Source organism: Pongo pygmaeus, chromosome 3, assembly GCF_028885625.2.
Source record: "Pongo pygmaeus isolate AG05252 chromosome 3, NHGRI_mPonPyg2-v2.0_pri, whole genome shotgun sequence".
Taxonomy (NCBI): domain Eukaryota; kingdom Metazoa; phylum Chordata; class Mammalia; order Primates; family Hominidae; genus Pongo; species Pongo pygmaeus.
Window position 1 is genome coordinate 134,950,143 of NC_072376.2, and position 144,179 is coordinate 135,094,321.

The 144,179-nt window shown below is 37.0% G+C and overlaps 2 protein-coding genes across 20 annotated transcripts; one reads left to right on the forward strand and one right to left on the reverse strand.

Annotated features, from left to right (window-relative positions):
* The first annotated feature begins 1,100 nt into the window (after positions 1-1,100).
* ADAD1 (adenosine deaminase domain containing 1) lies at positions 1,101-75,524 on the forward strand. 19 transcript variants are annotated; one of them, XM_054484962.2, is made up of 14 exons: positions 1,101-1,206; positions 9,838-9,923; positions 11,259-11,383; positions 16,827-17,024; positions 17,778-17,966; positions 20,585-20,752; positions 30,400-30,468; positions 39,171-39,296; positions 53,673-53,796; positions 57,012-57,182; positions 58,365-58,594; positions 61,181-61,418; positions 67,027-67,156; positions 75,366-75,524. In XM_054484962.2, exons 4-14 carry the CDS (start codon positions 16,853-16,855, stop codon positions 75,477-75,479), a joined length of 1,731 nt encoding a protein of 576 aa, XP_054340937.1. In that variant the 5' UTR covers positions 1,101-1,206; positions 9,838-9,923; positions 11,259-11,383; positions 16,827-16,852; the 3' UTR covers positions 75,480-75,524. The 19 variants fall into 19 exon arrangements, with proteins under 19 accessions (XP_054340937.1, XP_054340933.1, XP_054340938.1 ...); XM_054484958.2 differs by lacking the exon at positions 1,101-1,206 and adding an exon at positions 9,077-9,128; XM_054484963.2 differs by lacking the exons at positions 1,101-1,206; positions 9,838-9,923 and having other exon boundaries at positions 10,285-11,383.
* Positions 75,525-97,426: 21,902 nt separating this feature from the next.
* Positions 97,427-102,685, reverse strand: IL2 (interleukin 2). Its single transcript, XM_054484977.1, has 4 exons — positions 102,254-102,685; positions 102,104-102,163; positions 99,670-99,813; positions 97,427-97,818 (listed from the first exon to the last, which is right to left on the reverse strand). The coding sequence occupies exons 1-4, from the start codon at positions 102,398-102,400 to the stop codon at positions 97,708-97,710; spliced, it is 462 nt and encodes a 153-aa protein (XP_054340952.1). The 5' UTR covers positions 102,401-102,685; the 3' UTR covers positions 97,427-97,707.
* Positions 102,686-144,179: the final 41,494 nt, after the last annotated feature.

Below are 144,179 nucleotides of genomic sequence, written 5' to 3' on the forward strand. Positions count from 1 at the left end.
GCAACAAAAAACTCCAGAAGAGCTGGGGTACTTAGCCAAGGGTATAGATCTAGTAAATGTTAGTAGGGGAATTAAGATTTGCTGTCTAATGTCACACAGCAACTTAGTCACACAACCAAAACCCTAGTGTTAACAGTCCTAATTTTGTATTCTTTCTGCTAGGCCATCATAGCTGTCATCTGTCTGATCTCTGAATCCCACCCCCAAATCTCTTAACATTGGTGCATATAAAATAACAAGTATAAACTTACCCTATTTCTGGCACTAACTGTGATAATGTTATAAAAAGCAAAAGGACAAATCTGTAACTACTTAAAATTTCTATGACTGTTGGATAAAGCTATGAGAAAACTAGCACATCTGTGCACTACTGATGAGAATATAAATTGGTACAACTCCCATGAAGGACAATTAAGTAACAGCTATCAAAATAACAAAGGCATGTAATTTTTACTAGATATACATACAGTACTTCCCTGTGTGAAATAATTATACAAGCATGTATATTTGCAGTATTCTGCAACAGTGCAGTATTGTGGAAGTATGTTGCAGTAATGTTGCAGTATTCTTTCTAATAAATGGCTGGAAACAATTCAAATGTTCATCAGTGTAAGACAGGTTAATTAAAAGTGACATCCATTCAGTAGCATAGTACGCAACCATGAAAAAAAAAGATGATCTCTAAGATTTATTCCTAAATTAAAAAACGTGGTCAGCCGCTTAGATTACAAAGCTTCCAAGTGGTCTATTATAGTTATTTTTTGAGTATCATGTACCTTGTTCTATTCCAGTAAATCACATGGTGCATCCAGATAACCTGTAAAATTTCAATAACATGTAAAAAAAAATTACATAAAGGATTTTGCTTTCCTATCTGCAAATATTGTACTTCTAGGCTTACTAGAGATCTGTGATTTGCAAACTGTCTATAGTGAAGAACCCTTTTTTAAAAAAAGTTGAAGGTGATATAAATCAATAATCTTGTAAAATATAGTAACAATTATTCAAACTGAAAAAATTAAAATACACAAAATAAAGCTCAAATTTTTAATTATTAGGTTTGATTTACTAGATTCAAATGTTCCATCAATTGCTGTAAGAATTTCTAGGGGATTTCTGGCAACATAGCCCAATAGGAACAGCTCCAGTCTGCAGCTCCCAGCGAGACTGACACAGAAGAGGGTGACTTCTGCATTTCCAACTGAGGTACCTGGTTCATCTCATTGGGAATGGTTGGACAGTGGGTGCAGCCCACGGAGGGCAAGCCGAAGCAGGATGGGGAGTCGCCTCACCCGGGAAGCACAAGGGGTGAGGGGATTTCCCATTCCTAGCCAAGGGAAGCTGCGAGTGACTGTACTTGGGGGAATGGTACACTCCTGCCCCAATACTGCACTTTTTCCACAGTCTTCGCAACCAGCAGACCAGGAGATTCCCTCTGGTGCCTGGCTCAGTGAGTCCCATGCCAACAGAGACCAGCAAGCTAAGATCCATTGGCTTGAAATTCTCACTGCTAGCATAGCAGTCTGAGATCGACCTGGGATGCTAGAGCTTGGTGCGGGGGAGGGGCGTCCGCCATTGCTGAGGCTCGAATAGGCAGTTTTATGCCGACAGTGTAAACAAAGCCTCCAGGAAGTATGAACTGGGCGGAGCCCACCGCAGCTCAGCAAGGCTGCCTCTCTAGATTCTACCTCTGTGGGCAGGGCATCTCTGAACAAAAGGCAGCAGCCCCAGTCAGGGACTTATAGATAAATTCCCCATCTCCCTGGGACAGAGCACTCGGGGGAAGGGGCAGCTGTGGGCACACCTTCAACAGACTTTAAATGTCCCTGCCTGACAGCTCTGAAGAGAGTAGTGGTTCTCCCAGCACAGCATTCGAGCTCTGATAACGGACAGACTGCCTCCTTAAGTGGGTCCCTGACCCCCGTGTAGCCTGACTGGGAGACACCTCCCAGTAAGGGCTGACAGACACCTCATACAGGAGAGCTCTGGCTGGCATCTGGCAGGTGCCCCTCTAGGATGAACGTTCTAGAGGAAGGATCAGGCAGCAATATGTGCTGTTCTGCAGCCTCCGCTGGTGATACACAGGCAAACAGGGTCTGGGTGGACCTCCAGCAAACTCTTAACAGACCTGCAGCTGAGAGGCCTGACTGTTATAAGGAAAACTAACAAACAAGAAGGACATCCACACCAAAACCCCATCCATAGGTCAACAACATCAAAGAACAAAGGTAGATAAAACCACAAAGATGGGGAGAAACCAGCGCAGAAGGGCTGAAAATTCCAAAACCCAGAATGCCTCTTCTCCTCCAAAGGATCACAACTTCTCACCAGCAAGGGAACAAAACTGGACAGAGAATGAGTTTGACAAATTGACAGAAGTAGGCTTCAGAAGGTGGGTAATAACAAACTCCTCCGAGCTAAAGGAACATGTTCTAACCCAATGGAAGGAAGCTAAGAACCTTGAAGAAAGGTTAGACGAATTGCTAACTAGAATAACCAGTGTAGAGAAGAACATAAATGACCGGAAGGAGCTGAGAAACACAGCACAAGAACTTCGTGAAGCACACACAAGCTTCAAAAGTTGAATCGGTCAAGCGGAAGAAAGAATATCAGTAAATGAAGATCAAATTAATGAAATAAAGGGAGAAGACAAGATTAGAGAAAAAAGAGTGAAAAGAAATGAACAAAGCCGCCAAGAAATATAGGACTATGTGAATAGACCAAACCTACATTTGATTGATATACCTAAAAGTGATGGGGAGAATGGAACCAAGCTGGAAAACACTCTTCAGGATATTATCCAGGAGAACTTCCCCAACCTAACAGGGCAGGCCAACATTCAAATTCAGGAAATACAGAGAACACCACAAAGGTATTCCTCGAGAAGAGCAACCCCAAGACACATAATCGTCAGTTTCACCAAGGTTGAAATGAAGGAAAAAATGTTAAGGGCAGCCAGAGAGAAATATTGGGTTACCCACAAAGGGAAGCCCATCAGACTAACAGCGGATTTTTCAGCAGAAACCCTACAAGCCAGAAGAGAGTGGGGGCCAATATTCAACATTCTTAAAGAAAAAAATTTACAACCCAGAATTTCATATCCAGCCACACTAAGCTTTATAAGTGAAGGAGAAATAAAATCCTTTACAGACAAGCAAATGCTGAGAAATTTTGTCACCAACATGCTTGCCTTGCAAGAGCTCCTGAAGAAAGCACTAAACATGGAAAGGAAAAACCGGTACCAGCCACTGCAAAAACATACCAAATTGTAAAGGCCTTCAATGCTATGAAGAAACTGCATCAACTAATGGGCAGAATAACCAGCTAGCATCATAACGACAGGATCAAATTCACACATAACAAAATTAATCTTAAATGTAAATGGGCTAAATGCCCCAATTAAAAGACACAGACTGGGAAATTGGATAAAGAGTCAAGACCCACTGGTGTGCTGTATTCAGGAGACCCATCTCCTAATGGAGATGGATAAAGATCTACGAAGCAAATGGAAAACAAAAAAAAGCAGAGGTTGCAATCCTAGTCTCTGATAAAACAGACTTTAAACCAACAAAGATCAGAAAAGACAAAGAAGGGCATTACATAATGGTAAAGGGATCAATGCAACAAGAAGAGCTAACTATCCTAAATATATATGCACCCAATACAGGAGCACCCAGATTCATAAAGCAAGTTCTTAAAGACCTCCAAAGAGACTTAGACTCCCACACAATAATAGTGGGAGACTTTAACACACCACTGTCAATATTAGACAGATCAATGAGACAGAAAGTTAACAAGGATATCCAGGACTTGAATTCATCTCTGGACCAAGCTGACCTAATAGACATCTACAGAACTCTAAACCCCAAATCAACAGAATATACATTCTTCTCAGCACCACATCACACTTATTCTAAAATTTGACCACATAATTCAAAGTAAAACATTCCTCAGCAAATGTGAAAAAGCAGAAATCACAATAAACTGTCTCTCAGACCACAGTGCAATCAAATTAGAACTCAAGATTAAGAAGCCCACTCAAAACCGCACAACTACATGGAACAGAACAACCTGCTCCTGAATGACTACTGGGTACATAACAAAATGAAGGCAGAAATAAAGATGTTCTTTGAAACCAATGAGAACTGAGACACAACATACAAGAATCTCTGGGACACATTTAAAGCAGTGTGTAGAGGGAAATTTATAGCACTAAATGCCCACAAGAGAAAGCAGGAAGGATAAAAAATCGACACCCTAACATCACAATTAAAAGAACTAGAGAAGCAAGAGCAAACAAATTCAAAAGCTAGCAGAAGACAAGAAATAACTAAGATCAGAGCAGAACTGAAGGAGATAGAGACACAAAAATCCCTTCAAAAAAATCAATGAATCCAGGAGCTGGTTTTTTGAAAAGATCAACAAAATAGACTGCTCGTCAGACTAATAAAGAAGAAAAGAGAGAAGAATCAAATAGATGCAATAAAAAAAGACAAAGGGGATATCACCACTGATCCCACAGAAATAAAAACTACCATCAGAAAATACTATAAACACTTCTATGCAAATAAACTAGAAAATCTAGAAGAAATGGATAAATTCCTGGACACACACACCCTCCCAAGACTAAACCAGGAAGAAGCTGAATCTCTGAATAGACCAATAACAGGTTCTGAAATTGAGGCAATAATTAATAGCCTACCAACAAGTCCAGGACCAGAAGGAGTCACAGCCAAATTCTACCAGAAGTACAAAGAGGAGCTGGTACCATTCCTTCTGAAACTATTCCAATGAATAGAAAAAGAAGGAATCCTCCCTAACTCATTTTTTGAGGCCAGCATCATCCTGATGCCAAAACCAGGAAGAGACATAACAAAAAAAGAAAATTTTAGGCCAATATCCCTGATGAACATCGATGTGAAAATCCTCAATAAAATACTGGCAAACCAAATACAGCAGCACATCAAAAAGCTTATCCACCACAATCAAGTCAGCTTCATCCAGGGATGCAATGCTGGTTCAACATATATGCAAATCAATAAACGTAATCCATCGCATAAACAGAACCAATGACAAAAACCACATGATTATCTCAATAGATGCAGGAAAGGCCTTTGACAAAATTCAACAGCTCTTCATGCTAAAAAAAAAAAACTATCAATAAACTAGGTATTGATGAACATATCTCAAAATAATAAGAGCTATTTATGACAAACCCACAACCAACATCATACTGAATGGGCAAAAACTGGAAGCATTCCCTTTGAAAACTGGCACAAGACAAGGATGCCCTGTCTCACCACTCCTATTCGACATAGTATTGGAAGTTCTGGCCAGGGCAATCAGGCAAGTGAAAGAAATAAAGGGCATTCAATTAGGAAAAGAGGAATTCAAATTGTCTCTGTTTGCAGATGACATGACTGTCTATTTAGAGAGCCCCATAGTCTCAGCCCAAAATCTCCTTAAGCTGATAAGCAACTTCAGCAAAGTCTCAGGATACAAAATCAATGTGCAAAAATCACAAGCATTCCTACACACCAATAACAGACAAGCAGAGAGCCAAATCTTAAGTGAACTCCCATTCACAATTGCTACAAAGTAAATAAAATACTGAGGAATCCAACTTACAAGGGATGTGAAGGACATCTTCAAGGAGAACTACAAACCACTGCTCAAGAAAATAAAAAGAGGACACAAACAAATGGAAGAACATTCCATGCTCTTGGATAGGAAGAATCAATATTGTGAAAATGGCCATACTGCCCAAAGTAATTTAGAGATTCAATGTTATCCTCATCAAGCTACCACTGACTTTCTTCACAGAATTAGAAAAAACTACTTTAAATTTCATATGGAACCAAAAAAGAGCCCACATAGCCAAGACAATCCTAAACAAAAGGAACAAAGCTGGAGGCATCACACTACATGACTTCAAACTATACTACAAGGCTACAATAACCAAAACAGCATGGTACTGGTACCAAAACAGATATACAGAACAATGGAACAGAACAGAGGGCTCAGAAATAACGCCACACATCTACAGCCATCTGATCTTTGACAAACCTGACAAAAACAAGCAATGGGGAAACTATTCCCTATTTAATAAATGGTGCTGGGAAAACTGGCTAGCCATATGCAGAAAGCTGAAACTGGACTCCTTCCTTACACCTTATACAAAAATTAACTCAAGATGGATTAAAGACTTAAATGCAAAACCCAAAACCATAAAAACACTAGATGAAAACCTAGGCAATACCATTCAGGACACAGGCATGAGCAAAGACTTCATGACTAAAACACCAAAAGCAATGGCAACAAAAGCCAAAATTGATAAATGGGATCTAATTAAACTAAAGAGCTTCTGCACAGCAAAAGAAACTATCATCAGAGTGAACAGGCAACCTACAGAATGGGAGAAAATTTTTGCAATCTATCCATCTGACAAAGGGCTAATATCCAGAATCTACAAAGAACTTAAACAAATTTACAAGAAAAAAAAACCATCAAAAAGTGGGTGAAGGACATGAACAGACACTTCTCAAAAGAAGACATTTATGCAGCCAACAAACTTATGAAAAAAAAACTTATGAAAAAATTTATGCAGCCAACAAACTTATGAAAAAACTCATCATCACTGGTCATTAGAGAAATGCAAATCAAAACCACAATGAGATACCATCTCACACCAGTTAGAATGGCAATCATTAAAAAGACAGGAAACAACAGATGCTGGAGAGGATGTGGAGAAATAGGAATGCTTTTACGCTGTTGGTGGGAGTGTAATGCTCAATATCACTTATCATCGGAGAAATGCAAATTAAAACCACAATGAGGCTGGGTACTGTGGCTCATCTGGCCAAGGCGGGCGGATTACTTGAGGTCAGGAGTTTGAGACCATCCTGGCCAACATGGTGAAACCCCATCTCTACTAAGAATACAAAAAATTAGCTGGGTGTGGTGGCACACACCTATAATCCCAGCTACTCAGGAAGCTGAGGCATGAGAATCACTTGAACCTGGGAGGCAGATGTTGCGGTGAGCCAAGATCATGCCACTGGACTCCAGAGCGAGACTCTGTCTCAAGAAAAGAAAAAAAAAAAAAAAAAAAAAAAAAAACACCACACAGTGAGATATCATCTTTACACCAGTCACAATGGCTATTTATTACAAAGACAATAACAAATGTTGGCAAGGATTCAGAGAAAAGAGAACACTGTTTCGCTGCTGAACACTTATTCACTATCGGTGGGAATGTAAATTAGTACAACCTTATGGAAAACAGTGTGGAAATTTCTGAAAGAACTAAAAATAGAACTACCATTCGATCCAGCAATCCTACTACTGGGTAGCAGAGGATTTCTTTTCCTCTTTCCAAAGGAAAAGGAATTATTATGCCAAAAAGATACCTGCACTCTTATGTTTATCACATTACTATTCACAATAGCAAAGATATGGAATCAACCTAAGCATCCAAAAATGGATGACTGGATAAAGAAAATGTGGTATATATACACAACGGAACACTACTCAGCCATAAAAAAGAATGGAATCCTATTCTGCAGCAATATGGATGGAATTGGAGGCCATTATTTGAAGTGAAACAACTCAGAAACACAAAGACAAATACTGCATCTTCTCACTTATAAGCAGGAGCTAAATAATGTATACACACGGACATAGAGTGTGGAATGGATAGACAATGGAGACTCAAGGGTAGAGGGCTGGGGAGAATGATATCTCCCAATTGCTTAATGGATACAATGTATGTTATTTGGGTGATGGATACACTAAAAGCCCTAACTACATCACTATGCAATATATCCATGTAACAATATTACACTTATCTTCTAAGAGTAAAATGCGGAACATTTACTGGACATTTAAAAGGGACAAGAGTGGGAAGCAGGAAGACCTGTTCGTAAGCTATCACAGAAATCCCAGGAAAAGGTAATAGTTGTTTGGACTAGGGTGGCAGCAGTGGAAGTGGTAAGAAGTGGATTCCTTCGGGCAATGTTGTGGAGACAGCCAACAGAACTAATTGATGGAATGGGAGTTGGGGGAAAGAAAGAAGTCAAGGATAATTCTTGGGCATGGTCAGATAACTTATATTAATTAGATTAGAAATTAGGAAGACCATCCATTCCTCAAGCCAAAGCAGCCCCAAACCAAGGTATATGTCTTGCTTAGCAGAGTAAAGCTGTACTTCAGCCCCACTCACTCCCTTGGCTTGGTGTTCTTGTTCACAACCTTATACTCTGGCCTTGCTTCTGAGGTTCTGGCTTTAGCAACTGAGTTAATGAGCAACTGAGTATCATGTACTGAGATGAAGAATTCACTATCATGCCCAATTGCCCACTTCCTTGCCAAATCATAAGAGTCACATAATAAAAAGATGACAGTAATATAGTTCAGCAGTTGCCAAAACATCCTGCAACTCATTGGGCCATTTGATGTCAACTTAATTTACATCAGTATTCAGAAATATGTGGAAGGAAGTATTTATTTATTTATTTATTTATTTTATTTTTATTTTTTATTATACTTTAAGTTTTAGGGTACATGTGCACAATGTGCAGGTTAGTTACATATGTATACATGTGCCATGCTGGTGTGCTGCACCCATTAACTCACCATTTAGCATTAGGTATATCTCCTAATGCTATCCCTTCCCACTCCCCCCACCACACAACTGTCCCCAGAGTGTGATGTTCCCCTTCCTGTGTCCATGTGTTCTCATTGTTCAATTCCCACCTATGAGTGAGAACATACGGTGTTTGGTTTTTTGTCCTTGCGATAGTTTACTGAGAATGATGATTTCCAATTTCATCCATGTCCCTACAAAGGACATGAACTCATCATTTTTTATGGCTGCATAGTATTCCATGGTGTATATGTGCCACATTTTCTTAATCCAGTCTATCATTGTTGGACATTTGGGTTGGTTCCAAGTCTTTGCTATTGTGAACAGTGCTGCAATAAACATACGTGTGCATGTGTCTTTATAGCAGCATGATTTATAGTCCTTTGAGTATATACCCAGTAATGGGATGGCTGGGTCAAATGGTATTTCTAGTTCTAGATCCCTGAGGAATCGCCACACTGACTTCCACAGTATTTAAAATCTGGTATGTTTTCATGTATCCATTAGACAATCAATCATTTGTTAATAAATATATGATATCAAATCTGAGGCAGTTTACTAAAACCAATACAGAAGCAACATTCAGTGTGGTCTTGAAATATGAAACATATTTAAATTATACTGAAACACCTTAAACACTAAACTACTAAACAAGTTATTTTACAATATAACTCATTAGGAATTGTTATGCAAATTATGTGGATTATCTGCCTCACAGCCTAAATTGGATAAACCTCAACCAAAATTATCAGGCTATGACTGTATGAAAATTTTAAGCATATTTTAAAAATAAGAACCAAAACTTCATTATCTCTCCAGTCTTCACATGCTAAACTTAACACTTTGTGGCTGAAACAAAATGGAATAGGCCACTAAGTATTTAATAAACCTGACAGGGCTCAGGCAGAATGTATGAGCTGATAAACATTTTGGCCCAATCAAAGGGCTGGCCATTTTCTAAGCATGTTATTTATTCTTTATTTTACTGTAAGCTCCAAGATCAGGGCTATGTTTTAACCTGCCTTGTGATATAGTTTGACTCTGTGTCCCCACCCAAATCTCATGTTGAATTATAATCCCCAATGCCGGGGGAGAGTCCTGGTGGGAGGTCATTGGATCATGGGGACAGATTTCTCCCTTGCTGTTCTTGTAATAATGAGTGAGTTTTCATGAGATGCGTTTTTTTTTTAAAGTGTGTAGCACTGCCCGCTTCGCTGTCTCTCCTGACACCATGTAAAGACAGACGTGCTTGCTTCCCCTTCAACATTCCCCCATGATTGTAAGTTGCTTTGGCTAGAGTAAGGAAAAGAAAGTTTAGAGGGGAGAGAGTAGAGGGATGGGAGCAAATAGTGAAACAGGAAACTACTTAGAAGGCTACTGAGTAATAACCGCAAGAGAAGATACTTGTTTACATTAGAGTTGTAACACTTAAGGTAGTAAGGTCAGATTTTTATATTATAAAGTATAATATCAAAGATTATGAAAGATTTTTCCAAAAGAGTTTCTCTCTACCACCAAAGATTCATTCTTATTCCTATGCCAAACAACATTTTATAATGCATTTAATTTTATTATCATATATTGACTTTTCTGTCATATTCTTTATTCTTTTTTCTTTTTTTTTTTTTTTTTTTGAGACAGCAGCTTGCTCTGTTGCCCAGGCTGGAGTACAATGGTATGATCTCGGCTCACTAAAACCTCCACCTCCTGGGTTCAAGCAATTCTTCTGCCTCAGCCTCCTGAGTGGCAGGGATTAGAGAAGCATGACACCATGCCTGGCTAATTTTTGTATTTTTAGTAGACATGGGGTTTCACCGTATTGGCCAGGCTGGTCTTGAACTCCTGACCTCAACTGATCCAACTGCCTCAGCCTCCCAAAGTACTAGGATTACAAGTGTGAGCCACTGCACCCGGACTTCTGTCATATTCTTGATGTGATTTGCATTATTAGTGTCATCAAGATTATGGGTTACTTAATTACAGCTACCATATGTGTATATCTCTATTTAGCACCAAGCAAAGCAGCATGGGCAATAATCCCTACTTAAAATGTTTGGTGATGTTGAACATGTTTTATCTTCTACAAATCTTTTAGGAGTTCCCTTGCACCATAAGGGCTTATCTCCAAAGGCTCACCACCATTCTACACATTTGCTTTGATGAAAGGGTTTGGTTTTGATGGTAGACCTGAATTTGGATACCTGCTCCAATATATGCTGAACAAGACTTTGACAATAAATAGTTAAAATATACTTCACAAAGCAGATGTACAGTTTCCATAAAGTAATAGCTAAAAAAAAATGGTAGTTCCCTTTCCTCATCCTATCTTGCAGCAGTGCCAGAATTAGGGTGAAGAGATTAGGGTGTTATATCATTCTTTGTAAATGTATCCATTGAGTATTGTAGGGATTTGAGATCCAACATCATTCATTTAAAAACCTATGAACAGAAGACTTAAAGTTTCAGTTTGGAATTAGTACAAGTGCAGGGTTAAATGGTATCTTTATTTGAAATTTTGACATATTGTTAAACTTTTGGCAATAATTTTGATTTTTTAAAATACTGCAATAAAATATTTATCTAAATTACTGAGTTTTTTGATGCACCCTTCAAGGTTGAGCATGAGGTGAATGTCTCACTCCTCCACCCCAGTAAGTGACTCTGACTTAAAGGATGATGCCAGCAGGAATGCATTCCTTTAGAACAAACAGCCCAGTGGATGAAACAGGGTCAGAAAAAGTGAGTAATGTCCTACCTTTCTCCCAATCTAATTAAGCACTGGTCTTCAAACAAGTCCCTTGTTTTCTAATTTTGAAAAACTATTCATAACATTTTACATATTTTAAAGTTGATGTGTTTTTTCCAGCATAAGTTTAATTAGTTGAAAAGGATGTAATTTCTGGCATACTGGAAGTACTGACACTTAAATACATCTTGATTTATCATTCATTTTAATGTACCCAGTTGAATCTAAGTATCCTAGAGATGTGAGTCCCACCATCACTCATTTAAAGACATACGAACAACTTGAAAAGGTAGAGAGATGCTAAAAGCACTGTGCTCACCCTTAGAACAATTTTAAAAGCTGGACAAACTTTAACAATTTTTCTTGAACCTATCAGTAAACAAGGGTCACAGTACAAAAAACTAACTTGAAATCTGGAGAGAGATAGGCATAGGAACACTTAGGCCAGATGTTCAGCTGTTGCCCTTCCCTTTGCAGATTAAGGTTTTTATTCCTTGGGAGACATAAAGGACATGGGTGCTCACAGGGGAGACAAAAGATGAATCCAGAGAAAGCTTTCCCCCATGGCACTGGCTGAACAGGGAAGAACACCTAGCAATGAAATTCTGCACAGACCCATGTGAGAATGCAAAAATGATACAATCACTTTGGAAAAGTTTGGAAGTTTCTTATAAAGTTAAACATACACTTACCATATGACCCAGCAATCCCATTCCTAGGTATTTGCCCAAATGAATTGAAAATTTATGTACACAAATGTTTATAGCAGCTGTATTCATAATTTCCTCAAACTGGAAACAACCAAGATACCTTTCAACAGATGAACATATAAACAGTGGTACAATGGAATATTATTCTGCAATAAATAGGAAGAAGCTATTGATTCACCCAACAACGTGGATGAATCTTAAATGTGTTTTTCTAAGTGAAAGAAGCCAGATCCAAAATGTTACATATTTTATGATGCAATTTATATGGCATTATGGAAAAGGAAAAACTATAGAAACAGAAAACAGATCAATGGTTTCCAGCAGTTAGGAGAGAGAAGAAAGGTTAACTACAAAATGACCACACAAGGGAAATTTGGAGGTGATGAAATTGTTATGTACACAGTACTGTAGTGGTGGATACATGACCATATATTTGTCAAAACCCATAGAACTATAAACAAATAACCAACCTAAGTAACTTTGGGAAACTGTTTTGACTAGATAATGTAAGATTAAAGAAAAAAAAATCAAAGAAATATCCTGGTCAATACAGGTAAACAAATAAAAATGAAATAAATAAATGCTAAACTCCTCTTGGTGGTAAATTTGTTACTCACAAAGGTACAAGTTAACCAATATGCATCTACTATACACTGAAAAATAAAATACATTTTAGATATTGCCAGAGTTCTCATTGTCAGAGAAAGAAATCACAAATAAAGGGAAGCAGGAATGACTGCTGGGGTGTCAGATTACAGTCAAAGGTGTAAGTATAAATTTGTTTTTATATATAAATATAGATGTGTCCATATACAGGAGTTAGTACATACAAATACATTTCCTAGCTCTGTCTGTCCTCTGTGCAGGCATAGAAGCAATGACACCCCAGCAGCAATAAGCACTCCTAATGCTCAGAGCTTAGTTTCTAAATACCATTCTCCTGTAAAAGTAACCACAGCTTTTTGTTAGATGTAGGGCAGGGAAAATACCTTAAAAAAAAAAAAGATGAGGACATGTCAAGAGGATACAAGAGCCAACATGAAAGAGTTCCCAATGACCAAAGCTGGAATAATTTGAACAACAAAATCAATAATGGTAGTGCCAACCCCGGTGGCTCATGCCTGTAATCCCAACACCTTGGGGAGCCCAGGTGTATGGACTGCTTGAGTCCAGGAGTTTGAGACGAGCCTGGGTGATACGGCGAAACCCTGTCTCTACAAAAAATTTAAATAAAATAAAATACAAAAATTAGCTGGGTGTGGTCACACACGCCTGTAGTCCCAGCTACTGAGGAGACTGAGGTGAAATGAAAGTATCTCTCAGCCTGGGTGACAAAGCAAGACCTTGTCTCAAAAAAAAAATTAAAATGAAATTAAACAAAAAGATAGTACTGGATTATACTCAAATGACAGAATAAATACCTCCATACTGATATAATCAAATAACTGAATAAATATAAAGGAAAGAGGCAAGCCTTTCTTACATAATTCCAAATAATAAATGTAGAAAGAATGAGGGAAATTGAAAAGAACCATTAGAACACCATAGTAATAACTGCTTTGGGTAAGACTACAAAGATGAATGCTAAAATTAGTGGGTGAAACTCTAGGGTGAAACAGTTCATATACATAACCTTAAAGTATTCCCCCCCAAATATTTATTAATACGTGGTTTGAACATATGTCCACAAATTCTGTGATACTCCTCTCTCTAAGAGGTGAACCTTCTAACAAACAAAGAATAGAGAAGGAAAAACAGAAATTGTACAGTGGAGAAAACTGACAGACACAACCTTAACCAAGTCAGCAAAGTTAACATCACCAGCTATACTCATTATGTTACTCCCTAATACACCCTGAGAAATGAACTTCAGCTATGTAGTGTTCTTCCCAAATACGGTAACTCTGTAGTCATGAGAAAACACCTGATAGATCCAAATTGAGGGCCATTCTACAAAACACCTGACCAGCTCTCTTCAAAATTACCTAGGTCATGAAAAATAAAGAAGGGCTGAAAAACTATCACAGACCATGGGATACTTAGGAGATATGACCACTAAATGCAATACGGCAAACTGAATCCTGGAACAGAAAATGGACATTGGTTGAAAAACTGGTGAAATCCAAATAAAGTGTGTTGTATAGTCAGTAGTGTTGTACTAATGTTAATTTATTAGTTTCCATCAATGTGCCACAATTACATGAGACAAAGTAGCAAACATATGCCTCTGGCTGTGACGAAGCCATGTTTGCTCACTCTGCTTGTGAGCATAACTTCACAACTCCCTGACTCAGTGACAGCCATAAGGAATACCCTGAAGATGATAAGCTGGAAAGCAGGATAGAGAACAGATTCCCATGTCTCTTGCCTGAATCACTGCATTTCTAGAAAAGAAGTTCAATGATCCTAGCTTTGTCTTTTCCTGTACATGAGATAATGTCTGACAGGAATAATTATTATGCCTCTGTAATCTATAACCAATGTACTCCTCTCCCACCCAAACTTTGATGAGATGTTGCTGTACTGTAACTTCTGAGCACATGCTGAACATCCACATCACCTGATATATAAGCTATGGGCTGAAACACGACTTTGGTGCAGTGAAACAGAAACCCTCTGAAAGACTCTACTGGGTTGCAATCCTAAGACTCTGAATAAAACTAACTTTAATTCTTTAAAAGCCGATTTCTTTGTCTTTAGTTGACAGTTATGTAAGATAATATTAGGGGAAAGTGGATGGAAGGAATGGAAAGACTGTACTATCTTTACAATTCGTTTGTAAATCTAAAATTACTTCAAAATAAAACATAATTTATATATTTGTGTATGCAATAGGGAAATTTGTACCTCATTCCTTTCACTCGAGGTTTTATTTCCATTGCATGTCTCCCCTCAAATTTAATCCTAATGTACTTAGAAGTTGTATTATCATCCTTTTACTTCTTGACATTTGAATTTTTTAATTTCCTGTAACCAGAAGTCTCTAAATGTTAATTAAAAATTCTAGATTGAGTTATCATTGAGATCATTAATGGGTACTTGATCGAAGCAACATAATGAACACACATTTTAATAACCACTAAAGAAAAATATTTTTATTGAAAATGCACTGCTTAACGAGGGGGATGGGACTTTTTCTTCCAATAAGCCCATCTACTTCTGGATGCATATTACGTCTATTTGTTCTTTTCCTTTTTTTTTTTTTTTTTTCTTTTTTAAAGAGATGGCAGTCTCACTAATGTTGCCCAGGCTGGACTTGATCTCCTGGGCTCAATTGGTCCTCCTGCCTCCGCCTCTCCAGTATCTGGGACTACCGGTGCCCACCACCATGCCTGGCTTCCTTTTTTTAAAAAAAAAAGATTTACACCTGACTTAATTACTGAGAAAACTTATCCCTATAAAAAGGTAGATGGACACTGAAATTTTGTTATAACAAAGTTACTCCATCCTTTGGATTACTTTTTGTTTACATGCCGAAATTTGTTGGGTAATTTAGTATTCTTATTTTCCACGAACTATCACCTAACACCCCGAGTAGGGCCTCCTTCAACCTTTAGGAGAGTAAAGAATTGAAAACATCCACACTGGATTTGTCATCCATATAGCAGAGCCATTTGCTCTCAAAGACTCCATCTGTTTTCATGATTGTTCGCTCACTGGCCAAGCTTCAGGACGTGTGAGGTAGTTTTTCTGTAAACAGGAAGGCCACCGTGGAGGCCAAGCCTTCCCCATGGGCACCTTCTCAGATTGCGATTGGGGATGAAATGAGGGATTTTCTTGAAACAACCCTCACGCAGGTACCCCTTAGGCAGCCTTCAACCGCTCTGGGGAAGAAGGCCCCAGGCATAGACAACTGCAGTATAAATAATCATCCCTACCGTGCTCTGTCAGGGCTGCAGGGGGGCATGGGACAGTAAGGGAGGAGGCTGAACTGCGCGATTTTACCTGGCTTCTCCAGAAGGGAAAGGCGGCCAGTTGGACCCGATCCTTGTGTTCGGAGAACAGAGTCACCAAGGCCTCGAACGCGTGCGATGGTCGGCGTCTCTTCCCTAGGTGACGCAAGACGCGTGAGCGCGGCGGCACGACGCTGGCGCAAGCGCGGGCGCAAGAGCGCCGGCCTCCGAGACGGTTAGTGATTGGACGAAGCAGGGCGCGGGGGCGCAAGCCCGGGTCCTGCAGGGGCACCGCGAGGCCTCTTTTGAAAGATGCGGCCCTGACTCTGTGAACCTCGCGCAGAGCTGCCTGAAGCGAGAGGTTGAGGCTGGGAGGTGCGAGCAACGGCGGCGGCAGCCGCCTGCGAGCCCCCAGCCTGAGGCGCAGCAGTGGCTGCCCGTCTTCCCACATAGAGGGCAGGAAGGACAACTTTGGTGGGTAGGGGTTGGGCCAGGACTTAGGAAGCCACCGACGAGCTGATTTTTTTTTCTTTTTTTCTTTTTTCCTGACCTTGCTAATATCTTCCCTAACTCCTGAGTAGTTTTAAGGTCTTTTACAGGGACCTCTCTCTGTTCCTTCTTTCCTCCTTTGTAGCAGAGGTTTAGGGAAGGGATTCAGGAGAGAAGAGGTCCGTGTCTATGAAAACTCAAAAAGCAGTCGTGAGATCAGTTCAAGAGGGATTTGACTCTAGTCATCTGAATATGTGCCAAGGCCATTTATGGAAATAATGGGGGGGTGGGGTTTGGAGTAAATATTTTCAGTTTACATAGCGTTTTGTCTTGTTTTCTGCCAGTTTTATCGTGACCTCTAGGTGAGAAAATGGCTAGCAACAATCATTGGTTTCAGAGTTCGCAGGTCCCCAGCTTTGCCCAGATGCTGAAAAAGAACCTGCCAGTTCAACCAGCGACAAAGATGATAACTACACCCACAGGATGTTCCTCAGAAAGTTACAGCCTGTCCAAGATGGCATCCAAGGTTACGCAAGTAACGGGTACGACTTTTTTCATTTGTAACAATGAGTCAGTTCTTTAAGATTCTAGGATGGCCAGTAAGTTCTGTCGAGCCTCTGGTTTAAAGGTTTCGTGGTTGTATAGACATTTACCCGTGGCTGCGTACCTGGAGCTGGCATCTGTCTCAGCACTTGGACGAGGCCTGTAGAGCTCTTTACCTGTGCCGCTCGTTTAACCATCTGTTACCACCTTGACTGTTCACCTCCCCCTCCAAGTGTGGCTTGCCTTTCTGAGGTGAGGCGCAAGGGAAGATACTGGACTTAACACTGGTCTGTATTCCACATAGCACTTAGCGTAGTGTTAAGTATAAAGCAGGGGCAAACATACTTTAAAATTCGGTGGAATCCAGTGAGAACATGAGTGGATGGGAGCCAGAAGCTACGTTTTAGTCCCAGATCTGTGTCTTTCTGTATTCTAGGCCTTAGTGACATTATCTGTAAAAATTGCTTGGTTTCTGAAGACCCTGACATCACTAAAATTCCATGACCCTTGATATCACTTAATAATGACATGTTGATATTACCTTTTTGCAAAATAGTCTTAGTACTCGACAGATGCAATAACATGTGGTGCCTGTTATGTGTGCCAAAATTGTTTAGTACAAACTTAAGAAAAACATATGATGAAGTGTATCTGGGACAACCTTCCATTTTGGGGAGGATTTATTGCTTTTGCTCATTTTTGTTTGTTTGTTTGTTTTAAACCAAATTGACAAGTATAACATTTGTTTTTAGGTAATTTTCCAGAACCGTTGCTTTCCAAGAATCTTTCATCTATTTCAAATCCTGTCCTTCCTCCAAAAAAAATACCTAAGGAATTTATAATGAAATACAAACGTGGAGAAATAAATCCTGTGTCAGCCTTGCACCAGTTTGCACAAATGCAGCGAGTTCAGCTTGACCTTAAGGAAACTGTGACAACAGGCAAGTGTAAAATTGTATTTGTCTCAAAAACAAAACCAAAAGTATAGCAAAATAATGGTGCTAAATTTAGTTCTTTCATCTAATATTGGAGTTAGGTAACTGTATGTTTTCACAAGAATACTTAAATGGTTATGTTCACACTTCTTTAGCCTTTGCAACCTCTACAAATAACTCACATATACCAAAGTTTTATAATCATTGAATTGTAATTTTCTTATGTGTCACTAGCTGAATGGAAATTAGTCTCATGGACTATTTTGAGGTGTAATTACTTCTTGTATCATAAACATGCTTTTGTAAAGATGTTAAATATTTGGACTGTGATTATTTTATGAGAAGGATTCTGTGAGGATGATGACTAAGAAAAGTTAAGGTCAAATTTGCCTTCTGAAACTCAAGCGTTAGATTATATGATTGGTACTTTGTCTGCAGACTAGTCTCTTACAGTTTTCTCAATTCTCCCTTAAACTCCCCAACCAGAATAATCTGTAACCATGCTGCGCCTGTGAAAGGCTACAGGAGTACAGATAAGGGAAATGCAGAAAGTAGTTTCTGATCTCTTCACATTAGAGCCAATGATTAGCAAGATTTTAGGAAAGTGGAAGGATAAGTGCTCTTAAGAGGCATTGACAGCTTAAAATTTTAAATTTTAAAAACTTTGTGTATATGTACCTGTGTGTGTTTGTACACGAGTAGTTAGGTTTTTTCTTTAATTTTCCTGGTGCTAACTTGCCAATATGGATCTCAAAGCTAACATCTTTGCTAAATAACTTTAACATGTCAAGATTTTAGTAAAGATAGTCACAGCGACATCAAGTTTCAGTCTGTTGTTTTGGGTGGAATACCAGTAAACTAACAGGTGACAGAAATAGTATCTTAACATATAGATGGTGGTGGTAATGTAGAAGGTGGACTTAATTTCCGTGTAACTAGTTAGCTTTCCTCCAGTAATCTCAGACTGCTCTTGGAAAATGTAAACTGTTGGTCATTGTAAGAAAAAATAAATGATCAGGACAAATCTTCACTGCTCTGAGCAAAAACTACTAAGAAACATGACCTGTTGGTTGTTAATGGTGTACATTTTATGCTCAAAGTATAGTTCAATAATCCAGTGTGTTTGGTAGTGAAACCACAGTGTCAGAATTTTTTAATAGCTCTATGTGTGATTTAGATTTACACTAAAGTTTGAGAACCCGAGTTATAAACAGGCTGAAGCTTAAAGGCTCCATTCTGACACAGAAGACTTACTAATAAATTTTAGGTAAAATATCTTTTTTTTTCTTTAGATAGAGGCTCTCACTCTGTTATCCAGACTGGAGTGCAGTGGTGATCCTCCCACCCCAGCCTCCCAAATAGCTAAGACTGCTGCAGGCATCCACCACCAGGCCTGGCTAATTTTCAAAATGTCCTGTAGAGAAGGAGTTTCACTATATTGCCTAGGCTGACCTCGAACTCCTAGCATCAAGAGATCCTCCAACCTCAGCCTCCCAAAGTGATGGGATTATGAGTGTGAGCCAGTGCACCCAGCCAAGATGTGTAATATACATAAGAATCATCTGGGCCACTTGTTGATTATATAAAATGCTCTCTGATTTAGTAAACCTGGATTGGAACCCAGGTGATCATGAAGAAAGGAACTTGGGAAACTGAAGTCTGAGATGTTATGGGGAAAGCAGTTTACCCAGAAGCAGTCAGGAGTTGCTTGTAAAACCTTGATGTACATATTAAAGAGTTAATGTAATATAATTGTGAGTATGTGAGGAAATAAGATAGTGGGGTTTATGTGTGGCAGCATTGTATGTAGCCATCTGTAACCAAAGAGTGGAGAGTCAGATTCCTAAAGGCCTCCTAAAGTCTAAATAGTAACAAGCAAAACTTCAAACAGAAGAATCTTTGACCTGTAAATACAGGAGACAAGACAATTCTATTTCGTTTTTTATCCAAATATAAAAGCTAGGTAAATAAATTGTGATGACTGGACATTCAGTTTAATTCTTTAGTTTATCATTATGTTTTGGTTTTCTCTTCCTCTCGCTCCCTCTCCCCACCTCCTCTCCCACTCCCCAACCTTCACAGCTGTAATGGGTTGATTTGCTTATAACACCCTGATAGTACACAGGGTTTCTTCAAAGGGATCTCTTAAATTCTGGAGCTTAAAAGTGTATTAGGGCAATCCAAGGGGTGGGGGAAATTCAGCTTTCTTTGTTTTAAAGTTTTAAAGACGTTTGTATTTAAATTTTAAAGATGTGAGATGTTACGTGAAATCTCCACATTTTATCTTTCATTGGCCGTTTGACAGATAGTGGAGCGTTTACCATTGCCAGGCGTTATACTATACACTCACTGTTACTCCACATGTGATCAGTACTCTACTACTGGCCCTATTGCTCACACTGAATCTGGAGCCGGCCTAAGCTGCTTGAATCCTCAGAGTTAGTTCAGATGCCCATTCAGTTTTAGTTTTAACTCCTATTGGTCCTACAAAAGGACTTGTAAAGTTGGTGTTTATGAGGTAGTTTTTGAGAATTTTTGTACTGGAATGTTTTCCTATGTACAGACATTGTTTGCAAGAATATAATAAAAATTATTGTAGCATTCATTCTGAGTTATTTTTCAAGGTAATGTTATGGGACCATATTTTGCCTTTTGTGCTGTGGTGGATGGTATTCAGTACAAGACTGGACTGGGACAAAATAAAAAGGAGTCTAGATCCAATGCAGCAAAATTAGCTCTTGATGAGCTTCTACAACTGGATGAACCTGAACCACGAATTTTAGAAACATCAGGTAAATACTCTTGATTATAAAGTATTTATAAGAGGTATCATTTTTCAAAAGGAATCACCTGAAAGATTTATGTTAATGAGAGTTACTTGGCAGCTACAAGATAGAAGTTGCAGGATTTGAATAATTTATTTCAGTTGCTGTCCACTGATGTATTTAATAGTAGTTAAAATGCTCTTGCATATTTCAGCACTGAAAGGTATAATCATGTTGTTAAACTGTCCGGTAACTTGTCAGATTGTTAATTGACAGATTAAGTCCTAAAATATAGTTTTCTTTGTAATTTGTTAGATTCTTATTATGAATGTGATACTGTACATTTAACACTTAGAGTTTTTAAATGCAGCATTTGTGAAGTTTGTGTTAAATTCAGTAAATGGTAGAATTACTTGAGAAAACGGCCTAAGGTAGCATAGCAAATAGGTTAAGTGTGTAAACTGTAGAATTAGATTGCTCAGGTTGGAATATTGACCCTATGCTGACGAGTTGTTTGCCCTCTAAACCTGTTTTATTTGGAGAGGGGGACAGTGATAGTTATACCTTCTGTGGTTGTCATTAGGATTAGATAAACAATGTATGCAAAGTCCTTAACCAGTGCCTACTGAAGAATACACAATCAAATTACAAAGTATTTAAAATACGTTGTTGAACTCAAGTTAAAACATACCTATAGAATTTCCTAAGCATCCAGTTGAATTGTGAGAAAAATATATTGATGATTAGTTTCTCCTGCCTTTTCCCTAATAGCTTTCAAAATGTTTATATAGGGCTGGCAAATGTTTTGCCCAGTGGTCTGCAAACTTTAGTTGCTAAACATTTATTTTTTTCCCTCCTTCGTAAAAGTTAAGGTTGCATTTAACCATGTCTACTGCCACTACTTTGAAAACTAAGGCAGTATTTACCCATCTCTGCTGTCGGCACTTCTATATTTATTATTGTTTTCTCCAAAAAGTGCCAATGGTGCCTTAATTACAACTAAAAGTTCTTTAACAATATATTCTGTCTTGGGCTAGAGGCTGAAAAAATAATAAGGTCATCTTTTTCCCTACAGTGAGCTAGAGTTTCTTCTTTATTTTTTCTACTGTAGACAGCTGAGTTTAAACATCTATTTGTCTTATGAAAGGATGTAGAAGATAAGAGTTCAGTATTCATTTCTTTCCTTTTCTCTATTAACAGTTTTTCTAGTCTTCTCCTTCTTATTCACAACATAAAACTTTTAAAACTTTAGTTTTTTTCAAAATTTTGAGCTCATCACTTTTAAAATTATTTTTCATGTATATCTTCTTTAATATTTTGCACATGGTTTTTTTATGTAGTGTTTTTTGTTTTGTTTTGTTTGAGACAGAGTCTCACTCTGTCACCCAGGCTGGAGTGCAGTGGTGCAATCTCTGCTCCCTGCAACCTCCACCTCCCGGATTCAAGTGATTCTCATTCCTCAGTCTCCCTAGTAGCTGGGATTATAGGTGCCTGCCACCACACCCGGCTAATTTTTGTATTTTTAGTAGAGATGGGATTTCACCATGTTGGCCAGGCTGGTCTTGAACTCCTGACCTCAAATGATCCTCCCACCTTGGCCTCCCAAAGTGCTGGGATTATAGGCATGAGCCACTGCACCTGGCCTGATGTAGTTTTTTTTGTTTGTTTTTTCTTAAAAAAAAAAAAAAAAAAAAAAAGGGATACATGTGCAGAACATGCCAGTTTGTTACATAGGTATACATGTTCCATGGCTGTTTGCTTTACCTATTAACCTGTCCTCTGTTCCCTCCCTCAACTCCCACCCCCAAAAGGCCCTGGTGTGTGTTGTTCTCCTCTCTGTGTCCATGTGTTCTCATTGTTCAGCTCCCACTTATGAGTGAGAAATTCAGTATTTGGTTTTCTGTTCCTGTGTTAGTTTGCTGAGGATGATGGCTTCTGGCTTCATCCATGTCCCTTCAAAGGACGTGATCTCATTCCTTTTTATGGCCGCATAGTATTCCATGATGTATATGTACCACATTTTCTTTATCCATTCTATCATTGATGGCCATTTGGGTTGGTTCCATGTCTTTGCTATTGTAAATAGTGCTGCAGTAAACATACATGTGCATGTGTCTTTATAGTAGAATGATTTATATTCCTTTGGGTATATATCCAGTAATGGTATTGCTGGGTCAAATGGTATTTCTGGTTCTAGATCCTTGAACAATCACCATGCTGTCCTCCACAATGGTTAAACTAATTTACATTCGCACCAACAGTATAAAAGCATTCCTATTTCTCCACAGCCTCACCAGCATCTATTATTTCCTGACTTTTTAGTAATAGCCATTCTGACTGGCATGAGATGGTATCTCATTGTGGTTTTGATTTGCATTTCTCTGATGATCAGTGATGTTGAGCTTGCTTTATTCATATGTTTGTCGGCCACATAAATGTCTTCTTTTGAGAAGTGTCTGTTCATATCTGTTGCCCACTTTTTGATGGGATTGTTTTTTTCTTGTAAATATGTTTAAGTTCCTTGTAAATTCTGGATATTAGACCTTTGTCAGATGTGTAGATTGCAAAAATTTTCTCCCATTTCATAGGTTGCCTGTTTGATCATAGTTTCTTTTGCTGTGCAGAAGCTCTTCAGTTTAATTAGATCACATTTGTCAATTTTGGCTTTTGTTGCAATCACTTTTAGCGTTTTTATCATGAAGTCTTTGCCCATGCCTGTGTCCTGAATGGTATTGCCTAGGTTTTCTTCTAGGGTTTTTATGGTTTTGGGTTTTACATTTAAGTCTTTAATCCATCTTGAGTTAATTTTTGTATAAGGTATAAGGAAGGGGTACAGTTTCCATTTTCTGCATATGGCCAGCCAGTTTTCCCAGCACCATTTACTGAATAGGAGATCCTTTCCCTGTTGCTTGTTTTTATTCAGTTCGTCAAAGATCAGATGGTTGTAGATGTGTGGAGTTATTTCTGAGGTATCTATTCTGCTCCAATGGTCTACATGTCTGTTTTGGTACCAGTACCATGCTGTTTTGGTTACTGTAGTCTTGTAATATAGTTTGAAGTCAGGTAGCATGATGCCTCCAGCTTTGTTCTTTTTGCTTAGGATTGTCTTGGCTATATGGGGTCTTCTTTGATTTCATATGAAATTTAAAATAGTTTTTTCTAATTCTGTGAAGAATGTCAATGGTAGTTGCGAAAGTAGCATTGAATCTATAAATTACCTTGGGCAGTATGGCCATTTTCACGATATTGATTCTTCTATCCATGAGGATGGAATGTTTTTCCATTTGTTTGTGTCCCCTATTTCCCTGAGCAGTGGTTTGTAGTTCTTCTTGAAGAGGTCCTTCACATTCCTTGTTAGCTGTATTCCTAGGTATTTTATTCTCTTTGTAGTGATTGTGAATGGGAGTTTATTCATGCTTTGGCTCTCTGCTTGCCTACTGTTGGTGTAAAGGAACGCTTGTGATTTTTGCACATCGATTTTGTATCCTGAGACTTTGCTGAAGTTGCTTATCAATTCAGTAAGTTTTGGGGCTGAAAAGATGGGGTTTTCTAAATACAAAATCATGTCGTCTACAAACAGAGACAACTTGACTTCCTCTCTTCCTAATTGAATACCTTTTATTTCTTTCTCTTCCCTAATTGCCCTGGCCAGAACTTCCAAAACTATGTTGAATAGGGGTGGTGAGAGAGGGCATCATTTTCTTGTGCCAGTTTTCAAAAGGGAATGCTTCCAGCTTTTGCCCATTCAATATTATATTGGCTTTGGTTTGTCATAAATAGCTCTTATTATTTTGAGACATGTTCCATCAATACCTTATATATTGAGAGGTTTTTTTTTTGTTTTTTGGTTTTTGGTTTTTTTTGAGATGGAGTCTCACTCTGCTGCCCAGGCTGGAGTGCAGTGGCATGATCTCGGCTCACTGCAAGCTCTGCCTCCCGGGTTCATGCCATTCTCCTGCCTCAGCCTCTCGAGTAGCTAGGACTACAGGCGCCCGCCACCACGCCCAGCTAATTTTTTGTATTTTTAGTAGAAACAGGGTTTCACTATGTTAGCCAGGATGGTCTTGATCTCCTGACCTCGTGATCCACCCGCCTTGGCCTCCCAAAGTGCTGGGATTACAGGCATGAGCCACCATGTCCGGCTGAGAGTTTTTAATATGAAAGGATGTTGAATTTTATCAAAGGCCTTTTCTGCATATATTAAGATAGTCGTGTGGTTTTTGTCTTTGGTTCTGTGTATATGATGGATTACATTTATTGATTTGTGTATGTTGAACCAGCCTTGCATTCCAGGGATGAAGCCGACTTGATTGTGGTGAATAAGTTTTTTGATGTGCTGTGGATTTCATTTGCCAGTATTTCATTGCAGATTTTTACATTGAAGTTCATCAGGTATATTGGCCTGAAGTTTTCCTTTTTTGTTGTCTTTTCCTGGTTTTAGTATCAGGATGATGCTGGCTTCATAAAATGAGTTAGGGAGGAGTCCTTCCTTTTCAATTGTTTGGAATAGTTTCAGAAGGAATGGTAACAGCTCCTCTTTGTATTTCTGGTAGAATTCAGCTGTGAATCCATCTGGTCCTGGACTTTTTTTGGTTGGTAGGCTACTAATTGCTGCCTCAATTTCAGAGCTTGTTATTGGTCTATTCAGGGATTTGACTTCTTCCTCGTTTACTCTTGGGAGGTTGTATGAATCCAGGAATTTATCTATTTCTTCCAGATTTTCTAGTTTATTTGTGTAGAGGTGTTTGGAGCATTCTCTGATGATAGTTTGTATTTCTGTGGGGTCAGTGGTGATATCCCCTTTATCATTTTTTATTGTGTCTATTTGATTCTTCTCTCTTCTTATTAGTCTAGCTAGCAGTCTATTTTGTTAATTTGTTTCAAAAAAAAAACAGCATCTGGATTCGATTTTTTTTTGGAGGGTTTTTCATGGCTCTGTCTCCTTCAGTTCTGCTCTGATCTTAGTTATTTCTTGTCTTCTGCTAGCTTTTGGATTAGTTTACTCTTGCATCTGAAGCTCTTTTAATTGATGTTCGGGTATCAATATCAGATCTTTCTAGCTTTCTGATGTGGGCATTTAGTGCTATAAATTTCCCTCTTAACATTACTTTAGCTGTGTCCCAGAGATTCTGGTACATTGTCTCTTTGTTCTTATTGGTTTCAAAGAACTTCTTGATTTCTGCCTTAATTTCATTATTTACCCAGGAGTCATTCAGGAACAGTTGTTCAATTTCCAATAAATTGCGTGGTTTTGAGTGAGTTTCTTAATCCTGAGTTCTAATTTTATTGCACTGTAGTCTGAGAGACTGTTTGTTAGGATTTCAGTTCTTTTGCATTTGCTGAGGAGTGTTTTACTTCCAATTACAAGGTCCATTTTAGAATTAAGTGCCATGTGGCACTGAGAAGAATGTATATTCTGTTGACTTGGGGTGGAGAATTCTGTAGATGTCTGCCAGGTCCACTTGATCCAGAGCTGAGTTCAAATCCTGAATATGCTTGTTAATTATCTGTCTCATTGATCTAATACTGACAGTGTGGTGTTAAAGTCTCCCACTATTACTGTGTGGGACTTTAAGTCTCTTTGTAGGTTTCTAAGAACTTGTTTTATGAATCTGGGTGCTCCTGTATTGGGTGCATATATATTTAGAATAGTTAGCTCTTCTTGTTGAATTGTTCCCTTTACCATTAGGTAATGCCCTCCTTTCTCTTTTTTGATCTTTGTTGGTTTAAAGTCTGTTTTGTCAGAGACTAGGATTGCAACCTCTGCTTTTTTCGCTTTCCATTTACTTGGTAGATTTTCCTCCATCCCTTTATTTTGAGCCTGTGTGTGTCTTTGCACATAAGATGGATCTCCTGAATACATCACACCAATGGGTCTTGACTCCTTACCCAGTGTGCCAGTCTGTGTGCTTTAATTGGGGCATTTAGCCTATTGACATTTAAGGTTAGTGTTGTTATGTGTGAATTTGATCCTGTCATCATGATGCTATTTGGTTATTTTGCACACTAGTTGATGCACTAGTTTATTCATAGTGTCATTGGTCTTTATATTTTGGTGTGTTTTTGCAGTGGCTGTTTCTGGTTTTTCATTTCCGTATTTAGTGCTTCTTTCAGGAGTTCTTGCAGGCACATCTGGTGGTAATGAAATCCCTCAGCATTTGCTTCTCTGGAAAGGATTTTATTTCTTCTTCACTTATGAAGCTTAGTTTGGCTGGATGTGAAATTCTGGGTTGATAATTCTTTTCTTTAAGAATGTTGAATATTGGCCCCCAATCTCTTCTGGCTTGTAGAGTTTCTGCTGAGAGGTCCCCTGTTAGTCTGCTGAGTTTCCCTTTGTAGGTGACCTGGCCTTTCTCTCTGGCTGCCCTTAACAGTTTTTCCTTCATTTCAGCCTTGGAGAATCTGATGATTATGTGTCTTGGGGTTGATCTTCTTGTGGAGTATCTTAATGGTATTCTCTGTATACCCTGAATTTGCATGTTGTCCTGTCTTGCTAGGTTGAGGAGGTTCTCCTGGATAACATCCTGAAGTGTGTTTTCCAGCTTGTTTCCATTCTCTCTGTCTCCTTCTGGTACTCCAGTCAATCATAGGTTCGGTCTTTTTATGAAGTCCCATATTAGAGTCTTTGTTCGTTCATTTTCATTTTTTTGTCTATTCTTGTTTGCGTGTCTTATTTCAGTAAGGTGGTCTTCAAATTCTGATATCCTTTTTTCCGCCTAGTCGATTCAGCTGTTGATACTTGTATATGCTTCACAAAGTTCTTATGCTGTGTTTTTCAGCTCCATCAGGTAGTTTATGTTCCTCTCTACACTGGTTATTCTAGTTAGCAATTCCTCTATCCTTTTACCAAGGTTCTTAGCTTGCTTCTTTGCATTGGGTTAGAACATGCTCCTTTAGCTCAGCGAAGTTTTTTATTACCCATCTTCTGAATCCTACTTCTGTCAATTTGTCCATGTGATCCTCCGTTCAGTTATGTGCCCTTGATGGAGAGACATTGTGATCATTTGTAGAAAAGGCACTCTGGCCTTTTGGGTTTTCAGTATTTTTTCATTGATTCTTTATCATCTTCGTGAGGTTGTCTAGTTTCAGTCTTTGAGCCTGCTGACCCTTGGATAGGGTTTTTGTGGGGAGCTTTTTTGTTCTTGTTGATGCTATTGTTGCTTTCTGCTTGTTTGTTTTTCTTTCAATAGTCAGGTCCCTCTTCTGTAAGGCTGCTGCAGTCTGCTGGGGTTCACTTCAGGCGCTATTTATCTGATTCTCTCCCGTGCCTGGAGATGTCACTCAGGGAGGCTGGAGAACAGCAAAGATGGGTGCCTGCTCCTCCTTCTGGGGCCTCTGACTTTGAGGGGCACCAACCTGATGCCGGTAGGATCACTTCTGTGTAAGATGCCTGACAACCCCTGTTGGAATGTCTCACCCAGTTGGGTGGCACAGGAAGCAGGACCCGCTTAACAAAGCACTTTGTCCTTTGTTGGAGAGGGTGTGCTTCGCCGTAGAGAAACCCACTCCTCTGCGCTGCCCAGATTCCTCAGAACTACCAGGAAGAAAGGCTAAGTCTGCTGGTCCGCAGAGACTATGGCCACCCCTCCCACTTAGGGGCTCAGGCCCGGGGAGATCCAAATTCTGTCCCTGAGCCTCTAGCTGGAGTTATTGGAGATCCTCCAGGGAAGCCCCGCCCAATGAGGAAGGGTGGGTCAGGTTTAGGCCTGAAGAGGCCCTCTGGCCACAGACTGCCACAGCCGATGTGTTGGGCTGTGGGGATAAGTCTTGGGACTTGTCTTTTTTGTTTGTTTGTTTGTTTTTTGTTTTTTGTTTTGAGACAGAGTCTCTCTGTCACCCATACTGGAGGGCAATGGTGCAGTCTTAGCTCACTGCAACCTTTGTCTTCCAGGTTCAAGTGATTCTCGTGCCTCAGCCTCCTGAGTAGCTGGAATTACAGGTGCGCGCCACCATGCCCAGCTGATCTTTGTATTTTTAGTAAAGATAGGGTTTCACCATGTTGCCCAGGCTGTTCTCAAACTCCCGGCCTCAAGTGATCTGCCCAACTCAGCCTCCCAAAGTGCTGGGATTACAAGCGTGAGCCAACATGCCTGGCCTTGTACTTGGTGTTTTAAAATGCAAAACATCTTGTACAGTCTTTCTTTGTTTATTGAAATTATTTATGCCTAATAAACAGGATTTAATATCTTTAATTTTCATTCCATGGAATTAAATCTATCTGTCTCTGAGTTTTAAAGTTCTGCTTATCTAAAATCCAGAATATCAGCAACTCTATTACTGGGTTTATAACCAAAAGAAAATAAATTATTCTCTCAAAAAGACACATGCAATCTTATGTTCGTCTCTGCACTATTCACAACAGCAAAGACATTAAATCAACCCAGGTGCCCATCAGTGGTAGATTGGATAAAGAAAGTGTGATACATACACAACTGTGGACTACCATGCAGCCATTAAAAAAATAAAGTCATGTCCTTTGCAGCAACATGGATGGAGCTGGAGGCCATAATCCTAAGCAAATAAACGCAGGAATGTAAAACTAAATACCTCAAGTTCTCACTTGTTGTTAATATTAGGAGCTATGCATTAAGCATATATAGCCATAAATATTGGAACATTGACACTGTGGACTACTAAAGGGTGGAGGGAGGTGGGGGTAAAAGAAAAACTACCTTTGGATACTATGGTCACTATCAGGTGATGGAATCCATACTCTAAACCTCAGCATCATGCAGTATTCCCATTTAACAAACCTACACATGTACCTCCTGTATCTAAAAAGTTGAAAGTTTTTGAAAAAAAATTTATACTTTATAAATTGTTACTATATGGTATATGGGGGATATAGTGCTCTAAATAAATAAAACTGGAATTTCTTATCAGATAAAAAAATAAAAAGTCCAGAGTCTGTGTATCTAAACCATACTTAATATTTTTCTTTTACTGGTATGAGCTCTAAGGTGACATTGTCACTCTTTGTTCATGTCTGTCTTCCTCAAAATTAATTCCAGAGAAGCAGTTCTGTTTGCTTTCTTTGTCTTTATGAATGATTCTTAAGAGAAACTGACTACTTTAATTGGTACCTTAGCTTCTGCAGCCTCTTCCTTAAATTTTCCTGATTTTTTTTTTTTTTTTTTTGTCCCTCAGGTTTAGTGGTTTTTAAACTTTTTTCTGTACTCCCTAACTTTGGAGACCAAATTGAAAAGCAGTTGTAAAGAGTGAGACTAAAAGCATTGAAAACTGCGAATGTAGCATTCCCTTAGAAAAATGGCCTGGTAAAATAGTGTTATTTATAAAATGATATATTTTACTCATCAATTTTTAATAGAACATTAATTTAAAATGTTTTTCACAGTATTATAAATAGAAAGTTGTTTATATGTATCTAAAATAGGATTTCATTTTAGCAGCTTTTCAGGATGTTGCATCTATTATAAAGCAAGCAATATTGTACTGTAAGATTAGGAAACTCAGAAATTTGTTTGCATAAACAATTTCAAAATAGGAAAGACATTTATCGCGGCTGACCTAATGAGTATTTGGTGGCCCAGAGTTGGCAAAAATACAGAAAAAAATAATTTTTGGATTGCTGTTTTATTACAGAATAGAAGAGAAATACCAGCTCTTTGGAATGTTGAAGTTTCATGTTTCCTTATGTTTTGTTTTGTTTACAGGTCCTCCTCCTTTCCCTGCAGAACCTGTTGTTTTACCTGAACCAGCATATGTTTCAAAAGTACATTATGGTAGGAAAGTTTTTTGTAATGTTCTTCTTTTTTTTTTTTTTTTTTTTTTTTTTTTTTTTTATAGAAATTCTAAGTCTTTTTTTTTTTTTTTTTTTTTTTTTTTTATTATTATTATTATTATTATTATACTTTAGGCTCTATGGTACATGTGCGCAACGTGCAGGTAAGTTACATATGTATACATGTGCCATGCTGGTGCGCTGCACCCACCAACTCGTCATCTAGCATTAGGTATATCTCCCAATGCTATCCCTCCCCCCTCCCCCCACCCCACAACAGTCCCCGAAGTGTGATGTTCCCCTTCCTGTGTCCATGTGTTCTCATTGTTCAATTCTCACCTATGAGTGAGAATATGCGGTGTTTGGTTTTTTGTTCTTGCGATAGTTTACTGAGAATGATGATTTCCAGTTTCATCCATGTCCCTACAAAGGACGTGAACTCATCATTTTTTATGGCTGCATAGTATTCCATGGTGTATATGTGCCACATTTTCTTAATCCAGTCTATCATTGTTGGACATTTGGGTTGGTTCCAAGTCTTTGCTATTGTGAATAATGCGGCAATAAACATACGTGTGCATGTGTCTTTATAGCAGCATGATTTATAGTCCTTTGGGTATATACCCAGTAATGGGATGGCTGGGTCAAATGGAATTTCTAGTTCTAGATCCCTGAGGAATCGCCACACTGACTTCCACAAGGGTTGAACTAGTTTACAGTCCCACCAACAGTGTAAAAGTGTTCCTATTTCTCCACATCCTCTCCAGCACCTGTTGTTTCCTGACTTTTGAATGATTGCCATTCTAACTGGTGTGAGATGGTATCTCATTGTGGTTTTGATTTGCATTTCTCTGATGGCCAGTGATGGTGAGCATTTTTTCATGTGTTTTTTGGCTGCATAAATGTCTTCTTTTGAGAAGTGTCTGTTCATGTCCTTCGCCCACTTTTTGATGGGGTTGTTTGTTTTTTTCTTGTAAATTTGTTGGAGTTCATTGTAGATTCTGGATATTAGCCCTTTGTCAGATGAGTAGGTTGCGAAAATTTTCTCCCATTTTGTAGGTTGCCTGTTCACTCTGATGGTAGTTTCCTTTGCTGTGCAGAAGCTCTTTAGTTTAATTAGATCCCATTTGTCAATTTTGGCTTTTGTTGCCATTGCTTTTGGAGTTTTAGACATGAAGTCCTTGCCTATGCCTATGTCCTGAATGGTATTGCCTAGGTTTTCTTCTAGGGTTTTTATGGTTTTAGGTCTAACATTTAAGTCTTTAATCCATCTTGAATTAATTTTTGTATAAGGTGTAAGGAAGGGATCCAGTTTCAGCTTTCTACATATGGCTAGCCAGTTTTCCCAGCACCATTTATTAAATAGGGAATCCTTTCCCCATTTCTTGTTTTTGTCAGGTTTGTCAAAGATCAGATAGTTGTAGATATGTGGCGTTATTTCTGAGGGCTCTGTTCTGTTCCATTGATCTATATCTCTGTTTTGGTACCAGTACCATGCTGTTTTGGTTACTGTAGCCTTGTAGTATAGTTTGAAGTCAGGTAGCGTGATGCCTCCAGCTTTGTTCTTTTGGCTTAGGATTGACTTGGCGATGCGGGCTCTTTTTTGGTTCCATATGAACTTTAAAGTAGTTTTTTCCAATTCTGTGAAGAAAGTCATTGGTAACTTGATGGGGATGGCATTGAATCTGTAAATTACCTTGGGAAGGATGGCCATTTTCATGATATTGATTCTTCCTACCCATGAGCATGGAATGTTCTTCCATTTGTTTGTATCCTCTTTTATTTCCTTGAGCAGTGGTTTGTAGTTCTCCTTGAAGAGGTCCTTCACGTCCCTTGTAAGTTGGATTCCTAGGTATTTTATTCTCTTTGAAGCAATTGTGAATGGGAGTTCACTCATGATTTGGCTCTCTGTTTGTCTGTTATTGATGTATAAGAATGCTTGTGATTTTTGTACATTGATTTTGTATCCTGAGACTTTGCTGAAGTTGCTTATCAGCTCAAGGAGATTTTGGGCTGAGACAATGGGGTTTTCTAGATATACTATCATGTCATCTGCAAACAGGGACAATTTGACTTCCTCTTTTCCTAATTGAATACCCTTGATTTCCTTCTCTTGCCTAATTGCCCGGGCCAGAACTTCCAACACTATGTTGAATAGAAGTGGTGAGAGAGGGCATCCCTGTCTTGTGCCAGTTTTCAAAGGGAATGCTTCCAGTTTTTGCCCATTCAGTATGATATTGGCTGTGGGTTTGTCATAAATAGCTCTTATTATTTTGAGATACATCCCATCAATACCTAATTTATTGAGAGTTTTTAGCATGAAGGGTTGTTGAATTTTGTCAAAGGCCTTTTCTGCATCTATTGAGATAATCATGTGGTTTTTGACTTTGGTTCTGTTTATATGCTGGATTACATTTATTGATTTGCGTATATTGAACCAGCCTTGCATCCCAGGGATGAAGCCCACTTGATCATGGTGGATAAGCTTTTTGATGTGCTGCTGGATTCTGTTTGCCAGTATTTTATTGAGGATTTTTGCATCAATGTTCATCAAGGATATTGGTCTAAAATTCTCTTTTTTTGTTGTGTCTCTGCCAGGCTTTGGTATCAGGATGATGCTGGCCTCATAAAATGAGTTAGGGAGGATTCCCTCTTTTTCTATTGATTGGAATAGTTTCAGAAGGAATGGTACCAGCTCCTCCTTGTACCTCTGGTAGAATTCGGCTGTGAACCCATCTGGTCCTGGACTTTTTTTGGTTGGTAAGCTATTGATTATTGCCACAATTTCAGAGCCTGTTATTGGTCTATTCAGAGATTCAACTTCTTCCTGGTTTAGTCTTGGGAGGGTGTATGTGTTGAGGAATTTATCCATTTCTTCTAGATTTTCTAGTTTATTTGCGTAGAGGTGTTTGTAATATTCTCTGATGGTAGTTTGTATTTCTGTGGGATCAGTGGTGATATCCCCTTTATCATTTTTTATTGCATCTATTTGATTCTTCTCTCTTTTTTTCTTTATTAATCTTGCTAGTGGTCTATCAATTTTGTTGATCCTCTCAAAAAACCAGCTCCTGGATTCATTTATTTTTTGAAGGGTTTTTTGTGTCTCTATTTCCTTCAGTTCTGCTCTGATTTTAGTTATTTCTTGCCTTCTGCTAGCTTTTGAATGTGTTTGCTCTTGCTTTTCTAGTTCTTTTAATTGTGATGTTAGGGTGTCAATTTTGGATCTTTCCTGCTTTCTCTTGTGGGCATTTAGTGCTATAAATTTCCCTCTACACACTGCTTTGAATGCATCCCAGAGATTCTGGTATGTTGTGTCTTGGTTCTCGTTGGTTTCAAAGAACATCTTTATTTCTGCCTTCATTTCGTTATGTACCCAGTAGTCATTCAGGAGCAGGTTGTTCAGTTTCCACGTAGTTGAGCGGTTTTGAGTGAGATTCTTAATCCTGAGTTCTAGCTTGATTGCACTGTGATCTGAGAGATAGTTTGTTATAATTTCTGTTCTTTTACATTTATTGAGGAGAGCTTTACTTCCAAGTATATGGTCAATTTTGGAATAGGTGTGGTGTGGTGCTGAAAAAAATGTATATTCTGTTGATTTGGGGTGGAGAGTTCTGTAGATGTCTATTAGGTCTGCTTGGTGCAGAGCTGAGTTCAATTCCTGGGTATCCTTGTTGATTTTCTGTCTCGTTGATCTGTCTAATGTTGACAGTGGGGTGTTAAAGTCTCCCATTATTAATGTTTGGGAGTCTAAGTCTCTTTGTAGGTCACTCAGGACTTGCTTTATGAATCTGGGTGCTCCTGTATTGGGTGCATATATATTTAGGATAGTTAGCTCTTCTTGTTGAATTAATCCCTTTACCATTATGTAATGGCCTTCTTTGTCTCTTTTGATCTTTGTTGGTTTAAAGTCTGTTTTATCAGAGACTAGGATTGCAACCCCTGCCTTTTTTTGTTTTCCATTTGCTTGGTAGATCTTCCTCCATCCTTTTATTTTGAGCCTATGTGTGTCTCTGCACGTGAGATGGGTTTCCTGAATACAGCACACTGATGGGTCTTGAGTCTTTATCCAATTTGCCAGTCTGTGTCTTTTAATTGGAGCATTTAGTCCATTTACATTTAAAGTTAATATTGTTATGTGTGAATCTGATCCTGTCATTATGACGTTAGCTGGTTATTTTGCTCGTTAGTTGATGCAGTCCCTTCCTAGTCTCGATGGTCTTTACAATTCGGTATGATTTTGCAGTGGCTGGTACTGGTTGTGCCTTTCCATGTTTAGCGCTTCCTTCAGGAGCTCTTTTAGGGCAGGCCTGGTGGTGACAAAATCTCTTAGCATTTGCTTGTCTGTAAAGTATTTTATTTCTCCTTCACTTATGAAGCTTAGTTTGGCAGGATATGAAATTCTGGGTTGAAAATTCTTTTCTTTAAGAATGTTGAATATTGGTCCCCACTCTCTTCTGGCTTGTAGGGTTTCTGCCGAGAGATCCGCTGTTAGTCTGATGGGCTTCCCTTTGATGGTAACCCGACCTTTCTCTCTGGCTGCCCTTAACATTTTTTCCTTCATTTCAACTTTGGTGAATCTGACAATTATGTGTCTTGGAGTTGCTCTTCTCGAGGAGTATCTCTGTGGCGTTCTCTGTATTTCCTGAATCTGAATGTTGGCCTGTCTTGCTAGATTGGGGAAGTTCTCCTGGATAATATCCTGCAGAGTGTTTTCCAACTTGTTTCCATTCTCCCCCTCACTTTCAGGTACACCAATCAGACGTAGATTTGGTCTTTTCACATAGTCCCACATTTCTTGGAGGCTTTGCTCGTTTCTTTTTATTCTTTTTTCTTTAAACTTCCCTTCTCGCTTCATTTCATTCATTTCATCTTCCAGGGCTGATACCCTTTCTTCCATTTGATCGCATCGGCTCCTGAGGCTTCTGCATTCTTCACGTAGTTCTCGAGCCTTGGTTTTCAGCTCCATCAGCTCCTTTAAGCACTTCTCTGTATTGGTTATTCTAGTTATACATTCTTCTAAATTTTTTTCAAAGTTTTCAACTTCTTTGCCTTTGATTTGAATATCCTCCCGTAGCTCGGAGTAATTTGATCGTCTGAAGCCTTCTTCTCTCAGCTCATCAAAGTCATTCTCCGTCCAGCTTTGTTCCGTTGCTGGTGAGGAACTGCGTTCCTTTGGAGGAGGAGAGGTGCTCTGCATTTTAGAGTTTCCAGTTTTTCTGCTCTGTTTTTTCCCCATCTTTGTGGTTTTATCTACTTTTGGTCTTTGATGATGGTGATGTACAGATGGGTTTTTGGTGTGGATGTCCTTTCTGCTAGTTTTCCTTCTAACAGACAGGACCCTCAGCTGCAGGTCTGTTGGAGTACCTGGCGGGCCGTGTGAGGTGTCAGTCTGCCCCTGCTGGGGGGTGCCTCCCAGTTAGGCTGCTCGGGGGTCAGGGGTCAGGGACCCACTTGAGGAGGCAGTCAGCCCGTTCTCAGATCTCCAGCTGCGTGCTGGGAGAACCACTGCTCTCCTCAAAGCTGTCAGACAGGGACATTTAAGTCTGCAGAGGTTACTGCTGTCTTTTTGTTTGTCTGTGCCCTGCCCCCAGAGGTGGAGCCTACAGAGGCAGGCAGGCCTCCTTGAGCTGTGGTGGGCTCCACCCAGTTCAAGCTTCCAGGCTGCTTTGTTTACCTAAGCGAGCCTGGGCAATGGCGGGCGCCCCTCCCCCAGCCTCGCTGCCGACTTGCTGTTTGGTCTCTGACTGCTGTGCTAGCAATCAGCGAGACTCCGTGGGCGTAGGACCCTCTGAGCCAGGTGCGGGCTATACTCTCCTGGGGCACCGGTTCCTAAGCCCGTCGGAAAAACATAGTATTCGGGTGGGAGTGGCCCGACTTTCCAGGTGCCGTCTGTCACCCCTGGAAAGGGAACTCCCTGACCCCTTGCGCTTCCCGAGTGAGGCAATGCCTCGCCCCTGCTTCCGCTGGCGCACGGTGCGCTCACCCACTGACCTGCGCCCACTGTCTGGCACTCCCTAGTGAGATGAACACGGTACCTCAGATGGAAATGCAGAAATCACCCGTCTTCTGCGTCGCTCGCGCTGGGAGCTGTAGACCGGAGCTGTTCCTATTCGGCCATCTTGGCTCCTCCTGTAATGTTCTTCTTTAGAAGAGTAGCCCAATTAAAAATAGTAACAACATAATTAAAATAAGCATAGGTATGAAAATGTACATTAACACTTTATCATCCAAACCTTTCACACTTCTACAAAAAGGAGAATTTTTTTCTATACTATGCTAAAAATGAAAGAAATAAGGAATGGAGAAGACAGATTGAAGAAAAGATTTTTTTTTTCCTATAAGGAGATGTTTTATCAATTTCATACATCTTTTTTAGAATTCTTTGCTTTGGTGGGCTTGTCATGAACGAAAACCAATGGCTTTCTGGTACTTGGAGGTCATTGACACATTCATTTCAAATAATTTGTTTATTTTGTTTTAATGACCATTATTTGTCACTCAAGCCCGAGAAAGCTGCAACTTCAATTGAAGTTACTAGTTGTGTGACCTAGGACCGGTTACTTCTCTGTGTACCTTTTTTACTCATCTGTGAGATAGTCATTATGGTAATTATCTTATAGGGTTATCATGAGGATTAAATGAATTCATAAATGTAAAATTCTTACATCAGTGCCTAGCACACCATAGATGCTCACTAAATAGTAACTAATATTATTTTATTATAACAATCACATTTCACATTGTATGGTAGTTATTATATACTTTGCCTTTTAGATTATGAATCTCCTGAAAGCTAGACAATTATTCTTAATTTTTACTTTTACTACCAAGTGGGCACACTTCAGACTTTAAAGTTTAGAGTATTTGTAGGAGGAAAAAGAAAAGGAACCTTTATTTTCCATTTTCCAGGCCTGCAGGTTAGGATTTGAAAAGTTCTATGCCTATTCAGCATCCATTGTCTTTCTAAGACAGGAAAAAGGCCTTGCACATTTGTGTGCTTGCGTGAAGTAAAAGGACCAGGGAAAATAGGCCCATTCAAAAGACAAAATCCACCAATAGTTAGATATAGTGTGTGGCCTAACAGTTGTAAGAATTGATGAAGAGAGGGCAATGAGGGATCAGTCCTACAGCAGTGATCTCTTAATATGGGAAGAGGTTCTTGTCTTTCCTTTCAGCTTCTGTGGACATTTTTACCAAATAAGAGGATAGAATCCTAAGTCAAGGATGGCAAATAATATAGATTGCTATTACTTCAGGAAAACAGGTGATAATCTGTGAGAAAGAATATGTAGTTTTTAAAAATACCAGGTTTGGCAGGCTCAGGTCAGGAGACATATATCTGTCATAAAAGGGAAAGCAAATTCTTTAAATTTATGGGTAAAAACAAGTTTTGGGTGTTATAACTTTTGAAGAAGAAAGATTTGAGACCCACAAACTGTTGGGCCAGTTACAGAGGTAGTCACTATTTCCCAGCCTGTGTAGTTTGCTATATATATGTGTGTGTGTATTTATTTATTTATTTGAGATGGAGTTTTGCTCTTGTTGCCCAGGCTGGAGTGCAGTGGCACAATCTCAGCTCACTGCAACCTCTGCCTCCCAAGTTCAAGCGATTCTCCTGCCTCAGGCTCCCAAGTAGCTGGGATTACAGGCACCCACCACCACGCCTGGCTAATTTTTGCATTTTTAGTAGAGACAGGGTTTCACCATGTAGACTAGACTGGTCCCAAACTCCTGAACTCAAGAGATCCGCCTGCCTCAGCCTCCCAAAGTACTTGGATTACAGGTGTAAGCCACCGCGCCCAGCCTACTTTGCTATATGTTTCTAACTGGACCACATATTCATTAAAAATAATGAGGCTGGGCGCGGTGGCTCACGCCTATAATCCCAGCACTTTGTGAGGCCAAGGCAGGTGGATCATGAGGTCAGGAGTTCAAGACCAGTCTGGCCAATATGGTGAAACCCTGTCTCTACTAAAAATACAAAAATTAGCCAGGCATGGTGGCGCACGCTTGTAGTCCCAACTACTTGGGAGGCTGAGGCAGAAGAATTGCTTGAACCGGGGAGGCCGAGATCATGCCACTGCACTCCAGTCTGGGTGACAGAGCAAGACTCCATCTCAAAAAAAAAAAAAAAAAAAAAAGGATCCATAGATAACTTGTGATGTATATTCTTGGTTATAATAGTAATCCTAGGTTACTTAGAGCTATCTTCCTCCTCTTTCAAAATTTCTGTCTTTTTTAGTGAGAACATGGAACTATATCAAGAATCTAAATGCTTAGTGGTTTATAGTGGTTCTCAATGGGACAATTAATAAGAGAATGTATTTTGGTTGTCACAATAATTAGGTCATTCAGTGGGGTGCTGGTCATCTTGCAAAGTGTGGCACAGTCCTGTACAACAAAGAATTGTCTTGTGTCCTATATGACTTTTGAATATATCATCAGACAAACTCTACAGATATAAATCAGTAGTCTGCTAGTATGTAATACACATCTTTTTATAAGTTATCCAAAAAGCTCAATGACTCGTATTCTTTTAGAATTGAAAAACTTTGAAATCTCAGTCATGACCTAAATTATAAATTTGCTTACAGACGTCTATATATTATTAAATAATTTGATTGTAAGGTTGTAATAAGAATAATAAGACAGCTCTAGGAGGAGCACAGTGTTCTTGAAATTTATGTTTTGATTTTTTTCTAGAAGGGAGACATATTCAATATGCAAAGATTTCACAGATCGTTAAAGAAACATTTAATCAACTAATTTCTAATCGTTCAGAATACCTGAAATATAGCAGTTCATTGGCTGCTTTTATAATTGAAAGAGGTAAGTCCACATATTTGGGAAAAACTAATATTGTAATAATCTAATAGTAATATTTTAGTTAACTATCTTTGCTCCTGTACACAATGGTGTTGCATTGATTTGAAGTGACTTTTTCTAGTAAGTGTGGGTCATTAAACACAAAGCTTCTCCAAGGTAGAGATAAAGCACACTGACCAGGACCCAATAGAGAACTGCAAAATGGTGAAAGTCCTAACATTTTAAACCTTAGCCCTGCTGGCATCACTACCCTTCTGAAATCTAGTCCTTAGTAACATTAAGAATAGCATCTTTTCTTCATTTTCAAGTAAGAAGAGATTGAAATATGGAATCTTATTCTTGTGGACATATAATGTTGTGATTCTAACTATGTTTTTATCTTTTGTTAACGCTTTAATGTTCTGAGTTCATCATTAATTGAAACCATTTGAGTCTTACCTTCATCTCTGAATTAGATATTATAAATTACTTAGAAACAATTTGAGATTTGATTCCTATTCTTAAGGAGTTGTTATGATCTAAGTAGGCAGAGTAGATATATATATTAGTTGAAAGTCTAAGATGATGAAAGTTAAAACTTGTTTTCCATAATGCAAAAAGTGTGTGAGAATTCATAGATAGAAAAGAAATGATAAGGGTTAAAATCTTTTGGAATAGGCATGACTTAAGCTGTAACTTTAAGGGTTGATAAAATTTGGATAAATAGAAGAAAGGAAGACATTTTTGCAGAGAGAGAGGAATGAGGGAAGCAGCAGTGAGAAAACTGCAGGACAATGAGGTAAATTTATTGCTAGTACAGATTAGTCTGTGTACAACAGTAATACAAAATGCAGTTAGATTGATAAAATAGTGCCAGATTATGGAGTGGTTTAAAAACAGGTCAAAAGTTAAATTTAATAAGATCAGTTAAAGCTGTAATTTCAAACAGTGATAGACCGTGGGCTGTAATTGTTGGGAGCATTAATCAGACTCAGTTCTGCTATTTAAATTACTTTGGGCAAATTATATACTTAACATCTCTATGCTTTAATTTTTTCTCATTTCTTAAAAGTAGAGATAATAGAAACAATAACAACCCAACTTCATGGAGTTGTTAGGATTAGATATAATAATGTCAATATTAGTACTTGGCATTTAGTAAAAGCCTAATTTCATTTGTAATGATTAAGATAAATGAATATTTAAACAATAATTGACAAATAATTTTTTAAAAGATTGCAGGGGTTGAACCTGAATTATGGAATCACAATTTATGTGGTTGTGATGGAGTGCCTACATTAGAGTTGAGATGGACATAAATGGGAAGGGAAAAATACATTTTTTAAAAAAATTTATTTGATAAGGTGAAAGTGACAATAGATGACAGATGAAGTGACATGAATAAAAAGTAATACCAACATTTAAAGTTGACATAGGATAATCATGTTTCCTCATCCATAGGGAATCTAGAAGCTAGTGTGAAGCTGACTGAAGAAGAGCATGGATAAGAATAATAAATGTAGTTTTAGATAATATGAGTATGAATATAAGCAGGAAAAGCCTGAGTGCAATCAGATGAACATTCCTGGAGTAACTCACACAATCAGTTCATATTTAAGATGTATTATTAGAAACTTTGCCTCATCAGTTTTAAAAAAATTTCAGTAGTTTTGGGGGTATGGGTGGTGTTTGGTTACAGGGATAAGTTCTTTAGTGGCGATTTCTGAGATTTTGGTGCACCCATGACCCAAGCAGTCTATGCTGTACCCAATGTGTAGTCTTTTATCCCTCATCCCCCCTACTACCCTTCCCCGGCGCCCCAGAGTCCATTATATCATTCTTATGCCTTCGTGTCTTCCTGGCTTAGCTCCCACTTGTAAGTGAGAACATACAATGTTTGATTTTCCATTCCTCGTTACTTCCCTTAGAATAATGGTCTCCAACTCTATCCAGGCTGAGTAGTATTCCAGGGTGTGTGTGTGCATATGCCACAATTTCTTTATCCACTCATGATTGATGGGCATTTGGGCTGGTTCCATATTTTTGCAATTGCAAATTGTGCTGCTATAAACGTGTGTGTGCAAGTGTCTTTTTCATATAATGACTTTTTTTCCTCTGGGTGGATACCCAGTAGTGGGATTGCTGGATCAAACGATAATTCTACCTTTAGTTTTTTAAGGAGTCTCCATACTGTTTTCCATAGAAATTGTACTAGTTTACATTCCCACCAGCATTGTAAAAGTATTCCCTTTACACCACATGCACGTCAACATCCATTATTATTTTAATTTTTAAATTATAGCCAGTCTTGCAGGAGTAAGGTGGTATTGCATTGTGGTTTTGATTTGCATTTCCCTAATAATTAGTGATGTTGAGCATTTTTTCATATATTTTTGGCCATGTTATATCTTCTTTTGAGAATTGTCTATTCATGTCCTTAGCCCATTTTTTTGATGGGATTATTTGTTTTTTTCTTGCTGATTTGAGTTCCTTGTAGACTCTGGATATTAGTCCTTTGTTAGATGCATAGTTTGCAAAGATTTTCTCCCACTCTGTGGGTTGTCTGATTACTCTGCTGATTATTTCTTTTGCTGTGCAGAAGTGTTTTAGTTTAAGCCTCATCTATTTATCTTTGTTTTTGTTGCATTTGCGTTTGGGTTCTTGGTCATGAACTCTTTGCCTAAGCCAAAATGTAGAAGAGTATTTCCAATGTTATCTTCTAGAATTTTTATGACTTAATGTCTTAGATTTAAGTCTTTGATCTATCTTGAGTTGATTTTTGTATAAGGTGAGACATGAGGGACCCAGTTTTATTGTTCTACATGTGGCTTGCCAATTATCCCAGCATCATTTGTTGAATAGGATGTCCTTTACCCACTTTATGTATTTGTTTGCTGTGTCGAAGGACAGTTGACTGTATTTTGTTTTATTTCTGGGTTCTCCATTCTGTTCCATTATTCTGTTCCATTATTCTGCATGCCTAGTTGTATACCAATACCAATACCATGTTGTTTTGGTAACTATAGCCTTGTAGTATATAGTTTGAAGTCTGGTAATATGATGCCTCCAGATTTGTTCTTTTTGATTAGTCCTATTTAGGCTATGCAGGTTGTTTTTTGGTTCTATGTGAATTTTAGGATTTTTTCTAGTTCTGTGAAGAACAGTGATGGTATTTCTATGGGAATTGCATTGAATCTGTATATTGCTTTTGGCAGTATGGTGATTTTCACAATATTGATTCTACCCATCCTTGAGCATGGGAGGTGTTTCCATTTGTTTCTGTCATCTGTGATCTCTTTCAGCAGTGTATTGTAGTTTCCCTTGTAGAGATCTTTCATCTCCTTGGTGAGGTATATTCCTAATTTTTTTCTTTTTTTTTTTTTAGCTGTTGTAAAGGGGGTTTAGTTCTTTTTTTATTATTATTATACTTTAAGTTTTAGGGTACATGTGCACAATGTGCAGGTTAGTTACATATGTATACATGTGCCATGCTGGTGTGCTGCAACAATTAACTCGTCATTTAGCATTAGGTATATCTCCTAATGCTATCCCTCCCCCCTCCCCCCACCACACAACAGTCCCAAGAGTGTGATGTTCCCCTTCATGTGTCCATATGTTCTCATTGTTCGATTCCCACCTATGAGTGAGAACATGCGGTGTTTGGTTTTTTGTCCTTGCGATAGTTTACTGAGAATGTTGATTTCCAGTTTCATCCATGTCCCTACAAAGGACATGAACTCATCATTTTTTATGGCTGCATAGTATTCCATGGTGTATATGTGCCACATTTTCTTAATCCAGTCTATCATTGTTGGACATTTGGGTTGATTCCAAGTCTTTGCTATTGTGAATAGTGCCACAATAAACATACGTGTGCATGTGTCTTTATAGCAGCATGATTTATAGTCCTTTGGGTATATACCCAGTAATGGGATGGCTGGGTCAAACGGTATTTCTAGTTCTAGATCCCAGAGGAATCACCACACTGATTTCCACATTGGTTGAACTAGTTTACAGTCCCACCAACAGTGTAAAAGTGTTCCTATTTCTCCACATCCTCTCTAGCACCTGTTGTTTCCTGACTTTTTAATGATTGCCATTCTAACTGGTGTGAGATGGTATTTCATTATGGTTTTGATTTGCATTTCTCTGATGGCCAGTGATGGTGAGCATTTTTTCATGTGTTTTTTGGCTGCATAAATGTCTTCTTCTGAGAAGTGTCTGTTCATGTCTTTCGCCCACTTTTTGATGGGGTTGTTTGTTTTTTCCTTGTAAATTTGTTTGAGTTCATTGTAGATTCTGGATATTAGCCCTTTGTCAGATGAGTAGGTTGCAAAAATTTTCTCCCATTTTGTAGGTTGCCTGTTCACTCTGATGGTAGTTTCTTTTTCTGTGCAGAAGCTCTTTAGTTTAATTAGATCCCATTTGTCAATTTTGGCTTTTGTTGCCATTGCTTTTGGTGTTTTAGTCATGAAGTCTTTGCCCATGCCTATGTCCTGAATGGTAATGCCTAGGTTTTCTTCTAGGGTTTTTATGGTTTTAGGTCTAACGTTTAAGTCTTTAATCCATCTTGAATTAATTTTTGTATAAGGTGTAAGGGGATCCAGTTTCAGCTTTCTACATATGGCTAGCCAGTTTTCCCAGCACCATTTATTAAATAGGGAATCCTTTCCCCATTTCTTGTTTTTCTCAGATTTGTCAAAGATCAGATCATTGTAGATAAGCAGCATTATTTCTGAGGGCTCTGTTCTGTTCCATTGGTCTATATCTCTGTTTTGGTACCAGTACCATGCTGTTTTGGTTACTGTAGCCTTGTAGTATAGTTTGAAGTCAGGTAGCATGATGCCTCCAGCTTTGTTCTTTTGGCTTAGGATTGACTTGGCAATGTGGGCTTTTTTGGTTCCATATGAACTTTAAAGTAGTTTTTTCGAATTCTGTGAAGAAAGTCATTGGTAGCTTGATGGGGATGGCATTGAATCTAGAAATGACCTTGGGCAGTATGGCCATTTTCACGATATTGATTCTTCCTATCCATGAGCATGGAATGTTCTTCCATTTGTTTGTATCCTCTTTTATTTCATTGAGCAGTGGTTTCTAGTTCTCCTTGAAGAGGTCCTTCACGTCCCTTGTAAGTTGGATTCCTAGGTATTTTATTCTCTTTGAAGCAATTGTGAATGGGAATTCAATCATGATTTGGCTCTCCGTTTGTCTGTTATTGGTGTATAAGAATGCTTGTGATTTTTGTACATTGATTTTGTATCCTGAGACTTTGCTGAAGTTGCTTATCAGCTTTAGGAGATTTTGGGCTGAGACAATGGGGTTTTCTAGATATACAATCATGTCATCTGCAAGCAGGGACAATTTGACTTCCTCTTTTCCTAATTGAATACCCTTTATTTCCTTCTCCTGCCTAATTGCCCTGGCCAGAACTTCCAACACTATGTTGAATAGGAGTGGTGAGAGAGGGCATCCCTGTCTTGTGCCAGTTTTCAAAGGGAATGCTTCCAGTTTTTGCCCATTCAGTATGATATTGGCTGTGGGTTTGTCACAGATAGCTCTTATTATTTTGAGATACGTTCCATCAATACCTAATTTATTGAGAGTTTTTAGCATGAAGTGTTCTTGAATTTTGTCAAAGGCCTTTTCTGCATCTATTGATATAATCATGTGGTTTTTGTCTTTGGTTCTGTTTATATGCTGGATTACATTTATTGATTTGCATATATTGAACCAGCCTTGCATCCCAGGAATGAAGCCCACTTGATCATGGTGGATAAGCTTTTTGATGTGCTGCTGGATTCAGTTTGCCAGTATTTTATTGAGGATTTTTGCATCAATGTTCATCAAGCATATTGGTCTAAAATTCTCTTTTTTGGTTGTGTCTCTGCCCGGCTTTGGTATCAGGATGATGCTGGCCTCATAAAATGAGTTCGGGAGGATTCCCTCTTTTTCTATTGATTGGAATAGTTTCAGAAGGAATGGTACCAGTTCCTCCTTGTACCTCTGGTAGAATTTGGCTGTGAATCCATCTGGTCCTGGACTGTTTTTGGTTGGTAAGCTATTGATTATTGCCACAATTTCAGAGCCTGTTATTGGTCTATTCAGAGATTCAACTTCTTCCTGGTGTAGTCTTGGCAGGGTGTATGTGTCGAGGAATTTATCCATTTCTTTTAGATTTTCTAGTTTATTTGCATAGAGGTGTTTATAGTATTCTCTGATGGTAGTTTGTATTTCTGTGGGATCGGTGGTGATATCTAAAGGGGGTTTAGTTCTTGATTTGATTCTCTGCTTGGTCACTGTTGGTGTATAGCAGAGATACTGATTTTTCTACATTGATTTTGTATCCTGGAACTTTACTGAATTCATTTATCAGATCGGGAAGGTTTTTGGATGAATCTTTAGGGTTTTCTAGATATGCTATCATACCATCAATGAACAATGACAGTTTGTGACTCCCTCTTTACTGATGTGGACGTTCTTTATTTCTGTCTTTTGTCAGGTTGCTCTGGCTAGGACTTCCAGTACTATGTTGAATAGAAATGATGAGAGCAGGCATCCTTGTCTTGTTCCAGTTCTTTCTCAGAGGGAAGATTTTGAACATTTCCCTGTTCAGTATAATGTTGGCTGTGTGTTAGTCATAGATGGCTTTTATTACCTTAAGGTATGTCCCTCCTATGCCAGTTTTGCGGAGGGTTTTAATCTTAAAGTGATGCTGGATTTTGTCAAATGCTTTTTCTGTATCTATTGAGATGATCACATAATTTTTGTTTTTAATTCTGTTTATGTGGTGTATCACATTTATCACCTTGCATATGTTAAACCATCCCTACATCCCTGGTATGAAACCCACTTGATCATGGTGTATGATCTTTTTATGCTCTTGGATTCAGTTAGCTAGTATTTTTTTGAGGATTTTTGCATCCGTGTTAATCAGGGATATTGGTCTTTAGTTTTCTTTTTATTTAATGTCTTTTGCTGGTTTTGGTATTAGGGTGATACTGACTTCATAGAATGTTTTAGGAAGCATTCCCTCTTTCTCCATCTTTTGGAATAGTTTCAGTAAGATTGGTACCAATTCTTCTTTGAATGTCTGATAGAATTCAGCTGTGAATCTGTCCGGTTGTGAACTTTTTTGTTGGCATTTTTAAAATTATGGTTTCACTCTCACTGCTTGTTATTGGTTTGTTCAGAGTTTCTATTTCTTCCTGGCTTAATCTAGGAGGGTTGTCTGTTTCCAGGAATTTATCCGTCTCTTCTAGATTTTCTAGTTTGTGCATGTGAAAGTGTTCATAGTAACCTTGAATGAACTTTTGTATTTCTGTGTCATCACTTACCTCTTGTCTTGTTTCTAGTTGAGCTTATTTGGATCTTGTCTCTTCTTTTCTTGGTTAATCTCACTACTGGTCTATCAATTTTGTTTGTCTTTTCAAAGAACCAGCTTTTCGTTTCATTTATCTTTTGTTTTTGGTGTTTTTTGTTTCAATTTTGTTTATTTCTGCTCTGATCTTTATTATATCTTTTCTTCTGCTGTGTTTGGGTTTGGTTTGTTCTTATTTCTCTAGTTCCTTGAGGTGTCACTTTAGATTAGTCTGTTTGTGCCCTTTCAGACTTTTGATATAGGCATTTAATGCTACGAACTTCCTCTTAGCACCACTTTTGCTGTATCCCAGAGGTTTTGTTAGATTGTGTCACAATTATTGTTCAGTTCAAATAATTTTTTAATTTCCATCTTGATTTCATTGTTGATACAAAGATCATTCAAGAGCAGATTATTTAATTTCGATATACTTGTATAGTTTTGAGGGTTCCTTTTGGAGTTAATTTTCAAATTTATTCCACTGTAGTCTGAGAGAGTACTTGATATAATTTCAGTTTTCTTAAATTTACTGGGACTTGTTTTGTGACCTGTCATATGGTATATCTGGTAGAATATTCCATGTGCTGATGAATAGAATGTATATTCCGCAGTTGTTGGGTAGAATATTCTGTAAATATCTGCTAAGTTCATTTGTTGTAGGGTATAGTTTAAGTCCATTGTTTCTTTGTTGACTTGCTGTCTTGATGACCTGTGTAGTGTTGTTAGTGGACTATTAAAGTCCCCCACTATTATTGTGTTGCCGTCTATCTTTTTTCTTAGGTAGTAGTAATTATTTTATAAATTTGTTATCTCCGGTGTTAAGTGCATATATATTTAGGATTATGGTATTTTCCTGTTGGACTAATCCTTTTATCATTATATGATGTCCCTCTGTGTCTTTTTTAACTGCTGCTGCTTTAAAATTTGTTTTATCTGTTATAAGAATAGCTACTCCTGCTTGCTTTTTGTTTCCATTTGCATGGAGTATCTTTATCCACCTCTTTACCTTATGTGAGTCCTTATGTGTTAGGTGAGTCTCTTGAAGACAGCAGAAATTTGGTTGGTGAGTTCTTATCTATTCTGCAATTCTGTATGTTTTAAGTGGAGCATTTAGGCCATTTACCTACAACGTTAGTCTTGAGATACGGGGTACTGTTCTATTCATCATACTAGTTGCCTGAATACCTTGGGTGTTTTTTTTTTAATTGTGTTATTGTTTTATAGGCCCTGTGAAATTTATGCTTTTATGAGCTTCTATTTTGGTGTATTTTGACATTTTGTTTCAAGATTTATAAGTCCTTTTAGCATTTATTTAATACTGGCTTTGCAGTGGTGAATTCTCTTAGCATTTGTTTGTCTGAAAAAGACTTTTATCTTTCCTTCATTCATGAAGCTCAGTTTTGCTGGATACAATATTCTTGGATGATAATTATTGTTTAAGGAGTCTAAAGGTAAGACCCCAATCCCTTCTGACTTGTAGGGTTTCTGCTGAGAAATCTACTGTTAATCTGATAGGTTTTCCTTTATAGGTTACCTGATGCTTTTTTCTCACAGCTCTTAAGATTCTTTCCTTCATCTTGACTTTAGATAGCCTGATGACTTTGTGCCTGGGTGATGATCTTTTTGTGATGAATTTCCCAGGTGTTCTTTGAGCTGCTTATATTTGGATGTCTACATCTCTAGCAAGGCCAGTGAAGTTTTCCTAAATTTTTCCCTCAAATATGTTTTCCAAACTTTTAGATTTCTCTTCTTCCTCAAGAACACCATAGTTATTATGTTTGGTCATTTAACATAATCCCAAATTTCTTGGAGGCTTTGTTCATTTTTTTATATTCTGTTTTCTTTGTCTTTGTCAGATTGGATTCATTAAAAGCCTTGTCTTTGAACTCTGAAGTTATTTCTTCTACTTGTTCTAGTCTATTGCTGAAACTTTCCAGTGCATTTTGTATTTCTCTAGGTGTGTCTTTTCCAGAAGTTGTGATTTTATTTTCGTTATGATAGCTTTTTCTCTGGAGACTTTTTCATCCATACCCTATATATGTTTTTAGTTTCTTTAAGTTGGTTTTCACCTTTCTCTGGTACCTCCTTGAGGAGCTTAATAATCAATCTTCTGAATTCTTTATCTGGCAGTTCAGAGATTTATTCTGGGTTTGGATGCATTGCTGGAGAGCTAGTGTGATCTTTTGGGGGTATTGTAGAATCTTGTTTTGTCATATTACCAGATTTACTTTTCTGGTTCCTTCTCATTTGGGGAGACTGTTTTGGTGCAAATATATGGAACTCAAGGCCTGCTCTTCACATTCTTTTTTTCCATGGGGTGAGCCCTTGATGTGGTGCTCACCCCCTTCCCCTAAGGATGGGTTTTCCTGAGAGCCAGACTGCAGTGATTATTATTGCCCTTCTGGGTGTAGCCATCCAGCAGGGTTACCGGGCTTCAGGCTGGTGCTGGAGAATGTCTGCGAAGAGTCCTGTGATGTGATCCATCTTCAGGTCTCCCAGCCATGAATACTAGAACCTGCTCTGCTAGAGGTGGCAGGGTAGTGAAGTGGACTCTGTGGGAATCGTTGGTTATAGTTTTGTTTAGTGTGCTGGTTTTCTCAAATGCTAGTTACACTAGCAGTGAAGTTGTCACATGGACAGACTCAGGACCTCTGGTTAGCCAGGATGTTGCAGGCGGTGAAATTAGCTGTTGTTTTCTCCTTCTTTGGAGCAGGGTGGTTCTGTTACGAGTTGCTGTAATGGCTTGAGTTGATTGGCCTCCAGCCAGGAGATGGCACTTTCAAGAGGGCACCAGCTGTCGTAGGAGAATGGGGGGATATAAGCTTGCCCTACCTTAGCCAGGATAAGTATTCAGGTTTCTCTGGCAGTGGATGGGGTTGTAGAGCTCCCAAGAGTGCCTTTTGTCTTCAGCTACCAGCATAGGTAGAGAAAAACCATCAGGTAGAAGCAGGGTTAGGCGGGTCTGAGCTCAGACTCTTCTTGTGCTGTGGCCACTGTGGGGAATGGCAGGATGCTTCTCAGTCCAATGGAGTTATGTTTTAGAGGGATTATGGCTGCCTCTGCTCTGTCATACATGTCACCAGGGAAGTTGGGGAAAGCCAGCACTGACAGGCCTCACCCAGCCCCCACACAGCCAACAAGGCCAGTCTCACTCCTGCAGTGCCCCACCAACAGAGCCCAGTTTATATTCAGGCTGCAGCAGGCAGTGCTGAGATCTTGCACAAGGAGGCTATAATCCTCCCCACTGAGAAGGCAAGCAGGGCTTTCAGGCCTGGAGCCTGTCATAGGATGTGGCTTCTGTGCTCCTATCCGCACTTCCCATTCACCCCCATGGGTTCTGCTCAGGAAAATTTGTGCTCGGTCAAAATTATTACAGACTTCAGCTAGAAGCTTCCTTTAACCTGTAGCCCGTTCCCAGTCCCACTGGCTGCCTTACCCCCAAGGACCCCTGTGAGATAAAGCCAGGGATGACTTCCATGGGCTGGAGACTGGGATCTCCTACAGGGCTCTTCCCGCTGTTGGTCTTCTATTTTGCTTGGCTCCCTAAATTTATTTCATCTCTAGGGAAAGTTAAATCCTTCTCCTGTGATCTGGATTTTTAGGTTCCCCAGTAGGGATGTGTGTTCAGAGGTAGACTTTTCCCCACCTCACACTTTGGGAACTCAGTTTTTCAGCTGTCTCACAGAGTTTGCAATGGCAAGCTACTTCTTTCAAAGGGTCTGTAAATTCCTTTGGTTCTCCTAGTATGTTCCTGCAGTGATTCTTGGAGTAAAAGTTCATGATGTGAGTCTCCACACGCTATTCTGTTCATACAAGTGGAAGCTGCATGTTAGTCCTGTGTCCTATCTGCCATTTTCCCCCATCAAAAATCACCTTATCATTTTTAATTGGGTCTATAAGAAGCTATCAGATCTAAATGTCCTTCCCTCCCCTGCCACCAAATCTATATACTTTCCTGCACTTGTATCCATCTTCTCTACTGTGACAGTAGAGGAAGCATCACTCCTCCTATAGGCTAATCCTTCTACTTAAATTCTGATTCCATTCCTTCTCACATCTTGATAAATTCCTTCTTTGGGTTAACTCTTCTTTTTCCGGCAATAACAAGTATCTCCCTGAAGCATTGCAAGTTGAATTACAGAGCCGAGAAAGAAGCTGAGTTCTTTGCTACATTATTACCCTTTACAACTCAGAGCTTATTATCACCATTCCGGAACTTATACTGACACTATATAATTCTATTTAAGGGAAGGTTTACAGACCTGGTTATTGAGTCAGATTCAGCATGCATAGCGTGACATCCATATCCTAGGAATGAAAGCAGAGTCTGTGCCCAGGTGTCCATGAATAATATATCTTTGCTTTCATTTCTTCAGTATTCTGGAAAGCCTGGCTTCCCAAATTTCCATCCTAAAAATAAAACAAAGAAACCCTACTTTAAACCCATGACACCTTTCTACTTAACCCAGTCATTATTTATTTGACTTTGTAGCCAGACTTCATCAAGAAGCTGCTGACAGCCACTGTGTCTACTCTTTACTTCAACTTAGTTTTTTCTTTTTCTCCACTACTTCTTGGAAATTAGCCTTGCCAAGGTACCCACTGCCTGCATGTTGCACAATCCAGTGGATTTTGTTACCTATTCACTTGACTTTCTAGAAACATTTAACACACTTTACCACTCCTTGTTTTTTCCACCACAATACCCTCCTGGTCTACCTGCTCTCCACCCTACACCCACAATATTGACAACAAATTTCAAATATACAATACATTATTATTAACTGTAGTCTCCATGCTCTACATAAGGTCTGCAGAAGTTATTAGTTTTACAACTCCAAGTTTGTACCCTTTGATCAATGTGTCTCCATTTCCCCTTCTTTCTAACCAGTGGTAACCACCATTCTACTCTGTTTTTACGGGTTCAACCTTTTTAGATTCCACATATGAGTGAGATTATGCAGTGTTTGTCTTTCTGTGTCTGGCTTACTTCACTTAACATAATGTCTTCCAGGTTCATTCATATTGTTGAAAATGGCAGAATTTTCTTCTTTTTGGGGGGGCTGAAAAATATTCCATTATATATATGTCATAGTTTCTTTATCTGTTCCTTTATTGGGACATTTAGGTTTTTTCTGTATCTTGGCTATTGTGAATAATGCTACAGTGAACATGGGAGTGTAGATACGTCTTCGGATCTTAATTTCACTTCCTTTGGATATATACACAGAAGTGGGATTGCTGGATTATATGGCAAGTTATATTTTTATTTTGTTGAGGAATCTCCATAGTTTTCCACAATGCCTATAAAAATTTACATTTCTGCCAACAACATATAAGGGTTTTTATCTACATCCTCACGAAAACTTACATTTTGACTTTTTGATAATAGATATCCTAACAGGAGTGAGGATATCTCATTGTGATTTTGACTTGCATTTCTCTGGTGATTAGTGATGTTGAGCACCTTTTCATATACTGTTTGTATGTCTTCTATAAAAGAAAATGTCTGTTCAGGTTCTGTTTCCATTTTTAAATCAAGTTACTTGCTTTTTACTATTGAGTTGTGGGAGTTACATATATACTTTGGGTATTAACCCCTTATTGGAGATATGGTTTGCAAATTTTTCTTCTGTTCCGTAAGCTGTCTTTTTATTCTGTCGATTATTTTGTTTGCTTTGTAGGAAGGAAATGTAACCCAAGATGGTTTTTACTTCAGTAGCTTCCCCATAGCTCTTTGGTAAAAATCCATAAACTTCTCAGCATAGTATACTATATAACACCTCTTTCTCCAACTTCATCTTACGCCATTCCCTTCACCCCACTTACTAGATTAGCTATACTTCTCTCTTTGCCCAGGAGAGAAATAGTCTTCTGTCTTTGCCCAGGGCAGTGTGCACGTGTTATTTCTTTTGGCTAGAATACCCTTTGTCTCACTGGTGCTGAAGCTTAAATTTCAGCTCATTAAGGAGGGATTCTGCAACTGGTCTGCATGAGGTAAGTTTTTCTCTCATTATCTTCATATAAGCCCCATAATTGTTTCCTTCAAAGCACTTATCACACTTTGGAGTTGGTTTAATCTTTTTTCTGTCTCTTCTGCTATAAGCCTCATTAAGGCATGTCATGCTCAACATTTTATTCCTAACATCTACTTTAGTGCCTGGTATTTGGTAATACCTCAGCAATTGTTGCTGAGTTATTAGGTTGGTGCCAAAAAAAAAAAAAAATGACAAGAACTGCAATTACTTTTGCACCAGCCTAATAGTAAAAATCCATTAGGCAGTTGTGAATGTAGAACTGAACTTTGTTTGAAAAATGGAAACTCAAGATTTCCTGAAGTAAGAGATAGAAAGAATGAGGAAGATATTCAAAGGGGAATATGGGGGAAAAAAGAGTGATCTAGTCACTGGGCAATGGAAAGATCTAATTAGAATGTGAGAGGAAAAGAGACTGCCAATTTGAATTGTGTATTTTTGGAGCATAGAATTTCCAGGAGATTTCGAGCAGGCCACAGCAAAATGTGAATGGAGCAAAGTTACTGGAAAAAGCATAAGGTTTTTTTTTTGTTAGTTTTTTTGTTTTTAAGAAAGCAGCTTCAGTAGAACAGAGAAGGAAACTAATTTGGTTTATAGGGTTTGAGTGGATTAAGAAAAATTAGAGGCATTAAATATAGATAATTTAAGACAGAAGCAGAATGGCAAATGAAGTGTCTTAGAAGATCAAATACATCTAGATGTAGAAGAAATAGAAAGCCATATTTGAAAGCCAAGGACATTTGGTAATTCTGTTGATCGTGGTAAAGATTTAGATGAAGTATTATAAGACATCTGCCTTTTTCATTTATATTTCATTATAAAACATCTGTCTTTCTAATTTTGCTTTTTAGAAGACTCTAAGACTCTTATTTTAAATTGTGGAATTATTTTTTCATCTTTTCAGTTAATATATTCTACTAAATTAAAAATGGTGAGATAGAGGTAAGAGTTGAATGTAGGGAAGGGAGAGGTTAAATTAACCTGCTACTGTCTACCTTTTTCTTTCAGCTGGACAACATGAGGTTGTAGCTATAGGCACAGGTGAATACAATTACAGCCAGGACATTAAGCCAAATGGAAGAGTATTGCATGACACTCATGCTGTTGTTACAGCAAGAAGGTCTCTTCTTAGGTAAGACAATACATATATTAATGTTATTAAATATGAATGCCCTCAGCCCAAAGTAACTTCATGTAAATGTCTCCATTTACAAATGGAATTTTATTGATCATAGAGCCAAGGATATCACATTTTCTTATCTAAGTCATCGGATTAATTCCATGTCACCTTTGGAACATTTATCATAGTAATGCCAAGGTCTACCCTGTGGATTTTAGTGGCTTCTATTATTAAGACCTGTGAACTCAGTTTTTGTTGTTTTGTTTTGTTTTGAAATGGAGTTTCACTTTTGTTGCCCAGGCTGGAATACAGTGGCACAATCTCGGCTTACTGCAACCTCCAGCTTCCAGGTCGAAACGATTCTACTGTCTCAACCTCCCAAATAGCTGGGATTACAGGCATGCGCCAACACGCCTGGCTAATTTTTTGTATTTTAGTAGAGACAAGGTTTCACCATGTGGGTCAGGCTGGTCTTGAACTCCTGATCTCAGGTGAGCCACTTGCCTTGGCCTCCCAAAGTGCTGGGATTACAGAGGTGAGCCACCGCACCAGGCGAAACTCAGTTTTAAGAATCCTGCAATCAGCTGGGCATAGTAGCTCTCACCTGTAATCCCAACACTTTGGGAAGCTGAGGTGGGAGGATTGCTTGAGTACAAGAGTTTGAGACCAACCTGGGCAACATTGTGGGACCTAGTTTCTACAAAAAAATAAAATTAGCCAGGTATGGTGGCACACAACTGTAGTCCCAGCTACTTTGGAGAATGAGGTGGGAGGATTGCTTGAGCCCAGAAGATCGAGGTTGCAGTGAACCAAGACTGCTCCACTGCACTCCAGCATGGGCAATAGACTAACACCTTGTCTCAAAAAAAAAAAAAAAAAAAATTCCTACAATATATTTTTTTGAAAGATAAAAATAACACTTTTTTATGACTACAGTTACTGGAAAGTATAGCTTTTGACACACACTAAGTAGGCTTGGTCTTATTTCACCCCTGAATTAGCCATAATTATCCAAGGACAGCACCAGAAACCAACAGGTTTTTATTCATGAGGATTACGCAAAGTTTACCATAAAGCAGAGTATATAGATAAGGGATTCTTGAGGCTGACATATCTTGAAGAGAGAGGGAGAAAAGGGCTTAGGTGAGCATGCCTAGTTTCTTTTTCCAGACTCAGTCACTCTGTTCTTTACAAGAGGAATGAATAGCAAGTGGGAAAGAAAGGAATTTGCAAGTCACTTCATATGAAAACATGTAAAATGGGAAATGAGTGCTACTTCTCATAATATCCACCAGCTTTTGGTTATTTTTTGTTTTGTTTTTAATTCTTCTTTATTCCTACTAAATTAGGAATTCTTTTTTAAATTTTATAATTTCTTTTTAATTTTCGTGGGTACATAGTGTATATGTTTATAGTGTGCATAAGCTATTTTGACACAGGCATACAGCGCATAATAATCACTTTAGGGTAAATGGAGTATGTATCACCTCAAGCGTTTATCTTGTGTTACAAAGATTTCAATTATAGTCGTTTAGTTATTTTAAAATGTACCATTAAATTATTGACTATTGTCATCCTGTTGTGCCATCAAATACTAGATCTTATTCATTTTGGTTCTTTAAACCATTAAAATGACTTTTTATTTAACTTTTTCTTATGGATGTTTTGGGCGTTTTTTGTGTGTATTTTGTTTGTTTGTTTGTTTTTGAGATGGAGTCTTATACTGTTGCCCAGGCTGGAGTGCAATGGTGAGATCTCCGCTCACTGCAACCTCTGCCTCCCAGGTTCAAGCAATTCTCCTGCCTTAGCCTCCCGAGTAGCTGGGATTACAAGCACCTGCCACCATACCCGGCTATTTTTTTGTATTTTTAGTAGAGACGGGGTTTCACTATGTTGGCCAGGCTGGTCTTGACCTCCTGACCTTGTGATCTGCCCCTCTCGGCCTCCCAAAATGCTGGGATTGCAGGGGTGAGCCACCGTGCCTGGCCTCTTATGGATGTTTTCAAAGACACTCAAGTGAAAATAGGGTAATAAATTCTCATTCAGCTTCAACAGTTATTAGCATTCTACTGTCTTTGTTAAATCTCTGCATTCTCACTTTTTGTGTTGGTGTTTTCTTCACTAGAGTATTTTAAAATAAATTTAGATACATATACCTGAAAAAATATAAATTTGTATCTCTAATAATGAGGAATCCTATAATCTTAAACGTTATTCAGCAAGACTATGAGGGTAATGCATCTCATTGCCCTCCACCCCTCTTGGTGCTTATGGAATTATTTGACCTCTTTAAAAACTACCTCTTTTGTGTTACTTATTCCTGTGCTTGGCGTTTTTACATACTGCTGCTTAATTTTTACTATATATTTTTGATGATGGGATTCAAGGGAGTATATCTTAAAGTCATGGTTTATTAAATAAGCAAAATAGTATTTGTCCTTGATTTGATTAGTTGCAGTCTTTCAAGAGATCGGCTTCCCTTTTTAAAAAAAAAATTCGAATTTTAAATTTTTTAATTATTGTGAATATATAATAGTTGTGCATATTTATAAGGTAAATGTGATATTTTGATACAACCATTAAATGTGTAATGATCAAGTCAGGGTAATTGGAATATCCCTCTCCTCAATCATTTTTCATTTCTTTGTGTTAGGAGCATTCCATTTCCACTCATTTAGTTATTTTGAAACATACAAAAAATTATTGGTAACTATATCTGCTTCATTTCTTAATACAGCTTCTGGTGTTCATTGTATTGTTCCTATGCTCTTGTATTTTTTCTTTAAAACCATTAAGGAGCAGGGACCACAGTTTTTGTCATTTTTGTAGTAGTTTGTTTGGGTAGGGAAGGGGAAATAGAAGTAAGGCAAAAAGTTGGCAGTTCATCTGGGAGGCTGGGAGCAGAACTGTCTGAGGAAGAAGGGAGCAATCAATAGAGAAATGAGTCTTTTGGAGAAGATGATAGTTGGGAGACTCTAATGTGAAATAGAAGTGGAGTAGTAAAGAATGGTGTTTTAAGTCAGGTTACAGGGCAGGCTGGGCTCCAGTTGAGAACTTTCAAGAAACAATTTTTCATTAAATAAAGCTAAGATTAATTTAGAAGTTCTTACTTGTGTCAAAACTTTTGACATGCAGGACATTGCTTGTGACACATGTGGACATGATGCTCATTAAGATACATCTTTTATAAAGTTTATTACTTGACAAAATTATAACATTTATTTTAGGTACTTTTATAGACAACTTCTGCTCTTCTACAGCAAAAATCCTGCTATGATGGAAAAATCAATATTTTGTACAGAACCAACTTCTAATCTACTCACTCTTAAACAGAATATCAACATTTGCCTTTACATGAACCAGTTGCCTAAAGGATCGGCCCAGATTAAGTCACAGTTGTAAGTATTATAGAAGTTGTTTTTAAAAGTAGGATGGCCATGCCATACATTCTGACTTTCTATAACAAATAGAACATATAAATTCTAATTACCCATATTTTCTCTTCAGCTTTGAGTTGTTATTTGTGGCCTGCAGGAGACCCCAAATCCTTTTCCCTTCCTCTCAATCTAATCTATTACTTCTACAGGTTGAGCTTCCCAAATCCAAAAGTCTAAGATTCAAAATGCTCCAAAATTGAAAACTTTTTGAGCACTGACATGACGCTCAAAGGAAATTCTCATTGGAGCATTTTATATTTCAGATTTTTGGATTTGTGTTCAGCTGGTATGTATAAAGCAAATATTCCAGTGTGAGAAAACCAAAATCTGAAACACTTCTAGTTCCAAGCATTTTAGATAAGCAACACTCAACCTGTGACTAAGAGTTCCATGTACTTCACCACTTTTTCTGCTATGCTATGCTTTTAAAAAATCTTCTACTCCTTTCTACTTTGAAGACCTCATAAACTTTAGGAAGTATGGATTTATGCACTACTCACATACAAATACGAGAGTTAAGAAAAACTTTAACCTATGGCCAAAATATTATTGCTTTGATGAATGAATATCATCAGGTAGCATAACATTTAAACAGTACAAACAAGAACAAAGAAGACAGTAAAAGTCACCTTAAGTCTCACCATCTAGTGGTAACCATGGGTAATATTTTAATAAAAATCCCTCTAGGAACACCTTTGAAATTAAGGTCAGGGTTCTTTAGAAAGAAACTTAAAGACAAATAATTTTGCATTTTTATTGAAGATGACAAAGAAAAATAGTTTTCCTTTTTTTCATTCTTTCATTTTGTATTTTAAAAAATTTTCATACAGAGGAAGGAACTAATTCACAAACTATGACGGGGATAAAAATTAGTGTTTCTTTGGATTTTAAGGGACATAAAGTGGTGATAATATGAAAAATATCTCTATTGGAAGCTCTAGATGTGGTTCATTTCTGTTTTATAGTACTATTGTAGAATAAACACACTCCACTCCTACCTTGCTTTCTTGCATCTGTTTCTGTTACTGGAATTAAATGTACACTGGGAAGTTAAACATGTTAGAGAACAGCTGTTAGGTATAGGTAGATTTTTTTCTGTCACCTTTGTTTTTTAAAGGAAGAAACTTTCTTTTCTTTCTCTAGACGTCTTAATCCACATTCTATATCTGCATTTGAAGCCAATGAAGAACTCTGTCTCCACGTGGCCGTTGAAGGCAAAATTTATCTGACTGTTTACTGTCCTAAAGATGGTGTTAATAGAATAAGCAGTATGTCCTCAAGTGACAAATTGACCAGATGGGAAGTACTTGGTGTACAGGGAGCATTGCTGAGTCATTTTATACAGCCAGTTTACATCAGCAGTATACTTGTTGGTGAGTGGGATTTCAGAACCTCCTGGGCCTCTCACTCACTAAGCAAATTCTCTGTATTTTTTACGTATCAGTATAAAATTAGTTTTTGCATACGTGAAACTTTATTTAAGGTCAAAACACAGATCTGCTGTTTTGTAGAGCTGTTGGTTTCATGATAAATTATCAGGGAGAATGAATGAATCCCAAAGGTGGGAGGCAGAGATTGTGGGATAAAGATGCCGTAAGTTGTAGTGACCATCCAGCTGGATAAGGAAATTCCAGAGAGAACTCCTTCTGGTGCTTTGGGAAAGATCAGAGACACAGAGAAATGAGGGAAAGATCAGAGAAAAACCTTGGTTGTGAAGCTTATTTCTGAGGCCTTTCAATTTTCAAAGCATTCAGCATGCTGAAGTTTCATATTTTGAGGAATTGTTTTCTGTACCCCAACATTATTTTAAAGCGTTATTTTACTTTTCAAAAAGTTTGCAGAAACAAATTTTATGCTGTGGATGTTCTGTAGATAATCATTTTGTCATTTTATGGTGTTGGAATTTTTAAATTTAAAACATGGGATCTAGGCTTGCATTAAAAGGGCATTTACTATATTTAAATAGAAAATTATCCAGAGTAATCTGGAAAAAAATTGTGTTTCTTGACTATTAAAAAATAGCTAGATTTATATTCATTCTCAAGCTTTTTACAATACATCTTGCAAATTTGGTAACCCTATTACAATAAGTTTTTCTGCCTAAGTACTTCAAAAATGTTTGTGCAGAAGTTATTTCCATCCAAGGTCCTTTTCATATACTGATTTGATTTGTATAATTGAAGTGTAGAGAATCCTTCCTAGTGAAGAAATCCACTTTAAATATAGTTCGTGGACTTTTAAGAAGCAGCTGATAACCTTAGGGAACCTGTTATTCAGTCCTTTCCTTTTTTCTTTTCTTTTTCAGATCACATTCAGAATGTTAATAAAATGCTTGCCTAAAGTCAGTCAGTTTGCTTAGTGGTAGAGCCTGAATTCAAACCCAGTTTTCATAACTTTTCACGCTGCTGCTTATGATAGATTATGTGTATGTGTGTATATATATATATATATATATATATATATATGAATTATTGTCAGGTCAGGTCTTCTATAGTGTTTGATTAGATTTAACCTTTGACTTTAACCTTGGAGTTTTGTGTTATTTCAGATCCTTTTGAATGAATCAAATCATAATTTTTCAATTATATGGTATAATTTTAGATATTTATTTTCTAGGAACAAGATTGAGCCTCAAGATGTATTAAAATCATACCTCAGATATAGTAAATTATTAATGCACACATATATGAAGGGAAAAAGCAAAATTTATAATAAAATATTTATAAACTTTTTTTCTGTTATATTCGGTTTTATACTTCCCATTAAAGCATCTACATAAACAATTTGATGTTTAAAGCATTTCATGAGGAATTTCACTTAAAGGTTTTTTTTTTTCATCCTTTTTCCAAATGTCTTTTTTTTTTTATTGGTACAACCACTGTCATTATTTCATTGCAGAATGTAATAAATACATTAGGCTTTTTAAAAATCCTTATTATCTACTGTTCATTGTAGATATATTAACTATTCCTCACTCCTTATTTTTTCCAACTTTTATTCTGTGCCCAAGTATATTTTTATTTGATTAGTTTTCTTTTGTCACTCTTGTTTTGTCTTGATCATTTGTCACTCTTGATAAACACTTAAGGAAGTGTTTAGAAAAAGGATACCAAAAGCAGTACATGTCCTTTTTACATCATTTTCTAGTGCCCAGATAGTCATAATGCAGCCCTAGTAACTATCTCAACAATTTTAATGATAAGGACACAAAACTTTATTTGTGAAATATGTCTAGTGGTTTACAAAGATTCTGTTGTTGCAAGAACTTCTGACCTTCTGAGGAAGAAAGAGATACGCTTTAGAATTACTGTTTTTTAAATAAGAATGACTGCTTCCTAACTTCTGTTTTAAGTTTGATGCAGCTCACTGTTTTTTAGTAGTAACATTGCATCTTTTTGAGATCTCTCCTTCAATAATTATTATAACTGAGAATTCAAAGCTTTTGGTTTTGGCACAGTTTTAACCAGAAATGGTCATTCTTTAAATTATTTTGCATTGTGAAATTGAAGCATCGTGGTATTGGCAAAGTTGTAATTTGTGGCCCCTAGATGTTTGAAAGTAACTCACTTTCACCAATTATTTCTCATCCAGATTTGTCAACTGCACTTGCAAGAAATCAGCATACAATGCAGTCGACAAATCTGGATGTACCAGATTTCTGAGTCAATTACTAAAGTTCCAGTTTCTGAGCAGCTGTGACTCTTTGCTAATATTCAGTAGAGGGACCTTTCATTATTTTCTGTATCAGAGTCTTTTTTAAAATGGAAAATCTGTTATTACCTTGTTCTGGTTCTGGTTAAGAATATGGAGTAGATGCTAAGAGAGTAGAACTAGGAAAGGGAAGGTTGAAAGATAAAGGATAGAGAAATGGGCTTTAGACGATTTCCAATCATTTCATTTGTTTTATTTTGGAATGGTCTTTTAATATTGAACTTGAGTGTTTTGTTTTTGCTTTCTAGGTGATGGGAATTGCAGTGATACCAGAGGCTTAGAAATCGCTATAAAGCAACGTGTTGATGATGCACTCACTTCAAAACTTCCAATGTTTTACTTAGTCAACAGACCTCATATTAGTTTAGTACCCTCTGCATATCCACTTCAAATGAACTTGGAATATAAATTTTTGAGTCTGAATTGGGCACAAGGAGATGTTTCTTTGGAGATTGTGGATGGCCTGAGTGGGAAGATCACTAAAAGGTTAAAATTACTAATTTCTTTAAACCATATATTACTTAAGCAAAAGAAGACATTTTATTGCAGTTTTTATTCTAACTCTTTTGGATACCATTTATTGAACTCTGAACAATAATTATTATCATTAGTCGAATGTGACTATGTTGCAGGCATTGTACTGATTTAAAAAATTTTTAAATTTAAAATTTTTTTTCTGATGAGAAGACAGACGTGGAGAAGTTATATAGCTTACTGAAATTACATACTAAATGGCAGAGTCACCATTCAAACCCAAGGAATCTGGCTCCATAACCTATGTTTCTCCAACTGTAATTTCATACCATTAGTATTAAAATCATGTAAATTTTTTTAGAAATTCAGTTTCTTCTACTGAATCTGACTTTGGATCTGGGGCTCAGAAATTATATTTTTATATGCTCTTCCAAATATTACTTATGTACCCTTACGTGTAAGAACTATGGTACTGTGTTATACTGTCTTCTTATAATAACCCTGTAGGTTGAGTGGTTTTATTTATTTATTTTTTACAGTTTCTGAGACTCAAGCTAAGTTAAATATCTTGTCTAAGGTTACCCAAGTAGTTAATGACACAGCTTGGATTCTAACCCAGACATTTTATTTTCAAAGCCCTTGTTCTTAACTATGATGCTCTGTGCCTTCTAGACATTTCTTCATAATGTCTCTGCCATTGATTATTAAGTAAAAGTAACACTGTTCTTTTAGTGTGAACATACATTTGTAATGAGGCAGTGAATAATGTTAAAAATTTAATTGCTTAAAATTGCTTTCTTTGTGAAGGACAAATTTAAATGAAGACCACATACAGATGTTTCTTAGCAGTCAAGAAAGCTCATACCTGTAATCCTAGCAGTTTGGGAGGCTGAGGCAGGAGCATGGCCTGAAGCCAAGAGTTCAAGACCAATCTGGGAAACATAGTGAGAGACCCAGTCTTTTTTATAAAAAATAAAAAGTACTAACCAGGAATGGGAGTGCATACCTGGAGTTCCAGCTATTTGGGAGGCTGAGACAGGAGGATCACTTGAACCTAGGAGTTTTAGGCTGCAGTGAACTATGATTGCATCACTGCACTCCAGCCTGGGCAATAGAGTGAGACCCTATCTCAAAAAGGAAAAGAAAAAAAGACAAACCCATAAACGTTTCTTAGTATGAACTCAGTTAAGCATAACACTGATATTTTAACTAGGATGAATTATACTATTATCAAATGACTTAGGCCAGCATAAACAAGTGCTTTACTATTAATAACAGACTCAACTAAACATACAGACAAACAGGTCTTATATGAAAGACATCAAAAAATTATTCACTGAAGACATAAAATAATGGCATAACAAAGATGAAATTAAGTGTGTGAGCTTAACACTTTTTACGGCCAAATACTTGCCAAGTAATTACAAATAAAAAAAACAGCAGAGGCCAGGTGCAGTGGCTCATGCCTATAACCCCAAGACTTTGGGAGGCTGAGGCGGGCAGATCAACTGAGGTCAGGAGTTTGAGACCAGCCTGACCAATACGGCGAAACCCCATCTCTACTAAAAATACAAAAGATTAGCTGGGCATGGTGGCAGGTGCCTGTAATCCCAGCTACTTGGGAGGCTGAGACAGGGAAAATCACTTGAAACCGGGAGGCGGAGGTTGCAGTGAGCTGAGATTTCACCGTTGCACTCCAGCCTGAGCAACAAAGCGAGCCTCCATCTTTTAAAAAAAAACAAAAAAAGCCAGAATATATAGTCTAAATATTAGACAAGGTATAATTCAGTCTCAAAACATTACAATAAGACAAAAAAAACCTTAGCAATATAAACAGTACAATTCATACGGAAGACAGAACAGTTAAGAATGTTTATGCAGAAAGTGACATAGCCACATTCACAAAGCAGAAATTATAGATGACAAGAGGAAAGGAAAACTAGGAACACACTACTAGTAGAGACAACAGTTCACCTCTTTCAGTTCATGGTAGATCAGGTGGACAAAACAGTAAACAAATATATAGCCGTTTTAAATAACAGTAAGGTAGATTTCATTACTTTAAACTCTGCATCATAAAAAGTACCTAGTCCTCAAGAAACTATAGAACACTAACAAAAAGCTGACCGTGTGTTAAACGACAAAGAAAATAACAAATTCCAAAAAGTAGAATCAATGTAGACATATTCTCTGATTATGATGACATAAAACTGTGAATAACAAACCAGAATATTAGGAACTGCTTTTACTGGAAAAATTCTGACTCCTAGTTCAAAGGGGAAATATAAACTGAAATTGCAGAATATTTAGAAAATAGGGATATTGAAAATATTACATATCAGAACTTGTAGGTTATACAGTTTAAACAAAGCTGAATAGAAAAGTCAGAGCCTTAAATGCATGTAACAATAAATGATAGAAAAAATTAGAAATATAAAGAAAAGAGCTTTAAAAAACAAAAAAAGTCAGAATTACTTATAAAATGCTGATAAGAAAAATCACCAATCTCATATAAAATGATAAGGATGCAATCAGAAATAGAGAAAATTGAGAGGATCATAAGCTATTTTAGGTAACCACACAAATAGAATTTAAAACCTGAATGAAATGGATAAATTTCTAGGAAAACATTACTTGCAAAACTTATATATAGAAGGAGGACAAATATAAACGTTATTTTCTTTTTTTGTTGTTTTGTTTTTTGAGACGGAGTCTTGCTCTGTCGCCCAGGCTGGAGTGCAGTGGCACGATATCGGCTCACTGCAAGCTCCACCTTCCAGGTTCACGCCATTCTCCTGCCTCAGCCTCCCAAGTAGCTGAGACTACAGGCGCCCGCCACCACACCCAGCTAATTTTTTGTATTTTTAGTAGAGAGGGGGTTTCACCGTGTTAGCCAGGATGGTCTCTATCTCCTGACCTCATGATCCGCCTGCCTTGGCTTCTCAAAGTGCTGAGATTACAGGCGTGAGCCACCAATAAACGTTATTTTCATGAGAAAGTTACCAAGAAGGCACCTTAACTGTTCCTCAAAGTACCATTCTGAGGTAGTTCATAGGGTTTTTTTCTAAACCTTTAAAAAGCAGATAATTCCAGTGCTATCAAAAAAGATAGAAAGCATCCAAATACTTTTATGAAACAAGTATATGATTGATACTTAAATCTGATTTTTTAAAATTGCTAATCAAAGCCACAATGAGATACTATCTCACACCAATCAGAATGGCTATTATCAAAAAGTCAAAAAACAGATGCTGGTGAGGTTGTGGAGAGAAAGGAACACATATACACTATTGGTGGAAGTGTAAATTAGTTCAACCGTTGTGGAAGATAGTGTGGCAATTCCTCAAAGACCTAAGGATGGAAATACCATTTGACCCAGCAATCCCATTACTGGGTATATACCCAAAGGAATATAAATCATTCTATTATAAAGACACTTGTACGCATATGCTCATTGCAGCACTATTCACAATAGCAAAGACATGGAATCATTCCAAATGTCCATCAATGATGGACTGGATAAAGAAAATGTGGTACATATACATCATGGAATACTATGCAGACATAAAAAAGAATGAGATCATGTCCTCTGCAGGGCCATGGATGGAGCTGGAGGCCACTATCCTTAGCAAATGAACGCGGGAACAGAAAACCAAATCCCGCATGTTCTCTCTTATAAGTAGGAGCTAAATGATGAGAACACATGGACACATAGAGGGGAACAACACGCAATGAGGCCTTTCAGATGGTGGAGAGTGGGAGGAGGGAGACGATCAGGAAAAATAACTAATGCATACTAGGCTTAATACTTGGGTGATGAAATAGTCTGTACAACAAACCCCCATGACACACATTTATCTATATAAAAAACCTGCACATGTACCCCTGAACTTAAAAGTTTACAAAAAAAATTGCTGCTCCTTCTCTCCACCACACAAAATTACAGACCAAACTCACCTATATCCAAGAAAAATTGCTGTATAAAAGATCAGGGAGCAGAATTTAACAGCACATTACAATAATATATTTTATACAGTAACACCAACTGGCATTTTTTCTAGGAATACTAAGATAGTAACATAATAGAAATAATACCAGACTAGAAACTCTTACTAATGTGTCATATTAATTAATCTAGGGAAGATACCATATGTTTATCTCTATAAATTCTAAGAAGGTGCATAAATAATTTAGCCCTACAACTATTCTAGATTAAGATACTCAATAAAAAGGAATATCTAGGTAGTTTTTTTACAGGATAAAGTATATCTTTATTAGTCAAAAAATATTATCATGATTGATAAAATGTCAGAGGCATTCCCACTAACATTCAGAGCAAGACATTATTTACTGTTATTGCTGTTACTCAACATTTTACTGGAGGCATTAATACATTTGGACAAGGGAAATGAGAGAGAGAAAATATTGGAAAGAAGGAGTTACAATTATCACTCTTTGAAGATGGTATTTATATCCAAAAATCAAGAAAATTATCAAAACCACTGCAACAAAAGTGTCATGGTGGAAAATTAATATGTAGAAATCAATAGATTTTGTACACATGAGTGTATGTTAGCTATTGCTATGTATAAACTACCTCAGAACTTAGTTGTTTAAAACAACTATTTATTATTACTACTTGGAAGTTCTTGAGTCAGCTGAATGGTTTTTCTGGATTTTCTTGGGCTTTCCCACACATCTGGGGTCAACTGTTGGTCAACTAAAGGTCAGGTGAGCTGATCTTAGCCTGTGTTCACTTACCCTCTAATAGGCTAGTCCTAGCAGGGTCACATGGGAGAGGCAGCAGTGCCAAGAAAATAAGAACACAAGGTATCTCCAGGCCTAGATTCAGAATTATCACGCTGTCTATTCTGTTTGCTAAAACAAATCACAAGGCTAGTAAAATTCAAGGGAAGGGAAAATCAGCCATGCCTGTTGATGTAAGGATCTGAAAAGTCACATTGCAAATAACTGGAAACTAGGAGGAATGAAGGATTTTGACTGTTTTTGTTATCTATCCTAAGAACAACTAATGAGAAGATACAATAAAAGGGAAAAGTTATAGTAGCAAAAGGGTTCATGATCTAGGGACCCACTTTCATTAGAAACCCAAATTACACATCTACATGCACATAATATACACGAAGGGTTGTGAAATAGGTTATGTGTATATGTTACACTTTTATTGAGCCAAAACTTCTCGCAGTGAAACACAAAATAGATTATACAATTTCATTAATTTTGATATATTTGTATACCTATGTAACCATCATTCTAGTCAAAATGCAGAAAGTATTTCCATACCCACTTCCAGTGAATCCCTCATAGAACCACTGTTTAATTTGTATCATCATAGATTAATTTTGCTTCATACAATAGAAATGTTCCAAGGTCAATCTTCTATATTAATTTTTGATGCAATACTAAATAATTTAAAATGTAATTTAAGAAATTTACTTCAGAAAGTAATATTAAGAATGCCTCTTATGTAAAAAAATCACTATGTATATTGCAAATAATCAAGAAATATTTTGTAGATCCATGTTGATTTTAATCCATACAATTGCCAACATAAATTACTGAAAAAGAAATAAAAAAAATTTTATTTCTCTCTGCTTAGTTCCCCATTTAAAAGTGGTATGTCAATGGCAAGTCGGCTTTGTAAGGCTGCAATGTTAAGTCGGTTTAACCTGCTTGCCAAAGAAGCAAAAAAAGAATTACTTGAAGCTGGTACATATCATGCAGCTAAGGTAAGTCCTTAAAGGAATAAAGTTATCATAGGAATAAAATTTAAGACATTAATCTGGTCATTTTAAAATGATTCTCCTTAGCAAAAGTTTGTTGAATACTTCCTGAATATAAGATATTACCAGGTAATGGTAAAATTGGTTTTTAAATGAACATGTCAGAAATTAGATATGTAAATAAGTATTGCCATTTAAAGTAGCCATTTTAGTATGGTATATACTTATTTTGACAGTGTAAGTTACGCAGCACTCAAAACCTGCTGTGTCATACCAGAGAAACAAAATGTTAATAAAATTTATTCTGTATATGGTATTAATTGTACTAACTATAGAATGTTAAGTATTCTAAAAGAATACATTATTTAAGATATATGAATTTTTCTATTTTAAAGTTGTGAAAAAAACTTTAATTTCAGCATCTGATTTGAACCTGATTTAGTAAGTAAGGTACATAGCCTTTTTCTCTCTTCCAAAATATATTTTACATAAACATAATGTAAGTTTAAGTCAAAAATTTGAAGAAGTTTTAAAAATACAGAAAATATTATTAATACTTGTAATTCCACTTACTATTCAAAGTTAATACTCAGTCTTTTAATGTGAGCATGTTATTTCAGTTCCTTCTCATATATACGTATTTGTGTATGTGTCTGTTTAAAAATGAGACCATAGTGGGTATGGTATGTTTTAATCTACTGTTTCTTTATGTGATATGACATGAACATCCTTTTTTTTTTTTTTGAGATGGAGTCTCACTCTGTTGTCCAGGCTGGAGTGCAATGGCACGATCTTGGCTCACTGCAACTTCTGCCTCCTAGGTTCAAGCAATTCTCCTGCCTCAGCCTCCTGAGTAGCTGAGATTATAGGTGCACACCACCATGCTGGGCTAATTTTTGTACTTTCAGTAGAGACGGGGTTTCGCCACGTTGGCCGGGCTGGTCTCGAACTCCTCATGTCAGGTGATCCACCCACCTCGGCCTCCCAGAGTTCTGGGATTACAGGCTTGAGGCACCGCACCTGGCTGACATGAACATACTTCCATGTTACCATTATTAAATATTAAATGTAAACTGTTTTGCTATCCTAATGCCAATAATGATATAGCATTATATGAAAGTCTTTTAATTTTACCAATTTTACCAACTTAATGCTCAACCTGTAATTACAGCCTGTAAAGCTGTTATGTTAATTACAGGCATATGTATACATAATCACATATTTTTAAGTATAAAAGCTTTTCTAGACTATTTCTGGTTTTGTGGCATAAAGAAGTTGTAAATCACTATAAAAACAAGTAGAAAACCAGACAAAATTGTCAAAAACAACCTTTCATAACTCTGGACATTGACAAAAGGCAGAAAAAACATTAAAAAGTGTGTATTCCTCACAAACTCTTATTATTAGCCGGACATGGTGGCCCACAGCTCTAGTCCTGGCTACTTGGGAGGCTGAGGTGGGAGGATCACTTGAGCCCAGGAATTCAAGGCTGCTGTGAGCTATAATCACACAACTGCACTTCAGCCTGGGGAACAGAGCAAGACCCTATATCTCTTTTTTTTTTTTTTAAAAAAAAAAAAAAAGAAGAAGAAGAAGAAGAAAAACTGCTATTATTTTGAGCAAGAATTACAGGAGTACATGGCCTTGCCCAGGGCTTTTCTCATTCATTTTCTCATTCTCATTTTCTTCCTCTCTGCTGGTTTCAGTGCCAAGAACTGTAGTTTTTTGATCCAGTGAGGCTACCACCAAAAGCAGCAGCTTTGCTTTCAGAGGAGGTATACTTGATTTGGGACAGGGGAATGAAAGTTTGCAGTTTTATTGGCTTAAATGCCAAACTTGGTAGGAAATGAGTGGGGAAAACTGGTAACTTTGCTGGCCCAAGGTTGCCATCCTGGTTGGAGGCAAGTGGTAGGCCAGCTAGCAAGTTAACAAGGAGATTTGGAAAATGAGAGAGCCCTGAAAGGGCTGAGGTAAATTCTTCATATTTTCCTAGCGGACTGAAAAACTACACTCATGTGCAGGGAATACCCAAGAGAGCCCATCAAAGATACAAGCCAAGGGATACTTGAGAACTGACTGTAACATTCAGTACATTCTCTTCCACATACAAGCTGATCAGAAGATGGTAGAAGTTTTACAAAGGCTTAATGTGTTAATTTCTTATTAGCAACAGTGGAGGCCATCCCAAAATAGCCAAAAAATTTTGGAAAAGAAAAAAAGTTGAAAAATATATAGTTCTTAATTTCAAAACTTTCTATAAAACTACAGTAATCAAGACAGTGTGGTACTGGCATATAGACAGTGGAATATAATTGAGAGCCCAGATACAATAAGATATTATGTCAAGTGAAAGAATGCATAGGCCCCATATCATATGGTTTGATTTATATGAAATGTCTATTATAGGCAAATGCATAGAGACAGAAAATAGTGGTTTTCAGGCCCTAGAGGGGGAAGAATTAGGAGTGACTGCTAATAGATACAAAGTTCTTTCTGGGATGATGGATAATATCTAAAATTAATGGTGATGGCTGCACAAATTATTGAATATACTGAAAGCTGAATTGTACACTTTAAAGGGTAAATTTTGTGACTTGTGAATTATATCTTAACAAAGCTGTTATAAAAGAGACAGTGGAGGCCCAAAGGACAGTATAATGGCAGGTTCAAGGTGCTGAAGGAAAAATCCTGGCAACCAAGGATTCTATATCCAGGAAAATAATCCTTCAGAAATAAAAGCAAAATAAGAACATTCACAGGTTAAACTAACATTAAGAAAATGTGTTGTTAGCAGTACTTCCCTAAATGGAATTCCAAAGAAAGCACTTGAGGCTTGGAAAAAATTATACCAAATGATAGCAAATCCCCAGGAAGGAATAATAAATACTGAAAATGATAATTATGTGGATAAACATGAGACCTATGAGTATGTGTACGTGCATGTCTATATATTTGCCCTTATTTTCTTTCTAAAAAGTTGTTTAAAACAACACTGTGTTGTTGAGTTTATAACTTAGATGCAGTATATATGACAATATAACAAAGGATTTGGTAAGAAATCGCTCTATATTGAAATAAAGTTGCTGTTTTGCCGTAAGCCAGTATGAATCTGAAATCAAATATGTAAGGTAAAGAGGTATATTGTAATTCCTAATGTAACCATGAAGAAAATAAATGAAAAACTATTGATAAAATACCAACAAAAGGATTAAAATAGTTCAGTAAAACATTTTTCTTAAACTATAGGACAGTAAGGAAAAAGCAGAGAAATTGTAAAAAGACATAAGATGTGAGAAATAAATAGTAAAATGGCAGATATAAATTCACCATATCAATAATTACAATAAAGTAGACTAACTGTTCCAGTCAAATGACAGATTGTCAGATTGGGTTAAAAAAAAGCCTGATTCAAATATATGCTGTCTGCAACAGACACGTTATAAATTCAGTCTCAAATAAATTGCAAGTTATAAGGATGAAAAAAGACCTATCATGTAAATGATAACAAGACAGCTGGAATGTTTATATTAATATTAAATATACATGAAGAGGAGAAATATTGCTAGAGACAAAGAGCAACATCTTACAGTGGTAAAAAGGTCAGTACATCAGAAAGATAAGTGTATGTGGGTGTAACAACAAAGCCGTAAAATACACAAGCAAAATCTGACAGAATTGTTAAGTAAAATAGACAATTCAGCAACTGTAGTTGGTTTTAATTCTCCTTTGTCAGTAATTGATAGAACAACTCCACAGAAAATCAGTAAAAATATAGGATACTTGAACACTACCAACCAATCAAAACTCACTGACCTGTAGAAAACACTCTACACAACAGCAGAATATATGTTCTTTTCAAGCCCACATGGAGCATTCTTCAGCATAGGTCATAAAGCAAGTGTCAGTAATCTTAAAAGGATTAAAATCATGCCAAGTTGTTCTAACCACTGTGGAATTAAATTAGAAATCAAGAACAGAATGAAATATGAGAAATTGCTATATATTTGGAAGTTAACTTGCCTCTGAATAACTCATGGTTCAAGGAAGAAATTATTAGGAAAACTAAGAAATATCTTGAACTAAGTGAAAGTGAAATGTGATATATTAAAATTTATGGAATACAGGTGGCCATTTGTATCCATAAGTTATGCATCCTCAGATTCAACCAACTATGGATCGAAAATATTTGGGGGAAGAAAAGGAAAAGTAAAAAAAAAAAAATACAAAAGTAAAAATAATACAAATAAACTACAGTATAACAACTGTTTACATTGAATTTATATTGTATTAGGTATTATAAATAATCTAGGGGTGATTTAAAGTATATGAGAGAATGTACCTAGGTTATATGCAAATACTATGTCATTTTATATAAGGGACTTGAGCATCTGCAGATTTTGGTATTTCTAGGGGGTCCTCGAACCAATTCCCCATGGATACCAAGGAATGACTATATAAATAAGTACTTAGAAATGTATAGCTTTAAATGCTTATATTAGAAAAGAGTCTTAAAAATCGGTTATTTGAGCTTCCAGTTCAAGAAGCCAGAAGAAGAAGAGCAAATCAGAATCAAAGTAAGTAGAAGGAAGGAAATAATGAAATGTAATGAATCAGAATAGAAATCAGTGAAATTGAAAATAGAAAAAAATAGTAGGAAAAATCTAAATTTGGTTCATTAAAAAGTTAAACTTGGTAATCCTTTAGCTAGATTAACCAAGAAAAAAATAACAGATAACACAAATTATCAAAATCTGGAATTTTAAAAAAAATGGTCATCACTACAGACCTTAAGAAGCTTAAAATTATTATAAGGGATTGTGAACAACTGTTTGTCAGCAGACACATTAGATGAAATGGACATATTCCTAGAAAGACACAAATCATAAAAGCTGACTTAGAATATCCAAATAGAACTTAAGAAATAGAATTACTAATTAAATTATTTTCCTAAAGAAAATCTCAGACACGTATATGACTTTGCTGGTGAATTCTGTCAAACATATAAGCAAACTATAACACAAATCCTACAAAAGCACTTTCAGAAAATGGAGGAGAAAACACTTCTCTACTCATTTTACAAGTCCATTGTTACCCTGGTACCAAAAGTGGGCAAGAAAACATTACAAGAAATGAAAACTACAAACCAATCTCTCTCATGAAAATAAATGTGAAAATCCTTAGCAAGATATTGACAAACCAAATCCAGCAACATACAAAAAGGATTATACTCCACAACCAAGAAGGTTTATACCAGGAATACAAGGTTGATTTGAGATCAGAAAATTATTTTATGTAACACACCATATGAATAAATTCAAGTTTAAAATTTGTATAATTATCTCAAAAGACATACAAAATGCGTTTGACAAAGTCCAGCACCCATTCACAATAAAAACACTGAACAAACAAGGAATAGAAGTGAACTTCCTCACCTTCATAAAGGGCATCAATGAAGAGCCTACCATTGACATTCTGCTTAATGGTGAAAAGACTGAATAACTCCTTTCCCTACTCAAGATTGGGGAAGAAGGCAAGAATGTGTGCTCTCAGCACTTGTATTCAACACTGTTCTCTAGGTCCTAGCCAGTGCAGCACGGCAAGAAAAAGAGATTAAAAGGTATCTATACTGTAAAGGATGAAGAAATATTCCTAAATTGTATCATCTTGTAGCTAAAATATTTTTGGCAACTACCAAAAACAAACAACTGGATCATATGTGACTTTAGCAAGGTCACAAGATATAAGAGCAATATAGAAAAATAAATTTTTTATGTAGTAGGAATGAATGCTCAAAAAATTGAAAAAACAGCTTCATCCATAATAGCACCAGACGTGTACATTTGTGTGTGTGTGTGTGTGTTTGTGTGTGTTCGTGTGTAAACACAGAGGAATAAATTTAACAAAAGAAACACAAGACCTGTACACTGGAAATGATGAAACATAGATGAGAGAAATTGAAGGAGACCTAAGTAAATGGAGAGATGTACCATCATAATGCGTTGGAAAACAGTATTAGGATGTCACTTCTCTCCAAATTAATTTATAGTTTCAATGCAAAATTAAAGTTCCAGCAGGGTTTTGTGTAGAAATTGACAAGCTGATTGTGAAATTGATATGGAAATCCAAAGGACTTTTTTTTTTTTTTAAAGCGGAGTCTTGCTCTGTCACCCAGGCTGGAATGTGATGGCATGATCTCGGCTCACTGCAACCTCTGCCTTCTGGGTTCAAGTGATTCTCCTGCCTCAGCCTCCCTAGTAGCTGGCATTACAGGCACCCGCCACCACGCCCGGCTAATTTTTTGTATTTTTAGTAGAGATGGGGTTTCACCATGTTGGCCAGGCAGGTCTCGAACTTCTGACCTCAAGTGCTCCACCCACCAAAGTGCTGGGATTACAGGTGTAAGCCACCGCACCCAGCGCAATCTAAAGGCCATTTAAGAGCCAAAAGAATTTTGAAAAAGAAGAAAGTTGGAAAACTTACCTACTTTCAAAACTTACAATAAGGCTATAGTAATTAAGACAATGTATTGATATAATAATAGAAATATAGATCAATGGAACAGAAATAAACCTATACACATATGATCAATTGCTTTTGTACAAAAGTGCCAATTCTATGGGAGAATCATTTTTTCAACAAATAGTGCTAAAATGGTGGGATATGCGTGGGTAAAATAAAAAATTAACTTAGATCTTTATGTCAGTCATACACAAAAATTAACTCAAAGTGGACTTTAGATCTAACTGTAAGAGCTAAAACTATAAAACTTTCAAATAAAATATGAAAAAATATTTACATTATTAAATATAAATTAGAAAATATTTATATTATTAGAGAAAGATTTCTTAGATATGATACCAAAAGTATAACCCAAAAAGAAATTGATCACTTGACTCCAAAATAAAATGCTTGCTTTTCGAAATTCATCATTAAGAAAATGAAAATACAAACTACAGACTATGAGAAAATGCCACTTTGGAAAACAGTTTGACATTTTCTTAAGATGGTAAATGTGTGATCAGCAATTCCACTGGTATTTACATGCGTGTTTATAATAGCATTATTCAGAAAAGCCAAAAACTGGAAGCAATTCAAATGTTAATCAGCTGGTGAATACATAAACAAAATGTGTTATACCCCTACAATGGAATATTATACCCCTACAATGGAATATTAATCAGCAATAAAAAGGAACAAGCTACTGATACATGAAACAACATAAATGAACTGAAAGAAGCCTGACACAACAGGATCCTTATTGTGTTAGTTAATTTATATGAATTTTTTAGAAAAAGCAAAACTCTAGAGACAGCAAGTAGATTCATGGTTGTCTGGGTTTAGGGCTGGTACTGGCACCAGGACTGAAGGTGAGTACAGTGGAACTTTTTAGAGGTGAGAGATTTGTTTCACAACTGGACTATGCTGATATTTACATGCCTCTATGAATTCATTTAAAAACACCAAACAATGCATTTAACAATGGATGAATTTCATGGTATGTAAATTGTATCTTAATAAAACCAGCTTGTTAAAAGTTCATTTATATTTTCATTTATAAAAAATGAAAATTCGCCAAAATATTAATGGTGGCTATCTACCACCATTAGTTTTATCTGCCACCATGGAGTTTTGTGATTACTGATAATTTTTATTTCCTTCTTTGTATTTTGTCTGTTTTTCAAATTGTCTGCAATTAGTATGATTAATCTTTTAATTGAAAATGTTAAAAAAAGAAGAAGAAAAACTGGCCAGGTGTGGTGGTTCATGCCTATACTACCAGCGCTTTGAGAAGCCAAGGTGGGAGGACCGCTTGAGGCCAAGAGTTCAAGACCAGCCTGGGCAACATGCAAGACCTTGCCTCTACAAAAAATAAATAAAAAATAGCAGGGCACGGTGGTGCATGCCTGTAGTCCTAGCTACTCAGGAGGCTGAGGCTGGAAGATGGCTTGAGCCCAGGAATTCAGTGATCATGCCACCATACTCCATCCTGCATGACAGAATAAGATCTTGGCTCTTAGGAAAAAAAAAAAGAATAATTGCCCTTTAGGAGTGTTGGGAAGGAAATTTTTTAGCTTCACAAATAATAAAATATAGGAATTAAAAAAGACTTTGATTAACTTTTAAAAATTTCAAGCTAAAGAAACAGTATTGGGGCTACTTTTCAGAAATCAAATGCTGCCTGTTTTCTGTAATTCGTTTTTTCTTTCTTCTCTAGTGTATGTCTGCCTCCTATCAAGAAGCTAAATGTAAGTTGAAATCCTACTTACAACAACATGGCTATGGATCCTGGATTGTGAAATCTCCCTGCATAGAGCAATTTAACATGTGAAATAGGCAATCCCTTATCACATTAAAAATCTTGTATTGTTTGGTGTGTTTTGACTAGTAAAAATGTTTTTAAAATATTGGTGGTTTTCAACTTTCAGAATCAGAGTCTTAACAACAGCAATGTGCAATGATTGCTGAAAATTTCTAAATATTCCTGCCAATTACATTGAAACATTAGGGCTTTTTACTTCTTCATTTTCTCAGAAAAGGACTTACGTGTTTGAATATGTAGCCATTTTGTATTTATTTTGACAGATATTGTAAAGCCATTTTCCTTTTTGTAGTTTAATAGAGATTTGCTTTTAAGTTTTTGCTTTAAAGCTGTCCATATGGCTACCATATTCAACACTGTATCCTGGCATCTCACTCAGTTTTTTAAAAATTAAATATTGGAAGTCAAGAATAAAAATAATGATTTGTGCTCATTGATGAATTCAACAAACATTTGACTGCCTAATATTTGCCAGTCACCATGCTAGGTGTTAGTAAAGAAACAATACCTAAAACATCAGCTCTCATGTTAAAGGAGTTCATGAATGCAAACTGCACATATACATGTAGAAAAATATTAACCATGTTAAGGAATAGTTTGATAAAGTAGTTATTCTATTAATAGAGGATTATCATGTGCATTAAGTAAGATTGCCCATTTTCAACTGTTCTACAAGATCTATCTGTACCAAATGCGATTTAATTATTTATAATTTAGATTAACAGGGATTTCTAATTTATAAGTCAGTAAAAGACTGCTTAGCTTTATATCTGTATATGTTTATACAGTGATTAGAAAGAAAAAAGGGAAAGTTTACTTACTTTTGAGTTAGGATAAGTATCTTTAGTGAAATTGTTTGTCCCATACTTAGCTTCTACATCCTATTCCTTGGTTTACAATCACAGATATATTAAACATGATTGGTTCTGAGTTTGTCCCCCTTACCTTAGATCTTTACTAAATTTATAAATCTCACACCTACCCCACATGAACTATTATAATCACAGATGAGGTTTATATAAATTGTTCTGGTTTTTTGTCTGTTCTAAAAGTATGGTAGAATTTAGTTAATGAACAGTGAAGTCGTGCTGGAAAGACATCTTTCAGTAATCTAAACTCTACTGATACTAGGTTGAATCATGTGAAGTTGCCTTTTTGGTGGATTAAAAAGGATCAAAATATGGGCAGTTTCATGTGGATTAAAATAAACAATATTAATAAATTCCATTTCAGTTAGTTACATAGTATTTATTGCTTATTTCTGCAACTGCTATTTCCCTCTTAAATATTTTTGTTTTCTTTGCAGGGCTGTTTCTTTTCATAGCAAATGTTCAGCCTTCTATTATTTCATTTCTCCTTGATAGTAAATTTGCCTTTGAAAATACAAGATCTTTCACCATCTCTTGGCTTTTCCATTGCTTTTAGCTGACACTTACAAAATGTGGGAAAGCACCAAGTCCTTTTGTGTCTGAAAGTTCTGCCTCATTAGTAAAAAGCCCAGAGTTAAGCACTGCCATGAGGACCAGTAAAAGACAATTTATTTCCTCAAGAAATTTGCAGTTTTAAGGGGAAGATAAAAATGCCCAACTGCTTTATAGACAAAATCTACTAAGTACCACTCATTTATTCAACATGTAGTCGCTGTCTTTATATACTATGTGCATTCAATTGTATGTGGTGTTTTGATTTAGAGAAAGGAAGGATTTTGTCTAGATAAGGGATATCAAGAGAGACTTCATAAAGGATAAAGGAGATGGCATGGAGTAGAAGGCAGTAATTTAGTAGAAAGGTCAGGAAATGGACGTGAAGCCCAACGTTTGCTTTTATGGCTGAGACTACTGTAAATCATTTAATCTCTCTTCAGTTCTTTATCTTTGCAAGGATGAAGTTTAGACTAATGATTTTCATTCTTTGTTCAAGGATAAAGACGTTGTGGGAGGGGCTCCAGGCTGCCCTTCGTCAAAAACAGCTGTGCTTTTCATCTCTCATACATTATGTATTGAAGTTCTACAAGATAGTTTGCTTGGAGAAAACCAAACTTCTAAATTCAGACTTCTAAACTTCCACTTTTAAAATTGTTCAAAAACCACTAAATTGCTTGTATCTAAGTTTAAGCCCCCTTTTAGCTCTAAGGTGATCTAAGGCAAGCATTGAAGGATGGGTAAAATTTGGTAGGCTGAAATGGGAGAGAAAATGCATTATTTCGGAAATAATAAAGATTAGAGATGAATTGTGTTCAAGATTAGAGAAGAGAAAACTGGAAATTTAGGAGGCCATGATAATAGCCTACATAATAGATAATGATGACCCAAACCAGGGTTGTTACCATTTATAAAGAAGATAAATTCAAGTAATGATGGGATGCTAGGCAATGAAAACAGAATATATGAAATAAAGGAGGTGGACTAGACAAAGGTGACTCCATGACTTTGAGCTGGGTGACTGGAGGTACCATTACTACAAGTAGAGAAGTCAAGAATGGAATATGATTTGGCTGAAAAGATTTGAAGTTTTGACATTTTTAAGATGGTAATAAGATGGTTAATTGGAGATAGATAGCAATAAGAAATATGGTAACAGAGACCTTAAGAAAGTTTTGGACCTTTGGTAAAAGGTTGAGAAATCAGTCGTTTGCAAATACTATGCAGATAATTAATGGTAATTATTGAAGTTGTGAGAAAAGATGTTAGCTTCTTCAGGGAGTATACAAAGAGGATTAGGGCTAGAACCTCAAGGAACACTCATATATTGGATTTGGAAAAATAAGGAAACATGGAGTTCTTTGACAGGTAAGTGGAGAGTGAGGATAGCACAAAGAGAATAAAATAAGCATTCTCAAGTGCTGCAGAGGGGTCAAGGAGAATGAGAACTACAAAAATAACTTTGGATTTCGCAACCATGGTTCACTGATGTCTAAAACAGCAGTTCCCAAACCTGGTTGCTCGGGAGAAGCACCACTCCAAGATAGTCTGAGCAAATCAGGGGAAAGTTCCCAAATCTGCATTTTGACAAGTATTACAGGTGATTTGATACAGGTGGTACCTTGTCCACACTTTGAAAAATACCACCCTGCAGAATGATAATAAAAAGTAGTATCAGAATTGAGATTGGCTATCATTAAGGAATGAATGGAAGATGAGAAGTTGTAGGCAATGTCTGCATTCTATTCTTCCTAGCATTTTGGTGACGAGAATAATATGGTTAGGATGTTTTAAATGTTTGTTTAAAGATTACGGAGATTTCTGCCAGGCGAGGTGGCTCACACCTGTAATCCCAACACTTTGGGAGGCCGAGGCGGGCAGATCACCTGAGGTCAGGAGTTGAAGACTAGCCTGGCTAACATGGTGAAACCCCGTTTCTACTAAAAATGCCAAAAATTAGCCAGGTGTGGTGGCACGCACCTGTAATCCCAGCTACTCGGGAGGCTGAGGCAGGAGAATCACTTGAACCTGGGAGGCAGAGGTTGCAGTGAGCTGAGATTGCATCATTGCACTCCAGCTTGGGCAACGAGCAAAAACTCAGTCTAAAAAAAAATTTTGGAGATTTCATATACATGTATGAATTAATAGTGGAGCCACCTAATGTGATTTTTACAACTTGTTTTGGGTCATAGTGGATGTTAGCCAGGTCAGAGAACTGACCCAGCTGTAATTGGGTCAGCTGTGGTTATAGAGAATCTAGGGTGATATGAATATATTACTGAAATGGCTGAAGCCAAAATGAGGGAAATAAGAGTAAAGAGAAGAATTGAATGGAAGTAAAGCAGTTTCATTGAGTAATGGGCAGATTATGTTCAGGGTATTTTCAGTGTGAGTTCATAGAAATTTAACCCTGGCCTGTATTTTGTCATGCTCCCCTCCACCTTATCCCCAGTTGAACTCAATTATTAGCAGAAATAGTACAATAGTTAAAATAGGCATGAATGATGGCTTATGAATGGAGACTGATAGTGGGTTTTTTAGCCTTTGAGAGGTGTGTATGGACCTGGAGACAGCTAGAGCCCTGGACAGTTAACTCTGGCCTCAGGCAGCCTGTTGTTTACTCCACTGTGCAATGTCATTTTCTTATCTGTGCCATGGCATACGTAAGTATGGTTAGAAAGTACTGCTCTAAACTTTTAAATGACAAGTATGATATTCTTGATCATGTATTGAGGTAGTGCCTATAAAAGATAGAACAGACATTTAGTTATATCTGTTTTAGAAACAATGTTTTAAACAGAAGGTATTTTTAGATATATACATGCAGTCATCCCCCAGTATAACAGCGGTATTGTTTGGTTCCAGCACACCCTCCCACTTCTGCATATACCAGAATCCACATAATCTCAAATCCTGCAGTCAGCCCTGTGGAACCCACATAAGTTGGCTCTCTCTATAGGTAGGTTTTGCATCCCCAAAATACTGTGTTTTTCATTTGTATTTGGTTGGAAAAACGTGTGTGTTAAGTGGACCAGCTCAGTTCAAACCCATGTTGTATTTTATTTTGCACATGAGGTGAAGTGATATGACAGAATTATTCCAAGGGACATTAGATGGAACTTGTGAAAAATAACGAGTATAATATGCACATATGTACAAATACTTTGAAAATATTGATGATCCCTATCAGTCAACCTCAATGTGACCATCTTCAAGCTTTAAAACAATAATGAAAGAACACTGTGACTTCCAAATGCAAGTTTGTCTTTGAGAATGAGCTGAAATTGATGGTTCCTAGATGAAGGTAATTGTCCTTTGATGTGAGAAAGAAGAAAGAATATATTGTTAAGTAAAACAGGAAGCATGCGAATTTCCTTTTCAGAACCTTTTGATCCTCATAGCATCCTATAAATTCAGTTAAAGTACAACTTACTATTCTGTTACTTCTTGTGTTACAATAGATGTCAGAAATATTTAGTTTTATTTAGCTTAACGGTTATACAGTTAAGGACCATCCTGGTTGCCAAAACGTTATTAATTCCTGGAAATAATATACATGTTTCTAGCGTTAAAATTTCTGCTGAGCCTGAATTGCGTTTCTCTATGGTGTTCTAAGTCTGGATTACTTTCTGTTTTCATGGAAACTGTAATTTTCATTTGTTAAATGATGGTAGAAATGAAAAGGTGTACTACTCATAGGTTGGTGTTGCTATTTAAAATTTTTAAATGAATGATTTCCTGAGAATTAAGTTTTAATTTTTCTACATGCATTAATATACTTGGCAGAGTCTTGCTTTACACTTTGACTGTAATGTAAAGGGAACTCATTATTGTAGAAACATTGTAATATGTAACTTGTTTGGACAGATGACTTTATAAATTTTTAAGCTATATCTTTGGGTACTTGTTCAAAATGTTAATTCTTTGTAAGTTTTTTTCATCAATTGTTGAATTGTTTCATTAGTAGAAAGATATTTTAGAGTACAGTTTGGTAGTACTTCAAGTCAAACTTTGAATATTTTAGCTCTGAAACTGTCAAAGTTTACTAGAATTTGAGAACTGAAAAGATTTGATGGCATCTGCAGTGTTCTGCACAATAGGAAATTCTATGATTTTTTTTTTGGACTCTACACAAGCAGTCTATTTACTACTTCCCGCTTCTTTAACAATACTGTGTTCTTCAACCAATTTAAATAATTCTGTATTTCTTGAATATATCATGTATTTCTTGCTGTATTCTCTTTACTTATGTTCTCCCCTTAGCTTAGCAAGACCAAACATTTCCACTTCATCTTTATCCAAATTCTGTCCTTTCTAGGGCAGCTGAAATAGAATTTCTCCATGAAATTGTCTTTGAAATCTCCTGCTCTTAAATGTCTCTTCTGCCTCTGAACTCTCACATACTATGTCATGCTATGCTATACTCTCTTATCACATTCATTTTTGCATGTCTTAGCACTGTTAACAAAACTGTAAATTTACTTACTTATCTATTGCCTCCTAGACAATGACTTTCCTATAAAAGTTAGTTAATATTTACATATTGAAAACTTTAAAACTTTTTATTTTCCTCAAGAGTGAAAGTACAAGCCAGGTGTGGTGGCTCACGCCTGTAATCCTAGCATTTTGAGAGGCCAAGGTGGAAGAATCCCTTGAGCTCAAGAGTTCGAGACTAACTTAGGCAACATGGTGTGACCATATCTGTACCAAAAAATATTTTTTAATTACCTGGACTTGGTGGTGCATGCTTGTAGTCTCAGCTACTCACTTGGCTGAGGAGAGAGGATCACTTGAGCCCAGGAGGTCAAGGCTGCAGTGAACTATGATCTGGCCACTGTATTCCAGCCTGGGTGACAGAGTGAGACCCTGTCTCAAAACAAAAACAAAAACAGCTATTTTTCATGTCTAGAAACATCTAAATTTACTGGTAGGGTTCTTTAGATATATTCTCTTACAAATGAGTTGTCTTCTTTGATCATTTGCTACTAAATTTTTAATGAGTACTCATTCTGTATAACTGCACTAGATAACTTGTATATTTCTTCCTTTTTTTGTTGTTGTTTTTTTTTGTTTGTTTGTTTATTTTTTGAGACAGTCTCACTCTGTCACCCAGACTGGAGTGTAATGGCGTGATCTTGGCTCACTGCAACCTCTGCCTCCCGGGTTCAAGTGATTCTCCCTGCCTCAGCCTCCCAAGTAGCTGGGATTACAGGTGCCCGTCATCATGCCTAATTTTTGTATTTTTAGTAGCGACGGGGTTTTGCCATGTTGGCTAGACTGGTCTTGAACTCCTGACCTCAGGGGATCCACCCACTTCAGCCTCCCAAAGTGCTGGGATTACAGGCATGAGCCACTGCACCCACTAGATAACTGCACTAGATAACTTGTATATTTCTTCCTTTTTGTTGTTGTTGTTTTTTTTTGTTTGTTTATTTTTTGAGACAGTCTCACTCTGTCACCCAGACTGGAGTGTAATGGCGTGATCTTGGCTCACTGCAACCTCTGCCTCCCGGGTTCAAGTGATTCTCCCTGCCTCAGCCTCCCAAGTAGCTGGGATTACAGGTGCCCGTCATCATGCCTAATTTTTGTATTTTTAGTAGCGACGGGGTTTTGCCATGTTGGCTAGACTGGTCTTGAACTCCTGACCTCAGGGGATCCACCCACCTCAGCCTCCCAAAGTGCTGGGATTACAGGCATGAGCCACTGCACCCAGCCGACTTGTATTTTGCAAATCCAAAATCTTCCTGGAATATTAAGAATGTATATGATATCAATTTTAATGTGGCTTTTTTAAGTAAAGGAATTATTTTTCTCTCAGAATTTTAAAAAATGTTTTATTCTGAAATAGAGGCTCATAAGAAGTTGCAGAGAGGTCCTATGTACCCAGCACCCAGCTTCCTTCAATGGTGCTACATAATTATATTATCAAAACCAATAAATTGACATAACACAATATAACTAACAAGACCACAGACCCTACTCAGGTTTCACTAGTTTTTGCATTCATTCCTTTTTTGTGTGTATAGTTTTATGAAATATTTTCCTATATGTAGATTTGAAAAATTACCACCACAAAGTACAGAATTGTTTCATCACCACAGAATAACTCTGTCATGCTGCTCCTTTATAGTCAAATTCTGTCCCCTAACCTCTGGCAACCACTGATCTGTTCTCTCAATATATTTTTGTTGCTGAGATTCCATATTATATAAATCATATAACCTTTGGAAACTGGCTTTTTTTTTAACTCAGGATAATAATCTAGAGCTCATTCCAAGTTGTAAGTATCATAGTTGCCCTTTTTCATTACTGAATAGTATTCTATTATATACATTACCACAGTTTCTTTATCCTTTCACCCATGTAGGGATATTTGAGTTGTTTTCAATTTATTCTATTATAAATACAGCTACAATGAACATTCATGCATTTTATATTGTAGTAAAATATACGTGACATAAAATTTACTATTTTAACCATTTTTTGTACAATTCTGTACTATTAAGTAAGTTCACAATGTTGTACTGCACTGTGTTCTCCATTTCCAGAAGTTTTGCATCATCCCAAAAAGAAACTTTGTACCCACTGAAAGTAACTCCCCATTCCTTATTTCCCCAGGCCCCTCGGACGTTCCAGTCCATTGAATGTTTTATGGATTTGCTTGTTCTACATAACTCACTTAAGTGGAATAATATAATATTTGTCCTTTTGTGTGTCTGGCTTATTTTACCTAGCATGACGTTTTCAAGGTTCATCCATGTTTGTAGCATGTGTCAGAACTTTCATCCTCTTTTAAAGCTGAATAATATTTTATTGTATCGATACACAGCACTTTCGTCGTTTAAAAGTTCATCTGGGCCGGGCGCGGTGGCTCATGCCTTTAATCCTAGCACTTTGGGAGGCTGAGGCCGGCGAATCATGAGGTCAGGAGATCGAGACCATCCTAGCTAACATGGTGAAACCCCATCTCTACTAAAAAATACAAAAAATTAGCCAGGCGTGGTGGCGGGCACCTGTAGTCCCAGCTACTCAGGAGGCTGAGGCAGGAGAATGGCATGAACCCGGGAGGCAGAGCTTGCAGTGAGCCAAGATTGCACCACTGCGCTCCAGCCTGGGTGACAGAGCGAGACTCTGTCTCAAAAAAAAAAAAAAAAATGTTCATCTGTTGGACATTTGGGTTGTTTCTACCCCTTGGCTATTGGCAATCTTGCTGCTATGAACATGAGTATGCAGGTATCTCTTTAAGTCTCTCATTTCTTTTGGCAATATACCTAGGAGTAGAATTGCTGAATCATATGGTAATTTCGTTTAACTTTTTGAGGAACTGCCAAACTGATTTCCACAGTGGCCGCACCATTTTGCATTCCTACAAGCGATGCACAAGGACTCTAATTTTCCACATGCTCACCAACACTTGTTATTTTTCATTTTTTGACATAATGTTCAAGAACTTTTAAAAATATGGCCAGTTGACATAGCGGCATTTATTGAAAACACCATCATTTTTCCTCTGGTTTGGAGTTGTACATCTGATGTAACCTTATATATATGTCTTTTTTCCAGTGTCAAGTCTTTATACCAATACTACACTGTCTTAATTACTATGTGGCTTTACAATGTCTTGATATTTGGTAATATGAGCGTTCCAGTTTGTTTTTCTTCAAGTATATCTTGGCTATTTTAGAGTCTTTGTATTGCCATAAAAATATAAGATTCACTTTGTTGGTTTCATGGTCTCCCCTCTACCACTCACACCCATATAAAATCTGAAATTTTGAATGAGATTGCTTTCACTCTATAGATCAGGGAGAATTAAGAAAAGTGAAAATTACAAATCAGGAACATGATATAACCATTTATTTAGGTCTTAATTTCAGTAATGTTTTGTAGAGGCATGTATTTCATTATATTCTCAGTTATTTGATTTTTTTGTGCTATTACAAATGGTACTATTTTTAAGTATATTTGATAATGGCATGTAAAAATAAATGGACTTTTATCTATATTAACCTTGATAACCGTTAATCTTAATTCACTCATTCTAATAATTTGTAGTTACAGATTGTTTTGGATATCCTGTTTATACAATAATGTCATCTATGACTAGTGATAATTATTTTACTTCTTCCTTTCCAATCTCTTTTTTTTCTTACTACAGTCAATAAAACCTACACTATACCATTGAATAGACATGGTGATGGACCTTCTTATCTTAATCTTACTCCCAAACTAGGGGAAAATGTTCCATATTTTATCATTATATTAGTTATGGTGTTTGGTTTCATTTTTTTGTAGATACCTTTTGTCCGATTAAGAAAATTCTGTTTTTCTCGGTGCCACTGATTTTCATTTTCTTCTCTTTTCTTTCTTTCTTTTTTTTTTGGAGTTGGAGTCTTGCTGTGTCACCCAGGCTGGAGTACAGTGGTGCAATCTCAGCTCACTGCAACCTCCACCTCCCAGGTTCAAGCAATTCTCCTGCCTCAGCCTCCCAAGCAGCTGGGACTACAGGTGTGCCACCACACACAGCTAATTTTTGTATTTTTAGTAGAGATGGGGTGTCAACATATTGGCCAGGCTGGTCTCGAACTCCTGACCTCATGATCTACCTGCCTTGGCCTCCCAGTAATTTGTATTTTCTTAAGTGAATTTTATGCACTAATTGAGTTGATTCATGTAGGCTGTATCATTGTTTTGTTGTTGTTAATATAGTGAGTTACATTTTTAAAAAACATATAATCAATCTTGCATTCCTGGATAAATTCCAGTTTGGTCACATATATTATCTTTTACAGATAGCAAATTTTTAATTTACTAATATTTTAATACTAAAAGTTTTGCATTATGTTTATGAGAGATGCTGGCCTATATACTTGTTCTTTTTTTGTAATGTTAGTTTGGTGTCAAGGTTATGCTGACCTAATAGAATGATTTTTGAAGCATCCACTCTTTTCCTGTCCTTTGAAATTGTGTAAGATTGCTAGTAGTCAGTCGTTATTTCTTCAGTGTCTAAACTCCTATTATGCCCATATAGTTAATTTTTCATTTCATATAATTTTCACTGCTAGAACTTCTGTTCTGGAACATTGGTTAATTTTTATAGATTTTTTATAGTTTCAATTTTTATGGTTTCCCTTTTTCTGTTGGATTCACTATTTGTCCCCTCATTGTGTTCAGATTTTGCTTTAAATTTTGAATATGTTTGTTATAACTAATTCCTTCATCTTTGTCATATTTTTTATTCTTTTTTTATTATACTGTGAGTTCTGGGGTACATGTACAGAACGTGCAGGTTTGTTAGGTATACATGTGCCATGGTGGTTTGCTGCACCCATCAACCCGTCATCTGCATTAGGTATTTCTCCTAATGCTCTCCCTCCGCTAGCCCCCCACCCCTCAACAGGCCCTGGTGCATGATGTTCACCTCCCTGTGTCCACATGTTCTCATTCTTCAACTCCCACTTACGAGTGAGAACATGCAGTGTTTGGTTTTCTGTTCTTGTGTTAGTTTACTGAGAATGATGGTTTCCAGCTTCATCCATGTCTCTGCAAAGGACATGAACTCATCCTTTTTTATGGCTGCATAGTATTCCATGGTATATATGTGCCACATTTTCTTTATCCAGTCTATCATTGATGGGCATTTGGGTTGGTTCCAAGTCTTTGCTATTGTGAACAGTGCCGCAATAAACATATCTGTGCATGTGTCTTTATAGTAGAATGATTTATAATCCTTTGGGTATATGCCCAGTAATGGGATTGCTGGGTCAAATGGTATTTCTGGTTCTAGATCCTTGAGGAATTGCCACACTGTCTTCCACAACGGTTGGACTAATTTACACTCTCACCAACCATGTAAAAGCGTTCCTATTTCTCCACATCCTCTCCAGCATGTGTTGTTTCCTGACTTTTTAAAAATCACCATTCTAACTGTAGTGAGATGATATCTCATTGTGGTTTTGATTTACATTTCTCTAATGACCATTAGATTACATTTCTCTAATGACAATTGATGATGAGCTTTCTTTGAAATGTTTGTTGGCTGCATAAATGTCTTCTTCTGAGAAGTGTCTGTTCATATCCTTTGCCCACTTTTTGGTGGAGTTGTTTGTTTTTTTCTTGTAAATTTTTTTAAGTTCTTTGTAGATTCTGGATATTAGCCCTTTGTCAGATGGATAGATTGCAAAAATTTTCTCCCATACTGTAGGTTGTCTTTTCACTCTGCTGATAGTTTTGTGTTTTTTTTTTTTGCTGTGCAGAAGCTCTTTAGTTTAATTAGATCCCGTTTGTCAATTTTGGCTTTTGTTGCCATTGCTTTTGGTGTTTTAGTCATGAAGTCTTTGCCCATGCCTATGTCCTGAATGGTATTGCCTAGATTTTCTTCTAGGGTTTTTATGGTTTTAGGTCTTAAGTCTTTAATCCATCTTGAGTTAATTTTTGTATAAGGTGTAAGGAAGGGGTCCAGTTTCAGGTTTCTGCATATGGCTAGCCAGTTTTCCCAACACCATTTATTAAATAGGAAATCCTTTCCCCATTGCTTGTTTTTGTCAGGTTTGTCAAAGATCAGATGGCTATAGATGTGTGGTATTTCTGAGGCCTCTGTTTTGTTCAATTGGTCTATATATCTGTTTTGGTACCAGTACCATGCTGTTTTGGTTACTGTAGCATTGTCATATAGTTTGAAGTCGGGTAGCGTGATGCCTCCAGCTTTGTTCTTTTTGCTTAGGATTGTCTTGGCTATGCGGGCTCTTTTTTTGTTCCATATGAAATTTAAAGTAGTTTTTTCTAATTCTGTGAAGAAAGTCAAATGGTAGCTTGACAGGGATAGCACTGAATCTCTAAATTACTCTGGGCAGTATGGCCATTTTCACGATACTGATCCTTCCTATCCATGAGCATGGAATGTTTGTGTGGTTTTTTTTTTCAATTTTTTTGTTATACTTTTTAAGTTCTGGGATACATGTGCAGAACATGCAGGTTTGTTACATAGGTATATGTGTGCCATGGCGGTTTGCTGCACCCATCAACCTATCATCTACATTAGGTATTTCTCCTAATGCTATCCCTCCCCTAACCCCCCACCCCCCAACAGGCCCTGGTGTGTGATGTTCCCCTCCCTGAGTTCTCATTGTTCAACTTCCACTTATGAGTAAGAACAGAGCATGGAATGTTTTTCCATTTGTTTGTGTCCTCTTTTCTTTCCTTGAGCAGTGGTTTGTAGTTCTCCTTGAAGAGGTCCTTCATATCCCTTGTAAGTTGGATTCCTAGGTATTTTATTCTCTTTGTAGCAATTGTGAATGTGAGTTCACTCATGATTTGGCTGTTTGTCTGTTATTGGTGTATAGGAATATTTGTGATTTTTGCATATTGATTTTTGTATCCTGAGACTTTGCTGAAGTTGCTTATCAGGTTAAGGAGATTTTGGGCTGAGATAATGGGGTTTTCTAAATATACAATCATGTCATCTGCAAACAGGGACAATTTGACTTCCTCTCTTCCTATTTGAATAACCTTTATTTCTTTCTCTTGCCTGATTGTCCTGGCCAGAACTTCCAATACTATGTTGAATTGGAGTGGTGAGGGAGGGCATACTTGTCTTGTGGCAGTTTTTAAAGGGAATTTTTGTTCATTTTGTATGATATTGGCTGTGGGTTTGTCATAAGTAGTGTATTTTGAGATACAGTTCATCAGTACCTAGTTTATTGAGAGTTTTTAGCATGAAGGGGTGTTGAATTTTGTCAAAGGCCTTTTCTGCATCTTTTGAGATAATCGTATGGTTTTTGTCATTGGTTATGTTTATGTAATGGATTACGTTTATTGATTTGCTTATGTTGAACCAGCCTTGCATCCCAGGGATGAAGCCCACTTGATCGTGGTGGATAAGCTTTTTGATGTGCTGCTGGATTTGGTTTGCCAGTATTTTACTGAGGATTTTCGCATCAGTGTTCATCAGGGATATTGGCCTGAAATATTCTTTTTTTCTTGTGTCTCTGCCAGGTTTTGGTATCAGGATGATGCTGGCCTTATAAAATGAGTGAGGGAGGATTTCCTCTTTTTCTGTTGTTTGGAATAGTTTCAGAAGGAATGCTTCTAGCTACTCTTTGTACCTCTGGTAGTTTGGCTGTGAGTTCATCTGGTCCTAGACTTTTTTTTTGTTCATAGGATATTAATTATTGCCTAAATTTCAGAACTTGTTATTGGTCTATTCAGGGATTCAACTTCTTCCTGGTTTAGACTTGGGAGGGTGTATGTGTCGAGGAATTTATCCATTTCTTCTAGATTTTCTAGTTTATTTGTGTGGAGGTGTTTATAGTACTCTGATGGTAGTTTGTATTTCTCTGGGATCAGTGGTGATATTCCCTTTGTCATTTTTTATTGTGTCCATTTGATTCTTCTCTCTTTTCTTCTTTATTAGTCTGGCTAGTGGTCTAACTATTTTGTATCTTTTCAAAAAACAAGCTCCTGGATTCACTGATTTTTTTGAAGGGTTTTTTGTGTCTCTATCTCCTTCAGTTCTGCTCTGATTTTAGTTATTTCTTGTCTTCTCCTAGCTTTTGGATTCGTTTGCTCATGCTTCTCTAACTCTTTTAATTGTGATGTCAGGGTGTCAATTTAATGTCTATCCTACCTTGTCTTGTGGGCATTTAGTGCTATAAATTCCCCTCTACACACTGCTTTAAATGTGTCCCATAGATTCTGCTATGTTGTGTCTTTGTTCTCATTGGTTTCAAAGAACTTACTTATTTCTGCCTTAATTTTGTTATTTACCCAGTAGTCCTTCAGGAGCAGGTTGTTCAGTTTCCATGTAGTTGTGAGGTTTTGAGTGAGTTTCTTAATCCTGACTTCTAATTTGGTTGCACTGTGGTCTGAGAGACTGCTATGATTTCCATTCTTTTGCATTTGCTCAGGAGTGTTTTACTTCCAATTACGTGGTCAATTTTAGAATAAGTGCAATATGGTGCTGAGAAGAACGTATATTCTGTTGATTTGGGGTGGAGAGTTCTATAGATGTCTGTTAGGTCCACTTGGTCCTCAGGTGAGTTCAAGCCCCGAATATCCTTGTTAATTTTCTGTCTTGTTGATCTGTCTAATATTGACAGTGGGGTGTTAAAGTCTCCCACTATTTTTGTATGGGAGTCTAAGAACTTGCTTTATGAATCTGGGTGCTCTTGTATTGGGTGCATATATATTTAGGATAGTTAGCTCTTCTTGTTGCATTGATCCCTTTACCATTATGTAATGTCATTCTTTGTCTCTTTTGATCCTTGTTGAAGTCTGTTTTATCAGAGACTAGGATTGCAACCTCTGCTTTTGTTTTGCTTTCCATTTACTTGGTAAATATTCCTCCATCCCTTTATTTTAAGCCTATGTGTGTCTTTGCATGTGAGATTGGTCTCTTGAATACAGCACACCAGTGGGTCTTGACTCTGTCCAATTTGCCAGTCTGTGTTTTTTAATTGGAGCATTTAGGCCGTTTACATTTAAGATTAATATTGTTACGTGTGAATTTGATCCTGTCATTATGATGCCAGCTGGTTATTTTGCCTGTTAGTTGATGCAGTTTCTTCATAGTGTTGATGGTCTTTACAATTTGGTATGTTTTTGCAGTGGCTGGTAGCTGTTGTTCCTTTCTATGTTTAGTGCTTCCTTCAGGAGGTCTTTTAAGGCAGGCCTGGTGGTGACAAAATCTCTCAGCATTTGCTTGTCTGTAAAGGATTTTATTTGTCCTTCCCTTATGAAGCTTAGTTTGGCTGGATATGAAATTCTGGGTTGAAAATTCTATAAGAATGTTGAATATTGGCCCCCACTCTCTTCTGGCTTGTAGGTTTTCTGCCAAGAGATCAGCTGTTAGTCTGATGGGCTTCCCTTTGTGGGTAACCCGATCTTTCTCTTTGGCTGCCCTTAACATTTTTTCCTTCATTTCAACCTTGGTGAATCTGACGATTATGTGTCTTGGGGTTGCTCTTCTCGAGGAGTATCTTTGTGGTGTTCTTTGTATTTCCTGAATTTGAATGTTGGCCTGTCTTGCTAGGTTGGGAAAGTTTTCCTGGATAATATCCTGCAGAGTATTTTCCAATTTGGTTTCATTCTCCCTGTCACTTTCAGGTGCACCAATAAAATGTAGGTTTTATCTTTTCACATAGTGCCATATTTCTTGGAGGCTTTGTTCATTCCTTTTTTTTTCCTCTAATCTGTCTTCATACTTTATTTCATTAAGTTGATCTTAATCGCTGGTATCCTTTCTTCCGCTTGACTGATTTGGCTATTAATACTTGTGTATGCTTCACAAAGTTCTCGTGCTGTGTTTTTCTGCTCCATCAGGTCATGTGTTCCTCTCTAAACTGGTTATTCTAGTTCGAAATTCCTCTAACCTTTTTTCAAGGTTCTTAGCTTCCTTGCATTGGGTTGGAATATGCTCTTTTAGCTTGGAGGAGTTTGTTATTACCCATCTTCTGAAGCCTACTTCTGCCAATTCATCAAACTCATTCTCCATCCAGTTTTGTTCCCTTGCTGGCAAGAAGTTGTGATTTTTTTTGGAGAAGAGGCATTCTGGTTTTTGGAATTGTCAGCGTTTTTGCGCTGCTTTCTCCCCATCTTTGTGGATTTATCTACCTTTGGTCTTTGATGTTGGCAACCTTCGGATGGGGTTTCTGAGTGGGCGTCCTTTTTGTTAATGTTGATGCTATCCATTTCTGTTTGTTAGATCTCCTTCTAACAGTCAGGCCCCTCTGCTGCAGGTCCACTGGAGTTTGCTGGAGGTCCACTCCAGACCCTGTTTGCCTGGGTTTCACCAGCGGAGGCTGCAGAACAGCAAAGATTGCTGCCTGTTCCTTCCTCTGGAAGCTTTTTCCCAGAGGGTCACCCACCAGATGCTAGCTGGAGCTCTCCCGTATGAGGTGTCTCTTGGCCCCTGCTGGGAGGTGTCTTCTAGTCAGGAGACATGGGGGTCAGGGGCCCACTTGAGGAGGCAGTCTGACCCTTAGAGCTTGAGTGCTGTGCTGGGAGTTCCGCTGCACAGAGCCAGCAGGCAGGAACATTTAAGTCTGCCGAAGCTGCGCCCACAGCCGCCCCTTCCCCTAGATGCTCTTTCCCAGGAAGATGGGCGTTTTATCTATAAGCCCCTAACTGGGGCTGCTGCCTTTTTTTCAGAGATACCCTGCCCAAAGTGGAGGAATCTAGAGAAGCAGTCTGTCTGCAGTGGCTTTGCTGAGATGTGGAGGGCTCTGCCCGGGTGGAACTTCCCAGTGGCTTTGTTTACACTGTGAGGGGAAAACCGCCTACTCAAGACTCAGTAATGGTGGACGTCCCTCCCCCCACCAAGCTTGAGCATCCCAGGTCGACTTCAGACTGCTCCATCAAGGCAGAAGTCTTGGTCTGTATATTTTGAAGCTATATATTTTGTTCAGCAATACATACCAATTCTAAATTTAATTTAGAATTTAATTTAGCTTTAAATTTAGAATTTTCTAAAACTTAGTTTAATAGTAAAACAAACTAAATTTGGAATTGGTATGTACTGTTGAATGAAATTTCTCTTTATCTCCGGTTATATAATTCTTGCTTTAAAGTCTGTTTTTTTCATCGTGTTGTTAATCTGCCTACCTCCAGTTTTTGGTTTTGGTTTTTGGTTAGTGTTTGCACATTATATTCCCTTTTCCTTCTTCTTTTAATCTTTTTCCTTTTATTTAAAATGTTTTTTATAAACTGTGTATAATTGGGTTTGATTTTTATTTCATCTTACAATCTTTTTTTTAATTGGAGTTTGTGGTTCATTTGTATTTAATGACGATGACATAGAGTTTGGTTTAAGTCTGCCTTCTTGCTATTTGCTTTCTGTTTGTCTCATTGTGGGTGTTTTTCTTTTTTTACCTTTATTCGTCTCTTCATTCTTTCTTGCCTTATTTTAGGATTATTAGTATTATAATACATTTTCTTTTTTATTGCTTTTCATTTATACAGGTTGAACATCCCTAATCCAACAATTCAAAATCCAAAATGCTCCAAAATCCAAAATATTTTGAGCACTGACATGGTGCTCAAAGATCATGCTCAAAGGAAATACTCATCTGAGCATTTTGGATTTCAGTTTAGGGATGTTTAAGTAGTAAATATAATGCAAATATTCAAAAATCCAAAATAATCCAAAATTTAAAACACCTCTGGTCCCAAGATTTCAGATAAGGGATACTCAACATGTATTATTCTTTTAGAAGTTACCTTAGATTATAACATGCAGCTTTGACTTATTGCAGTCTATCTTAAATTCATTAGTTTAACACTTCCCAAGTAATGCAAGGATCCTGCAACATTTTAATGCCATTTATCATCTTTTGCCCTTATTTATTTTGTCAAATATTTTACTTCTGCATATGTTAAAATGCCCCAAGACCTATTGTCTCCTTAACTAGTAACTTTCTATCGATACTATATGGTACTCTTTTGTTTCATTTTTGCACTCCTGTGCTTCATTTGGATTTTTTTCTCCAGCCTAAAATTATTTAATTATTTCTTCAGTACTTCTTATGGTTCCAGTCTGCTTTTGCTCAGCTTTCTCAGCTTTTGTTGGCTGAAGTGTCTGTTTTACCTTTTCTAAGGAATTATGGTGCAGAATTCTAGTTTGCCAAGTTTTTTTTTTAATTAAGTATGTCGTTCCATTGTTTTCCCAACTTTCATAGATTTTGCTGGAGTATTTGCTGACAAATATATTGTTGCTTTGTGAAGGCAGTGCCTTTTTTCACTTAGCTGCCTTTTGTCTTTACTTTTCAGCAGTTTAATTGTGATTTGCCTGTGTATGGATCTGAGGGTTGTCTGTGAGTGCGTTTTGCTGTTGTTGTTTTGTATTTATTCTGCTTGGGTTTTACCAACCTTTAATATGTAGGTAGATGTCTTTTCATTTGGTTATGAAAATTATCAGCCATTACATCTTTCACCATTCCTTCTTTCCTCTCCTCTTGTTTTTTCTTTTTTTAATAACTCTAATTACCTCTGTGTTACTATGTTCTTTTTTTATATATATCTTTTTTTCTGTTTGGACTTTTTTATTGTCTTATCTATAGATCACTAATACAGTCTTTTGCTACATCCAGTATGCCATTAAGCACACCTAGTGATTTCTTGATTTCACACATGGTATTTTTTAGTTCTGGAATGTTCCTTTAATTTTTAAAAATATAATTCAATTTTTGGCAAAAATTTATCTTTTCATCTATTGTCTAGATATGATGCTTTATTTTCTTGAACATATTGTAGCAGTTAAAGTCTGTATCTTATAACTACACTTGAATCCTATGTTGGAGATGTTTATTTTTTCCCCCTGCCGCCCAACTTAATTTTGAGACAGAGAGTGTGTGTGTTAGCAGGTCTTATTTTTTTTTTTTTTTTTTTTTTTTTTTTGAGACAGAGTCTTGCTCTGTTGCCCAGGCTGGAGTGCAGTGGCATGATCTTGGCTCACCGCAAGCTCCGCCTACCAGGTTCACGCCATTCTCCTGCCTCAGCCTCCCGAGTAGCTGGGACTATAGGCGCCTGCCACCACACCCAGCTAATTTTTTTTTTTGTATTTTTGGTAGTGACAAGATTTCGTGTTAGCCAGCAGGTTTCATAATTTTTAAACTGATGCTACATGTGTCTGAAATAGTGTAGAGGCTCTGGATGATGTTATTTTTATCTAAATTAGATTAAGGTGTCTTCAGAAGACAAATAGAATCTAGAATATTCATTTGATCTTATTGAAGCTTGTTTTTAGGCTTCGTTAGGGCTGGTATATTTCAGATTTGTCCTTATTCCAAGACATGTTCACCTAGAGCCCTTGGCTCTTTTTTTTTTTTTTTTTTTGTTAAATCCTGACATGTTTACTAGACCCTTTCTCCATGGCAGGGCTTTGGCTCCAACCTGTGTCTTCTCAGGTTATTTGCCTCCTGCCTGCTGTTTTCTGCCATTTCTTTTAGTAGTTGGGAAGTGTCTTATATTCCATAAGCAGCTGATGGATCAGCCAGCGAACTGAGGGGAATTTATATGTAGATACATGGGTTCCTTCCCTGCAGGTCACTCCTTTATGGGGTTTTGTCGCTTAAATTCCATCTACTTTGACAACCCTCAACTACTCCTGCCTCTTAACTCCTCATAGGACTGCCACTTCATTCCTTCATTCTTGGGTTCCATTTTCTTATGTCACAATTTGGAAAATGCCCTCAGGAAAAAGCAATAATGTCTGTTGTGCGCATTCCTTCTCTTGAGGACTGAAACCTGCAAGACCTGCCTGTATTGGTTGCTTTCATCACGCAGGGAAACAGCTACTGCACCTAGGCCTGAAGAGAAGTATAGAGGAATAGGTACTGGAACCATGAAAGATAGGTAATAAAAGGCAACTTTGAGAGGAATTTCATCTTTGGTCAAGTGATACAGCTATCCCATGGTGATCTCACATTCACCTCTTACCAGGAATCCCGTGTGGTCAAACTCAGCTAGAAACCAGAAGGCAAGAAAATATATTAATGTATTCCACACAATTTGACTTAGCAGGATGAGGATCAGGATGGAAAAGGATATAGACTTGTTTTTGAGGGAAAAGTAGAAGATACACGGTTCACACCTTCATTCCTCAGCATGTGCTCTCTTCCTTCCTTTAGGAAGAAGGTTTGTGTTCCTAGCAAAGGAGACACATGAAATCCCATCAGTTATTGTATCTTTATAGGGTAATGTCAATTCAGCAATACTTTTCCTGAAATCTAAAATGTTAGGTATCACCAGTGTTCTTCACATAAAGAATAAGAGACCACATCAAGTCCAACTTGACATAGTAAAGTATAAAAATGGAGAAAAACAAAACTGCTCAAGTCTCTTCTCTGCCTCAATAGCTAGTCATGAAAGTTGGTTAGTACAGCTGCATTCTTCCACTACCCTTTGCGTGTTCCCTTTTACCCTCTGTACTTTGGTTGGGTGGCATTATTTACCTGGTGGTATACTCCATATCTCACTTCTGTGAAATCTGAGTCTTTGATGTTCTTGAATTTTAAGGATTGTTACAGTTTTCCATTGACCAATACTACTAAGGATAGAAAGCTAAGAGATCCCCCACTGAATTTCCTGAGTTCCAAATATAGTGTTACCTATTGTGTAGTCATTGCCCAGTTCTATAGAAGGCACTGAGTTTCCCCCTTTTCATCAAAATCAGTCACCCTGCTCAGTACGGTGGTCCTTTACGTGCTTGTTGGTTCAGCTATATGAACAACCCCTAAATGGCCAAAAGGTAATCTCAGCCATTTCATCAGTTTTCTGGTAGAAGTCTGGTGGAAGAATGCCTCATTGAACACTCAGACCTTAAAACTGACCAAGATAAGATTTAATGGATGAGATGTGAGAAAAAATCTTCCAAGTGAAGTATTTAATGAGAAGAGTCCCTTTTACTTCTACTCGGCAATTTTGAAGAGACGAATGACTTCTTCAAAGCTGCTGAAGAGGCATTCTGGTTGCCCATGTATGTTTTTAATTGTATGTTGATAACTTTTTTTCCTTTGTTCTCTGTCTGGGGTTGTCATCATCAAAAGAATCTAGGTAATAATCATAATTTTTATAACTATTGTTTCTGTGGCAACTAAGTGCCACAGCCATTTGACCTCACAACATCTTGCCGTCTGTCTGCATTTCATCCCATTCTACCATTGATGATAAGTTCAGTAATTGCGATGCTACTACATCCCATAGATTTCCCATGTGCTATTATCCTTGCGTTCCTTGAATATATGAACAACCCAGTCCCAGAATCCTATTTTGAGGGTCTATTTTCTGGGGCTATTCCTGATACAATTACTGTATCTGAGTCCCAGCAGGAAATAGATGGCATACTCAATTAAAAGGAGGATTTAATAAAAGGACTATTTAAAAAGCTGTGGTCAGAGTACAGGGAAACTGCAAGGGATGGTACAAGTACCCTGGAGTTGCTAACAGCAAAAGTACCACCCTCCCTAGGCTTAAAGAGAAGTGGAAGGGAAGATTACCAGAATCACTCAGAAGGAAAAAGTATCCAGAGTGCCACCTTGAGGTAATCTGGGTTCTTTGGTTGAGAGACACAGCCATCCTGGGTCTATTCCACAAGGAGGGAGTCAAGGGAATCTCTTATGTTCCTCAGAGTTCCTACCAGCATTCCCCAGTGGCAGAACCCAATGGAAAGCCAAAGGACAGGGAAGACCTTTGATATAGGCCATACAGGTGAGCCTCCTCATGGCACTGGGCAAGGTGTAAGATATTGGAGAATTCATAGCCACACCAAATCTATGAAGAGTTTCAAGAGTGTTTGTGTTTGGCATTTTAAGAAGAAGGAAAATATAATCTGCTAAGAGATACCAGAAATAAGGGTCTGATCAGCCCTTGAAAGGACAAAGCAAGGGCTTTTGAGAAGTCTACATCTCTGTTCTACATATTTCTTCAGAGGAAGAGTGACTTTTGTAAGCATCTTAACCATCCTACAGTTCACACAAGTAACTAAGAAATATTTAAATACTTACTCTGTGCTGTTTCCAAAATAACAAATATCCAGGCTTGTTTATATTTATCAAATTTATTAAATAGTTTTACTAACCAATCTACATAGATACTATATTTAATGTTCAACATAATAATAAATATTTTGGGATAAATAATTTAAGTGAAACCATTTTAGAGCCCCTAGGGCTTACAAAAAGAATCATAAAAGATCCATATTTATAGTCTTAAGAATAATAGTTACAATAGGTAGCAAACCATACATTCAACAATAAATATAAAATTTAAATATTTAAATAAATAAAAGGCCTGATATGTTTTAAGTGGGAAGCACTTAATTATCAAGTCAGTGTTGAGATGATGCTTTGACAAAAGGTAATCCATCTGTTCAGAAATTCTACAATGGTTGCTGTCTCATCAGCATATTCACACATGAATGTTGTTTCAGATCCCTATAAAAGAAAAATGTTAATTTTTTAAAGTACAGAGTAGTTTACCTTATATACAGTTATTCCCAATTGAAGTCTTATAGGCCTGTTGCCTTTATTTTCAAGCTTACCAAACATATTAATTATTCACATTTTCTTGAAATCATCAAAATGAAAGTCAAAATTACATATTTTGTTATGATACCAAATGATAGTAACATAGAAGCTGAGATTTTCCTCATTTGTTAATTCAGTCAATGAACACAAAAATTTTTTCCCTGAATTGGGTGCAAATAAACCTTTAAATAAAAACAGATCTAGACAAATATTCAATGCTGGATGTGAAATAAACTTGATCGCTTTTCCTCTGAGTATGCACCTATATTTGTGTAAGTTAAATGTATGAATTGATATGCACATTATACTTTCTTCTTTTCTAAATCTTGATTAGAGTCTCCTATTTTTCTACTTAAGTGAATCTCCTTATATTTTCCCCAAAGCAGAATAGAACTAGACTAGAGTAAGCTAGGACATGCTTCTGTTTGGGAGAAATTTGTGTGAAGAACATCTTCATAAATACTTATACCTATCCCTACTCCATCATAGTATCAATGCAGGTGAATTTGCCAACTTTTCAAAGTTTAAACATTAGAAATTTTGTTCTGTGGACTGGCTTTTTAGAAATTAGGCTCCTCTGCTGAAAGGAGCTATTTAAACGCTTCCTCTAGTTGATACGCTAAGGAGGAAATATTTTGATATATAGTGAGATTTAAAAGAGAGCTTTTCAAATTTTAAGTGATTCCTACCCTGGGAACAAAAAGCAAGTGAGATATAGTGTTCCCTTTAAATAAGTATTCTCTTTTAAAAAACTGTTATAGTGTTCTGTAACCTCTTAAGCATAATTGTTTAAATATTGTAATATCTTGGGATTTTTTTATTTTAAAAAGTGTTTGGCTTTTGAAACACAGTTTTCAGATTTTTGCATGGTTTTGTCTTAAATTTGTATCAAGAGTTAAGAATGAGTTTTCTGATGTGAATTATTTTAGAGGAAAACTCTTGCCATAAATAAGGAACTGAATCTGTCAATGTCTAGATGACATTGATCTCAATGTATTTTTTTAATTCAACTGAAACAGTCCACTAATAAGTGATTCATTTGGACACAACTGGAGTTACTTTTAGAAATGTCTTTCTACTACTCTACTTATGCTGCTTATTTTAGGATACCTATTAACTCATGAATTTTATACCTTAGCAGATGGGATATAAAAAGACAGAAGTGAATCTCTTTTACATCACCTGAGTCCCTTGCATATTTTATGCTTCCTGTGCATTTAAAAATACTTAAGATTCTGAAAGTGGAGATTGCCTCTAAAAAGATTGTTGTTTGTTTAGTTCACTGGCCATTTTAATGGCTCCAGTTTTTTTTTTTTTAAGACAAATCTCTTATGGGTAGTCCTTACATCAAATGATAAGGAAATACCATTTGAAAAGCCTTTCAGGTAATCAGTATTCGCTATTCCAGTAAATGATCTGAAGGAATTGAAAAATATATAATAAAATCTGCCTGCTTTCTGTGAAACTCAACTCAGTACCTTCTCTCACTCCCAGTTTTGTGTTAATGTGAAAGGTGATGGAGTTTGGGATGAGGCTTGTCCATTAGTAGATGGTAGGTGCAAACTCTGTAGCTTATACTCCCCAGTTAATCATGTAACATTAGAAATGATTCGTGTTCACAGTGTACTTAAAATGTGGGCTAATTACATGCATGGGTACTTTACAAATACAAAAATGTTATGTCACTTTAAAATGTGGTACTTTTCCCCCTCCTTTTTTTTTTTTATTTCCAGGAGAGCAAATAAAGTAATGCCTTACCTTTAGTTCCAGAACTATTACATTGATATTGCTGATTAAGTCCCTGGGTCTTAAGTGAAAGTTTTTGCTTTGAGCTAAATTTAGCACTTCCTCCAGAGGTTTGAGTTCTTCTTCTAGACACTGAAGATGTTTCAATTCTGTGGCCTAGAATAATAATTATCATCAGCTCAGTTTACATAGAGGTCAGAATCAGAAATTAATTTCCAATTTATTTTATTTAGAGTAGCATTATGTAGTTTTTACCATTCTCTCTGTTCTCAGTATCACTGTAAAGATGGACCAGTAGAGTTTACATTATAAAACTGGAAAAACTAGGGCTCAAGTACCTATGACTAGCGTTAAGTGATAGTTGATTCACTGGTTTTAGCTTAATTTGGCTTTGCAAAATGTTAGAATTTCTGCATCTAAATGTGAATTACAGATGTAGGCTGATTACTTTTCCAGTCTGCATAGAAAACCATTAGAACCAGATGAGTTAGAATGTGGAAGTATAAAAATCACATTCTATGATTATATTTGATAGTCTAAGAGTTAAGAATCACAGAATGTTAAGGGAGAGAAGGAACTCTTGGATGCCATCTATCACAATCCCAACATTTTACACTAGGTAACAATAATCATGTAGTAGTGGCTCTCAATATAGCCTGGAGCAAGACACATTTTTAAGTATGTCTTAAATTTTTACTTTTCTACAATCACTATATTAAGATGTATTTTAAACATGTTTGTCCCAGTGAAATAAAAGATTATAATACTTTGGAAGGACTTTTGGACAGGCCTCTTGATTCTATATTATATATAATATTTCATATTTCTATGGTATATTACAATTTAAAAGAATTTTCTCCAAAATAGGCCCATTTACTTCTCACAGTCATCTTTGAAGTAGGCAGTGAAGTATCATCTCCACTTTATAAATAAGCACACTGAATCTCAGAATTTGACCACATAAGTAGGTAGAGCCGGAATTAGATTTCAGTTCTTTCTCATTATAGCATTAACATAGCATCCTTGGAATCTAATATTTATATTAGTTTCTAAAATCTTTTGTAAATGTGCAATAAGGGTTAAACGAACAAATGAATAGAGTTTATCATTACTTTTGGTTTCAAACTGTTAGATTTCAGTGAATTCTACCACCCCCTAAATTATGCACATAATTTCATCTTTCTAACAATCTTTAGTGGGAAAGGTAGGTCAAGACAATACCAATCCCCTGATATGTCCATCTATTGCGCTTTCAGTTCACCACTACAAATTCTACAAATTCGAGTTTAAGTTTTTGGCATGAACAATGTGGATAAATTTTCTTCAGAAAACAGCATCTAGTATCTTTATGTTGCTGGAGTTGCATTATGTGGCTCTGATTAAACTAGAGTAACATCTGTAAGCTGTCTCCTTTACATCTTTCAGAAGAGTAGTTTGAAGCAGATTTCTCTTGAATTAATAGAATTTGAGTCAATGGGATTGCATCTGTGTCCCCTTAAGTCCTATTATTTTCTGGGCTTGGATTCACCCTGGCACAAGCCCTTTCTGGCACCACATTTTGTTCATTCTCTCTTAACTGGTACAGCTACTAGGTAGCTTTACACACCTAATACAGCCTAGGAGCTTGGATGATTATGCTTATGCTCTATCTGAATCTGAAAACAACCTAATGAAGCTTTTAATCTTGGAAAATAAGTCATATAGCATTATAAATCTCAAGTTCTATTGGTAAAAATATAAAGTCCAAAATTTTACTTTGTATTTCTCAGTGAGAATTTTATCTTTAATACTACTAATAATAGCTAATGCTTGTATGGTATTTACCGTATGCCAGACACGGTTCTGAGTGCTTTACATTTACTTACTAATTCTCACAAAACTATATTAAGTATATACAGTTATTCATTTAAGTAGACATGAAACAATCACAAACAGAGTAGGTAATTTGCCAAAGATCATGAAAGCTAGGGCATGGCAGAGCTGAGATTTCACTTCAGATATCTGGCCCCAGACTCTGCGCTATTAGTGTTATGCTGCCTTTCACTTAGGAACCTTTCCTAAAACAAGAAAAGATTTTTAAAAGTGGGCTCCTTGGAAATAGATTTTGATATTTTACATAGTAAAATGACATAATCAAATGTTTTAGAGTTTTACATTTTTAAATGAAACCATAAATCAACATTTTTGTTTAGAATTGTCTTATCGATGAAGTGAGAATATTATTTTTATGTTTTCTTCCCACCTCCACCAACACACAAATATATATAAAAAATATAGGTAAAACTATTTTAATAGAGGCTTCATTATCAAACTTGGGTTTTCAAAAAAACAGAAATTAAAGTTACTCTTTACCTCAGATGAGCTGCTATTAGTCCCATCTGTGCAAATTTTCATATTACTTTGAATTTTATTAAAACAGAAATGGAACATAAAATATTGTACTTACCTTCTTGGGCATGTAAAACTTAAATGTGAGCATCCTGGTGAGTTTGGGATTCTTGTAATTCTAAGAAAGTATAATGCATTGTTATTAAGAAATGATCTCCAGCTAGATTACTAAATGTAATAATTTTAGTGAGAAAGGAAATATACTTACATTAATTCCATTCAAAATCATCTGTAAATCCAGCAGTAAATGCTCCAGTTGTAGCTGTGTTTTCTTTGTAGAACTTGAAGTAGGTGCACTGTTTGTGACAAGTGCAAGACTTAGTGCAATGCAAGACAGGAGTTGCATCCTGTACATTGTGGCAGGAGTTGAGGTTACTGTGAGTAGTGATTAAAGAGAGTGATAGGGAACTCTTGAACAAGAGATGCAATTTATACTGTTAATTCTGGAAAAATATTATGGGGGTGTCAAAATGTTTTACATATTACACATATTTTCAAAGACTTTACCTGTCTGAAAAAACATTACCTTCATTTTTCCTCTTCTGATGACTCTTTGGAATTTCTTTAAACCCCCAAAGACTGACTGAATGGATTTAGGTGAAATCCCTCTTGGTTACATTAGCCCACACTTAGGTGATAGCTCTAATTCATGCAATTAACGCCTTCTGTATGAAACAGTTTTTCCTCCTTTCTTTAAGGGGGTGGGGATACAAAAGTAACTCATGAAAATTTTCTCTTTGTCATAAAACTACACTGAACATGTGAGTAGCATATTGTGGTGGACAAGAGCAAGAGTAAATAGATGAAAAGAATAAATGTTTAGATTTGTTGATTAAACAGGAAGTATATTGGTTTCCTGTTTCAGAATGGTTTTACCTTTTTATCCACACAATGAGCTAATTGCATACAATAAGATAGATTGCTTCTTACATGTCAGCTAGAGAAATACTAAGATTAGAATACATAAAATGCTTATTGAACTTGAGGTACTGTTTTACGCTGTTTTAATTATAAAATGTTTGTATATCTAAGTCTCTTAATGTCTACTGTACATTTTTTAAAGGGTGTGATTGTTAAATACTCAGAAAAAGGTTTGCATTCAAGGATACTGATGCTAGTTTTATAGTAGACTTTGTATGTGTTATGTGTAAACCAGTCCATGTTTCTCGTTTTTATGTCTTTACCTCTTTAATGGATTTTTACTTATCCTCTAAATCACCTGGGACACTATGACTGTAACAATAATCGTTATGAAATATGATCTTTTTTTTTAGTCAGTAGACTAGGATATTTAGGATAGGTGTTCATTCATCCTCAGTACAGTGCACTAACTGGCTGAACAATTGTACGGATATATACTTCTAATTTAACCTGGGGACATTTGAGGTGATCCTCTCTCAGAGAGAGTCCTTGTAAAGCTTCCATTCTACGGCCTTATTTATTTCTTACCTGGACTTTTTTTTTTTTTTTAAAGATGGTATTGTCTGTGTTTTTGTTTGTTTGTTTAAGACAATATTGTCTGGTCTTTAAACAGACATGTAGCACCTATGATGCCTTCAGGTATATAGAAAGAGAGAAAAGAGAACAGTGTACAGGCAGGCACTTACTCTAATTTAAGTCTTACAAACTTGTGAAGTGATGGCTCCTATTCTGCAGATTAGAAAACTGAGGCTCAGAGAAGTTAAGTAATTTGCTCTAGGTCACTCAGCCCTTATTGCCAGTAAGGGGCAGAAGAAGGGTTTGAAAAGAGAATGTTCTGACTCCAAAAATCCACTCTCTTACCATTTGTATTTTCTCAAAGAACCTGATTTGTAATAGGGAAGATATGTACATACACAAGTGTAGTCCTGGGTGATAGGTGATTGCTGCCCCAAGGGAGGTGGATATAAGGAATTTTGAATAAGGAACAATTAATTTAAACTGGATTTTGAGGAGGGTGCGTAGGCAGGAATGATTAAAGCAGTCTAAGGAACAGTCCATTGTAATATTTTACAAAGAACAGAGAAAAATGGTTCAATAAGAGTTTTCTATGCATTAGGTAATGTTCGGAGAATATAAAACAAATTTAAAAATAAAGATTATAGTCCCTCAAGTAGAAAAAAAAATGAAGAAAAGGTCAGATTAGGGCCAAATCTCATGAACTTTTTATACGAAAAAATGCAAAATATCTCCATACACTTCAGATCAAAATCACATTAACGCTGTTATAAGGGGCAGGCTATTTGGTAGTCTGTGTGTCATTTATTTAATACAATAAAGTACAGCTTTATTATACTTGTTTTGCTTCTCTAAAGCGTTTCAGTGTCTAATCCCAGCATCATCACTCAGGCCTTTACCCTTCCAGAATGGAAGAATTCAAGCCCACACATTTTCCTATGTGGGGGCTTTTCCAATGAGGTATTTGATGTTCTCCAGTCTTGATATTTCTATTTCTCTGGCTATTTCCATTAGAGAATGGGGCAATATATGGCTATATTTCTGGGACCCTGTAGAAAACTGAGTTCTTAGACCCCTAGTTCATCTCTGTTAATGCACAGTAGGCACCATTACAGAAATTGGCTTTTTCATTTTTTTCTTGAAATACGTGGGGAAAAGCTACATTCGCTGTGACATACTTTCGCTTTCTCACGTCTGACACATCAGCTGGCTTTTCTGGTTGTAGTGGTAGTAAAGTCAGTAGTAGATTGCTAACTACCACGTGTGTCATACCCCCTGCTTCTCCTTTTACTGTGCAGAATTTTACTATTAAACAAGAAGCTATTTTTAGTTGCTTAGCATTGTTTGTGACTTAGCCTCTTAGACTCAAGAGTGGCCCAAGTCCTTTCAAAAGGGCAGCCCCCGTCCCTGAAGCTGCCTACCTAAGAGGTTGCTCACTGTGTTGCACATATTGTCAGTCCATCAAAGCTGACTTTCAAGGACTCTGCTTCCCATAAATTTCTTCTTTCTGACCCTTTTTCACAGTTTTGTAAAACTTTAATTTGGTCTGTAGCTTGATACCTATATTAATTCATCTCTTGTCAGTTTCTGTAAAGGCCTCTTGAGTTTTCAAGATTCAGTTCTGTTTCTTTGAAATTAGGAACATGTTGGACAATTTCCACACCATCCAGACATAATTCAGCTAGAAGCTCTGTGTTTCCTGTAAAAATCTGAATGAGCTCGGACATAGCTTGGTGATGCATTTGTCTTTATCAGCCCTATGGCCCTCCATAATGAAATACCACTTTTGTAAATCTGTTTATGATCACAGTTACGTCTCTGTGGTGTGTGCTCTTCCATGTGGCAAATTTTAATAATGTTCATAACCTTTTGGGATTGAAGAATTATTTCCATGGTACTTTCAATTTTGCAAAGTATTTTCAAATTTATTGTCTTGTATAGTCACATTTTACTGATAAGAAATTTGACATTTACAGAGGTTAAAGTGGCTTACCGAAGATCACATTCTTAATTAGTGGTGAAGTTAGAGCAAAAACTCAAAGCCTCCTGACCCCTCATAATCTCATCTTTTTTCCAGTGTAAAATAGTGATGATAAATTCTGGACCCATTGGGCTACATAGAGTAGGATGAATGAGATTGTGCCTGCTATTCCATCTCACTTCACTCTGTCGGTGGTAGCTGATGATTCAAGGAAGGCATCATCCATCTTCACCTAAACAACACTTTGAGTAACCTTAGGATTTTTTTTTTACTTTATTTATTTATTTATTTATTTATTTTTATTATACTTTAAGTTTTAGGGTACATGTGCACAACGTATGGGTTTGTTACATATGTATACCTGTGCTATGTTGATGTGCTGCACCCATTAACTCGTCATTTAACATTAGGTATATCTCCTAATGCTATCCCTCCCCATTCCACTCACCCCACAACAGGCCCCAGTGTGTGATGTTCCCCTTCCTGTGTCCATCTGTTCTCATTGTTCTGTTACCACCTATAAGTGAGAACATGCGGTGTTTGGTTTTTTCTCCTTGCGATAGTTTGCTGAGAATGATGGTTTCCAGCTTCATCCATGTCCCTACAAAGGACATGAACTCATCCTTTTTTATGGCTATATGTATTCCATACTGTATATGTGCCACATTTTCTTAATCCAGTCTATCATTGTTGGACATTTGGGTTGGTTCCAAGTCTTTGCTATTGTGAATAGTGCCACAATAAACATATGTGTGCATGTGTCTTTATAGCAGCATGATTTATAGTCCTTTGGGTATATACCCAGTAATGGGATGGCTGGGTCAAATGGTATTTCTAGTTCTAGATCCCTGAGGAATCGCCACACTGATTTCCACATTGGTTGAACTAGTTTACAGTCCCACCAACAGTGTAAAAGTGTTCCTATTTCTCCACATCCTCTCCAGCACCTGTTGTTTCCTGACTTTTAATGATCGCCATTCTAACTGGTGTGAGATGGTATCTCATTGTGGTTTTGATTTGCATTTCTCTGATGGCCAGTGATGATGAGCATTTTTTCATGTGTCTTTTGGCTGCATAAATGTCTTCTTTTGAGAAGTGTCTGTTCTTATCCTTTGCCCACTTTTTGATGGGGTTGTTTGTTTTTTTCTTGTAAATTTGTTTGAGTTCATTGTGATTCTGGATATTAGTCCTTTGTCAGATGAGTAGGTTGCGCAAAAATTTTCTCCCATTCTGTAGGTTGCCTGTTCACTCTGATGGTAGTTTATTTTGCTGTGCAGAAGCTCTTTAGTTTAATTAGATCCCATTTGTCAATTTTGGCTTTTGTTGCCATTGCTTTTGGTGTTCTAGACATGAAGTCCTTGCCCATGCCTATGTCCTGAATGGTATTGCCTAGGTGTTCTTCTAGGGTTTTTATGGTTTTAGGTCTAACATTTAAGTCTTTAATCCATCTTGAATTAATGTTTGTATAAGGTGTAAGGAAGGGATCCAGTTTCAGCTTTCTACATTATGGCTAGCCAGTTTTCCCAGCACCATTTATTAAATAGGGAATCATTTCCCCATTGCTTGTTTTTGTCAGGTTTGTCAAAGATCAGATGGTTGTAGATATGCAGTATTATTTCTGAGGGCTCTGTTCTGTTCCATTGGTCTATATCTCTGTTTTGGTACCAGTACCATGCTGTTTTGGTTACTGTAGCCTTGTAGTATAGTTTGAAGTCAGGTAGCGTGATGCCTCCAGCTTTGTTCTTTTGGCTTAGGATTGACTTGGTGATACGGGCTCTTTTTTGGTTCCATATGAACTTTAAAGTAGTTTTTTCCAATTCTGTGAAGAAAGTCATTGGTAGCTTGATGGGGATATCATTGAATCTATAAATTACCTTGGGCAGTATGGCCATTTTCACGAAATTGATTCTTCCTACCCATAAGCATGGAATGTTCTTCCATTTGTCTGTATCCTCTCTTATTTCATTGAGCAGTGGTTTGTAGTTCTCCTTGAAGAGGTCCTTCACATCCCTTGTAAGTTGGATTCCTAGGTATTTTGTTCTCTTTGAAGCAATTGTGAATGGGAGTTCACTCATGATTTGGCTCTCAGTTTGTCTGTTATTGGTGTATAAGAATGCTTGTGATTTTTGCACATTGATTTTGTATCCTGAGACTTCTCTGAAGTTGCTTATCAGCTTAAGGAGATTTTGGGCTGAGACGATGGGGTTTTCTAGATATACAATCATGTCATCTGCAAACAAGGACAATTTGACTTCCTCTTTTCCTAATTGAATACCCTTTATTTCTTTCTCCTGCCTGATTGCCCTGGCCAGAACTCCCAACACTATGTTGAATAGGAGTGGTGAGAGAGGGCATCCCTGTCTTGTGCCAGTTTTCAAAGGGAGTGCTTCCAGTTTTTGCCCATTCAGTATGATATTGGCTGTGGGTTTGTCATAGATAGCTCTTATTATTTTGAGATGCGTCCCATCAATACCTAATTTATTGAGAGTTTTTAGCATGAAGCGTTGTTGAATTTTGTCAAAGGACTTTTCTGCATCTATTGAGATAATCATGTGGCTTTTGTCATTGGTTCTGTTTATATGCTGGATTATGTTTATTGATTTTCTTATGTTGAACCAGCCTTGCATCCCAGGGATGAAGCCCACTTGATCATGGTGGATAAGCTTTTTGGTGTGCTGCTGGATTCGGTTTGCCAGTATTTTATTGAGGACTTTTGCATGGATGTTCATCAGGGATATTGGTCTGAAATTCTCTTTTTTTGTTGTGTCTCTGCCAGGCTTTGGTATCAGGATGATGCTGGCCTCATAAAGTGAGTTAGGGAGGATTCCCTCTTTTTCTGTTGATTGGAATAGTTTCAGAAGGAATGGTACCACCTCCTCCTTGTACCTCTGGTAGAATTTGGCTGTGAATCCATGTGGTCCTGGACTTTTTTTGGTGGTAAGCTATTAATTATTGCCTCAATTTCAGATACTGTTATTGGTCTATTCAGAGATTCAACTTTTTCCTGGTTTAGTCTTGGGAGGGTGTATGTGTCGAGGAATTTATCCATTTCTTCTAGATTTTCTAGTTTATTTGCATAGAGGTGTTTATAGTATTCTCTGATGGTAGTTTGTATTTCTGTGGGATCGGTGGTGATATCCCCTTTATCATTTTTTATTGCGTCTATTTGATTCTTCTCTCTTCTTTATTAGTTTTGCTAGCAGTCTGTCAATTTTGTTGATCTTTTCAAAAAACCAGCTCCTGGATTCATTGATTTTTTGAAGGGTTTTTTGTGTGTCTCTGTCTCCTTCAGTTCTACTCTGATCTTAGTTATTTCTTGCCTTCTGCTAGCTTTTGAATGTGTTTGCTCCTGTTTCTCTAGTTCTTTTAATTGTGATGTTAGGGTGTCAATTTTAGATCTTTCCTGCTTTCTCTTGTGGGCATTTAGTGCTATAAATTTCCCTCTACACACTACTTTGAATGTGTCCCAGAGTTTCTGGTATGTTGTGTCTTTGTTCTCTTTGGTTTCAAAGAACATCTTTATTTCTGCCTTCATTTCATTATGTACCCAGTAGTCATTCAGGAGGAGGTTGTTCAGTTTCCATGTAGTTGAGCGGTTTTGAGTGAGTTTCTTAATCCTGAGTTCTAGTTTGATTGCACTGTGGTCTGAGAGACAAAGTTTGTTATAATTTCTGTTCTTTTACATTTGCTGAGGAGTGCTTCACTGCCAACTATGTGGTCAATTTTAGAATAGGTGTGGTGTGGTGCTGAAAAGAATGTATATTCTGTTGATTTGGGGTGGAGAGTTGTGTAGATGTCTATTGGGTCCGCTTGGTGCAGAGCTGAGTTCAATTCCTGGATATCCTTGTTAACTTTCTGTCTCGTTGATCTGTCTAATGTTGACAGTGGGGTGTTAAAGTCTCCCATTATTATTGTGTGGGAGTCTAAGTCTCTTTGTAGGTCTCTAAGGACTTGCTTTATGAATCTGGGTGCTCCTGTATTGGGTGCATATATATTTAGGATAGTTAGCTCTTCTTGTTGAATTGATCCCTTTACCATTATGTAATGGCCTTCTTTGTCTCCTTTGATCTTTGTTGGTTTAAAGTCTGTTTTATCAGAGACTAGGATTGCAACCTCTGCCTTTTTTTGTTTTCCATTTGCTTGGTAGATCTTCCTCCATCCCTTTATTTTGAGCCTATGTGTGTCTCTGCACATGAGATGGGTTTCCTGAATACAGCACACTGATGGGTCTTGACTCTTTATCCAATTTGCCAGTCTGTGTCTTTTAATTGGGGCATTTAGCCCATTTACGTTTAAAGTTAATATTGTTATGTGTGAATTTGATCCTGTCATTATGATGTTAGCTGGTTATTTTGCCTGTTAGTTGATGCAGTTTCTTCCTAGCATTGATGGTCTTTACAATTTGGCATGTTTTTGCAGTGGCTGGTACCAGTTTTTCCTTTCCATGTTTAGTGCTTCCTTCAGGAGCTCTTGTAGGGCAGGCCTGGTGGTGACAAAATCTCTCAGCATTTGCTTGTCTGTAAAGTATTTTATTTCTCCTTCACTTATGAAGCTTAGTTTGGTTGGATATGAAATTCTGGGTTGAAAATTCTTTTCTTTAAGAATGTTGAATATTGACCCCACTCTCTTCTGGCTTGTAGAATTTCTGCTGAGAGATCAGCTGTTAGTCTGATGGGCTTTCCTTTGTGGGTAACCTGACCTCTCTCTCTGGCTGCCCTTAACATTTTTTCCTTCATTTCAACTTTGGTGAATCTGACAATTATGTGTCTTGGAGTTGCTCTTCTCGAGGAGTATCTTTGTGGCGTTCTCTGTATTTCCTGAATTCGAATGTTGGCCTGCCTTGCTGGATTGGGGAAGTTCTCCTGGATAATATCCTGCAGAGTGTTTTCCAACTTGTTTCCATTCTCCCCATCACTTTCAGGTACACCAATTAGACATAGATTTGGTCTTTTCACATAGTCCCATATTTCTTAGAGGCTTTGTTCGTTTCTTTTTGTTCTTTTTTTTCTAAACTTCTCTTCTTGCTTCATTTCATTCATTTGATCTTCCATCACTGATACCCTTTCTTCCAGTTGATTGAATCGGCTACTGAGGCTTGTGCATTTGTCACGTAGTTCTTGTGCCATGGTTTTCGGCTCCATCAGGTCCTTTAAGGAATTCTCTGCATTGGTTTTTCTAGTTAGCCATTCATCTAATTTTTTTTCAAGGTTTTTAACTTCTTTGCCATGGGTTCGAAGTTCCTCCTTTAGCTCAGAGTAGTTTGATCATCTGAAGCCTTCTTCTCTCAGCTCATCAAAGTCATTCTCCATCCAGCTTTGTTCCGTTGCTGGTGAGGAGCTATGTTCCTTTGGAGGAGGAGAGGTGCTCTAATTTTTAGAGTTACCAGTTTTTCTGCTCTGTTTTTTTCCCCATCTTTGTGGTTTTATCTACCTTTGGTCTTTGACGATGGTGCCGTACAGATAGGGTTTTGGTGTGGATGTCCTTTCTGTTTGTTAGTTTTCCTTCTAACAGTCAGGACCCTCAGCTGCAGGTCTGTTGGAGTTTGCTGGAGGTCCACTCCAGACCCTGTTTGCCTGGGTATTAGCAGTGGAGGCTGCAGAACAGCGGATATTGGTGAACAGCAAATGTTGCTGCCTGATCGTTCCTCTGGAAGTTTTTTCTCAGAGGAGTATCCGGCCGTGTGAGGTGTCAGTCTGCCCCTACTGGGGGTGCCTCCCAGTTAGGTTACTTGGGGGTCAGGGACCCACTTGAGGAGGCAGTCTGTCCGTTCTCAGATCTCAAGCTGTGTGCTGGGAGAACCACTACTCTCTTTCAGGCTGTCAGACAGGGACATTTAAGTCTGCAGAGGTTTCTGCTGCCTTTTGTTTGGCTATGCCTTGCCCTCAGAGGTGGAGTCTACAGAGGCAGGCAGGCCTCCTTGAGCTGCTGTGGGCTCCACCCAGTTTGAGCTTCCCAGCTGCTTTGTTTACCTACTCAAGCCTCGGCAATGGTGGGTGCCCCTCTCCCTGCCTCACTGCCACCTTGCAGTTTGATCTCAGACTGGCTGTGCTAGCAGTGAGCGAGGCTCCGTGGGCGTAGGACCCTCCGAGCCAGGAGCAGGATATAATCTCTTGGTGTGCTGTTTGCTAAGACCATTGGAAAAGCTCAGTATTAGGGTGGGAGTGACGTGATTTTCCAGGTGCCGTCTGTCACCCCTTTCTTTGGCTAGGAAAGGGAATTCCCTGACCTATTTCGCTTCCCGGGTGAGGTGATGCCTCGCCCTGCTTTGGCTCAGGCTCGGTGTACTGCACCCACTGTCCTGTACCCACTGTCTGACACTCCCTAGTGAGATGAACCCAGTACCTTATTTGGAAATGCAGAAATCATCCATCGTCTGCGTCGCTCATGCTGGGAGCTGTAGACTGGAGCTGTTCCTATTCGGCCATCTTGGCTCCACCCCCCAGCCTTAGGATTTCTAAGAACTTGGAGCAGCTGAATTCACACAGGAGCTACAGATGCTGAGCTTTGCTCATGTTTTTGAATCTCTTTCTGGAGTCTTTTAAAAACACCAGCACACTTGATATTTTCCCACATTTCTCCCATATCTAAAGTTAGGCAATGATTGTATCCACTGTGGATTAAAGCTGCACTGTGCTTTTTAGAGTGCAGTGTTTCTTAGGTTAACATGGAAATATCACACTAGGCAATTGTCTGCATTGGCAACCAAGAGATACCTTACTACTTAAATGTGATGAGAAGGGGAGAATCTTCAAAACCTTTGGAAATTTACTTTTTGTGTAAATATGACAAGTCACACAGCAGTTACTAGAGGTAGAATATGATAGTCTTCTGACAGTAACGGTAATGGATTTGCAAAGTGCTTCAAGTTTATAAAGCGCTTTCACATCTATTTATCTCATTTCACATCTTTTAATTTACCACAAAATAGTTAAGGAAAGAAACATGTGTTTCATATGGGCAGAACTTTTTTTCTTCATACATTAAGAATTAAGCCTTCCAACTTACAGATAAATATTAGCTTTCTCCTCTGCCAAGATAAATGCTTTTATTAAAATTTTGTGAAAATAAAGTTATTTACAGTCATTTAAGCTTATCTACATCTAATTGTGTTTCCTATCTTATTTCTAAGTTATCTGTCAACAGTTTGTTCTTTTCTCCTATAGTGACTTTGGGTATACCATTGACAGAGAGTCCATTGTTCATCGCTCCTAAATAGTATACGTATTTTAAAGATTCTGATCTGATTTTTTTACATTTTAAAATTTATAACATTGTCTAGTTAGAAAATAATACATATTCATTATAGAAAATTTGGGTGATACACAGAATCTAAAAAAAATCAAAAAAGATCACAACTGTAATCTAATCAGCTAGAGATAACCATCGTTAACATATTTCATTTCACACTTCTGCAGATCAAGGGTAAACGATTTGCTATAGAAAATGATAATGCTAGAGAATAGGAGGAAGTCAAGCAAATCAGCACATCTACAGGACCTACTCATGTAACCCATGGATATAAGGGGAGGGGCCAGCCTCTGCAAATGAGATGCATCTGTAGTTCTCGTTACTGGGAAGAGAGGGAAAGCTTTCCATCACCTCATGGTAACTGTGCATTTTATACTGGTAGAGCTTCTAGAAGTTGTTACATAGGTGGCTAATTTTAGAGTCATTTGCCTCATATAATATTTTTAAATGTGTGAATATGCACCTCATTCTTAATTCTCTTCTCTATCCTTGACCTGTATCAGGCTAGTACCACAGTATTGGACAACAACTCTGGACTTCTCACTGGATGATATTAGGATTCCTGTAGAGTTCATTTCACCTCTTAGCCCAAGTTTGTTGGCAGACTAACCCACACAGACCTTCTGTCCCTTATAGGGTTGGATCTTCTGTTTCCTATAGTTTAGACTAATAGGGTAGACTATACTTGGATTATTTGACATCATTTCTCAATGAGGATAACTTGGGAGTACAGCTTACAGCTTGTAAGAACTGAGGTAATACAATGCTTTCCTGCCAACAGTCCCTGCACTCTAGATTAGAGAACAACCAATTAATCAGAAAAAAGGAAAGAACAAGCTCCACATTCATCCCAGGCTTATCTAAGTCCATTGGTACAGGGGCAGCTATGAGACACTGAATTACTTTGGAACTTCCTAAATACCTAACTTTCTTTAGTCCCAAAGAGATTTTTTTTTAAAGTTACCCCCTTATTCCTGTTGTAGAGAATGCTGCTTTCCTCTTAATATCTATCCCTCCTTTCTACTTATAATAAGAATCCTGATTTTTAGCTGGACATATTGCTGTTCCCCAATAAAGACCATATTCTCTAGTTTCACTTGGCAGTGAGGTGTGGCCCTGCAGATTTAATGGCTAGAGTTCTAATGGCTTTTCAGTACCTTGAGGACAGGGGACTGCTCTAGGGATGGTAGGGCTGACAGCTAGGATACAGATAAATTCGGCGAGCTGCCAAATCAACTCTGATTGCCTAGTTTTGAATTCCGTTATGTGAGAGAAGCATATCTTATTTAAGCCACTGTTATTTTGGGTTTCTCATATGCAACTAACAGTACTCCGAGTATATTGTGCCATAATTTTTAGAAAGCTCTATTTGTATGGTAAATGCAAAATAAGGAACCTCATTAAATATGATTATGGTCTATGGGAGATACAAAATGTGTAGCTATAGTTATCCTACAGAATTTTATATTTAAGAAAAACAGACATATATGCAATTCTCCAATATAAGACAATGACTATAAGGGGGTGGATAAGGAGTTAATTCCCAAGTGTAAGATACATTTATGGCCAATTGGTTTTTAACAAGGGTGCCGAGACAATTCAATGGGAGAAGAAAAGTCTTTTCAACAGATGGTGCTTGGGATAACTGGATATCTACATGCAAAAGTATGAGATTGGACCCTTACTTTATACCATATACAAACATTAACTCAAAATGAATCACAGACCTAAGTGTAAGAGCTAAAATTATATTAGGTTGGTACAAAAGTAATGGAAAAAACTGCAATTACTTTTGCACCAACCTAATAAAATTTTTACAAGAAAATATATGAGTAAATATTCTTGACCTTGAATGAGGCAATGGCTACTTAGATATGTCACCAAAAGCAAAACTAACAAAAATAAATTGGAGCTCATCAAAATTTTTATGCTTCAAAGAACACCATGAAGAAAGACAATCCCAGAATGGGAGAAAATATTTGCAAATCATGTATTTTATATGAGGTTTGTATTCAGAATATACAAATAATTCTCACAACTTAACAGTAAAAATACAAATAGCCCAATTTTAAAATGACCAAACGATTTGAACAGACATTTCTCCAAAAGAGATGCACATATGACCAAAAAGCACATGAAAAAGATGATCAACATTGTTAATAGGGAAAACCAAACCAAAACCACAATGAGATGCTTCTTCACACCCATTAGAATAACTAAAATAATAATAAATTTTTAAAAGGACAATAACGAATGTTGATAAAAATATGAAAAAACAAGAACCATCATGCATTGCTGATAGAAATGTAAAATAGTATAGCTGCTTTGGAAACATTGGCAATTCCTCAAAATATTAAACATGAATTACCATGTGACCCAGCAATTCTGCTCCTGGTTATATACCCAAAAAAATGAAAACATATCTCCACGCAAAGACTTGTACACAAATATTCATAGCAGCATTATTCATAAAAATCAAAAAGTGGAAGCAACCTAAGTGCCCAACAACTGATATTGGATAAATTAAATGTGGTATATCCATACAATGGAATCTTATTTAACAATAAAAATTGAAATACTGTTACATTCTACAACATGGGTGAACCTTGAAAATATTAAGCTAAGTGAAAGATGCAATCACAACAGGTCAAATATTGTATGATTCCATTTATATGAAATGTCCTGAATAAATGCATAGTGACAGAAAGCAGATTTGTAGTTTCCAGGGGCTGCGGGGAAGGGAGAATGGGGAGTGACTGCTAATGAGTATGAGGTTTCTTTTTCGGACGATGAAAATGTTCTAAAATTAGATAGTAGTGATGGTTGTACAACTCGGTGAATATATAGAAACCACTGAATTGTACACTATGGTATGTAAATTATATCTTAAAGCTGCTAAAAAAAATTTTCCTAGCTTCACAATTGTGGTTGAAACAGATGCAGTATGATTTTGGTTTGTGGCCATACTGAAATAAATAATGTCCCAGAATGAAACTAAATTTATCTCTAAGAATTGGGTATATAACCAGTGTATGTAAAACAAGTATAAAGAGAATGAAATGAATGAGTTAAAATTTAAAATTGTCTCTATTGTTAAATAGTAAAATATACTATATGGCATTCAATCACTATTCTCATTACTGATTATTGTCACCTACTTAAGTCCCAAACATCAAAGAAGTGGTAATACATTTTCTTTGATTATTAAATGACATATTTTAGTACATCAGTATATTTAAATGTTTGAAAAATATTTTAAGATAAATAAGTATATTAATAAATACTACAGAAATATGGGAATAGTTCAAGAAAACCTGGAAGCTAAAATATGGTATGTGATGCTTATAAACAGCCAGACCTAACTTAGGTAACAAGTACACCTGTTCTTGTAGCCAAATGTTTGATTACTCCAACCCTTGACTGGTGTACTAAGCAGCAGAACACTTTATGAAAAGCAGAAACCCCTAGGTCAGAAGATGCAGACTGTGACTTAAATGTATTTAGCCCTCATAGTGTTTGTTTCGTATTTTAAGCCAACATTTAAAAATTGATAGAGGATGCAGATTGTGACTTAAATGTACTTAGCCCTCATAGTGTTTGTTTGTTTTGTATTTTAATTAAGGCAACATTTTAAAATTGGTACATTTAACTTAAAAGTCTGGATTGGAGCTTGTGTTTAAACCTCTAAAGATAGGAAAAAAAAAAAAAACACCTCTGAAGACATGGCAGCACTGGTAATCATTTGCTGAAGCTGGAAGCTACTTCCCTCCTTAAATGCCCTCATGCTGTGGTTACCAGTGCTCTTCCAACTGGCCACTTTGCTCATTATATCATGTGATATAGTTTGGCTGTGTCCCCACCCAAATATCATCTTAAATTGTAGCTCCGATAATCTCCACGTGTCTTGGGAGGGACCCAGTGGGAAGTAATTGAATCATGGGAGTGGGTTTTTCCTGTGCTATTCTGGTGATAGTGTATAAGTCTCACGAGATCTGATGGTTTTATAAAGGGCAGTTCCCCTGCACACATTGTCTTGCCTGCTGCCATGTAAGATGTTCCTTTGGCACCCCCCTTGCCTTCTGCCATAATTGTGAGGCCTTCCCAGGCATGTGGAACTGTGAGTCCATTAAACTTCTTTTTCTTTATAAATTACCCAGTCTCAGGTATGTCTTTATTAGCAGTGTGAGAACAGACTAATGCACCATGGATCTAGCTTTGTAGGCATTTGAGTTTGTAATCCTAAACGGAGGGAGAAGTCTAACCTGCTTTGTGACCTTGGGCATGATGCTGCATATTTATAAGTCTTATTTAGCTTCTATTAAATGGGTCAAAGAATACCTGTCCTTCCTCTATTCCTCATAGTACTGTTATAAAGATTTAACAAAATGATGTATTGAATGTACTTTTACAACTAAGAAGTCCTTACTTTTGGTCTTCTCTGTGAAACCTATGATATCAGTCTGACCGTTGAACCAAAGAGATTGTTTTTCTCTCAGCTTTAAAAATAAATAAAAATTTATACATTACATTTTTATACATTAAAAAATTTTAATACATTAAAAAATAAATAAAAATTGTATTTAAGGTATACAACTTGATGTTTTGATATATGTGTACATTGTGAAATAATTGCCAAAATCAAACTACAGGCATACCTCATTTTATGGAGCTTTGACTTATTGCACTACACAGACATTGCTTTTTTGTTGTTGTTCTGTCCTTTAACAAATGAAAGGTTTGTGGCAATTCTGTGTGGAGCAAATCTATCAGCAGCATTTTGCTAACGGCATGTGCTCATTTTATGCCTCTGTGTCACATTTTGTTAATTCTCACAGTTTTTCAAACTTTTTCATTATTATTCTGTTATGGTACTCTGTGATTGGTGATCTTTGATGTTACTGTTGTAATTATTTTTGAGCCCCAGAAACCATCATGATACAAGACCACAAATTTATTGATATACTTTGTGTGTATTCTGACTCTTCCCCTGACTGGCTATTCCCCTGTCTCTCTCCCTTTCCCCAGGCCTTCCTATTCCCAAAACACAATATTGAAATTGGACCAACAAGTAATTGGACCAACCTACAAAGGGCTCTAAGTGTTCAAGTGAAGGGAGGAATCACATGGCTCTCACTTTAAATAAAAAACTGGAAGTGATTAAACTTAGTGAGGAAGTCATGTTGAAAACCAAGGTAGGCTGAAAGCTAGGCCTCTTGTGCCAAACAGCCAAGTTGTAAATGCAAAGGAAAAGTTCTTAAAGGAAATTTAAAATGCTAATCCAATGAACACACGAATTAGAGAGCAAAACAGCTTTATTGTTGATATGGAGAATGTCTGAGTGGTCTGAATAGAAGATCAAACCAGCCACAACATTTCCTTAAGCCAGTGCCTAAGTCAGAGCAAGGACTTAACTCTGTTCAATGCTATAAAGGCTGAGAGGTGAGGAAGTTGCAGAAGAAAAGTTAGAAACTAGGAGATATTGGCTCGTGAGGTTTAAGGAAAGAAGCTGTCTCCATGACATAAAAGTGCAAGTTGAAGCAGCAAATGCTGATATAGAGGCTGCAGCAAGTTATCCAGAGATCTAGCTAAGTTAGTTGATGAAAGTAGTTACACTAAACAACAGATTTTCAACATAGACAAAACAACCTTCTATGGAAGTAGATGCCATCTAGGACTTTCATAGCTGGAGAAGAGAAGTCAATGCCTAGCTTCAAAGCTTCAAAGGACAGGCTGACTCTCTTGTTAGGACCTAATGCACCTGGTGACTAAGTGGAAGCCAATGCTCATTTACCATTCTGAAAATGCTAGGGCCCATAAATCTACTGTGCTCTATCAATGGAACAACACAGCTTGAATGACAGCACATCTTTTTATGGCATGGCTTACTGAATATGTTAAGCCCACTGTTGAGACCTACTACTCAGAAGAAAAGACTTCTTTCAAAATACTACTGCTCTTTGACAGTGCATCTAGTCATTCAAGAGCCCTGATGGAGGGATTAATGGGGTTTTTTTTTTTATGCCTGCTAACACAACATTTGTTCTGCAGCCCATGGATCAAGGAGTAATTTCGACTCTCAAGTCTTATAATTTAAGAAAGACATTTTGTAAGGCTATAGCTGTCATAGACAGTGATTCCTCCAATGGATCTTGGCAAAGTAAGTTGAAAACCTTCTGGAAAAGATTCACCATTCTAGATGTCATTAAGAACGTTTCGATTCATGAGAGGAGGTCAAAATATCAACATTACTAGGATTTTGGAAGAAGTTGGTCCCAACTCTCATGGATGACTTTGAGGGATTCAGGTCTACAATAGAGGAAGTAACTGCTTTCTCCACTGTAGTCTTGAATGGAGAGATGGGATAGAAATAGCAAGAGAACTAGAATAAAAGTGGTGGGTGCCTGTTATCCCAGCTACTTGGGAGGCTGAAGCAGGAGAATCGCTCGAACCCAGGAAGCGGAGGTTGCAGTGAGCCGAGATGGCACCACTGCACTCCAGCCTGGGTGATAGAGCAAGACTCCATCTCAAATAAATAAATAAAAATAAATAAGTAAATAAAAGTGGAGCCTGAAGATGGGACTGAATTGTTGCAATTTCATGATAAAATTTAAATGGACAAGGAGTTACTTTCTATGGAGGAGCAAAGAAAGTGGTTTCTTGAGATGGAATTTATTCTGGGTGAAGAAACAGTGTAAACATTGTTGAAATGACAAGGATTTAAAACAATAAACTTGGTTAATGAAACTGGGGTTTGAGGAGACATTCTACTGTGGATAAAATGCTATCAAACAGTGTCACATGCTACAGAGAACTATTTTGTGAAAGGAAGAGTCAATGTGGCAAACATCATTATTTTCTTATTTAAAGAAATTGCCACAGCCACACCAACTGTCAGTTGTCAGTTATAGTATAAACATAACTTTTATGCACTGGAAACCAAAAAGAATTCATGTGACTCACTTTATTGAAATATTTACTTTGTTGTGCTCATCTGGAGCCTAATCCTAATATCTCTCAGGTATGCCTATAATGAACATATCCATCATCTCACGTAATTATGATTTTGTGTCTGTGTGTTGGTGGGGTGTTACCATGAAAATATCTAACATCTACCCTCTTAGCAAATTTCAGGTATAGAGTATTGTTAACTACAGTCATCATGCTGTACACTAGATCTCCAGAACTTATGCATCTTGCATAACTGAAACTTGTATCTTTTGACCAATATCTCCCCATTTCCCCTTCTCCCCAGCCCCTGGCAACCACCATTCTATATGATGTTTCTATGAGTTTAATTATTTTAGATTCCATATTTAAGTGAGATAATAGAGTATTTGTATATCTGTGTCTGGCTAATTTCGCTCAGCATAATGTCCTCCAGGTTCACACTTGTCACAAATAGCAGGATTTTCTTTTTAAAGGCTGAATAGTATTCCATTGTGCATGTGTGTGTGTGCACCAATCACATTTTCTTTAACCATTCATTCAAAGATGGATATTTATCTTGGCTATTGTGAATAATACTAAAATGAATGTGAAGTGCAGATATCTCTTTGAGATCTTGATTTCATTTCCTTTCTATATATACCCAGAAGTAGGATCACTAGATTATATGGTAGTTCTAGTTTTAATTTTTTGAAGAGCATCCATACTGTCTTCCAAAATGGCTGTACCAATTTACATTCCCACCAACAGTGTACAAATGTTCTACTGTCTCCACAACCTCACCAACACTTGTTATCTTTTGTCTTTTTGATAATAGCCATTCTAACAGGTGTGAGGTGATATCTCCTTGTGATTTTGGTTTGCATTTCTCTGATGGTTAGTGATGTTGAACACCTTTTCATATACCTGTTGGCCATTTGTATGTCTTCTTTGGAGAAATGTCTATTCAGATCCTTTGCCCATTTTTTAATTGGGTTATTTGTGTTTTTGCTATTGAGTTGTATGAATTTCTTATAAGTTTTAGAAACTTACTCCTTCTTAAATATATGGTTCGGAAATATTTCTCCCATTCCAGGGATTGCCTTTTAACTCTGTTAATTGTTTCCTTTACTGTGCAGAAACTTTTTAGCTTGATGGAACACCATTTACTGGTGTCATAGCCAAAAAAATTATTGCTAAGACCAATTTCAAAAAGATTTTTACCCTGTTTTTTTCTAGTAGCTTTACAGGTTCAGATCTTATATTTAAGTCTTTAATCCATTTTAAGTTTATTTTTATATATGGTGTCAGATAAAGGCCCAATTTCATTCTTCTGTGGATATAAAATTTTCTCAACATCATTTATTTACTTATTTATTTATTTATTTTTAACTTCTATTTTCGCTTCAGGGGTACATGTGCAGGTTTGTATTATAGGTAAATTGCATATCATGGGGGTTTTGGTGTGCAGATTATCACCCAGGTAATAAGCATAGTGTCCAATAGGTAGTTTTTCAGTCCTCTCTCTCCTCCCACCCTCCACCCTCAAGTAGACCCCAGTGTCTCTTGTTCTCTTCTTTGTGTCTATGCATTCCCAGTGTTTAGCTTTCACTTATAAGTAAAAACGTGGTATTTGGTTTTCTGTTTCTGCATTAGTTCACTTAGGATAATGGTCTCCAGCTCTGTCTATGTCACTGTAAAGAACATGATCTCAATCTTTTTTATGGCTGCATAGTATTCTATGGTTCAACACCATTTATTAAAAAAGCTATCATTTCTCCATTGTGTGTTCTTGGTACTCTTGGTGACAATCAATTGACCGTAAATGAGTGGATTCATGTCTGGTCTCTCTATTCAGTTTCATTGGTCTATATATCTATTATTATTTCAGTATTATACTGTTTTGACTACTGTAGCTTTGTAATATATTTTGAAATCTGGATGTGTGATGCCTCCATCTTTCTTTTTCTTGTTCAAGATTGCTTTGGCAATTCAGGGTTTTTTGTGGTTCCATATGAATTTTATACTTTTTTTTCTATTTCTGTAAATAATATCATTGAAATTTTGATAGGGATTGCATTAAATCTGCAAACTGCTTTGGGTAGTGTAGACATTTTAACAATATTAATTCTTCCAGTCCATGAACACAGGATGTCTTTCTATTCATTTCTTTCTTCTTCATTTACTTTCATCAATGTTTTATAGTTTTCCGTGTACACATCTCTCACTTCCTTGGCTAAATTTACTCCTATTTTATCTATCTATGTATTTATTTCTGGTGCTATTATAAATAGGATTATTTCCTTAATTTCCTTTTTCCATCATTTGTTGGTGGTATAGGAACACAACTGAGTTTTGTATGTTGATTTGTATATTGCAACATAGTTCCAACAGCATTTTTTGAGTAGTATTTAGGGTTTTCTACATCTACTAGAAATACTACTTCTAGATGTAGATTATATCATCTATAAACAGAGATACTTTTACTTCTTCTTTCCAAATTTAATGCCTTTTATTTATTTGTCTTGCTTCATTGCTCTGACTAGGACTTCTAGTACCAGATTGAATTAAAGAGGTGAGAGTAGTCATCCTTGCCTTGTTACACATCATTGATTATGATATTAGCTGGGGCTTTTCATGTATGGCTTTACAGTGTTGAGGTAAGTTCCTTCTGTACCTAATTTGTTGAGAGTTTTTATCATGAAAGGGTGTTAATTTTTGCCAAATGCTTTTTCTGCTTTTATTGAGATGATCATGGGATTCTTATTCTTTAGTCTGTTAGTGTGGTATATCACATTGATTGATTTGCAAATGTTGAACCATCCTTTCATTCCCAGGATAAATTTTGCTTGGTCATGGTGCATTAACTGACTAATGTACTGTTCAATTCAGTTTGTTAATATTTTGTTGAGGATTTTTGTATCCATGTTCATCAAGGATATAGACCTGTAGTTTTCTTGAGGTGTCTTTGTCTGGCTTTGGTATTAGGATGATGTCAACATCATGAATGTGAAAGTCTTCCCTCTTCTATTTTTGGAAGAGTTTAAGAAGGCCTGGTGTTAATTATTTTTTAAATGTTTAGTATAATTCACCCATGAAGCCATCTGCTCCTGGGCTTTTCTTTGATGAGAAGTTTTAGATGATTCAATCCTTTTATATGTACTCATCTGTTCAGGTTTTCTATTTCTTGACTCGATCTTAATAGTTTGCATGTTTCTAGGAACTTGTCTATGCCTTCTGTGTTGTTTGATATTTTGGCATATAATCATTTAGAATAGTCCCTTATGAACATTTTTATTTCTGTGTCACCAGGTGTAATGTCTCTTCTTTTATTTCTGACTTTGTTTGAGTTTTCTCTCTTTCTTTTCTTGGTTGGTGGAGCTAAGTATTTGTTGATTCTGTTTAGCTTTCAAAAAACCAACTGTTAGTTTTCTCCATTTTTGTGATATTTTTCTATTCTCTATTTCATTTTATTCTTTCCTTATATCTGCTAACTTTGGGCATACTTTGTTCTTTTTTTTTTTTTTTTTTTTTTTGTAGTTCTTTGAGGTATAACATTAGGTCATTTATTTGAGATCTTTCTTCTTCTTCTTCTTCTTTTTTTTTTTTTTTGAGACAGAGTCTCACTTTGTCGCCCAGGCTGGAGTACAGTGGCATGATCTCGACTAACTGCAGCCTCCCACTCCCAGGTTCAAGTGATTCTCCTGCCCAACCCTCTCGCATAGCTGGGATTACAAGCTCCCACCTGCCACCACGCCCAGCTAATTTTTGTATTTTTAGTAGAGACAGGGTTTCACCATGTTGGCCAGGCTGGTCACAAACTCCTGACCTCAAGTGATCCACCCACCTGGACCTCCCAAAGTGCTAGGATTACAGGCGTGAGGCACAGTGCCTGGCCTTTTCTTCATTTTTTGATGTAGGCGTTTATCTCCCAAAGTGCTGGGATTACAGACTTGTTGAGCCCATGTGCATGGACTTTTCTTCATTTCTTGATGTAGGCATTTATCTCTATAAACTTCCCTCTTATTACTGTTTTTGTTCTATCCTATAAGTTTTGGTATGCATGTTTTTGTCTTCATTTTTCTCAAGATTTTTATAATTTCCCTTTGATTTCTTCATTGACCCGATGGTTGTTCAAAAGTGTATTGTTTAATTAGTATGTATTTGTGAGTTTTACCATTTTCCCTTTGTTATAGATTTCTACTTCCATTCCATTGTGGTCAGAAAAGAAACTTGGGATGATTTCAGTCTTCTTAATTAGTTAAGACTTGTTTTGTGACCTAACGAGTGATCTTTCCTAGAGAATATTTCATGTGTGCTTGCTGCATGCTGCTGCAATGTTCTGTATATGTCTGTTAGGTCGAGTTGGGCTATATTGTTGTTCCAGTCTAATGTTTCCTATTTATTTTATTATCTGGATGACCTATTGATTATTGAAAGTGGGTACTGAAGTCTCTTACTGTTATTTTATTGCTGTCTGCTTCTCCCGTCCTGTCAATTTTTTTAATATATATTTAGGTGCTCTGATGATGTTAAGTGCATTTATATATATATATATGTATAATTATTATAAGCTTTTGATGAATTGACATACTCATCATTATATGATGACCTTCTCCTGTCTCTTATAACCTCTTTTTACTTAAAAAGTCTATTTTGGGCTGGGCACGGTGGCTCACACCTGTAATCCCAGCATTTTGGGAGGCCGAGGTGGGTGGATCACCTGGAGTCAGGAGTTCAAGACCAGCCTGACCAACATGGTGAAACCCTGTCTCTACTAAAGATACAAAAATTAGCTGAGCATGGTGGCGGGCACCTGTAATCCCAGCTACTCAGGAGGCTAAGGCAGGAGAATCACTTGAACCCAGGAGGCAGAGATTGCAGTGAGCTGAGATTGTACCATTGCACTCCAGCCTAGGTGACAGAGTGAGACTCCATCTCAAAAAAAAAAAAAAAAAAAAAAAGAATTAAAAAAAAATAAAAAGTCTATTTTGTCTGATGTAAGTATAAAAGTTCCCTTTTGGCTACCATTTGCATGGAATATCTTTTTTCATCTCTTTACTCTCAGCCTATATGTGTCTGTAAATCTAAAATGAGTCTCTTACAGGCAGGGTATAGCTGGATCTTGTTTTGTTTTGTTTTTTTAATCTATGTAGCCACTATATGTCTTTTGATTGGTGAATTTAATCTATTTGCATTTAAAGTAATTATATATTGGTAAGGACTTTCTACTGCCATTTATTGGTAGTTTTCTAACTATTTTATAGTTCCTTTGTTCCCTTCTGTTACTCTTCCTGTTATCCTTTGTGATTTCGTGATTTTTTTTTTATAGTGGTATGCTTTGATTCCTTTCACTTTATCTTTTGTGCATTTACTACAGTTTTTTTTTATTTGGGATTACTGTGAGGTTTATGATTATATAAAACACTTTATAACAGTCTATTTTAAGCCAATAACCACTTTGACCACAAACAAAAACTACACTTTAACTTCTCCTCTCCCAACATCTTATGTAACTGACATCACAATTTACATCTTTTAATTTTATGTATCCATTAACAAATTATTGTAACTATATTTTAACTTTTATAATAGAGTTAAAAAGTGTTTACTCACCACCATTACAGCATTAGAGTATTCTAAATTTGACTCTATTCTAACCTTTACAGTGAGTTTTTATACTTCTATATGTTTTCATGTTGTTAGTTAGCATCTTTTCATTTAAGATTGAAGAATTCCCATTAGTACTTCTGGTAAAGCAGATCTAAAAGTGTCAAATCACATTATAAAAGAATTCCTTTGGGTGCCCTTAGCTTGAGCGTCCTTATAAGACCTTACAGATCAGCTGAGTCTAACTGATCTGGGAACCCCACCCATGCACCAAAACCTAGGGCTTACAGGGAAGATCCACTCCATGATCCAAATGGAGGGAATTAGGACAGGGACTGGAAAGGAACTAGGAAGAAATAAAGGGTTAGGGTGGAGAGAAATTGTTTCCAAAATCTTCACCTAAAGGGGAGAAATCTTAGATCTAGGGGAGCTTACCAAGCTTCCTCCCAGCACCGTCAGAGAGACAGCTGAGCTGTAGACCTTGGTGCATTGACTTTGATTACATTAGGGGAATCCAGGATTCTCTGTGGATCCCACCCTCATCACCAGTCATGTCCACTGAAGAATGCTGAGGAATTTATGCTGAGCACAGTAGCTGAATATAGATATTTAATAAGCTGTAGGAGGAGTTATGTATATTTATGGAAGAAGAAATATGCATATGTGCAATTGAGCTTCATGCCCCTTCCTGAGTGGCATGCCCCTTCATGACAGCACTAGCATGATTCAAAGGTGGAGTTTTCAGTCCTTTGACATCAAAAGGTGAAGCAAAGGATACGAAAGCCCTCCCTGGGCATCCTCTATAGACAGGCCAGAACCACTCTGTGGTCAGTAGTCTCTTATCAGGAAGGAATGCTGGTTTGCTGTTGTGCCAAAACCAAAAAAAGGAAGGGGGCAGTGTCAGGCAGTTGGTTGATATCAACAGTGGAGTCTTTTCAAAGGGCTGGTTTCTGTTTAACCCACAGGGAAGAAAGGCTAACGGTGGTGAGCGAGGAAGGAGGTATAATGAGATGTGTCTGACCTCCCATCCTGTCATGGTTAGAAATTTAGTTTTTAAGGTTTCTCTGGGGTCCCCTTGGTGAAGAGAGGGGCATTCAGTCAGCTGGGGGGCTTAGAATTTTCTTTTTATTTCTCAGGTGTCTAAATCTCTCTGGTGTGCCATGGGTTTGTGGTTTTATCTTTTTTTTTTTTTCTAATTAGATCTCATACTGATTTAAAATTGGGAAGAGGGTTTATTTTTCTTAGAAAGTGAATCTCTCTGAGGAGGAACCCTTAGGTAGGGGGAATTGAGTTTGCTTCCAAGCTCACTAATGCCAGTTCCCCACCATCACCCAGCCCTCCTGTTGTCTATCTGGAAAAATAGAAGAAATATTAGGTTGAATAATTTGGATTGAATAGTAAAGTAAAATTTGAGACGGTGGGAGAATAACCATTTTCTACTTACTTTAATAAATTTAAGGCTTTTCCTACTGTTTCTAGTTACTGACTTATTTATGACTTGGATACTAATTTTAAGCCCAATTTATATGGTCAAGCAACACTAAAATCCAGGGGAATGGTTAGGGGAATGAATATTTGAAGAAATGTAAAAGATTTTTAATACAGTGATTTTCTTGCTAAAATGCTACAAGACACTCAGATAAAAGTGGATGATAAAAGATTTCTCTACCTATTTTGAAGAAATGGAGATAGCATTTCAACCTGGAAATAGACTATTCCACAAAAACGGGAAAGTCATAAATGTATCTCTGTAGCTGTCATTCTTGTGTATAACTGCTGACTTATGTAACTTGAGTAATCAATTTAAAAATAGGTGTTTCTCAATAATGTCAATTCAGCCTTAAATTAATAACTGTTATTTCCCTAATCCATGAATCCAGTTTTATAGTCCCAATCTGGAATTTGTTTTTTAGGAAATTAAAAATAATTTCAATAATATTTTAAGTATAAATTCCCTGAATCATAAGAACAGAAGGTGAAATGTATATTTATACTTGGACAGATAAGGTTTGAATTTCACAATTACAATTACCATTTAATGTGGCATAGAGTCCATTCCATAACTTTGTACTTTATATTAATCTATATTGGCCAGTTTTCTGGCCAAGAAGAACTGAAAGAGCTCTTTTTAAAAATCAAATAGCTAAGTGAATGACTATTGTTTCTGTCCTGCTGAGCAAATAATAGTCAAAGGAAAACCTCTTATATAGTCATCTCATTTGTGAGCTTTCTCTTTGGGCCTCCTTTTATACCTGTATAAGGTAAGTGCAATTATAGAGAACCTTAGTTCTAAGAGGACAGTCTCTGATTAGCGGCCATAAGGGACACCAGTGGCTTACATGTTTAAGCACAATGGGAATATCAAAAATTTTTAAATGACATATACTAGTGTTATGAGTAGCCTGAAAAATTCTCTTGACTAAATTACAGAGCAAAAATCTGACTTAAAATAGTTAAGATTTCTCATACATTCATAACTGCCAGTTTTGGATTCCACACAGGATTAACAATGAAGGTTGCTCCATTTTGTATTCTAATAGTTAAAATTCCTGATCAGCAAATTGCTGGGCAAGATGTCAGAGTCCTGGCATCGGAAAGTGGTTGACTCATGGGTTGGTAAAAAGAATGTACAGACAACAAACAATATAGATTTAAAAAGAAAAGTTTTATTAGAAAGAAAGAATGTTGCAGAAGAGTGCAAGAGGAAGCCTCAGCAAGAAAGGACTGACTGCACCGGATGGATTTTCCTTAGGTGCATTTGTGAGCATTAAAGTGGGAGCTTAAGGGAAACTTGGACCATACTAGCCACGTAGGTCATAATAAATTATTACATTTGTAGACATTTTGGTGCCTTAATGTCAGCAAGGGTTGCACAATGAGTTCTGGCTTGCATGCATTCTGGAGATTTATAGAAATTCTAGTTACTTATAAATGTTTTGGAAAGAGGCCTGGAACCAGATGCTGGCTTTAAATAATAGGGAAGTCTAATTACTTCTAAATTCCTCCGATGAGTTTTGTCTCCAGATGGCCTCTTGATGGTCACCAGCTGATCTTTGCTCTCCTCAGGAATCAGTCCCTTTTGGTTTGATATTTGTATGACTTTGCAACTTATTGATCCTCTTCCCATCCATGGACAGATTTTGATTTCTTGTTTCCTGTCTGTGGCAGCACACTGGGATTTGGGGCCTCTGTGTGTAGACAGTCAGCTGGGAAACTGAAAGTCTGGAGAATATGGCTGGGCAGAAATGTAAGTTGTACTATATTTGTTGCTAGTGAAACTTTCCTTTATTTGAGCTATCTTTGGGGTGGTTCTAGATCTTGTGAGGACCGCTTTGAACCTCTTTAGAGATGCCTTGTGCGTCCTTGCTTAAGTCATAATCTTGGTTAAGGCTTATTGTTTTCACTTGGGAGAATACCTTTGGTAAATAACTTCAAAAGCCAGAAATAAGAGCTGTCTGAACCAGCTAAAATATAATAAGAAACCTAAAAGGATATTTATATCAATATATACAAATTGTGTGTGTGTGTGTGAGATAGAGAGAGAGAGTAAATATATATAAAAGGCTTTTATGCTTTTTCTCTTTCTGGATTTTGTTTGGGGAATTTTTTTCAGTTGACTGAAACCATTTTTTTAAAATTATGTGCTTGGTCTCTCCATTTGCTTCTACTCATCCCTACTCCTCTTGTAACCACCCAGCGAGTTCACCTTGCCCACTGCCTAGACAGAGCTGATTTAACAAGACAGGGGAATTGCAATACAGGAAAAGTAATTCACGCAGAGCTGGCTGTGCGGGAGACCAGAGTTATATTATTACTCAAATCAGTCTCCCCAAGCATTCGAGGATTGGAGTTTTTAAAGATAATTTGGTGTGTTGGGTAGCGGGGGCAGTGGATTGGGAATGCTAATTGGTTGGGTTGAAGATGAAATCATAGGAAGTCGAAGTTGTCCTCTTGCACTGTGTCAGTTCCTGGGTGGGGGCCACAGGATCAGATGAGCCAGTTTATCAATCTGGATGGTGCCAGCTAGTCCATCAAGTGCAGAGTCTGCAAAATATCTCAAGCACTTATCTTAGGTTTTACAATAGTGCCTCAGGAGCAATTTCGGGAGGGTCAGAATCTTGTAGCTTCCAGCTGCATGACTCTTAAACCATAATTTCTAATCTTGTGGCTAATTTGTTAGTCCTACAGATGCAGTCTAGTCCCCAGGAAAGACTGGGAAAGAGCTGTTAACATTTTTGTTTCAAACTATACACTAAACTAATTGTCTCCCAAAGTTAATTCTGGCTACACCCAGGAGTGAACAAGGACAGCTTGGAGGTTAGAAGCAAGATAGAGTTGGTTAGGTCAGATCTCTTTCACTGCCTTAGTTATGATTTTGCAGTGATGGTTTCAGTCCCTCCCTTTGAATTTTATAACACCTTATTCTTATGACGTGGTCTATGAAGATGGGAAAAGGCTGACCACTGCTCTGGCTTTTTCTTCCTGTCGGGGGCCATAGTGGGAATAGGAGATGATCCCAAGGTGAGAAGAGTGGAACTGCTTTCCCAGATGTCTTAGCATACTCAGTGTGGGCTGGGCTGGGGTTCCGAGGCTTGCATGATAAAGGCATTAGTATTCTCATCTATAGTTTTAGTACAGCATTTAAGCAAACAGTGTACTATCGAGTAAATAATGAGTCCTAGGATAAGGAGTGCAATTCTTAGTTTTAAAAATAAAGATTTGAAAGCATTAGTTTGGGGACTTGTAGCTCACAAAGAATTTAAGATTTAGTTCAAATTGTAGAAAATAATAAAAACTCAAGAATAGCTAACAACAGTTGTACTGTAGTTTTTGAAACATAATTTTCTCCCTTCAGTGCCCATTTTTATTAAAGATACATCATTATAGGACAAATTTACTTGTAAAATAAGTTATAGTTTTATTATGTTTGAGCTGATTATTTGCATAATGTGCAGTAAGAATAGTTTTTTCCCATATAGGCTTTTTTTTTAAATTGGCTTTGCTGAAACTTTCTTCTGTAAGGAATCTCAAATTGTACTTTTTAAAGCCTTGAAACTGAGCCACGGATTTTCTTTGCCTGCAAATACCAGTATGAGTTGGGTGCACTTCCCTCCTCTTAAGGTCCCCAAGATTACTTGGGGTTCCTGGGCCTGTCAGAAAGTGACATTCTTTACTTACCACCAGTCAGGAACCCTGAACAGGGAATGTGTAGACAAAGTATGAGGCCAGCTTTCCTAAGGGGCTTTTATTGGCTCTATAAGTCAACCTTGATCTTTAAAGAAAGTATGCCATTCCAGTCAAAAACTTGGTAAAATAACCAGTTTCTCCAGTTGTGCCTTGTTACAAAAGAAAACAGATTCTTATTGTACTCATGCAAATAACTATACTGCCATAAGTTGAGAATACTCACAAATAGTTTTTATATTAGGGAGAAATCACATAGAGAGAAAGCAATATGCTCCACATTTTCCTCCCAAGAGTATAAGTTATTCAATTGCTAAAAGTTTTAAATAGCTAAAAAGGAAAAAGTTTTCTTGACTCTGAGAAGCAAAAGTATTATTAATATTTAACACATCAGTTCTCCTTGAGAGTCCTAGAAGTTTGTTTTTTTCCTCTATTCCAATAACACAATTTCTAAGATTATCAGAGACCTGCATTCAAGAGTACCCACCAGAGTCCTATATCTGATTATAAATTGCATTCTGAAAAGGATCAAAACAAGACAACAATTGTCCATGGATGGCAGAAGTCTCAGGACAGCCATAGTTAAAGATGCAATCAACCAGAAAATCTGGCATCTCTGTGACACACAACAAATTAACATAACAATTATAGTTTTTGCTGATAACATATATTGAGACATATCAAAATTATAGGAATCTTATATAATTTTATAACACATATGAATACATATTTATATAACTATAACCCAAAGAAAATTAAATAACATTTTATATTTGACAGTGCTCCCTTCATGATTTTAATACATCAAATAAGCCAAATGTGCCCTTTTTGGACTTAAGAGGACCTAATTTTTTTCTTTTTTTAACTTATCTTAGAATTTGATCTTAGAAGGTTTTACAAATATTAAAGGTTTAAAACACTGGATATCACAAAATAGAATCACAGGTTATTCATTTAGCTGAAATGTTCAATTTGTGGAAAAACTAAATAATACCCCTTTAGCTTTAGCCAATATGTTTACACACAGAATTTCCAAGATTAATCTTTCACAAACCTTTCACAACTTGCTCAAACCTTTAGCTATATTCTATCTAACTTAAAACAATCCAATCGTTTAATCCTCAAAGCTAGACAAAACCCAAATTCCCATGCCTTTTTATAATCTTTTACCAAAAACACATTCTATTTTCCTTACGCACCTGGCATGTAAAACTGTTTCCCCAGTAGTCTTAATTACATGTTTCAATGTTACTTTTAGCAACTTATATTTTTGGTAAAAATCTGGCAAGTAAGTAATTCTATTGATGTACCAGGTGTGGAGCCTAGAACACCAGAGAGAAGTGCAGAGAAAGTTTGACTCTTTCCAGCATAGCTAGGGAGCATGGCTAACTCCGCGTGTCCCCAGGCCTTACCTCAAAGTCAAAGAAGGAGTTTATGACCATTAAAGCATTTAGCAAATCTAATCTCTGACTTACTTTAAATGTCTAAATTTATCAGATGTCTAAATATTTTCAAATGTTTAAATTTTATAGACATTTTTATTTTACTAATAATCTTTAAAACCATCTTTATTTCCCAGGGATTACTGAAATCACGTAAACTAAACGGCATTAAAGTTTTTATTTTTCTGACAAAACATTTGATTTAAGCACTTATTATTTCTTAAGCCAACTAAACAGAGTGCTTTTCTAAACATCACACACAACAGATAAAAATACACAGAAAGAAGAAAATTCAGTAGTTGTGAGATTTTTTGTTTGCCAGTTTCTTAACTGGATTCCTGGCTTCAGGGTGGAGCCCTTCAAGGAACAGGGCCAGGACTAGGGCCCAATAAGCAGACACAGCTGAAAGGCAAAAACAGATCCCCAAAATTTAAGGTTCCATTTTTATACAGGATCTTGGATCCTCCCTATAATGGGATTGCTGGGTTGAATGGTATTTCTGTCTTTAGCTATTTGAGGAATCACCACACTGCTTTCCACAATGGTTGAACTAATTTACCTTCCCACCAACAGCATATTGTTTCCTTTTTGCTGCAACCTCACCAGCATCTGTTATTTTTTGACTTTTTAGTAATGTCCATTCTGACTGGTATGAGATGGTATCTCATGGTGGGTTTGATTTGCATTTCTCTAATCAGTAATATTGAGCTTTTTTCATATGTTTGTTTTCCACATGTATGTTTTCTTTTGAAAAGTGTCTGTTCATGTCATTTGCCCACTTTTTAATGGGGTTTTTTTTTCTTGTAAATTTGTTTAAGTTCTTTATAAATGCTGGATATTAGACCTTTGTCAGATGCATTGTTTGCAAAATTTTTCTCCCGTTCTGTAGGTTGTCTGTTTACTCTGTTGATAGTTTCTTTGTGCTGTGCAGAAGCTCTTAAATTTAATTCGATCTCTTTTGTCAATTTTTGTTTTTGTTGCAACTGTTTTTAGCATCTTTGTCGTGAAATCTTTGCCATTTCTATGTCCAGAATGGTATTGCCTAGGTTGTCTTCCAGGGTTTTCATAGTTTGGGGTTTTACATTTAAGTCTTTAATCCATCTTGAGTTGACTTTTGTATATCATGTAAGGAAGGGTCATTTTCAATCTTCTGCATATGGCTAGCCAGTTATCCCAGTATCATTTATTGAATAGGGAGTCATTTCCCCGTTGCTTGCTTTTGCCAGCTTTGTTGAAGATCACATGGTTGTAGGTGTGTGGCCTTATTTCTGCACTCTCTATTCTGTTTCATTGGTCTATGTCTCTGTTTTTATACCAGTACCATGCTGTTTTGGTTACCATAGCCCTGTAGTATAGTTTGAAGTTGGGTAGGGTGATGCCTCCTGCTTCGTTCTTTTTGCTTAGGATTTCCCTGTCTATTCAGGTTGTGTTTTGGTTTCATGCAAACTTTAAAGTAGTTTTTTCTAGTTCTGTGAAAAAGGTCATTTGTAGTTTGATAGGAATATCATAGAATCTGTAAATTGCTTTGGTCAGTATGGCCATTTTAATGATTAGTTCTTTCTATCCGTGAGCATAGAATGTTTTTCCATTTGTTTATGTCCTCTGATTTCTTTGAGCAGTATTTTGTAATTCTCATTTTAGAGATGTTTCACCTTCCTGGTTAGCTGTATTCCTAGGTATTTATTCTTTTTGTGGCAGTTGTGAGTGGGATTGTGTTTCTGATTTGGCTCTTGTCTTGGCTGTTGATTTTTGTATGTTGCTAGTTATTTCTGTATGTTGATTTTGTATCCTGAAACTTTGCTGATGTTCTTTATCAGCTTAAGGAGTTTTTGGGCCAAGACTATGATTTTCTAGATATAGATTCCTGTGTCTGCAAATAGGGATAGTTTGACTTCCTCTCTTCCTATTTGGATGCCTTTATTTCTTTCTTTTGACTGATTGCTCTGGCCAGGACTTCCAGTACTATATTGCATAAGAGTGGTGAGAGAGGGCATACTTGTCTTGTGCCAGTTTTCAAGGGGAATTCTTCCAGCTTTTCCCCATTTAGTATGATATTTGCTGTGGGTTTGTTATAAATGGTTTATTATTTTGAAGTATGTTTCTTCAATACCTAGTTTATTGAGAGTTTTTAACATGAAGAGATGTTGAATTTTATCAAAAGCCTTTTCTGCATCTATTGAGATAAACATGTGGTTTTGGCTTTAGTTCTGTTTCTGTGATGAATTACATTTATTGATTTGTGTATATTGAACCAACCTTGGGTCTGTTTTTTGTTGTTATCCATTCAGCCATTATATACTTTTTAATTGGGGAATTTAGTTCATTTACATTTAAGTTTACTATGGATAAGTGAAGACTTACTCCTGCCATTTTGTTAATAGCTTTCTGGTTGTTTTGTATAGCTTTTATAGCTTTTGTTTCTTCTTCCCTTATTGTATATCTTTGTGGTTTGGAGGTTTTCTATAGTAATAAGGTTTGATTAATTCCTTTTTCTCACTTGTGCATCTGCTGGCTTTTTTTTTCTGGTTACTGTGGGGCTTACATTAAAAATCTTGTATTTAGGCTGAGCACAGTGCCTCACACCTGTAACCCTAGCACTGTTGGAGGCTGAGGTAGGAGGATTGCTTGGACCCAGGAGTTTGAGACCAGCCTAGGCAACATGGCAAGACCCCAACTTTACAAAAAGTAAAAACAAATTTTGTTGGACATAGTGGTGTGTATTTGTGGTCCCTGCTACTTGGGAGGCTGGGGCAGGAGAATTGATAGAGCCCAGGAGTTTGAGACTGCAGTAAGCCATGTTCATGCCACTGAACTGCAACCTGGGTGAAAGAGTAAGACCCTGTCTCAAAAACAACAACAACAAAAATCTTGTGTTTATTACAGACTATTTTAAGCTGATAACAACTTAACTTTGGTCATATACAAATACTTTTTATTTTACCCTCCCCACACAATCTACAATTTTGTGGCCTTAATTTTAATGTGTTCTACTTGTAGCTGTAATTATCATTGACCATTTTGACTTTTAACCTTTATATTAGAGATTTAAAAGATTATATGCCACCATTACATTATTGGGTTATTCTGAGTTTGATAGTGAATTTACTAGTACCTAATTTGATTTTGAGTTTATGTCTATCAATGACTTTTATACTTTTGTGTGTTTTCATCCTTTCACATCCAGTTGTAGCACTCCCATGAACATTTCTTGTAAGGCTGGTCTAGTAGTGATGAATTCCTCCAGCTTGTGCTTGTCTGGGAACTTAATTTCCCTTTCTTTTCTGAAGGATAGCTTTGTTGGGCATAGTATTCTTGGTTGACATGGGTTTTCTTTTCTTTTGGCACTTTGAATATATCATCTTACTCTCTCCTAGCCTTCAAGGCTTCTGCTGAGAAATATGCTGATAGTCTAGTGGACATTCCCTTATATATAACTTGACCTTATTTGTGACTTGATGCTTTTTTCTTGCTATCTTTAGAATTCTCTTTGACTTTTGACAGTTTGACCATAATATGCCTTAGACAGGACTTTTTGGGTTGACTATATTTGTGGACTTTGAGCTTCCTGGATTTGGATGTCCATATCTTTTTCAAGACTTGGGAAGTTTTCATTTATTATTTCATTAAATAGGTTTTTCTATCCATTTTCCCATGTATTTCCCTTCTTAAAAAAAAAACCCATAGTTTGAGTATTTGTTCACTTAATGGTATCCCATAAGTTCTGTAGGCTTTCTTTATTCTTTTTCTTTTTTTTTTTTTTCAAAAGAAAGGGTAATTTCAGAGGCCTGTCTCTAGTCTGTTGTTGAAGCTCTTGATTGTATTTTTATTTTATTCATTGTAGTCTTCAGCTTCAAGATTTCTGTTTCATTTTTTTACTATCATTATGTCTGTCTCTTTGCTTAATTCTTCCTTCAGATTGTGAATTATTTTCCAGATTTTGTTGAATCATCTTTCTGTATTCTCTTATATCTTACTGAGTTTCCTGGAGATCATAGTTTTGAATTTCTTTTCAGGCATTTCACAGATTTTCTTCTCTTTGGGGATCTCTTACTTGAGAATTACTTTGTTTCTTTTGAGGTTTCATATTTCCTTGCCTCTTCATGTTTCTTGTGTCCCTGTATATGTATCTGCACAGCTGGTGGAACATTCTCCTCTTCCAGCTTTATCAAGTAGCTTTCACAGGGAAAGATATTCCTGTAGATGGGTCCTAGATGCCAGTTGGGTAGCATGTTTGACATTGGTTTAGGTAGATGCAGTAGTGTAGTCTTCATGTAATTTCTTTAGCTATAATCAATGTTAGCAGTTTCTGCATATGCCTCCATGGTCTAGGATTTGGGCGTTTATGGAGGTGGTGGCATGGCTTTGCTGGGCCTGGTGCCATTAGGAGTGGTAGGTAGTCTTCAGCCTTGGGAGAATGTGCATAAGGCAGACAGTGACTCCACCCATCATGGGGGCAGAGTTGCTGGGTACAGTGCCACCGAGTGGGCTATTTCTCAGGCCTTGAGGGGTCACAAAGTGCAGTGGCTTTGTTCACAGGAGTGGTCACAGAGGAGACCTCCCTGCTGTACAGGACCACCTTGGGGTGCAGGATGCTGCATAAACTTTGTCACCAGGATAGCAACTATCCCCCTGGGTCTAGGTTCTGAGTAGTTGGGGTCAAGCCATTGCTGCCACTTGTTTGAGCATGGTTGAATAACAATAAGTCCTCAGGGATGAGGAGATACACTGGCTATTGGTCCCTGGAGCAGGGCATACTCTAGTAGTGGCTCTGGTCTCAAGATGGTGTCATAGGTCACAAGAGCAACTTGGGTCACAGGAAGTAGTGGGGGCACAATATGTGCTTATTCTCTGGAACAATTCAGCCATATGGTCTCTGGGAGATACCCTAAACTGGGTTTAGAGCTTGTATGAAGCACCCTAAACTGGGCTCAGGGAGCCACAACACTCACCTGTAGCAAGGACTGCAGATGTTTGCAACAGTACACTATTAGAGCTGCTAGAGATCTGCCTACCTTTTCCCCACAGTGAGAAGTCTCTCCTACTTCTGAGCTATTCCCAGCCAAGGAGATGAGATCAGAGAGGTAAGGTGCTTAACTTCTCTCTCTATTCTGCCACCATGAGTGTCAGTGCTTCACAGGGTTTCCATCACTTTCTTGCTATATTCTCCTTTAAACACTCTAGTCAAATTGTGGTTGTTTATTTGCTGCATTGGTCCTTTTTTTGTGGAGGTCAGTGGGGAAACAAGAGTTAGGCATTATCTAGTCAGCTATCTTGCTGACATCACTAGAGTGTTCTTGGTTTTAAAATACATCTCTAATTCCCTAAATAATCTATCAGCTGCTCAGGAATGATTCTTAGGGTGCTGCAAGAGGAAAAGGGAAGGAAACTTTGCAAGTCATTTAGCTTATTTCACTGTCTCCAGAAAGAGCCTGCCCCAGATTCCTTCACGCAAATGGACCTCTGAATTCCATGTATCCAGCAATAAAGTGTATAGAGCTTTTGTTTTTAAGGTCATGTGTTTTTCTTTTTTTCTCCCAATTAGAGCGTACTGCATGTTCATTGTAGAGATTTTGGAAAATAGAAAAAAAAAATACAAAGAAGAAAAAAATCATCTACAGTCTCATATGCCCAGCAACAATTACTCCTAACAATTTGATGCATTTCTTTCTATTTCTTCTCTGTCTCTTTATTTATGTTTACACCCTTTACCTTATTGGGATAATAACAATACACATGATTTTGTATTCTGCTTTTTTCACCCTACATTATATCATGGCTATTTTCTCAGGCAAATAAATATTTTTTAAAACACTCCTAACAATGCTTTGGGAACATTTTATTTAATGAATGTATCATACATAGTTTATTTCATCATTCTCTTGATAATAACCCTTTTTTTTAACAAGTTTTGTTTTGTTTTATTTTATTTTATGTTTCAAGATACATGTGCAAGTTTGTTACATAGGCAAACATGTGTCATGGTGGTTTGCTGCACCTCTCACTCCATCACCTAGGTATTAAGCACCACATGCATTAGCTATTTATCCTGATGCTCTCCCTCTCATTATCCCCCAACAGGACCCAGTGTGTGTTGTTCCCCTTTCTGTGTCCATGTGTTCTCATTTTGAACAAGTTTTTTTAAAAAATTACCTTGCCTGAAATGTCACCGAACAAGTTTTAACATTATTTATAGTACCTTCATATAGAAGCTAGATTAAAATTAAGACTTTTAATAACACACATGAAATATGCAGTGCCCTATGCTTTATGCTATAAATCATATGAAAAACTTTAAGTCCAGTTCTCTATTCTAAAGAGATTTTAGGCTGAGTGTGGTGGCTCATGCCTGTAATCCTAGCACTTTGGGAGGCCGAGGTGGGTGGATTTTGAGGCCAGGGGTTCGAGACTAGCCTGGACAACATGGTGAAACCCCATCTCTACTTAAAACACAAAAATTAGCCAGGTGTGGTGGCAGGCGCCTGTAATCCCAGCTACTCAGGAGGCTGAGGCAGGAGAATCGCTTGAACCCAGGAGGCAGAGGTTACAGTGAGCCAAGATAGCACCACTGCACTCCAGCCTGGGTGACAGAGTGAGACTTCGTTTCAAAAAAAAAACAAAAGAAGAAGAAACAAAAATAATAATAAAGAGATTTTAGGTTCATTATGGTGTGTTTTATTAAAAATTAAGAGTTTTATATAGCTTAATACTTAGAACATATAGCTTATAATTTAGTACTTAAAATTAATTATTTTAAAATTCTATTTCTTTTACATTCTTTTTAATTTCTAAAACCATGTGAGGCAACTTACAATAAAATAAACTGCTAAAATAAGAGTGCAGACCATTATAAGAAAAGGAAAAAGACTGGAGTCTAGCCATAAAGTGTAAAGGAAGGAAGAAGAGACCTATGAAACCAGAAAACCTAACTTAAGAACAACTACTGCAGTGAGCTGAGAGGTATGCAGCTTTTTATTATCTAAAGGTCATTTATTCCATTATCTATTTATGATTCCAGTCCACAAATATTTATTGAGCACTTCCTATGTGCCAGGCACTCGGTTAGGGGCTGGGAAACAATGATGACCAACATAGACATGTTCTTTTGGAACCTATATTTCACAAAGAGAGATAAACTTTCCTGTCTCTGAAGGGTAGTGTTGTCAATGGAACAGAGATCCTCTACAACTCTTCATTTGTCTTATAAATCCTAGAAGAAGCAATGGGTAGTATGTTAAGTGAAAGAATTCAGCATAAGGTTTAAAAATAAAGTCCATTAATGTCAAATTTTAAATAGAGATAATGAAGTTTGGATAATAAATATTATTCAATAGAAATATGAATGAGTAAAACATTCTTTGTGAATTCCATATGTATGTTAACTGTATTAGTGTTTTGATAATAGTAATGCATTTGGCCATTTTAAAATATTTCTTTTTTAAAATTAAGAAATATGAGCATATTTCTAACATTTTGAAAATGAGAGAAGAAAACTTCCCTTTAAGACCTTGACCTGACCTAACGATTATTAACATTTACATCTCATTCTAGTTTTTTAAGTTGGCGTACTTTACATACCGTAATCGTACCTTACATAAAATTGTTATTAAATTGTTTTTACAAAGCATTACATCATAAACATTTTTCGTGATAGTCTTCATGAGCATAATTTATTTAGCTATCTCATATTATGCTTTTTGTTATTTCCAGTTTTTTCTTCTTACAAATAACACCAGGGTGGACATGATCATCATATAAACATTTCTCTATTTTTAAACTCTTTGTTTGGAATAGCTCCCCAAGAAAGATTTCTTTTAGTTTGAGGGCTGAGATGTATAAGTTTCCTAGAGCTGCCATAACAAAATACTACACACTGAGTGGCTTAAAATAACAGAAATTTATTTTTTCACGGTTCTGGAGGCTAGAAGTCTGAAATCAAGGTTTTGGTAGAGTTGGTTCCTTCTGGAGGCTCTGAGGAGGAGTTTGATCTGTGCCTCTCTCCAAGCTTCTGGTGGTTATCAAAAATCCTTGGTGTTCCTTGGCTTGTAGATGCATCACTCCAGTCTTTGTCTGTGTCTTCACATAATGTTCTATTTTATGCATCTTTACATAAGGACATCAGTCACTGGATTTAGGAATCACTCTAATCCTGTATGACCTTAACTGAACCAATTATATCTGCAAAATCCTATTTCCAAATAACATCACTTTCACAGATATCGGGGTTAGGATTCCAACGTATCTTTTAAGGGGACACAATTCAATCAATAGTAGGTATCTAATTATTGCTGACATATATTGTCAAAATTTCTCTGTAAAAGACCTGTACTTATATGAAATATGCCAGAAGAGTACGAGAGTGGTTTTATTTTATGTATTTAATATGCTTAAAATAGTTATGTTTTACTGGTGAAATGACCCTTTTATCATCTTGTAGTGACTCCCTTCCTCTCAAGTAATGTTTTGCATCTGGGACTAACACTGCTAACAGTATTCTCATGGTGAGATAATATACAGGTTTTCACAGGCTGTTCAGAGTGTGGGGAAAACTGGCAGAAAGGCACTGCATTATTTGAGTTCTTACAAGTTGCAAATAGCATGTGTCAGTTACCTAAGCAGAAAAGGGATTCTTATAAGAACATGTGGCAAATCTGGAGCACTCAGACACAGCAGTCTCTTGAAGACTGGTTCAGGAGAAGCAGTGTTTCATTCTGGAAACAACTGCCGTTACTCAGTCAGACATCCAGAAGAACAGGCACAGCAAGCACATTCAGGATATAGTGCTGCTGCAGTGGCTGCTAATTTTATTTTATTTTTCTCTAAGTAGCAGGTATTGGCTGCTCCCTACTAGACTGCTCCACCATTGTGGGAACTCAGCTACATCTTGTTGGTGCTTTCATTACTTTTGCTGCTAACAATAATTGACCCTAATTTCCTTATAGCTTTTGTTTACTCATGGCTTCAACTCTACTGTGGCTTTTGTTATCTGCCTCCTGTTTGTGTCTCTTGGCTTCTGTCCACACTCTTGGCTGCTGATACTGATGCAATCTAGGCTGAGACAGTTGGCTCAGCCTAGATTGGGCCATACTTACCCCTGCTGAGCACACTGGTAGATTAAGTAGAGCTGCTCATATGATAGGCTTCATGGGTAAGGGATAGTCTATTGTTGGCTATATTTGAATCTGGTGGCTCTCCCTGATGCAATCAACTGTAACCATGGTGGTGGTCCTGTGTTAATACATGTGGCAACTCAGGCTAATAGTCCTCTCTGAGTGTGGTGGCAAAAACTCTGAGGCTTTCCCAAGTGGGTCAGTGCATCTGGCAGGCATCTGGTGTGGTCTGTCTATTGCCAGCACTTGGCTCAACCCTGAGAAGACTACCAGGAGGAGATGCTAATAGTGTCTTGAAGGGCAGTTAAGAGTTGATTAAGATGGGAGGAGAATACCAAGCAGAGGTTACAGCTCGAATAAAGGCACAGATACATGAAACATGATGGCATGTGTGGAAAACAAGTAGTTCAGTATTACTAGCATATAAATGTGGAGGAAAAACAGTGTAGGATATGTAGGAACCAGTTTATGAAAGTTTGGGCTTTTGGTAAATAGAAGTCGCTGAAACATTTTTGTTTTAAGTTCAGAAAGAGAATAACCTCTAATTCAAGTACAAAAACCTAGGCTTAAAGGGAGCAGAACTAGCAGCATATTAACTGGTTGGGAAGCTATCAAAATAGCCATAAAAGAGATAGGAAAGTGGCAAGAGCAACGGAGAACAGGGAACATATTTGAGGAATATTTGGAAGATAAACTGGCAAAACTTGATAAAAGAACTGCTATAGACAGTGATTGTCCAGTGAGTTCGGAATGACTCCCAGGATTCTGGCATGGGCAATGGATGAGTGGTGCCCCTTTAACTGAAGTTTAAGAACACTGGATAAAAGGCAGCCTTGGAAGAAAAGGTATGAATTCAGTTTTGGACATGCTGAGTTTCACATACCCCAAGTGCACACATTTGGATATATGCATTTAAGTTCAGGTGTAATTTCTTCAAAGAAGGTTTCTCTTTTTTTCTCCAAATCTGTTGAAGTATAATTGACAAATAAAAATTGTATACATTTATGGCATACAATATGGTAATTTGATATATGTACACACTCTAAAATGATTATCACAATCGAGCCAATTAACCTATCCAACAAAGAAAGCTTCTCTAACCAGATAGATACAGGGTTCCCATCTCAGAGCACCCTATACTATTCTATACTGTTCAGTTAATCACACAATGAGTTACTTACCTTAAATTGTGATGGTACGATTTAAAGTAACCCATTGTATGATTAACTGTTTAACGTAATCTTCAGGAGAACAGGTGTTGCTGTTTCCCTGGCCAGAGCCGCCTCCACAGTAGGTGCTCAGTAAATATCTACTGAACAAATGCTAGGTTCTTCTCAATAATCTAAGAGTTATTATCCCACATCTTACATATGTAGAGCTGGCAGTTCTGGAAAATAAAGTGCGTTGTGCAAAATCACATGATAAGTGAGCGCTGGGTTGCCAGATTTAGCACTTTAAAATATAGGACGGCTAGTTAAAATTGAGTTTTAATTAAATAACGAATGCTTATTTAGTATAAGTATGTCCAAAATATTGTATAGAATATAGTTATATGGCCCTAAATAAGTGAGATTTGATTCAGAATCATGTTACCACCAAAGTCCAACTGTTTCTATGTTGCCACTAAGATGGAATGACACTCCTATCCTGAAAGTCTTTGGGGGAATAATACCAGCCGTAATCCTCTTCTTCATTGCTACAAGTTTTTGTTTTATTTTGTTTCATGTTGTTTTGTTTTTAAATTCCTGCTTTGATGAACAATAAGTCTGTTTATCCTGACTTCTAAGCATATATTTCTAAAGGTTGACATTTTCACATGGTAGAAAACTTTGGGGCAGAGAGATCTGGTAAAACCTTGAGCCAGCAACTGATTCCAAAAGTTTTGTTGGAGTTTTTCAAGGATGCCTACCTCCAAATGTAGAGGTAAACTAAAACCACTTAGACTTTCTCCAGTATCAGGCAGGAAAATGAGTTAAACGACTCTCCCTGGGTAGAAAGGCTCTCAACCCACTTCTTTGGTATTTTGAGCCACTCAGGAACTGTGGCCCCTATCAGATGACTATGTACGTCAAAGACAATGCTTTATAGTTTATGAGTTTCCTCACGGATGTTCTGAATTGTTCTGGAAACAAGATAACAATGTGGTTCTAGCAATTTTCATGAGCAATCTTTAGGGCTGTCCTGTGTGGTTAATTTGATCTGTGGAGCTGCTGCGTTATGGGTAATTTTGAAACACAGGTTTGCTTATCTGTCTATCTGCCCAAGGTGACAACATTTAGTCACTGGTTCAAGTACCAGGCTTTGCTTGAGGGACTTAGAAAGGTTATTTCTCTCTCTCTCTCTCTCTCTGTATGTATGTATTTATATGGAGACACAAGTAAGCTGTTTCCTAAAACATTAATAGTGATTTTCTTCTAAATGGTATGATTTGGAAATAATTTTTACTTTTCCTTTATATCTTTTAATATTTTTCTGAATTTTTGACATAAGTAGTATTGCTACTTCTGTAATAACAACAATAATGACTATTTTCTTTTTGAGAGATAAAAAGTTTCAGCCTTCCCTTTGGGGACCATGGTTGTCCTTATATCTGATATTCTTCTATTTCTTCTTCCTATTCTTCACTTATAACAGAAAGATAAAAGAGAAATAAAATAGAATCTTCTAAAAGTTTATTCAATAAAGATGCAAAAATAAAAATGAAAATGAAAAACAGCCCTTTAAAAAGTAAAATATAATACTGGTCAAAATCATCACAAAGAGAAATGTCCTTTGGTTTAAATTATAACCAGTGAAAACATGTAAACTCAGTATTTGATGTACAGACTCTTTTCAGAGAAATTTGCAAGCAAATGTTCTCAAAGGTTGACATTTCCACATGGTAGAAAACTTTGGGAATAGCACCTGCTAGAACCTTGAGCCTCAGGCATTAGTACAGATTACCATAGATGAGACAAAGCAATCATCATTATTCAGTTCCTAGTGTTTGATTCTTACCCAACAATATATGCCCACTTTCCAGATTAATTTCTCCTCCCTGCAGCACCCAAGCAGCTGCTATTATTTCCAAGAATTCCTGTCAAATAGTCTTTGAAACATATTTATCTATAGAAAACAAATAGAATACAGAAGGCCTGCTGGGGTTCCAAAGAACAAACATTTCAACTTCTACTATATTTTAGGCTTTGTGTCCCTAGCCCA

Excerpts from the sequence above, each read along its gene's own strand:
- ADAD1 (XM_054484962.2), top strand. The coding sequence starts at position 16,853 with ATGGCTAGCAACAATCATTGGTTTCAGAGTTCGCAGGTCCCCAGCTTT. Across the intron at positions 17,967-20,584 it reads TAAGGAAACTGTGACAACAG|GTAATGTTATGGGACCATAT; the intron begins GCAAGTGTAAAA and ends TTATTTTTCAAG. Across the intron at positions 67,157-75,365 it reads GTACATATCATGCAGCTAAG|TGTATGTCTGCCTCCTATCA; the intron begins GTAAGTCCTTAA and ends TTTCTTCTCTAG.
- IL2 (XM_054484977.1), bottom strand. The coding sequence starts at position 102,400 with ATGTACAGGATGCAACTCCTGTCTTGCATTGCACTAAGTCTTGCACTT. Across the intron at positions 99,814-102,103 it reads AGTTTTACATGCCCAAGAAG|GCCACAGAATTGAAACATCT; the intron begins GTAAGTACAATA and ends TTATTATTCTAG. Across the intron at positions 97,819-99,669 it reads TAATAGTTCTGGAACTAAAG|GGATCTGAAACAACATTCAT; the intron begins GTAAGGCATTAC and ends TTTCTTTTATAG.